Below are 144,179 nucleotides of genomic sequence, written 5' to 3'. Positions count from 1 at the left end.
CCTGCAGTGTGCTGGCACAGACCTGTGGGAGACACCCCCTTGCCCAGGTCGAATGGCGTGTTTTGCTGCTGGGAAAGAGGAGGAAGAGGTCGAGGTGCTACTGGACAATAGTCCTTGCAGCCTCAGTTTCTGCCTAACGTTCTGCGTGTGCACGCGTGTCCGCAGCTGCCTTCCCGGGGCCCGTGTCCGGGGGGATTTAGACAACTGCCAGCCCGTGTACAGAGTGCACTGTGGAAGGCCCCGAAGGTTCGGGCAGTGGCGTCTAATGAGGGGGGAAGACGGAGCAGCTGGGAGGGAGTGAGCCTGTAATTGGAGCGGAAAGGGGCGTGTGGGCTGGGCGTGCTGCAGGGGCAGGGGCAGGGGGGTCCCACCGGCCTCCCTCTGCCTCACAGGAGATCCCCCGATCCCACACGGCCCCTCCCAGCCTGTCCCAGCCTGCCCCCTCTGACCTGCCCCCTCTGACCTGCCCCCTCTGAGGTCTACCCCTGCTCCTTCCCAGCCTGCCCCCTCCCAGCCTGCTCCCCCCAGCCTGCCCCCTCCCAGCCTGCCCCCCCCAGCCTGCCCCCTCCCAGCCTGCCCCCTCCCAGCCTGCCCCCCAGCCTGCCCCCCCAGCCTGCCCCCCCAGCCTGCCCCCTCCCAGCCTGTCCCAGCCTGCCCCCTCTGACCTGCCCCCTCTGACCTGCCCCCTCTGAGGTCTACCCCTGCTCCTTCCCAGCCTGCCCACTCCCAGCCTGCCCCTCCTCTGCCTCCGACCCCCAGCACCCCTCCTCTGCCTCCACGGCTTCCCCACACAGCCTTCTCCCTCTCCCTTCTCCCTCTGGCCACTCCGCCCAGGTCTCCCCGGCGTCCCTTCTGCAGGGACCCTCCTGGACACCCCAGAGAAAGAAGGACCTGTGATGGCCGTGCCCCAGCCCACCGACCACCCTACCCTCTTCAGAGCCCCGAGCACCACCCCAGCCTCCTCGTTCCCGAACTCATGCATTTTCTGTTGGCCGGCTCCGGCAGAGAGGTTGGAACCGGCTGCCCTGTGCCCTGCGCTCTAGTGCCCAGAACCGGGGCCCGTGCCCTCAGTGAGCGCCTGCCCAACAGCGAGGTTAGGAAAACGGCCCCCTGGGGGAGGCGGGGGGGGCATATGGCGGGGGTTGGTGAGGACAATGGTCCCAGGCTGTGTTCACGTGGTGATAATTGATCGAGCTGTGAATCTGTATTTGGGCTCTCTTGGGGTCTACCATGGTTTGTGTTGGGCCAGTGTTTCTATCACCATGAACACTTTCTCTCTGTGGCTGCACATCTACGTGTCTGCACATTCTCATGCAGAAAAAGACCTTCCACATTGTGATTTCAGCGTCTCCATTGTTTTGTAGCCATGTTGGGGGTACCTGACCTATCTGGTTGCTTTCCCACATCTGTAAACATGATTGTTTGCAGTAGTGATGGGAGTAATTGGTACTGCATCTTCAGGCCATTTCAGTGTATCTATCTATACGATACTGCTAAGAATTCTGCAATGGAATATCTGCGTCCCTTCCAGTCGCATCCCTTTTGGCGAGTGTCTGTACCGTTTTGTGTGTTTAGTTAGCTGTGAATTTTTAAATCCAAGAACATAACTGGCTCCTGTCGTGTGTGTGTGTGAGTGTGTGTGTGTGAGTGTGTGTGTGTGTGTGAGTGTGTGTGTGTGTGTGAGTGTGTGTGTGTGTGTGAGTGAGTGTGGTGTGTGTGTGTGAGTGTGTGTGGTGTGTGTGTGTGGTGTGTGTGTGAGTGTGTGTGTGTGTGTGAGTGTGAGTGTGTGAGTGTGTATGGTGTGTGTGTGGTGTGTGTGTGTGAGTGTGTGTGGTGTGTGTGTGTGTGTGTGTGTGTGTGAGTGTGTGTGTGTGAGTGTGTGTGTGTCTCGGAGGCAGAGGAGGGGTGCTGGGGGTCGGAGGCAGAGGAGGGGTGCTGGGGGTCGGAGGCAGAGGAGGGGTGCTGGGGGTCGGAGGCAGAGGTGGGGTTGGGGGTCGGAGGCAGAGGTGGGGTGCTGGGGGTCGGAGGCAGAGGTGGGGTGCTGGGGGTCGGAGGCAGAGGTGGGGTTGGGGGTCGGAGGCAGAGGTGGGGTGCTGGGGGTCGGAGGCAGAGGTGGGGTTGGGGGTCGGAGGCAGAGGAGGGGTGCTGGGGGTCGGAGGCAGAGGTGGGGTGCTGGGGGTCGGAGGCAGAGGAGGGGTGCTGGGGGTCGAAGGCAGAGGTGGGGTTCTGGGGGTCGGAGGCAGAGGAGGGGTGCTGGGGGTCGGAGGCAGAGGTGGGGTTGGGGGTCGGAGGCAGAGGTGGGGTTCTGGGGGTCGGAGGCAGAGGTGGGGTGCTGGGGGTCGGAGGCAGAGGAGGGGTGCTGGGGGTCGGAGGCAGAGGTGGGGTGCTGGGGGTCGGAGGCAGAGGAGGGGTGCTGGGGGTCGGAGGCAGAGGTGGGGTGCTGGGGGTCGGAGGCAGAGGAGGGGTGCTGGGGGTCGGAGGCAGAGGAGGGGTGCTGGGGGTCGGAGGCAGAGGTGGGGTGCTGGGGGTCGGAGGCAGAGGAGGGGTGCTGGGGGTCGGAGGCAGAGGTGGGGTGCTGGGGGTCGGAGGCAGAGGTGGGGTGCTGGGGGTCGGAGGCAGAGGAGGGGTGCTGGGGGTCGGAGGCAGAGGTGGGTGCTGGGGGTTGGACGGCGGAGGCTTTTCACCAGCTCGGCGGTGGCGTGGCAGTGACAGCACACGTGAAGCCGCTGAGGGACGTGACTCAGCATCTTCGGGGGTAACAGAAGAGGGAGCTGACCCCGGGGGAGAACACAGAGGCTCTGTACAGACTGAGATGGCACCGGTCCCGTTGTCCTCCTGTCCCCGGCGGACTGAGTGTGAGGACAGAGAACGCCCAAGCCTGCTGGGTGCGTGGGGGTGGTGGCTGAGAAGGATGTGCACGCGTCCTTTCCGGGGGGTTCGGGCCTTCGGAGCCGGTGTGGGCGGCAGTGCGGGGCTGCGGCTCTCGCTGTCCTCCGCCCGCTCCCCGGCAGCAGGAGCCCAGCCCAGCGAGAAGGCACGCGCCGAGCATGCGGTTCCCTCGTCTGCAGACAGGACGCCTCCTTTCCCTCTCCCTCGAGGTCCCTCTCCACGTCCTCTAACCGCAGCCTCCGAGGCCTGGCATCGCCGGTGGCGGGAGGGGTGTCTCTGTGGAGGCCTGTCCTGCCGCTCCCGGTGTGGGCAGGATGGCTCAGCCTTCGGGCCTTCGGGGCCCGGGGGAGAGCCGTCTGTTTGAACCAGCATTCTGTGTGATTTGTGGGGAAGAGGGGGCCGCGGGGAGGGAGCTGGAATAGAGGATCCCCTCCCAGTGAGATCAGGACTCCGTGGCCGTGCCAGAGGCCCAGGCAGAGATGTGCGTGCGTTATGTGATGTCATGGTTGTTTTTCGTTTCACTGCTCTTCGGCCGAAAGTTCCAAAGCCCCTCGTTATGGTTCCTAAAACGGCGGCTATCTGTGTTTTGGGAACTCGCAGACTTTTTTGTTTTGCATAAAATCACGGCGTTTTCCTGGCAGTTTTTATTTTCTGCAAAGCAGCATCATGGTATTTTTAAAGAAGACACTAGGACCCCAGAGAGCCATGGCGATGTTTTCTTTAAGCCCTTCCTATACCTATAGGTTGACTAAGGGCGAGGTTGGCTGGGGAGGTGGCAGAATCCCCGAGCTCAGGTCCTCGCTGAGGGGAGGGCTGCCCAGGGGTCCGTGAGAAGCCTGGGGAATGCGGGGCGTGGCACAGCAGTGCCCAGATCCTGCCTGCCGGCCCAGCTCTGCTCCTGAACAATCCAGTACCTATAGGGTGTAGCAAGACCTAAAGTGAGCTGGAAACAGGTGATGGCTTAGCTGAGTTTTCTGGTTTATTAAAACCAAAGAACTTATATATTAATACTTATTATAGTCATAGTCCATGGACATGGGTAATAGGGTAGGGAAGACCTGAGTGGGGGGTGGGTAGGGGCTAGGAAGAGAGAGGAAAGTGGGGGGAAAGGGGGAGATATCCGTAATACTATCAACAATAAAAATACATTTTATTTATTTATTTGTTTATTTGTTTGTTTATTTATTTATTTATATTTTATTGATTTTTTACAGAAAGGGAGAGGGATAGTTAGAAAAATCGATGAGAGAGAATCATCGATCAGCTGCCTCTTGCACACTCCCCCACTGGGGGTGTGCCTGTAGTCAAGGTGCGTGCCTTTGACCGGAATCGAACCGGGGACCCTTCAGTCTGCAGGCTGACGCTCTATCCACTGAGCCAAACCGGTTACGGCAAAAATATATTTTAAAATGAAAAGAAGAAAAAAGCTTGAGAATCACAATTCTAAGGGCAAAAGAGTAGCATAATAATGATTACGGCTTAGGTACAAAGTAAGCCTGTGCCTCCACTTGTGTGACCTGTTTAAACCAGTTTAACCTGTAAAACACACACACACACACACACACACACACACACACACACCAAAAAAAAGTAAACCCTTTTATTTGCAGGAAGAGTACATGCTTATATTAAAAATAAACCCTTTCCCAATCTCTGCTCTTGCCCATGAAAACATGTCTTCCGTGCAGCACAGTGAGCACCTAACTCTTGCTGGGCTGATTTGGCAGTTGCCCATTTCTCCCGGTTCCTTTGACTTTGGTGACGAGGTTGTGGTCAGACGTGAGAATGCAGATCTTGTCCATCAAGAGTATCTCCTGCAACTGGGATCCAGGAAAGGAACCCTGACGGTGTGTTTATCCGCTGCCCGGGGGCACTGGCTAGTGACCTTCGAGTTCCCTAGGCCAGCAGGAGGCAGGCTGTTCTCAGAGCACATGAGGAATCTGAGGAGCGAGCTCTGTCCTGTGACTCCACAGCTTGGCCACCAGAGGCAAGAAAACGGACAGGGAGGAAAACAGAAGCCACCGCCTCGTGGTCCGCTGCGGCTGGAGTCGGGCTCCGGTGAAGCTGCGGGGAGTCTGGCCTGCTGTCAGCGGGCTGTGCGGGTGGGTGGGTGGAAACACGTGTTCTCCAGGCTTTCCCCGGCTCTCTTCTGGCCAGAGGAATCCCACCAGGAGGTCAGAGAGGCACATGCGTCACCTTTTCAGCCGGCTCAGTTATGGTTTCATCGTTGGAGGGGATGGGTGTTCATCTCTCCGTCGGCCACGTTTGGAAAGCTGACCTGGGTTCCTTCCTGGGTGAAGGCTTACTTTGTACCTAAGTAAGTTAGCGGTGTGGGACGCTGTCAGACGTCCCACACCGCTAACTTACTGGCCCAGAAGGCACCTTTCATTAACTTTGGTCTCCCTCACGGTGAAGGTGGTGAGTATCTGGAGAAAAGTCGGACGCGGCTTCCCTCGGCGGGCTGTGTGGACGGCCTGGGAGGTGAGGTGACCGTGTAAACAGACAGGACCCGTGACCGTCGGGAGCTGCCCCAGAGCCCTCCTCGGGGAGTTCATCAGCGTCAAAACCACGAACGCGCTGTGTAAACGTCACCCCGGCCCATCCGAGGCGGCCCTTCGAGGGTTTTGTGTGCTGCCTCTTGGTGATGTCTTCATTCTGGGCTCTGTTATGACAGGTCATTCACAAGGTGGTGCATGCGTGAATGTTTCCCGAAATTTGTTCAGGCATTGCTTTGGATCCGTTCAGAACTGGTATTTCCAAAGGAAAAGAGTCATTTAAAGCAGCAAATACGTGTCAGAGGCACCTATCAATGCTCGTGTCCTTCCGGACGCTTCTGTGATGTCACAGTGCTGATGTCTCTGGGCTGGAATCCCCAGACGGCCCGGTTGGACTAGAACCACAGCGTGAACCGAATGGCTTTGAGCAGCTGTTTCATCTACAGCAGGGATGGGGTTGGCTTTTTGTACTCTGCACTGTGACGTGAATTACCACTAATAATAATACTAGAGGCCCGGTGCATGAAAATTCATGCACTGGAGTGGGGGGGGGGGGTGTTTCCTCAGCCTAGCCTGCCCCCTCTCACCGTCCAGGAGCCCTCAAGGGTGGGAGGCGACCCAGAGATCGGGAAGGCGATGCCTCATCACACTTCTGCTGCTGCCACTGCCGGCAGCGCAAGCTTTGGTCAGCCCTGGTTACATGAGCCTTGGGCGGCCCTGGGCGGCTGGAGGGCTGAGGAGACTGTACGACTCCAGAGGCAGGCGCTCGGAGCAGCCGGACATGCCGAGCGCTTGCTGCCCCTGTGGGGCTGAAGGGACTGGGCGCCGCCATCTTGTGGCTGTGGGTGCTTCCATCTTTGAGGGCATGACAGTCAATTAGCATATTTCCTCCTTATTGGCTGTGGGTGCCGCCATGTTGTGAGGGAGTGACAGTCAATTAGCACATTCCCTCTTTTTAGATAGGATTGTCTCTTGGGGCAATGTATTCTACCATGGGTTGTGGTTTATACATGGTGTAAGTCAAGGAGCACCTGTGTCCACGTCCGAAAGCCGAGGATGAGAGCACACTCAGTTTAATGATCAGAAGCCCTAGCCAACACCTCCGTGGTTCCCATGGCATTCCACCATGAGAAGGTTTTGCTCGGCATCACTACATGTCTCAGTCGTTACGCTGAACAGGGCGCTGCCATGTTCACTGACGACCATGTCGAAGGGAAAGTGCTGGTTACCAGAGTCTTCTCTGCGGACAGCACTTCATCCTAAATCCCACAGTTTCCGTGAATTCCAGCTGCCCTTACCCCAGCGAGCCCACATTCCTGGGGCTGACTGAGTGGGAAGGGGTCGTTGCTGGAAATCTTACCTGATTTTGTCCTGAGAAATGTAAGAAACCTAGGAATCCTGCAGGTACTGGTTATGCGTGTCTTACTGATGTTGCCTAACGGTGTCTGTTTTCACCGATGGGGGGCCGACTTCATCCTCTTCCCGGTGGGCAGGCACCGTGCCCAGCTGCGTGACCAGGGGGCGTACTTGCATGTGGATTATGCATAATAATGATTATGGCCTGTGCCGCCACTTGTGTGACCTGTTTAAACCAGTTTAACTTGTAAAAACAAACAAACAAAAAAACCCCCTCACACACAAAAAAGGAAACCCTTTTATTTAATATAACATGCTTATATTAAAAATAAACCATTTCCCTTCTCCAGCCACCCAGGGCCGCCCAAGGCTCAGGTAACCAGGGCTGATCAAGGCTTGCGCTGCTGGCAGTGGCAGCAGCAGAGGTGTGACGAGGCATTGCCTTCCCCTCATTGCCGGCTGGCCTCCCACCCTTGAGGGCTCCTGGACTGTGAGAGGGGGCAGGCCGGGCTGAGGACCCCCCCCCCCCCCCCCCCCCCACTCCAGTGCACCGGGCCTCTAGTATTATTATAAGCGGAAAACACAGTCGTTAAACCTTGGAGTTAGGCTGCCGGGCTTGTGGTGCCCACAGTCTTGGGGGTTCGGTTTTTATCTTTCAGCCGTCTTTTCTTCCTGACGGCTGTGCGCCCTCTTCGGGGAGGGAAAAGGCCCTGCTCCCGCCATGGCCACCCTTCCCAGGTCGTGTCTGCTGTGAGTGCCTCCGATCAGCATTTCCTGTCCCGTGTTTAGATCTCACGTTAAACCCGAAGGAGCTTTTGAACCCCCAGACATGGGCACCCTGACCTGTTCCAGTGCTAACGACAGGGAGTCAAACCACACAAACCTTTCCTAACCTCCCCGCCATTTCAGTTTCGATACGAGAGCACGGCGATGCCTGGGGACACGCGTTCGCGCCAGGAAAAAAATATAAAACCACCGCCACGAGGAGCCGTCAGCAGCACATAATAATGGCAATTAATGACAATCCGGGGCCGGTGCCCCGCCTGCCGGAGCTGACGTGTCTTTAAAGGAGCAAACCCTACAACGTTTATTTTATCATTCTATCTTTTTTTCCCCCCCCCCACCGCGCGCAAGTATTTTTACATCTGCTTGTGATTATTCTGCCTTGTAACTACCACCTCAGGCACCGTTCTTTTTAGGGGTTTCGGGGCGGGGGGGGGGGGGGGGGGAGGAATGAATTCCTTATGTAATAAGTTATCGTTTGGAAAATGTCTCTGACAGACCGTGAGCTCTTCTTACGAAACATTCAATGGGGGAAAACGTGCAGCGGTAATTCACTGCTGAAATGTGGGCTTTTAGTGGGGAGATAGTGGGTCTTGTGGGTCCCAGGGAGTCACTTCGGTGAGGATGAAAATTTGTACCTCATATATTAATGTAATAGTGTGTTATGAAGTGTTGCAGGGTAAACACACACACACACACACACACACACACACACAAAAACACACCCACCATCATATGGATAAAGTCTAACTTCTACGGGACCTCATGGCATGGGGTGGGGGGAGGGTGGGCATTTGGATCTTGTTCAAGGTGACGTATTTATGAGAAATATCTTTAGCTCAGCACACGGTGAAGGAAGAGTTAGGTAAACATTACAGGCACTTTAAACGAACACAGGTGGGCGAACAATTTAAATGTAAGGGGGACATACAGAGGCTCTGTGTGAGGGAAAGAGCGTAATCCCTATCAGAGCAACAGGGGGTTCTTGCAGGCTGTGCAGCTGAAGCAGTGTGTGTTTTTTTAAATTTATATTTTATTGATTTTTTACGGAGAGAAAGGGAGAGGAATAGAGAATCAGAAACTTCGATGGGAGAGAAACACTGATCAGCTGCAACCCAGGCACATACCCCCGTCCAGAATCAAACCCGGGACCCCTCAGTCTGCAGGCCGACGCTCCATCCACTGCGCCAAACCGGCCAGGGCTGAAGCAGTGGTTTTTAAGGGGAGACTCAGAAGATAGGTGGGCCAGGTGCTGCTTCTGCCACCAGCACCGTGCACAAGCAAGGCCAGGGCCCTGGGCACGCACCGCATTCTGTTCATTCATTTGAACCCTGTGTTTTTCCCCTGCCGTGTCTGTGTGTCTGACATGTGTGCCTGCCATGTTCATGTATCTGACACGTGTGTCTGCCATGTCTGTGTGTCCGATACGGTGTGTCTGCCATGTCCATGTGTCTGACATGGGATGTCTGCCGTGACCGTGTGTCTGCCATGTCCATGTGTCTGACATGGAGTGTCTGCCCTGTCCGTGTGTCTGACACGGGGTGTCTGCTGTGTCCCTGTGTCTGACACATGTGTCTGCCGTGTCCCTGTGTCTGACACATGTGTCTGTCGTGTCCCTGTGTCTGACACATGTGTCTGCCATGTTCATGTGTCCGACATGGGATGTCTGCCGTGTCCTTGTGTCTGACACATGTGTCTGCCATGTCCCTGTGTCTGACACATGTGTCTGCCGTGTCCCTGTGTCTGACACATGTGTCTGTCGTGTCCCTGTGTCTGACACATGTGTCTGCCGTGTTGATGTGTCCGACATGAGGTTTCTGCTGTGTCTGTGTGTCTGCCGTGTCCGTGTGTCTGACACGGTGGGAGTCAGAGCTGTCAGGCGTCCCGTGCGGCCTGCCGCTGCTTCTCTGCGAAGTGCTGAAGGGCCACAGGAACCCGGCATCAACCACGAGACGTGCACGTCCCCGGAAATCACTGTCTGATACGTGGGGATGCTGCTTCTCGGGCCTTTAAGGGTCCCTGTTTCCCTAGGAGCTGTCTTTCTGTATTTGCAGGAAGGGCGGCGTGCGTCTCTACAAGCGCCGTCCTGCAGGCGCCGCCCGGCCTGCCTGGGCATGGGGGGATGCGCACCCACAGAACAGCTGGCAGCGTCGGTGTAGTCTTCTGGGGGGCTCTGCTCTGGGGTCCAGGAGGGTGTCCTGTGCCCACTCCGGAGCGGGTCCCCCTCTCAGCCCCGAGGGCTCTCGGTCTCCTGCGCGGGGCCCTGCCGCAGCCGTCTTCAGCAAGGCCTGCACGGGGCTCCCGATGACCCGGGTTGTGGACAGCGAGCTCCCATTCTGCATGTAGTTCTTCCTCTCTTTAAAAACACCATGTTCTGCTCTCGTTGGTCTCGCTCAGTAGATAGAGCATCGGCCTGCGAACTGAAAGGTCCCAGGTTCGATTCTCCCAGGTTCGATTCTCCTAAGGGCACATGCCCGGGTTGCGGGCTTGATCCCCAGTGGGGGACTTGCAGGAGGCAGCCGCTCCATGATTCTCTCTCATCGTGGATGTTTCTATCTCTCTCTGCCTCTCCCTTCTTCCCTGAAATCAATAAAAGTATATTTAAAAAGAAAAACAAAAACAACAACAAAAAACCCACACGAAGTTCTGCCTTAGTTGGTTTGGCTCAGTGGATAGAGTGTCAGCCTGCAGACTGAAGTGTCCCGGGTTCGATTCCGGTCAAGGGCACGTACCTTGGTTGCAGGCTCTCTCCCACCCTTCCTTGGGGCGCCTGTGGGAGGCAACCAATCGATGTCTCTCCCTCTCTCTCCCTCTCTCTCTCTCTCTCTCTCTCTCTCTCTCTCTCTCTCTCTCTCTCCCCTCCCTGCCACTCTCTTAAAAAATCAATGGAAAACTATCCTCCATTGGGGAGGATTAACAACAACAACAACAACAACAACAACAACTTATAATAAAATAAAACCACCACGTTCTTCCTGTCTCTCTTCCCTCCATGTCTGTAGGCTTCGCTCACAGGTGAGGTGGGGCCCAGGTCAGGGCTTCAGAAGCTGGGCAGAGGAGGAGGAGTTGTGGTTCCGCTTTCTCCTTCCAGAGAAAGCACTGCGAGGCTGGACGGCTTTTTGAGGGAGGCCCTGAGCTGTCTCCTTCCGGGGGCAGCGTTTCTCATACTGGAACGCTCACACAGACCCACCTTTTTTGAAAGAAAAAAATCGGGACTTTTTAAAAACGCCGCGGGACACATTGTTAAAAACCGGGACTATCCTGCCAAAAGCGGGACGTCTGGTCGCCTTAGCCAAGACTCTAGAGTCCACCAGAGACCCCCGGGCCGGCAGGCGGCGAATGTCACAGGCACGTTCGGCAGATGCTCACCTTGAGCTCCGAGCCCTGCCCCCCAGGCGGAGACCTCCTGTTGGCTCAGGTTCTGCCTCGTGGAGACACCAGAGGCCTGTCCCCGACACCCAGTGTCTGTGGCAGGCCCCTGTCTGTGTCTGAGCACGGAGGGCGACTCCAGGCAGCCCCTGTCATTACCCCTGACTTGGCCGGGCCCCAAGCTCTTGGCTGCCTCCCAAGCGAGCCTGCAGGGTAGCATGAGGGGCCTGCCGCCCCCCCCCCCCCCCCCCCCAGCCAACCCGCCTTCCGTGTGGGGCTGGGAGTGTGAGCTTCTTTGGCTCAGCAGCCTGCCTGGCGGCTCTGACCGGCGAGGAGGTGACCCCAGGCTTCTCGGTAGCCCTCGTTTACAGTATTACGAGCCAGAAATGGGATTCACCAGAGGGGAGGTTTTTAAAAATGAAAGTAGTCAGTCACCTTCAGCCTGGACCTGGGGGAGAGGTTGCCAACGCGGTGACTTGAGAGGTGCCACAGGCCCCGCCCGCACACAGGCCGACCCTCGGGCAGCTGCCCAGCTGTGAGTCATTGTCAGCATCCCGCAGGCCCCCGGGGCCTCTCCGCCCGCCAGCTGGGGCCCGAGCCAAGTTGCTTAATTGCTGTGCCCCCCACTTTCTTGTCTCCAGCGTGAGGGGGGCGGATCGGGGTTGCCAGGTGGGTAATGTAAACAAGTGCAGTGGCCACATGGACATTCTCGTTTATCTGAGGGCCGTGGGGACGTGGGCGTTGAGAACTAGATCTCCAGTTTGAGACACGCTCACCACAGGCCTGCACCACGATATACAGGCCGTGGCCCTGGCCTTTGTGCTGGGGAGAACCCGCAGAGTCACACTTAGCTCCCGCGTTCGCTGCTGTTCGGGAACAGAGGCCCTGGATTGTGATGGCTTCTGACTCTTTCCTTCTTTCTTTCTTTCTTTCTTTCTTTCTTTCTTTCTTTCTTTCTTTCTTTCTTTCTTTCTTTCTTTCTTTCTTCCTTCCTTCCTTCCTTCCTTCCTTCCTTCCTTCCTTCCTTCCTTCCTTCCTTCCTTCCTTCCTTCCTTTCTTTTTTTTTAATGCTGTAAATCTGCAAATAATTTCCAATTTCTAAAAACACGACGAGGATCAAAAATTAAAAACAAAACAACTATGTGTGAGCTGAATTTGACCATCTTTGTGATAAAAATCAATCTCTTCCTGGCTGGTGTGGCTCAGTGGTTGAGTGACGACCGATGAACCAAGAGGTCTCCGGTTCTGTTTCTGGTCAGGGCACAGGCCCTGGTTGCTGGCTTGATTCCCAATAGGGGCATGCAGGAGGCAGCCAGTGGAGGTTTCTATCTCTCTACCCTTCTCCCTTTCTCTCTCTCTAAAGTCAATATTAACACACACACACACACACACACATACACACAGACACTATCCCCCACAATTTCTGAGTTCTCCTTTAGCTCCAAGCTCTAAGGGTCTTTGTTTTTTGTTTTTTAAAAAATATATTTTATTGATTTTTTACAGAGAGGAAGGGAGAAAGAGAGAGAGAGAGAGAGAGAGAGAAACATCAATGATGAGAGAGAATCATTGATTGGCTGCCTCCTGCACACCCCTACTGGGAATTGAACCTGCAACCTGGGCCTGTGCCCTGACCAGGAATTGGACTGTGACCTCCTGGTTCAGAGGTTGATGCTCAACCACATAGCCATGCCAGCCTGCGGCCTGGTTGTGATTTTGTTCTGCCTTCTCTGGGTGGCTTAGTCGGCTACATGGAAACTTGGAGTTTATGGTGGAAGATAAAGGTGTTTTTTTCAAACTTAAAAAGTTCTAAGCCCCTGGTTTCACACTGTGGTTAATACTTTTACACAGCTGGCCTTACGGAATCCCGACCGCAGTGTCCTCAGGGAAGAATGATCACGTGAATGTCTGAGATGGGAAAACAGCTGCAGAAGCTTAGGAACCACGCCAGCCACGTGCTGGAGGAGAAAGCGCTGAGATGTGCACCCAGCAGAGCTGGGTCCCCAGATGCTTGTCCAGGTCCAGCTGCTTCTCTGTAACTTGGCTGCAGCCTGGCCTTGCTGGAGGCACCTTCAGGTGCAGCGACCTGCCTCCTGGAGGTGCCACCCGTAGCCACTGAGGACGGAGAAGGACCAAGGTGCGGGCCTTCCAATGCTGCTTCACATGTATTCATTTTGTTGTAATTTTGCGTTGTATGGGGGGAAGACTGTTTCTTAGATCTGCACGGGTGTGTTTGCCCAATTTAAGAAAAAAAATGAGGGCAACTCCCCAATGAGAAGTATGTGTCACTTCATAAGGACCATTTATTCTGCAGCCACAGTTGTTCCATGCGCCGGATCCGGGAAGTTGGCTCCTGATTTTGATTTGGAATTAGAATCGCAGACAATGGCAAACGGGGACCATGCATGCAGGCGGGGTGTTGGGAGAGCAGTGACTGTGTGTGAGCTTAAAGAGCATGCTCACTGCGCACCTCAGATGAGAACTCTCCCCGTGACGGCCTCTTCAGCTCACAGCCAGCGTTTCAAAGGGCTCAGAGGGACTCTGCCTCCTCCATCGTTGCCAGCGGTGTTAGCTGTTGTCATCACCAGACTTCAAAGCCTGAACGGCAGGCTGTTTCCATGCCAGTGCTTCTAATCCCAACCTTTGTGTGGGGATTAGGAACAGAAAGGGTAGCTCATCAGGGGTAAGCCGAGTTTCTCTCTTCTGCTTTGTTTTTCTTTTCTCCGAAGAATTACAAAGAACGCTCCACTCTCTGGAATTGTTCTGTACTCATTGATGGATTTCCCCCCCCCCCCCTCTAAACTAAGATGAAGCCTGCACAATGGAGTCCGTCAGGAAAATAATCGCGGGAGCCATCAGAGGGCACACACCCATCCACCATGGTGTGCAGGCCTAAGTGTAGAAGATGAGGGGCCAGAAATCCTCTTCAAACTGCCATACATGGGCATTAGTGGGAGGATGCTCAACCCGCTGAGCCACACCAGCCAGGGTGATACTTAAAAAAGAGAGTGGCCAGATCAAGGACAAAGATAATTTTGTCATCTACATTAAATATGACCAGGAAGTGTGTGTTCGGAGAACAGGAAAATGGAAAAGGCAAGTCTAAGACGTGAGGTTAGAGGGAACTTGCAGCACACGCCTGTTCAAGGCTAGCGGGGAGAGGGGGGACAAAAAGGAAGGGGGTGAGAGAGGCGACAGGAAGCCCTGACAGGATCTCTGTGCGTTAGCTTCCACTCGGTTACACATCGGAGCTGCCAGAGTGTGAGCTTTTAGCATCTTGCCTCCAACTAGCGGGGTAAACATGTTGGCTGTTTGGCAACTGTTTTCTAAGTAGGATTTAGTGACCCCCCCCCCCCCCATCTTCCCCCAATTGTGTACAGACTGTTAGGAATAATTTTTCCAAGAAAAACATGTTATCGTTGGATATTTGACATGTGGACCACGCTATGTCTGGGTTAGCTTTGCCTCATGGGCTGGTATTGACGCCTCGAGGCTCAGCGAAAGAACGAGGGCGAACACACTCTCCAAACAACGGACCACGCTGTGGAGGTGCAGGCCTCTTTCAGAGCCTCTCTGCCTTCAGTGGGACGAAAGTAAAATGTCTTGCCCTAGGTGGTTTGGCTCAATGGATAGAGTGTCTGCCTGTGGACTGAGGGGTCCCGGGTTCGATTCCGGCCAAGGGCACATGCCTGGGTTTCGGGCTTGATCCCCAGTGCAGGAGGCAGCCAATTGGTAATTCTCCCTCATCATTGATGTTTCTCTCTCTCTCTCTCTCTCTCTCTCTCTCTCTCTCTCTCTCTCTCTCTCTCTTTCTCTCTTATCCTCTCTAAAATCAATAATATACATATATATATATATATATATATATATATATATATATATATTTTTTTTTTTTTTTAAAGTAAGTAAATTGTTGCTCTTCTCTGAGCTCCGAGGACAGCTGAAGTTACCTATGGGCCCTGAGATGGTCCAGGAAAGAAGTGCAACCTCAGGCATCCAGTGGGGAGGAAATCTTAGCCCGTCGTGGAGAACAAGAACAGACTTTTCTGTGAATCGAAAGGACATCATTGCGGCACTGTTTAGGCTAAGCATTCATTGAATAACTAGATAAAATTGTTGTTGCTTGGAAAACTAGAATTCAATGTGAATTACACACCCAGGGTGTATAGAAAAACCTCATTAAAACATCGAAATCTCCGTGTAAGATGATTTTTAGGCAGAAATGCATAGAAAGAATAATTTTTTATGTTTAACTCAAGCCTACTTCATACAGCAATTTAAAATTTCCATCTGGCCCCATCTGCTTTGGCTCAGCGGATAGAGTGTTGTCCCACGGACTGAAGGGTCCCGGGTTGGATTCCAGTCAAGGGCACGTACCTCGGTTGCAGGCTTGGTCCCCAAGCCCTGCTCTGGGCGCGTACAGGAGGCAACCAATTGATGTGTCTCTCTCACATCTCTATTTCTTTCTTCTCTCCTTCTCCCTCTCACTTTCTCCAAAAAATCAATGGGAAAGTATCCTCAGGTGATAAAAATAAAATAAAATTTCCATCTGACTCCACTCTCTCTATGGCATGTGAGCCAGCAAACACATTGCTTTGTAACACTGACACATACTGATCAGACTTACAGATTGAGACAATTTTGGCATCCTTCCTTCTGGAGGTGGAACTTCATGTGAACAAACAACTTTTAAAATAACTCATTCTAACTGCGTTGAACTTGAACTGACCTAGAACTTAATTACACGTAACGAGGACTCCAGCTCACGTACCATCGGTAATACGCTTTATGACCAACAGTGCTGTATGAGACGCGTGGGCAAGTGACAGGTATTAGGACCTCAAGTCTAACGAACATAAACACCCTACTCGCCGTTCTGGGAACTTGCCGTGGGAATGACGGTTCAAAAACAAACCCCAGCCCGATCTCTCTTTACGAGGACTCCAGAATGGAATTTGGGGAACTGGATCCCAGCGATGCAATGCATTCCCGCCATCTCCTTAGACCCACCTTTGTTTTTTCTGTGCATAGTTTTCCGTTCACAGACCCTTCAGGCCGCATGCACGCTGGTCTTTATGGGTTCCTGCGTGTTGGGTTCCCACTTTTTTAAAGCGATTATAAAAGAGAAAACGGCATTTCCCAGACATGAAACTCTCATTTCCCAGAGGGTCAGTTAATCCCGGGATAGAGCGAGTTCTGTGAAACCGATGTCAATTAAATTCTACCCCTCCGCTATCCTAGTCTGGAGTCTGCCCCCGGCTGCATACAGAGGAACGAAGCCAAGACTTTGGTCGACGTCAGAAAAACATCTTTCTTCTGACGTTGAGGTTGAATGCTCGGTGTTGGTGGTTGAACAAGCGGATGGCAGAGTTTTAGCAGCTGTCGGGGGTCACTGTGAAACTGCTCGCCGGACATGTTTTGCTGTTAATTGTTAGGGAGGCTTCATATTTCATAGGATCTTACAGCCGGAAGAGGCCTTGGGAAACTGCCCATCGGACCCAGTGTTGTTAGAAAAGAAGCAGCGAGGCCCACGGAGGTCAAGGGACTTGCTTACGGTCACAAAGCCAGCCGGTGACCCAGCCGGGACCTGACCCCTGGCTTCCTACCCACTGCTCTGGTGCTTTTGGTTACTTATTTCTGAATATTATTTAGCAATATTTTTCATCCCTGTGCAGAGTCAGGAGGAACACTTCTCAAGGAATGCACGTTATTGTCGGAGACCTGAAATTCAGTCCGTTTTAGCGTTAGACTCACGGGGGGAGGTGAGGAGAGGGAGCTGCTTTGTAAGCTATGAAAATGTCTAACCATTCTACAGCACACCTGGAAGTAACAAAATATTGAATGTCAGCTGTAAGTGGAAACTTAAAAAGAACACTCAGATGATTTTACACAGCCGTTCCTTATTATTATTATGCACAATTTCTAACGTGTACAAAAGGGAGAGAATAGACTCAGAAAGCCAATAGCCAGCTTCAACAGTGATGAATTTATGGTCCATTGTTTCATCTGCCTCTCTACTTCCTCTCCAAGTCCAGATTATCTTGAAGCAAACCCAGATGTCATTATTATTTCACCCACAAATATTTCAGTGCATCCCCCCAAAAGATTAAGATGCTTTTTGAAAACATAAGCATGATACTATTCACCTAAGTAAATTAGCATGATTCCATAATCTTGCCAAATGCCCTATAGTCTTTTAAAAAATCGATTACAATACATATTATATGACCATTTTACTTTCAAATATTTCCCCTCCCAAGGGAGAAACAAACTCTGTTAAGAGCTGGGGTGTTGTGGGTCAGTGAGAAGAGAAGGCTGGGGAGGACTGGGGGTCGCTGACGAAACTTGTCCCGCTGACAGCCGCTGAGGCATGGCCTAGGTCCTCCTGTGTTGGAGTGTTTTCGTCCTCCTTTCTACCCGAACGAGTGCATTTTTGCACGATGTTTTCCGAAGACGTCGCAGCTGTTGTATTTTGGGTCCCCGAAAGTGCCAGTGTCACCACGGAGAGGGAGAGCGCCGTGGCTATTTTTGGTGGCGGGTCTGGAACTGATCTTTCCTTCGTGTCAGCAGATGTGAACACCCTGAGCTCCCAGCGCTCTAGTTCCAGGCACGGAACATGAGCTGTTTTATGGTTGGAGACACGTTCTGCTCACCATCGTCATATTCCAGGAAAAGCATTTTAGGGGAGATGGGTTGATCCTTTTTGGGGACAGGGTTGATAATGCGTATATTTCTTTAGCTTCTCATTTTTAGTTTCTTTCTTTCTTCCTTTCTTTCTTTCTTTCTTTCGGAAAAGAGAGGGAGAGAGAGATGGAAACATCAATGATGAGAGAGAATCATTGATCAGCTCTTTCCTGCCCTGAGGATGAGCCCACGGCCTGGGCATGTGCCCTGACTGGGAATTGAACTGGTGACCTCCTGGTTCATAGGTCAATGCTCAACCACTGAGCCATGCCGCTGGGCTCATTTTCAATTTCTTTAGTGATGGAAGCCAAGAGCAGGTTTTCGGTGACTTACACCTCAATATGTCAGATTGGCATGGAACTTCATGCTGTAGGACCCAGAGGACAAAACAAAAATGTCCTCCTAGCTTGTCTGCTGTAATGAGATGCTGTGCATTTTGGCAAGCTGGCTACACCCAGAACTGTTCCCTGGAGACATTTCCTTTCTAGAGCAAAGCTAGGGAGAGAAGAGCTGGGTCCTGGGAGTAAGAAGCAGGAAACAGGATTTTCCTGGAAGCAGCAGTCATTGAAGTAACCCCCCAGGGCGTAAGCCAGCGGGGAGAAAAGGAATCTGCCCCTTATGCGTGGGTACCGTGTCTCTGTCATCACATCTGGGGCCGAGCAGTGGAGAGAGTGTGGTCTGACACTGGCTTAAGGCTTGCTCTCTCTAGATCAGGTTGGCTTCCGGGACATCACAGAGCCGGTGGTCACCGGGCAACAGGCAGATCTTGGGGTTGGCTTAAGATTTTTTCTCCCGCTCCCTCATCCATGGCATTAGTCATCTCCCTGCGGCCTGTCCGAATTAGGAAAAAGTCCTTTTCCCTCACCTTTCAATTACTGCTTCTTGTTGTATGTTGGTTTTCATTGTATGCTGGTTGTACTTATTCTGTGTTGGCTATTGTTGTATGTAGTTTGATATATGCAGGTTGTTGTATGTTTGTTGTTACTATATGTTGGTGTTGGGTGTTATATGTTGGTTATAGTTGTTATAGGTAGTTGTTATACCCTGGTTGTTGTCTGTTGGTTGCTGTTGAGTGTTGGGTGTTGTAATTATGTCTTGGCTGTAGTTATCGTATGTTGGTTGCTGTGTGTTGATTATTGTGTGTGGGTTGTTGTATTAAATATGTTGGTTGCTGTTATTGTGTTTGTATTACCTTTGTATGTTGGTTGTACTTGTTCTATGTTGGCTGTTGTATGTAGTTTGATATATGCAGGTTGTTGTATGTTGGTTGTTACTGTATGTTGGTGTTGGATGTTATATGTTGGTTATAGTTGTTATACTATGTTGTTTGTTGTCTGTTGTTGCTGTTGTGTGTTGGTGTTGTAGTTGTATCTTGGTTGTTGTAGTTATTGTTGTATGTTGGTTGCTGTGTGTTGGTGGTTGTTGTGTGTGGGTTGTTGTATGTTGGTTGCTGTGTGTTGGTGGTTGTTGTGTGTGGATTGTTGTATGTTGGTTGCTGTTACTGTGTTTGTTTTACCTTTACTCTCTGCCATTGGTCTTGGCTGGTTTAAGAACCACAAGTGTTTCAAAGAGAGAGAAAGAAAAGAGGGAGGCTTTGTGACCGTAAGCTGTGCTGTGATGAGGGTTGGCCCTCGGCTCCCCAAAGGCCAGCCTCTGTACCGTGGCCTCCTGCCTGCGGCCTCCTTGCCGGGTGTGGGTTCCTCTGTGAGGAGACAGTGAGGCCTCCTGTCTGCTCTGCCAGTGCTGCTGGGGAGGCCGAGGGAACACCTCCGCTCTGGAAGCTAAACCGTGCGGACACCGCTGATGGCTGGGAGAGCCTGCGGGCCTCACTGACCGGCCGCTAGCCACAGGCTGGCTCTTAGACCTGCTGGAGGGTCACTCTGCCCTGGGATTGGCAGGAAGCCTCCTTTAAAGTTGCAGAGTTCCTGAAAGTGCATTTAGTACAATTGGCCACACCCAATGGCCCAGACCCCAGACCAATCACATTCCCAGCAAAGGGGAGCCACAGCCCCTCCATTCCAGTGTTTATCTGGAGTCGTTCTTTACGAGTTCCAGAGTCCTGTGTCTCAGCCCATCTGAGACAGCTGAGGAAGGCGTGGACTTCCTGGTCCAGATGACAGAGTGGACCTAGAGGATTCTGGAAGGGATTAGGAGGGTAACCCTATGTCCCCATTTGCCCAGGAGGGTACTGCTTAAAGCGTTAGGTGCTACCATAATCAACAGCATCTTTTTAAACTTTAAAATGTGTCCTACTTGAATAATAATACAGTAACCCTAATAAAAGCTGCTGGAATGATGCATAGGGGATAGCTAATCCCTCTGTGTTTGAAATAAAAATCCATAGCACCTTTACTATACCAAACGGATAGGAAGATTGAAGATGATTGCCTATTAGCCTGATTACTCCTAAACATTCAAAGTTAAAAAAAAAATCTTTCAGATGGACTTAGCAGAAATTATTAAATAATTACATCTGTGTGTTTTGCATTCTACTTTAAAGTTAAAAATACTGTGAGTAATTATTAAATGACGTCACACAGACGTCCTATCACTCACGGGGACTCAAAGTGGTTATTTTTAAATAGAGTCTGAAATTTAGATATTATAATGTGATGGAGTAGGGAACTAGCAAAAAGCTTGCTACTTTTTTGATACACGAGTTTAATTGGTCATCTATGCCGGTGTTTCCCAACCTTCTCTCATGATGAGAATCACCTGGTGGAGTTGTTAAACTACAGATTCCTGAATCCCAACCAAGAAGTGCTAAACTAGAATTTTTGGGAACATATAGGTAAAATTGTATACTTAACTAGTGCTCTAAGCTTAGTTAAGTATACAATTTAGAGCACTAGTTAAGTATACAATTTTACCTGTATGTTCCCAAAAATTCTAGTTTAGCACTTCTTGGTTGGGATTCAGGAATCTGTAGTTTAACAACTCCACCAGGTGATTCTCATCATGAGAGAAGGTTGGGAAACACTGATCTATGGCGTTACCTTAAGTCACGTGCTGGGAGGAAGACTCGCCGTTGCCTATCGGTCTGTGTCACAGGGCGGTTTTCTCCTCCCGGGAAGCCATCGGCGGTGACCTGCAGGCAGAACTGAGAAAGGAAACCTCCAAGGTGATGAGTGGGAGGAAGGGCTTCCCTCCAGGCTCAGGCGCCATCCCTAGAAGCCCACCGAGGGAGCCAGCCGAGCCAGGGGGAGAAATGTGTCTTCTGTTTACATGCCCCAGTTCCGGGGTGGGGAACACCGGCCCAGGGGCCGTGTGAGGCGCGTGAAATCATTGGGTCTGGCCCTGCCAAGGCCTTAGGGGTGAGTGAGTGAAATGTTTGGCCAGAAATAGCAGGCTAGTTTTTACGTTGATAATTGTGTGTGGCCCGCGAATGATGTGATAGATTCCAAATGGACCTTGGCAGGAAAAAGTCCTCCTCCCCGCCCCCATGCGTGTGAAAAACCTTTGTAAGATAACCTGGAAATTTGGAGGTCAATCTAGCAATATAAAGATTTAGATAAACTATTCATTCTACACAAAAGCACTGAGCAAATAAGCCCAAATCTGCTGACATGACAGAGGCAGAGGGGTGGGGCAGAAAAACACCCTGGTCCATGATCCTGGGCAAATCACAGCCTTTGTTTCATCTTTTATTTTATTTTAATCCTCATCCAAGGATATTTTTTCCATTGATATTTTTTAGAAAGCATGGAAGGAGGGATATATATATATATCAAGAAATATCAATGTGAAAGAGCCACAGAGACTGGTTGCCTTCCGCATGTGTCCTGACCTTGCTGGGAAATGAACCCGAAACCCAGATATGTTCCCTGGACTGGAATCGAACCCACGACCCTTCATTCCACAAGCCGATGCTCTAACCACTGAGCCATGCCGGCCAGGGCCATTTTTTTCTTCATCTTTAATTATGATAACCCCTACCTTGCTGACCTCAGACCTTATGAGACTCCATACATAATCATGTTTTAGGCCAACGTAAGGCATTACTTATTATTAGCTGCAGGCAGATCAGAGGGAACAGGAAGTAGGTCTAATATTAGTTCCTTTACGATCCCAAGTCCACTTTATAAATCCAGGGTCATTTGTTGCGTTTCCGCTGGACACACAGAGGGCGGGGGCCTCATGTGAGCATGCCCACAGGAGTGCAGAGAGCCCCGCTCTGGAAAGGCACAGGCCTCTGGTGATGGATAAGGTGAAATCTTCCCCGGACCCCCACTGACTGATGTACTGTTTTGTTTTATTTTTCAATTACAGCTGACCTTCAGTCTGCTTTTATTAGTTTCAGGTGTGCAGCGCAGTGCGTAGGCATGTATACCGTTTAAAACGTGACCCTCCTGATACCTCTAGTACCCCCCAGGCACACTGGGCCGGCCACTATGGAAACCAGCATGGAGGTTCCTCAGAACGATAAAAATAGAACTCCCTGCCAACCCATGACTCCACGTCCGGGTACACGTCTGAGGAGATCCAAAGCCCGCCTTTGAAAAGATCTGGCATTCCTGTGCCTATTGCAGCCTTATTTACAACGGCCCAGCGATGAAAGCAACCTAGGTGCCCGTCAGCAGAGGGTGGGACAAAGGGAATCTGGAACATATACACAACGGAATATTGCCCGGCCACCCCCTCCAACATCACAAATCTCCGGTCTCCGTCCTCCTCCCAGAGTTCTTTTCTTCCATCTTTCTTACCCTTACTTCCTCCTCTGTACAATCTCCTGATTTACCAGGGCTGCTGTTTTCTCCCATCCATTGGCCTGTAGATGCCTCAGTGACAGAAGGCGCTGTCCGTATTGCTGTTTCTTGGTTTTGTTTTTAAACGTTTGTGTCCCCGAACTCAGAGCCGTTACTAGCACATGGCAAGTGCTCAGGGAACGTTTGGCCTCAAGGAGCTCAGTCTGGGGAAGCAGTGGATGACTGTACAGAGTTAGAATGTTCTCCTCGGTGAGCCCTGTAGTCGGGAGGCGCCTGTTGCTGCACAGACAGAGCAAGGGCTCCCGATGCTGCAGGTGGAGGGGAGCCCAGAGGCTGAGGGAGGAGGCGGACAGCTGGTTGGGGAACTGACTGGCATTTGAACTTGAAGGGTGAGTGAGAGTTTTCTAGGAAGATGGAAGATAATAGGCATCCGGGGCCAACAGGGCAGCTTCCCAGACCTGGAGGTGGAAATGATGAGGTTGAGAAACGCACAGAGTCCCGTATGTCACGTACACTGAGTGGCCAGAGTATGATGATCTCTGAATGAACGCATAATAATCTGGCCACTCCCTGTGTGTGTGTGTGTGTGTGTGTGTGTGTGTGTGTATGTTTTAGAGGCCTGGTGCATGAAGTCATGGGTGGGGTCTAGCCAGCCTGGCCAGGGGGAGGGGACATGGGCGGTTGGCTGGCCTGCCTGCTGGTCGAACTCTGGGTCGAGGGGACCATTTGCATGTTAGCCTTTTATTATATAGGATACACACTGAGTGGCCAAATGATTATGGGTTCAGAGATCATAGTAATCTAGTCACTCAGTGTGTATTGCAACGAGAGCCCGAGGTGACTCCTTGGGCCAGATGATGCACTGGGGTGTGGCAGGGTCTCACTGGGGATATATATCGGGGAGCCCACCTGGTGGAGGCTGTTTCTGGGGGGCCCTGTGCGGTGTGTTCCTCAGGGAGTGACTCCCCATTGCAGTGACTCTGTGCTCAGTCAGTGGGTTTTCAGCTCACGTGATCTTCGTGGTTTGGTCATGTGATAAGTCACTATGCACAAACGTCCACTAGTTATCTTGTAGTGAAGTCCTTTCAGGACTGTTCCAGGTAAAGTTCAGGGATGCACTTTTCTTTATAAAGCGATAGAAGTTACAATTTTGCTGGCCTTTTCTGAATACAATGAGGCTGATGGGATGGCCTGCCATGGGAGGGACCCGCTGGGGTTTCAGCCAGGCCTCTGTGGTTAGTCAGTTCTGAGCCGAACAAAGGAGCTGCCTGGACGTTGTGTGAAGCTGTGGCCGAAGTACTGGGTGGTCCAGCAGAGAAGGAGCTAGGCAGTCCCAGCAAAGTTCCTCACTGCTGAGTCCACAGGCTGAGCCTGAGAGGGTCCCAGTCCATGGGAGGGATGACTCAATGAATTGCTAACACTGTCCGTCATGTAAATCAGGCCGTTACATCTCTGCCTTTTCTCCCTCCACTTGTGGAGGACAGTGACGCAAAGCAACTACAGTTAATCTGAACCTTAAAGGGTTTCATGTGAGAAAACCTGTTATTCATTGATTTGGGTTTCAGAGAAATATTAGGTCTTTAAGGATGCCTGTTCTCGGTGAGAGCGTGCTGGTTGCTCCTGGCTTTGCAAATGACCAGATTTACGTATATCCTGTTTTCCCGAAAATAAGACAGTGTCTTATATTAATTTTTGCTCCTAAAGATGTGCTAGATCTTATTTTCAGGGGATGTCTTATTTTTCCATGCGCTAGGTCTTATTTTCGGAGGATATCTTATTTCCAGGGAAACACGGTACTAGTATCTACATATATTGATTGATTTTAGACAGAGGAAGAGAGAGAGGGAAAGAGAAAAAGAGAGAGACATTGATTTGTTGTTCATGCACCAGGCCTCTAATATACATATACATATACATATACATATACATATACATATACATATGCACACACACACACACACACACACACACACACTGAGTGGCCAGATTATTATGCGTTCAGAGATCATAACTATCTGGCCGCTCAGTGTATACACACACACACACACACACACACACACACACACACGTATGAACATAGGGATGTAGATGTGCGACACGTAAGACCCTGCCCTGGTTCCCACCTCGCAGGCCTCTGAAAGCCCTCCTCCTCTGGGGAGCCATCTCTTCCAGATGCCATGGAGCCCACGACCTGGGCCACACAGCCACCCAATTCCAAGGTGTGTAGATAGATGTGTATTTTTTTATTTGATTCAACAACACATTTATTTATTTATTTTTAATATATTTTTATTGTTTTTTTACAGAGAGGAAGGGAGAGGGATAGAGAGCTAGAAACATTGAGAGAGAAACATCGACCAGCTGCCTCTTGCACACCCCCTACTGGGAATGTGCCCACAACCAAAGTACATGCCCTCGACGGGAATGGAACCCGGGACCTTTCGGTCCGCAGACCGACACTCTATCACTGAGCCAAACCGGTTTCGGCAAACAACACATTTAGTAGAATTAAACTATTACTGTCTTTTGCACATCCTATTTTAAGAAGAAGCAGAAAGATAACATTACTGTCAGACTTAGAATTCCGATTTTTATTTAACAAATTCTTTAATCACCAAGTTTGCGGTATATATCCACCCATCTATCCATCCATCCAGAGACACCCATATCTTTCCTGCGTTTTTAGGTCTTTGGCTGTACCAGAGTCGCACTTTGGCAGACAAAAGAAGGCTGTGGGCAACTGTGGTCGTCGTTCCGTAGAATGCTACTGAGTCTGAACAGTCTGATATACCCCTGGAATTGCCAGTATCCTATCAGTGGGTGTCCCTGTATCCCACGGTATTGTGGGCCTAGGAGGTCCTGGATTGAGATTCCTCTTCTCCAGCCTACAAGGTCAAGACTCAGGCCTGTTACCTCTTACAGTTATTTTCCACTCATACCAGTCTTCCCTCTTCTCACTTCAGGGGTTCAGTTTCTCTGAACTACTCCATACCCTTCAGTCACACTGTCGGTACGGGCTTTTCAATGTCCGAGGGGGCTTTCTGTGCACAGCGAAGACCGGTTACAGATATGCAGGCCTTTAATTAAGGTTCACTATCCTAAGGGTACAAATTAAAAAAATCAAAATTTCCTTTACTGAAGATAACAATCCAAAGTCAAATCGTCCTTAAGTCTTGAATTCAATTTGTTCTCTTTGTAAACTTGGTAATGTTTAAATAATCAACTAAACACTGTGGCTTGCAGGGGAAGCTTTCAAAAACATCTGTCACCTCCAACAGAAGACTCATTTAGAAACTCACTGAAGTGCATTTTCTTAAAAACTTACATTGCATTTATAAACTTAGTGTATGTAAAATTTAAAAAGCACTTAGTATGTGTGGTTGGGCAGGTTCCAACCACGTCTTCCAGAGCCCTCAGCCAGGTTCATTCGTTATCAAACACATGCCAGCATGGCCGGCCCCAGGAGAGGAGAACAACGAATGACCGTGCACACCTGACCTCGTGGGGTTTGCATTCTCACAGCTCTTCAGTCCATTCACCTCTTGCAAATCCAATAACCTGACGCTTTAAATGAGGAAAGTTTTCAAAGTCAGAATTCTCCTGCTTTTCAACTCAAAACTGCAAGTCGAAAATCAATTACACATTTGAACTATTGTAGAATCACAATGCAGATGCGTCTAGTTAGTGTCTCTGCTCATCTCTTCCCCCATGACCTCATCACACACTGTTTTCTCATGCCCCAGTTCCAAATGTACAAAGTATTCTTAAGCCTGAATCTTAAAAATACTAACGCTATAAAGTTTATTTGCTTTGTCATTTTCCTATTTAATTCTAAACGTTGCGATTGGGTACTGGGTCTATTCACCCCAGCTTACTTGACGGACAGCTCATAACCCAGATTGTCGCCAGTAGGCCCACAGATTTGAGACCAGGGCTCGGGACACAGGGCTTTCATGGGACCAGTGAGTGTTCCCGTGTGACAGGTGCACACGCGGCATGTGGTTTGAACAGTGGCTGTGACAACCGGAATTTCACAGCCACCTTCTTCACGTAGGATTGGCCTCACAGTGTGCTGCTTGCTAGATTCAAGCCTTACCACCTTCATGACCTCGGTCAATGTTGTCACGTGACCTGAATGGATCGATTGCTTAACGGCCCTTCCTTTCTGCTCTGATCCAGCCACCTCTGCCTGTTTGCTGCCTGCATCTTCTGTGCCAAGGGCATCTGCTGAACGTATGGGCACGCGATGACGTCACTCCTCTGCGAGGCCCGCATTCAGAGGTGCCTAAGTGGAGGGGTAGACCTCTTTCCACAATATCTATCTCGCCACGCCTCCCCATTCTTCCATAGGAATAATGGACATTTTCTGGCTTAAGTTAACTGCAGGTCACACTTACTTTCCGGAAAATTCTGGGCTGACCACCTCCCTTCACACAGATTGCCTCTGCCAGCCCTTCTTCAGAGAAATCCTAAAACATCGCTTTTTTTTTTTTCCTTCCTGCTTACCGCTCTTCAGTGGCTCACGCTGCACTTGGAAAACAAAACCCTTCACATGGCCTGCAAGTTGCAGCATGATCTGCCTCTCGCCTTCCCCCATGACCTCATCACACACCGTTTTCTCATGCCCCAGTTCCGGTCACATGGGGCCTGCCTTCTCTCCTCCCCCCAGAAGCCAAGGTTCCTCCTCACCCAGGGCCTCTGTGTGTGCCGGGCCCACTTTCTGTGACAGCGGCTTCCGCTGTAGGATGCAGGTGAACTGTCATTTTCCCAGCGAGAGAGGCGGTTCTTCTTTGTGGAATGCACTCCGCCTGTGCATTTCCTTGCTTACTCCTTAGACCAGAAGCTGCACGGGTCCGTGTGGTCTTCTGTTTGCCCAGCACCCATCCCCGCGCAGGCCCATACTAGACAGCCCATAATTACGTGCTGAATGAATAAAGATCGCCGTTGCCACAGCAATCACCATTAGCCGTCAGTCATTACTACTGTAATCATTCACGCAACCGCTTTTGGCTCCTGGGAGGTCCTGAGTAATTGTGTGTGTGTGTGTGTTTTAATTGAATTAAGATACCTAAATGCTAATATCTTCTGCATTCATCAATGCACTATTATTACTTTTCTGTTTCTTTACACATTTGGTCTCCTATAGCTTCATAAACTTGGATGAGTGTAACTATCAATTCCATATGGCACGGAATGGTTTTTGTTTGTTTTATACCCCGGGTATCCTGAGAGAGAGAGGAGTTACATTAGCCTCAGGTTACAAAGGGCAGTCTGGAGATATGGAATGGGGGCTCTAGTTCTGGATTCTGTAATGCTTGTGGCTGAAACCCAGTCAGTCCCTCTGCACGATTCTCCAAAAACCTTGCTCCCCCCACCCCCCGCCCCCTAAGAATTCAAGCCTTGGAATAGCACTGAACGATGCTGGAACAGAATCAGAACCATTTAGAACCCGCGGGCTCTTCACCCCCTCCCCCCCCCCCATCAGCTTAAGATCCTAGCCCCTGATTACAACCTGTCTCTGCACCATGGCATCTGTGGTTTTGAAACCACAGCACAAGGGAAACGATCTTGGAAGGTGCATCATCCTCACAAATGGGAAAACCGCTCAAAGATGCAGCCTAAAACACGGGCTTCCTCTTGCTGTGTATCACACCAGAGCGCTTTTGGAAACCCACACGAGAAGCGCTTTTGGGGACTCGGTAGCCGCGCAGCCTCGCGGGGACTCGCCTGTAGCTCCGGTGACCTCGGCGTCCCCGCGCACCCCGAACCCCGGGCCCCTCGGCCGCGCTCCGCCGTCCCGTGGCGATTGGCCGCTGGGCCGCGGTGCGGAGCCTCCGGAGCCGGAGCTGCGGGGCCGGAGGCAGGTCGGCGGCCGGCGGAGGCTCCCGCGGGGGCTCCGGAGAGAGGAATCGCCGAGCCACCGCGCTGCGTCTCCAGGCGGCGGAGCCCGGGCGCCGGGTGCGCGGCGGCTGCAGGAGCTCGCGGTGCCCCCCCTCCCTCCCCGGCTCCGGCTGATCCGGGGCTGGCGCAGGTGGGCCGCGCCGGGCACCGCAGATCGCTGTCCCCGGGGCGGTGCCCGCCCTGCCTGCGCGGGGCGGCCCCTCCGGAGGACATGCAGACGGTCTCCAAGCCGGGGCGCCAGGCCAGGCCCGGCGGCGCCTCCGCGGGGCGTTGCACCTGGAACCCAGAAGCCTGCCCGGACCCGCGCTCTGACTTAGGCAGCCAGCGGGTGACTGAGCGTGAGACCGCGCGTCCGCCCCGCTTCCTGCCCTTCCGGAGCCGTTTGTGTGCGCGCTCGAACCCGAGCCGCGGTGCCACCGCGCGGGGTGGTGTCTGCCGGGTCCTCGCTCCGCACCCTCGGCAGCCATGGCTCTGCCGCCGCCCCGGCCAGTGGGCAGGAGCACGCCTGTGTAGGGGGCACATGCGTGTCGGGGCCCACGCGCGCGCGCGCGCACACACACGCGCACACACACACACGGGCGCGCGCACACACTCGCACACACACACACACACACACACACACACACGGGCGCGCACACACGCGCGCACACACGCGCACAGGCGCGCGGCGCCCCGAGCCGGGCCAGGAGCGCGGCGGACCAGGCGCAGCGGCCGCGAGCACCGCCGCTCCCGCGCTCCCGGCCCCGCGGAGCCCGGCCGCCGCCGCCGCCGCCGCCCGCAGAGCCCGCCCGGACCCCGATCCCGCGCGCCGTCCGCGCCGCCCGCCTCGGTGATGACGACGGCCTCCCGCCCGAGGACCGCAGCGGAGGCGGCGCCCGCCCGCACCCGGGACTGCGGGCCGCGCGGCGGGTAGGCCCGGGGGCACCGGCCTCGGACGCTGTCATCCCCCCACGCCGCCGCCTCCCGGCGCAGGGCCGCCCCTCCGGCTGCCCCGGGGCGGGGCGGGAGCCCGATCCCCGGTCGGCCCCGGAGGCGGGGGGCTCCTCGTTTGTTTGGGTCTTTTGTGCCGGGCGGGCGCCCTCCCGGTGGGCCGAGCTCTCCTGCCGGCGCTGAATCGGGCCATTGTCTGCGCGGCTCCCATCGCTGCTTTTCACGCTGCAAGTCTGGGCGCCCCCCCCTCCCACCCCGCACCCCGCCCGCCCGCCCCCTCCCGCCCCCTGCGGCCCGGGGAGCCCCGACCGCGCCTTCCCCCCGGAATCTGGAAGCTGTAAGCCGGCGGGCGGGCGGCACGTGAAGTGGAATGCATTGTGGGGCGGGGGCGCGAGCGCAGCCGGGGCCGTGCGGGGCGCGGGGCCGCGGGGCGGGCCGGGCCGGCGGCCGGCGCTGTAGCCGCCGCGGACCGGGGGCGGCGGGGGGATGCGCGCGGCGGGCGCCCGGGCCGTGCCCGCCCTGAGGCCGAGGCAGCCGCGCGCGGCGCCCCGGCGCTGAGGCCCGGACCGGCGGCGGCGCGCCCCCCGCACCATGAAGAAGACCCGCAGCACGACCCTGCGGCGCGCCTGGCCCAGCGCCGACTTCTCGGACCGGGCGGCCTCGGAGCGCGTGCGCTCCCGCAGCGAGAAGGACTACCGGCTGCAGCACAAGCGCTTCCCCGCGGCCTTCGCGCCCCCGGCCGCGCGCGGCTACATGACATCAGGTTGGTGACCGCGGGCGCGCGCGGGCCGGGCCGGGCCGGGGCCGCGGGGGACGGGCTCCCCGCCGCGCCGCTCCTCCGGGGGGTGCGGGCCGGGGAGGCCGGGCCGCGGGTGGCTGATGGATGCCATAAGTTATGGGGGGAGGAAAAAAAAAATGAGCTCGCATCCACCATTTTGTACCTCCGCAAGATGCACAGCAGGCCCTCGCAATATGGGGTTGGAGAGTAATGAGCCCGGTGACATGGGGAGGGGGCCGCGCCGCATGTTGTGGCTACGGGGAGTGGGGTGTGTGGGGGATGCATGGGCGCCAGCTGCGGGGCTGCAGCCTCCGGGAGGTCTGCGGGGAGCTGCGCCCAGGGTCGCTCCCCGCAGTCCCGGGCTTGCTGGCGCCTGCATGGTGGCCAGCCATCCCCTGGGGCATTGAAACAGCCCCCGCCCCCCCCCCCTTTTTGGGTGGCGGGGTGGAGAAAGGGAACAGGTTCCATGCACAGGTCTGAATGGTCTGAGTCAGGTCCGGGGCGAGCCCGCATGCATCCCCGGCTCAGGCCGTGTGTGTGTGTGTGTGTGTGTGTGTGTGTGTGTGTGTGTGTACGCAGCCAGCGCTGCGGGAGCTCATTGAACGCGTTCGGCGGTGGGGTGATGCTGTGTATGCGGATGGAGCGCTCACATGATGCTGTGCGGCTTGCACATAGGCTGCTTTGGACTCGGTGGCCTGGAAAGGATGGAGGCCGTCTTGTGTATTTGCATGTCAGACGGGAAGAAAGGACAAACACAAAAAAACCGGTCCATGGAAACCCCTCCCCCGAAAAGGGTTGCATCTTAGAATGCTGGGCCGGGCCAGGCGGCTCCGGGGAGGCAGGTTCCCAGTACCAGGGGATTGGCGGTGGTGTGGGGCCTGGAGAACCACGCAGGAAAGGCTGAAGGAAGGAGAGGCTGGCACCCTTTCCTGGTTTTCTCCTGACGCGTGGGTTTGACCGTTTGTATGCAATCCTGTGCAAGGCATCATTTTTTGTGTGTGTGTTTGTTTTTCATCCCAGAAGAATTCATGTTCTTCTAAACACCGAGTCATGAAAGTACCTAGGAACCCAGGCATGGCCCAGTCCCGTCTTCCCTGGGAAGATGGCTTGGTGGTTGGTGCTTAAGAGTCTAACCCCACTGTCTTGCTCCTAAAACAGCAAAGTTAAAAGAAAAACAAAAAAACACTGGGGCAGTATCTCATGCTGTAAAAAATGTCCTGTGGCCACATTTCCATGAATAGAAAACCTAAATAAAATAACCATCTTTTAAAAAAAATTTTTTTTTAATGGGGACCTAAGGATGTTGGGGCCGGGCTTTCTTTCAGAAACAGCCAAATCCGTAAAGGTTTATACGTCGGTAATTTAAGTGGATCGCAGCTGTGGCTGCTATAGTCTCCCGACTGGTGCGAGAGAATTTTGAAACGCACCTAACTCTAACCTCAGAACGCGTGTGTCCAGACGCCCACGTCTGCCCTGCGTGTGCAGGCGGCCGGGTTTTGTGTGCGTGAGGGTTTGCACGGCTTCCGTGCACACGGAACGGGAGGGTCCGTTTCCCGTGGCCCTGGCCGGGGCTCAGACCCAGTGGGGAGCTACGGGAGGGCAGGTGGCCCTCATTTCTTGGACAAACCTGCCGGACGCGCTAATGAGTTCGGGCACATTTGCTTGGAGCCCGTTTCTGGGTACCTGGGCATGGCTTCATTAGGATCCCATTTCCGTTCTTCCCCCGAGAACTTCTCTGCCAGGGCCCATGGTGCCAGGCGTTTTTATTTGGTTCTCCTTCCTCGGGTCATTTCTTGGCCCACACGTGGTGAGCGCGTCTTGGGGTGACGGGGAAGGAGACGCTGGCTCAGGCTGGTTGGTGGTTCTCCAGGCAGCTTCGGTGTGAGGTTGCTTCTGAGAAAAGAAACCCAGAAGATGAGGGAAGAAGAGCTGTGCCATTCATTCAGCCTTTTCTGGAAATGCCCCCCCCCCCGCCCTCGCCCCCAGCCCCCCCTAAAGCCTTGCTAGGTTCTTTTGGGGCTACGGGATGGCTTATCATCTGGCTTCGTCCGGGAAGGAAGGGCCGTTATTCATTCTTTATTTTAAATGTTCGCCGATGCGAGTAAGAAAAGGTGTTCTCGCCAATGGCAGGGAATGGTCAGCGTTCAGACAGGACAGTGAGCCCTGGGAGAGGAGGTGGGACCTTTCTCATAGGCGGCGTTGTTGTTGTTGTTGTGGTGGTGGTGGTGGTGGTGGTGGTGGTGGAGGTTGGGGGAGGGGAGGATCGCACCCATTTCCTTTTCAAATATGGCTCCTTTCCCAATGAGAGTGTTGGTGGGACGAGAGGGGCATGGGAGCCGGCTGAGATCGGGCACCGGAAGGCCCCTTCCTCTTAGGAGAGGCGGCGGAAGGCCCCGTGGGTCAGGCCGGGGACTCCACATGCACACAGGAGCTTTGTCCCGTGCAAACGAAACGGAGAATGGAGCAGCTCAGGGACACACCAGGCTTTTCACGTTTCTCCTTTCCGTTTGTCCAGCCACTGGGCGCGATAGCTGCTGGTGTCGTCATACTTCGCTGTGAGCAAAAAGGACTTTTTGTTGTTGGGTTCAAAGGATAAGACAAGCCTCTTCAGAAATAGACTAAATTAAATAACTTCATCGAGACTATTTTTAGCAATCTCTCCCCCCCTCCCCCAACAAATAAAAACTATGGGGGGAAATGTGTTTTTGTTTTAAACTTTAGGGAAAGAGAGAGATCCTTGAAATTTTTATTAATAGTTGTCTGGCATCCCTATTACGGAGTAGGTACTTCACGTTTTCCTCTGTTGATTAAGGCAAAATGGCAGGCATTCCCTAATAGCTTTCCGATGGGACAGCACCCTTTTAAGCAGTCTTTTCCTCCACTAATAAGTAATCACCGGTTTGAAATGTGATTTACAGCGATACCCCTGACATGTAGCCCGGCTTTTTTGTTGTTGTTGTTATTGTTGTGGTTTTTTTTTTTTGTACACCTTCAGGATAAATTATGCTCAAGCTCTAGAGGTTAGCGCAGACACCTTTAACACTTAAAAATATACTGCAAAAGGACAGCCGGAGCATTCCGAAACCTTCACGCCTTCTGTGACTGTGAGAGCCCCCGGTGGATGATCCTAAGCATTCACAGGCCTCCTGGCAGCCAGCAAGTTCACAGGCCTCGGGACGAGTTCATTGTTCGTCTGGAAGACTAATTTCCCAACGAGAGTTTCTGGGTAGAAGGGGGTGGGGGGCGGGGGGAAGTCTTGCCTTTTGTTCAGATCAAGATGGATAATCAAAGTGCCTGCGTTATCTGAAGAAGAGAAGGGGGTAGAACAAATGGGGCCAGTTCTCCCTCGTTTGCCAAAAGGAGAGGTAAAGGCGAAACTCCCGGCGCAGAGCGAACCGTCTGGTCCCCTGCTGTGCAGATGAGGGTGCGCTCAGGTGCCTCCGTGGAATGTGTCCAGGCCCGGAGCCTTTTGCTGAGGGAGCCTCCTGTGTTAGCCCTGCGTGAACTCTGACCTCTTGGCACCAGCGAAGCTATTAGCTTCTAATTGCATTCAGGGGCCTCTTCCCTGGCCCCGAGGCCGGGCTCCTGGCTTCCCCCGGGGAACGCCACCAGCTTTGGGCATCCTGCTGGTCCAGATCGGAAAGTGGTTTTTCCCCACGAAGTTTACGGAGCCTGTTTGTCAAAGGGGCCGCTTATGAAGGAGACACCCCCCCCCCCCAACACACACACACACACACACACACACACACACACACAACCCCCCCCCCCCCAAAAAAAAACCCAAAAACTTTTCATTTGATATTTACCACTTTAAAGCGCAGTGAAGCCCCTTTCATAGTATCGTTTGAAAGGATATTTGAAAAGAAAGATGCGGCAAAAGCCCCCAAACTGACATCTTCAGACAGGGTGAACCGTGTGTGTGCTTTGTTGTTCTGGCTGATGTGCTATGAACAGAGGGAAGCCTGGGCAGCACAGCACCGTCTTCAGATTATTAGTTTTCATTTTATAGAAACAAATGCTGGGGTACCGCTGACTGTGTCCCAGTTCCTTGTGTCCCGTTGTTTTAAGAGATGGGCGAGTTTTCTGAGAGCAGAGAGCGGACAGCGAGGTTCTAATCCGGGCCTGCCACGAACCCGCTGGGAACCCACCCCCTCCCGTCTGTTCAGGCCCTCAGGTCCACGCTCCCATCACAGACCCCCCCCGTCACAGACCCCATCACAGACCCCCCGTCACAGACCCCGTCACAGACCCCCGTCACAGACCCCATCACAGACCCCATCACAGACCCCACAGACCCCATCACAGACCCCCCGTCACAGACCCCATCACAGACCCCATCACAGACCCCCCGTCACAGACCCCCATCACAGACCCCCCGTCACAGACCCCCCGTCACAGACCCCATCACAGACCCCATCACAGACCCCATCACAGACCCCATCACAGACCCCCCGTCACAGACCCCATCACATATCCCATCACAGAACCCCCGTCACAGACCCCCATCACAGACCCCATCACAGACCCCCCGTCACAGACCCCATCACAGACCCCCATCACAGACCCCATCACAGACCCCGTCACAGACCCCCATCACAGACCCCATCACAGACCCCATCACAGATCCCATCACAGACCCCCCGTCACAGACCCCATCACAGATCCCATCACAGACCCCCCGTCACAGACCCCATCACAGACCCCCCGTCACAGACCCCATCACAGACCCCCGTCACAGACCCCCATCACAGACCCCATCACAGACCCCCCGTCACAGACCCCCCGTCACAGACCCCGTCACAGACCCCCCGTCACTGACCCCATCACAGACCCCCCATCTCAGACCCCATCACAGACCCCATCATAGACCCCCCATCACAGACCCCATCACAGACCCCATCACAGACCCCCCGTCACAGACCCCATCACAGACCCCATCACAGACCCCATCACAGACCCCATCACAGACCCCCCATCACAGACCCCATCACAGACCCCATCACAGAGCCCATCACAGACCCCGTCACAGACCCCCCGTCACAGACCCCATCACAGACCCCATCACAGACCCCCCGTCACAGACCCCATCACAGACCCCCCATCATAGACCCCATCACAGACCCCCTGTCACAGACCCCATCACAGACCCCCCATCACAGACCCCATCACAGACCCCGTCACAGACCCCCATCACAGACCCCCCTCACAGACCCCATCACAGACCCCCCGTCACAGACCCCCATCACAGACCCCATCACAGACCCCATCACAGACCCCATCACAGACCCCATCACAGACCCCCCATCACAGACCCCATCACAGACCCCATCACAGACCCCCCGCCCCCGTCACAGACCCCGTCACAGACCCCCGTCACAGACCCCATCACAGACCCCGTCACAGACCCCATCACAGACCCCCCGTCACAGACCCCCCGTCACAGACCCCCTGTCACAGACCCCATCACAGACCCCCCGTCACAGACCCCCTGTCACAAACCCCCCGTCACAGACCCCATCAGAGACCCCCCATCACAGACCCCCCGTCACAGACCCCGTCACAGACCCCATCACAGACCCCCATCACAGACCCCCCTCACAGACCCCATCACAGACCCCGTCACAGACCCCCTGTCACAGACCCCATCACAGACCCCCCGTCACAGACCCCCATCAGAGACCCCCCATCACAGACCCCCCGTCACAGACCCCGTCACAGACCCCATCACAGACCCCCATCACAGACCCCCCGTCACAGACCCCATCACAGACCCCCCGTCACAGACCCCCTGTCACAGACCCCCCATCACAGACCCCCCGTCACAAACCCCCCGTCACAGACCCCATCACAGACCCCCCGTCACAGACCCCATCACAGACCCCATCACAGACCCCATCACAGACCCCCCGTCACAGACCCCATCACAGACCCCATCACAGACCCCATCACAGACCCCATCACAGACCCCCCGTCACTGACCCCGTCACAGACCCCGTCACAGACCCCATCACAGACCCCCCGTCACAGACCCCATCACAGACCCCATCACAGACCCCCCGTCACAGACCCCATCACAGACCCCATCACAGACCCCATCACAGACCCCCCATCACAGACCCCGTCACAGACCCCATCACAGACCCCCATCACAGACCCCATCACAGACCCCGTCACAGACCCCATCACAGACCCCATCACAGAACGGCCGGCCCGGGGCTCGGGGGGATTGCTCCTTCTGCAGAGCAGCCTGTTTCCTGCCATCCATCCCCACACTGTCCACGCTGTCCGCACCTGAGGGCCAGTCCAGGAGCCGGAGGGGTGGGGCGGGCGTGGTGGAGACACACCTGGCAGGTTGTAACCGTACACAGGTTTCAGTAAGCAGCATCCGCTGCCTTCGCTCCCTTCTCTGCAGAGCCCCGTTTCCAGCCGCCCGCCCCGGCCGGCCTTTCGTTTGAAACCACCCGTGTCGGCTGCGTTGGCCAGGCAGGGGACGTGAGCGATGTTGCACGCGGGGGTGAATGACTTCATTCTGTATTTCCCGGGAGAGCCCTGTGCCCACCAACGGTCACCTCCCTGGGTGCTCCCATACCTTTTACACTCTCGTCAACGTTTTTATTCGAAAAAAGGGAGTATGAGTATATGGTATAAAACCCTGAGCATTTGTACACCTCCAGAGCAATTCCGGCTTACGTCCCCTGTACCCTGGAGGGCCGGGACAGTCCAGACAGTGGCGTGTTCTCTGGTATGAAATCGCGTACGCTCAGGGCAGGTTCAACCCAGCAGCAGCCCCCGGCTGGGTCCTCGCTGCTGGGACCATTTGCTGACGCCTGAATTGGGGACAGGCCTTTGTAGATCCATCCTAGGAACCTGGGCCTACTCCATACGGTATAACACAGAGGTTCTTGTAGTGTGGATGACTGTCGGTTATAGGGAACTCTTCATTCACCTTAGTCACAGCCGTGCAAGAAGGGGGTGACACGGATAATTTCGTAAGCGGATGGTAAACTGTCCCGTAAGTAGTTCATCTCTAGACTCTTTTTATTGGACAGTGGAATGCATATCCCGTTAGTCAGAAAGTCCTGATGATTTCTGCCTCCTGGATGTTTCTACAGTCTGTCTCCTCCCGCTTCATTCATCTCTCTTGTTAAAATCGTCTCTTCGGCCACCGTATCTTCCAAACGGACCCGGCTTCCAGTCCAGTTCCTCCTCCGCCACGTGTGCCCAGAGGGGGTTTATTTTTTTAAACCTCTCCCAAAGCAGAGCTGGTCACGTTCCATCTCCTTTCACTGTCTCTCTCTCTCTCCTGCCTGGGGACCAGGGTCTGGGCCAAGGCTCCTCAGGGCGTGACCAGTCCGCCTTCCCAAGCGCTTCTTCTCTCCCTCCCCCTCTACCCTGTGCTCCGGCTCCAGAGCCCCTTCTCCCTAAGCCCCCGCTGGTCCCTTCTAGAGGAACCCCTCTCCTGGCATTGGTTAGCTACCCGCGTTATGGCGACCTGGTCACATGGCGTGGCATCGGGAGCTGATGTGTGTCTCCCGTGCTGGCTGGGAAGTTCCTCGGCGGCCATACGTGCTTTGTGCACGTCTCTGCTGTGCCAGCCGCCACGGGGCTTGGCACAGAGCAGGCACTCAGGCCGTGTGTATTGGACGAATGAATAAAACATGGCTTCTCTTAAAACGTCGGATGAAGACTGCCGAAACCGGTTTGGCTCAGTGGATAGAGCGTCGGCCTGCGGACCGAAGGGTCCCGGGTTCGATTCCGGTCAAGGGCGTGGACCTTGGTTGCGGGCACATCCCGCACTACAAGAGGCTCTCTGGTGTACTGTATAGATTAGGCACACACAGGCTCCAGTAGGGGGTGTGCAGGAGGCAGCTGATCGATGATTCTCTCTCATCGATGTTTCTAACGCTCTGTCCCTCTCTATAAAAAAATCAATAAAATATATTTTAAAAAAAAGGTGGATGAGGAGATGGTTTGGACGCCCAATGTGAGTCCCCCTTTCATAACTACGGAATAAATACATATTCCCGTACATACATGTCTGTCACGATGGAAGACCCTGCTCTCCAAGGACCTGCTGCTGTCGGGGTAGACGGCACCGGCGCTGCATGAGCCGGCCGTCGGAAAGCGGCAGATACCAGCACACAGTCAGAGCCCCGAGGGGCGGGGGGTGGTACGGCCAGCGGGTCAGAGAGGAGAAGAACGTCCGTTCGAAAGGGCCGTCTGGAGGGAGGACTCTCTTGTGCCGTGAAGGACGGGGTAGGATTCCGAGAGGCCGAGAAGGAGGAAGACGGGGGTGGGGGAGGGGGTGGAGGCAGCATGAACCCCGGCGTGAAGCTGGGTGTGAAGATGTCCGTGTGAGACGGCCACGCGGTCACTCCGGGGAGTGACTAGGAATCAGAAGGAGCTGGGCGGGTGGGATCTGAAACGTGGGTGGGGTTCGGGGATGATGGGGTAGCTCGCAGGTATGTGAGTTTGGGAGAGAAGGGGTGAGAGGAGAGTTTTTGGAAGAGGGGCCTGGCTGGGGTGTGCAGGCCACGTGAGGAGAGTCGGGAGGCCGGGAGGCGGTGGGGGGGCCGTGTGGTCAAGTAGTAGGTGACGGGGGACCCCACAGAGCAGTGTTTTCCAGGGCTGCTAGGCATCAGCACCCCTTGCCCCCCAAGATTCTCCTACCCAACCCACGTCTGTGTACCACCCGGACTGTTCTCTGCGTCGTCTTTTCCATTAACCTGACCTGCCTCTTAATTTAAATGAGTTACAAAGGGAAAGTTATATTTTATGGGAAAGGAGAAGTTTCATTTGATAATTGTGGTTTTCCAATCCCCACTGGAATGAATGCGCTGCTCTTCCAGTAAAACACACTCACCGAAGGCGACTTCCGATACCCGCGTGGCCCTCGTGCCCGTGGTGGGGACCCTGCAGTGGCCATGGAAGGAGGGGGTGGGCCGTGAGGAGGGAAGGGAGAGTCGGGAGAGCAAGGAACTGACCACTCGCCATAACGGACTCGATCTAAGAGGTGAAAGAAAATCAAAGGTGAATTGATGGAGGTGTTGGCTGGTTGGCCAGGAAGCAGGGGGCGATGGAGCCGGCGATGACTCCCATTTGGCACCTGTGGGTTGATCGTCTCTGCAGAGAGGTCCTTCAGGCACACAGGTAAACGACAGGGGTGAGGCGGGTATTCAGAGGACACCCGCCTAGCCACGTTAGTTGGGAACATGAGAATAGCTTAGCTTTTTATCTTTAAACTAGAGGCCCGGTGCATGAAATTCATGCAAGTAGGCCTTCCTTCCCCTGGCTGCCCTCTGGCACCCGGGACCGAGCTTCCCTCGCAGCCCTGGCTCCGTCTGGAAGGTCCTCTGGTCTAATTAGCATATTACACTTTTATTATTAAGATACATTTTTATTGATTTCAGAGAGGAAGGGAGAGGGAGAGAGAGCTATTGTAGAAACATCAATGATGAGAGAATCATTGATTGACTGCCTCCTGCACGCCCCCTCCTGGGGATTGAGCCCGCAACCTCGGCTCGTACCCTGACTGGAATTTAAACCATGACCTCCTGGTTCATAGGTTGATGCTCAACCACTGAGCCACACCAGCCGGGCTAGCTTAGCTTTTTGTACTTCATGTTCCGCATCTTAAAGGGGGCCGATGCCCGATTTATCTTCCAGCAGATGGAGGATGGGTTGGATTCCGGTAACTTTTGAGTCCTACTTGGGTTTCTGAAAGCCTGGGCCGTTGAGGTTAGGGTTTCTTGGGGTCCGACTGCTCCCCCCGTCTCTAAAAACAAAGTACTTTTTAATTCTAGGGCTTGTTTTATTAGTGTTCGCATTCCACTCAGAAGCCATTGAGCTGTTGATGGAAGGGACATGCTTGTGATATTTATAGCCAGGGTTTGGAAAAAGTTTAGAGCCGTACAAGTAGCAGCACAAAAGACCAGACCAGCTCTGTAAATAACGTGTATTTTAAACATCTGTCTTATACCTGTTCAAGTTGAAAAATTATGGCTTAGGTAACTCATAGTCACAGTTAAAATCTCCATTTATCTTTCTCTGCTTCCAGCCGCCATGGCCCCTACAGGCGGTCTTCTCCTTCTGGAGATGAAAGGCAGCTGTCTGGCAGCTGCCTGCTGGGCCTGGGGGAGGAGGCCCCTCTTCCCGATGGGTGTGGTTAGAGAGGGAGGCACCACCTCGCTCCCAGGTCACCCCCAGTGCAACCCGACTCCAGCTCCCGCTCGCTGGCTCCCTGCAGACAGCCCACAGACCTCCCTTTTCTTGCTGTGGGCATATCCAGCGTTTGCTTTGAAATCACTTCATTGTGAGATGACACGGAGGCCCCCAGAGCGATGGAGGTACATTGGGTACCTGTCATTTTTTTGGCTGCCCGTCCTCTGAACCCCCTTCCTGTGCAGTTTCCTCCTGTGAGGAGGTGAGTCTGTCCTCCCAAAGGAGATGAGTTCAAGTCCCAAGGTCTGGTGCCTGTGGCTGTGACCGGACTTGGAAATAGGGCCTTCGCAGGGGAAGCTAAGATGCAATCCTACCGCAGTAGGATGGGCCCTACATCCAATAGGAGGTGTCCTTATAGGAAGAGAGGAAACACAGCGGCAGGGGGAGGCCCGGTGAGGAAGGAGGCAGGGACAGTGAGTGACATGTCCACCAGCGAGGGATGGTCACCAGCAGAAGCCAGGAGAGCAGCCTGGGGCGGATTCTGGCCCAGTACCTTGGAGGGAAATGCACCACCTTCTCCTCCTCCTCCTCCTCTTCCTCCTCCTCCTCCTCCTCCTCCTTGATTATGATATCACACATTTGTCCTCATCCCCCCATTCCCATCCCAAACCCCTCCCCAAATATGCCCCCCCCCCCCCCCCCCCCCCCCCCCCCCCCCCCCCCCGCTATCCACGGCCACTGGCTAGGCCCATACGCATGCACACAAATCCTTTGGTTGATCTCTTCCCCTTACCCCCACCCTCCCCCTACTTTCCCTCTGAGGTTTGAGAGTCTGATTGCTGCTTCTCTTTCTCTGGGTCTGTTTTTGTTCATCAGTTTATGTTGTTCATTATTTCCTCTAGATGTGTGGGATCATGTGATCCAAGAAATACCCTGATCTGAGCCTCCAGACAGAAGGGGGAGGGGATGCGTTTGGCTTGTTTCCAGCCACCCAGCCGTGGTGTTTGTTTTCAGCTGAAGGGTGACCTCACGCACCACCTCTGGCCGGTGGTGGGGGAGGCCACACCCCCTTTCTCTCCGCAGATGCTGCTGACCTGGCCGTGGGATTGCTTTCTTGGACTCGCCGAGATGGAGGGCAGTGGCCGGGGCCTCACAGTGACACTCTGCCCTCCGGACTTTGAGTCTGAGGCTGGGGGCAGGGCCGTGGAGGGGAGGGGAGTGTTGCAGGAAGATGGCACTCCCTGGCAGCGGGGCGGCCGCAGGGGGCGTCCGGTGTGGTGCCGGCCACAGTGCCTGAGCTTGCTCACGGCTGCCCGGGAGCCCTCGCCGCCCCACGCCTCCCCACGGCCCTCTGCGAGACCCAACGCATTTCTGTACACAGAAGGCCAGGAGTTAGGGCAGAGATACAGGCCGATCGCGTCATGACCCCGCCTCTCCGTTACTGACTGGGGGGTCTTGGACGGGTTGCCTATTTCCTCGGGGCCTCGGTGTCCTGACCTGTGAAACGGGACTAATAATGGATCATACCATTCGGTTTTGGTGAGTTAATGTAGCTAAAGCACTTGGGAATAAGCTTGGCGCATAGCAAACATTATGTCTGTGTTACCTGTCATTGGTATTATTAAAAGAGCCAGCATCGGTTCTCTCACATGTAACTAAGACCCCAGAGGATGCTGTAACCGGTTTGGCTCAGCAGATAGAGCGTGGCCTGCGGACTGAAAGGTCCCAGGTTCGATTCCGGTCAGGGGCATGTACCTTGGTTGCGGGCACATCCCCAGTACGAGGTGTGCTGGAGGCGGCTGGTCGATGTTTCTCTCTCATCGATGTTTCTGGCTCTCTGTTCCTCTCCCTTCCAACGGACATTTCCCGACCGCTGGTTCTCACCTTCTCTTCGGAGTGGCTTCTCCTCCTCGGCCCTCGCCGGCTGCCAGTCCCGCCTCGGCAGCCCCGAGCCTGGCGGGCTGAGATGGTTGGGGTTCCCAACTCCCAGGACTCAACTTGTTTGGCACAGAGGTAGCTGACAACAACTTCGAAACTTCACATGGAAAGAAGTCCCTTCCCCCCTCCCCCCACAAAACATAGTTTCATTCACTTGTAAACCGATTTCTCCTGCTGACTCATTTTCTCGTTAACGTACTCTTCTTAACGTAGGGGAAATTGCTGAAGAAACCCTGGATTCCGTGCAGTCTGTCTTAGGCCATCTGCTTTTGTAAGGGTTTAGACGGAACATTATTCCGAGTAGAACAACAACAGGCCAGCATCCAAATAGCTGAGTGTGACAATGCCCAGCCCAGTCATTCAAAATAACGGTGCCGGGCCAAAACCGGTGTGGCTCAGTGGATAGAGCCTCGGCCTGCGGACTGAAAGGTCCCGGGTTCGATTCCGGTCAAGGGCATGTATCTTGGTTGAGGGCACATTCCCAGTTGCAGGTGTGCAAGAAGCAGCTGATCGGTGCTTATCTCTCATCGATGTTTCTTTCTTTCTTTTTTTTAAAATATATATTTTATTGATTTTTTACAGAGAGGAGAGAGGGATAGAGAGCTAGAAACGTCGATGAGAGAGAAACATCGACCAGCTGCCTCCTGCACACCCCCACTGGGGATGTGCCCGCAACCAATGTACATGCCCCTGACCGGAATTGAACCCGGGACCTTTCAGTCCCCAAGCCGATGCTCTCTATCCATTGAGCCAAACCGGCTTCGGCTCTCATCGATGTTTCTAACTCTCTGTACCTTTCTCTTCCTCTCTGTAAAAAATCAATAATAAAAAAATATATATATATGTATATATATGTATATATATATATATATAAAATAAAAAAAAAAAAATAACGGTGCCAGGCAAAGAGGGAGGAGTTTAATGGGTCCGAAGGATGTAAAACAGGATTCAGTCCAAGGTGATGAAGAAATTAATAAGCTGGGCATTTAGATGAAGATGATAAAAACGTAGGTGGTTCAAAGTGAGTCAATGGGACCGTACCGTTGCTAAGAATCAGTTCCGGTTCAGAGCACAGCAGAGGGAGATTTAAAAACCCTTCCGTTTGGCGGAGAAGGAGAAAAGTGTCCTTGCCATTCCCCATGGGAGGGCCACTGAGACAGCTCTCAGGCGTTTCTCCCAGTGTCTCCGCGGTCAAGGAGGATGAGTCCTGTAACCATGGCAATGCGGGGAGGGTGACGCACAGGAGAGCGTGGTCTCCGCGTCCTGCTCCTGCCGGTGGGAGGGGAGGCGGACGCCACTGTTTGCGGCGGCGCCTCTTTTTAAGTTTAATTTGACGGATGATTTCATGACCGCTGCACTGGAGTCTGAAATGCAGAGGCAGGAAAACCAGACACTCGAATGTTCCTGGGATTGGCAGCTGGCCAGCAGGCTCAGAGCAGCCACCCGTCTCCCCGTGTGACCTGGGCGTGGGGCCAGCGCTGGCCACCTCACCGGGGCCGTGGTCCTGTGGACGTGCCGGTGCCGGGTACGAGGGGATCCTGGGCTCGGCTTCCTCTCCTGGCCGGTTCCCGGTGATGGTCATCCGGACACCGACACGGCAGATCTCAGTGGGAAAGGAATGCAATAGGCAAAAATGTGGATCTTTTTCTCAAAGTTACCCAAAACTCACTTTTGAAGTGGTCTGGAGAGTAATTGCAGTCTGAGTGCAGTGTCTTAAGATTTCTTTCTGATGGACCACCCATGTTCTTCTCTGGCTCCAGGCAAGAAAAATTGATCAGCTAACAAGGCCGCTGTTGGGGGGACTTGCTATGCGTCTAATATTCCACTGGGCCAGTGGTCAGCAAACTCATTAGCCAACAGCCAAATATCAACAGGACGACGATGGATGTTTCTTTCTTTCTTTTTTTTTTTTTAAAGAATCTTTGTGATGAGTTTATTATTTATTTATTTATTTATATATTTTATTGATTTTTTTTTTTTTTTTTTTTTTACAGAGAGGAAGGGAGAGGGATAGAGAGTCAGAAACATTGATGGGAGGGACACATCAATCAGCTGCCTCTTGCATATCCGCTACTGGGGATGTGCCTACAACCAACGTACCATATTTTTCGGACCATAAGACGCACTTTTTTCCCCCCAGAAGTGGGGGGAAAAAGTCCCTGCGTCTTATGGTCCAAATATAGCCTACACATATACTTTAAAAAAAAAGTTTTTTTACTTGCCCGGCTCTGTGTGGTCTCTGTGTGCTTGCCCGGCTCTAAAATGGTTCTAAATGCTGCTGTTTACTTTACAGGGTTGATTACATGTGTTTATGACTGTGATGTTGGGTTTTAATGCACATAAAATATTTTAGGACACTATTTGTTTCAGAATCTTTTTTTCTTCATTTCCCTTCTCTAAAAACTGGTGCGTCTTATGGTCCGGAGCATCTTATGGTCCGAAAAATACGGTAAATGCCCTTGACTGGAATCGAACCCGGGACCCTTCAGTCCGCAAGCCAACGCTCTATCTCCATTGAGCCAACTGGTTCAGGCAATTTCCTTTGAGAGCCACATTTTTTAAACTTAAACTTCTTCTAATACCACTTCTTCAACATAGACCTGCCCAAGCCGTGGTATTTTGTGGAAGAGCCACACTCAAGGGGCCAAAGAGCCGCAGGTGGCTCGCGAGCCGCAGTTTGCCAACCACGGCACTGGACCATGTCATAACTATAACCAGGTCTGGAGTTACACTAATTTGGGATAATTAGGAGGAAGATTTCTCTAAATAAGTGAAAGATTTAAATTTTATAGAAGGTTTAATGAAATGGAGTCATTACTTTCATGTCCTCAGGCAGTCTGAGGAATGGATAAATTATTTATTATTAGTCTATCAATGGTTGCCATATCAGAGACTGCTCCTTTCGTATTTGAAAATAGATTATATTTTTCCTTTTTCAATTGTTGATGTGGTTCCGGGAAACCTTGTTTAGGCCCCTTGTGCATGCTCACTAACGACGACCTTCAGCCTCGTCCTATCCCATCATCCCCAAACTCCAAGTGGGCAGATTTCAAATTAAAATGCAATTGTGTTATATGGGAGGATGAGCTCATCCTACTTCCTTAAAGACATAGTGAGCCTTCAGCTTTCTTTTTAAAAAGAAAGAAACAATGCAATCATTATGAGAACAGATGTGTCTTTAAAACTCACAAACAATACATTAAGAAATTGTAATGCATAAATACATAATACATAAACAGATACTGAGGATAAATTATTCAAGATAAACTTAAAAGGTAAAGTGGAAAAAGATGATGTTCAAGATAAAAATAAATGACAAAAATTAAAAATAAGTGTACCATTTCAAGATGAACATTCAAAATGATACGTATCCTGGAAGAGGTAAATAATAGACACAAGGTTTTCTCCGCATTTTATAATGTGTGGTAATAATGCACCTCACTTAATTGAGGGCCTATAAGATGCCAGTTATATTCTCTCACTTCATTCAGCCGCCCGTCCTCAGGTTGGCACTGTGACTGCACCAGTTTACAGGCATCTGAGCTTGAACTTCAGATACAGTTAAGCTTCAAATCCAGACCTGAGTTTTCTTAGTAAGAACCTTCAGTGCTTCACCCTCCGCTTTAGAATTACAGTCAAGCCAACAGTGCTTTTGAGCAGACCCATAAAAGAATTAGGAGATGGAAACTGGGCAGCGAGCGAAGGATCAACAGGCCATTAACAGGAAGAAAAACGTGGTGTTAGGACAGAAATGGCACATGTGCTGAGGACCAGAGCAGCCTGTTGTGGTGAGTGGCAGTCACGGACCCTGGTCCTTTCCCAAGCCGTTATCGACTCTGCGCGCACAGACTTCTCCGCTGGCTTTCGGCTGAAGAAGAAGTCAGCGCCAGCAGGTGCCTCCGGGCCCAGGTGTGGGAGAGGCGGCCGGTGGCCTGGCCTCTCTGTGTCCCGGGCAGCATACACGGGAATAATAATCGCACTCCTCGTGGGGTGGTTCTGAGGATTAAATGCCTTCCTAGATGTAAACCCCCGAGAATAGTGCCCGGCACATAACATGTGCTCAGTAACTGTTACTACGTATTATTATTAATAAGCTCTGAGTATGGGAATACGCAGCTTTGGGTCTCCAAAAAGGGATCATGTATTTCTTATTACCCCTTCCTCCCCTTTTTTTCTTAGAGGTAGGAAAGGTTTACCTGCCAGGAATGACAACCCCCTGACCTACAGGGAGCCGTTTTTTAAAAATAATAATGTCTTTTTTAAAATTTGTTTTTGTTTTTTACAGAGAGGAAAGGGAGAGGGATAGAGAGTTAGAAACATCAATGAGAGACAAACATCGATCAGCTGCCTCCTGCACACTCCCCACTGGGGATGTGCCCGCAACCAAGGTACATGCCCCCTCCTGGAATCGATCCTGGGACCTTTCAGTCCGCAGGCCGATGCTCTATCCGCTGAGCCAAACCGGTTAGGCGGGGAGCAGTTTTAATAGCGTGCTCAGAATAGGCTGGTTTTACAGAATAGACATGGCACTATCACATGCTGCTGATCTGGAAGACGCCATTCGGACGAAGTAGCCATAACGTGGCCAGCTGGTGTTTCTGATGGGAGGGAGGGGTGTGCGTGTGTGCTGGGGCGACGCCCTAATTATGGCCGCATTCGGCCTTTTCGGGGGCTTCACCCAGCGCGCTGCATCTGGGGGCTCTGCCACCAGCCTGCCGTCTCCTCCTTCCTGTCGGCAGGTCAGTGAGCAGACTCCCAGGAGGGCACAGGCTCTGAACGCACTCGGCCATCAGCCTCCCCCTCCGTCGGCGGATTGTCTTGGAGGTGCTAGGCCAGTTGTCGGCAAACTCTTCAGTCCACAGAGCCAAATATCAACAGCACAACGATTGACATTTCTTTGGAGAACCACATTTGTTTTAAACTTCTTCTAACGCCACTTCTTCAACACAGACTCGCCCAGGCCGTGGTATTTTGTGGGAGAGCCACCCTCAAGGGGCCAAAGAGCCGCGTGTGGTTCCCAAGCCGCAGTTTGCCGACCGCGGTGGGTCATGGTCCTCCATGGAGAGGATAGGACTGCACCTGTTCCCCCCGGGGCAGAGGGCCTGGCTCCGTGTCGCATCGCCGGCTTCCCAGCGTAGTGGCAGCTCCTTCCTGACAGACAGGCCTTCAGCCCGGCCGCCTGTCTGTCCTCGGTGCACTTGCTCCTGCGCTGGCTCAGGGGGGAGCCGCTCGAACCGGGAGATGGTTTGCGATGGGGCATTGCCCTCCTGCTCATCGCCGCGTCATCCCAGCCCCCTGCATGCCCGCCGCCCCGTCGCTGCCTTTCTCTGCGAAAGGACGGCTCTTGGGGTTCACAACAACGGCAGAACGTGTGCGTGAGGCTGCGTCAGGGCCATCGGTGCCGCGAGGAGCGTGGGTTTTGCCCTCTCAAGGCTCTGAGCAAAGTATGTCCCATGGAGGGAGGGCTGTGGAGAGAGGAGAGCCCTGGCCTGCAGAGAGAGCTGCGTGAGAGGCTCGGGGACCACTGGGTGGTCGGGAAGTGGGTCCAGAACGGACTTGTTACTGTCTGGAGGCACGCCTTGTACTCGCGTGTCCTGCCACCGAGGGTGTGGGCCCTCACCCATGGCCCAAGCCTGACACCAGCGTTCGGGCTCCAGGGGGGGGGGATCGGGGGACTGTCCTCACAGCTCCTGAGACAGGAGGGGGTCACAGACATGGCGTCCCTTAGGAAATGGCCCTACATGGGGTGCTAGGGATTCAGAGGAAACGGAGATGTCTTACAGAGCCACCTTTTCTCCAGAGAAAAAGGACTCTGGAGAACGTGTGACACACAGACCCGGGTGATGGTGTGGGCCTGTGGTATCGCTCAAGCCCGGAAAAAGGTACCCGCTGGAACCGAACTGAGATTGAACCCTGAACACATGCTGATGGCTGTCTTGGGTTTCATACACATAGTCTGTGAGGAGGTAACTTCACATTTCTAGTTATTGGGAAGATGTGGGATAAATACCATCGTATTTGGAAATGCAGAGATGTGTTGAAGTCAGGGGACCTGTCCATGACTAATGACTAGTTTCTTCTGTACAGCGAGGAGGGCGGGGCCAGAAGGACACAGGGCTGTGCCCCGTGGGCCCAGTCCCCATCTGTCATTCAGTCCAGGGTTTGGAGCTCTGTTCTGATTCTGTGGTGACACTGGCCTCCCCTGGGACAGCGCTGTACATGGATGCGAATGTTGCAGGCCCTCAGGGAAAAGCATGGCGGGTTCAGAAGAAGCAGGCCCTTTCTCCTTGTACCACATCACTTGGAAATACGGTGGGACATTGCCTATCTGGGTGCAGCATTGAGACATCCTCTTTATCCATAATCCGCTGCCTGCCTGCCGGGCGCGCTTCCGGTGTTCTGAACGAGACTGAGACGGTGACGGGCTCTCTGGCCACAGGCTGCACCGGGTCCTTCCCAGCCTTTTGTGAGCATTAGAACTGAAAGCACGGAGAGGCTCCTGCCCAGGGTTCATAACTCTCACTTCTCACTCCCAAAGAGACCGCTGAGCAGCCCGAGTGGTGGGGGCTGGTGCCGAGCCGTAGTTGGATGCCTGTGTGGGGTGCAGCAGATGCTCATTGCTGCCCCATTGCCTTTGCACATCCACGTACAGCTAGGTATCCCAGCTACATGGCTGTCTTTAAAAAAATATTTTGATTGATTTTTTAATTGATTTCGGAAAGGAAGGGAGAGGGAGAGAGAGATAGAAACATCAATGATGAGAGAGGATCATTGCTCGGCTGCCTCCTGCACGCCCCACGCTGGGAATCAAGTCTGCAACCCAGGCCTGTGCCCTGACCGGGAATGGAACTGTGACCTCCTGGTTCATAGGTGGCTGCTCAACCACTGAGCCACACTAGCCGGCCATAGCTTTTGTTTTTTTAACAAGGAAATTGGATTTCATAAAGTTTTAAAACTTAATGTGATATTGGGAAGCTATATTTCTTTCCTTTTTTTTTTTTAGAAAGAGCCATCTTTCCTTTTTATGCCATCCCTCGGTGCTTTTTGAAAACCTGGTTCCAGACCAATTCAGATCTACGGTGTTCTCTCTTTTTTCTTGCATAATATCCCAGGAGATGCCTGTGGCTTCCGGAGGTGTCTCCAGTCAGAGAGACTGAGCCTGACCCACACCAGGCGATTCTATTGGGGATAATGAAAGTGTCTTGATTAGTGTCAAAATAGCCCTAAAAAACACACTCTGGAAATTAGGATTTGTTGTTAAAACGGTGATACTTAAACCCACATTCTAGCTTACGAGAGACACTTAAAAAAAAAAAATCTCAAAAGGCCTTCACTTATCTGTCACACATGTTGGCTCTGGAGCTGCCATGTTCTGGTGTTCTCTCCTGCTGGCTCCTTCGGTGACACCAGCTTCTAGATGCAGCCAGGTGTCCGTGCCCGGAGTCCGGGCCAGGCCCGGCGCCGGCTCCCGCTCTCACGGCGTGGCAGACTGCTGGGGGCAGCTCGGTCTGCCTGGAGGGCAGCGTGCGAGGGGAGGGGAAGCCCAGCCGAGTGTGCGGAGTGAGGGGACCCGGAGGGCCTTGGCGAGCAGGCGACCACGCGATTGATCACCCAGACGGGAAGCCCGTGGCCAGGGAAGGGGGCATGCTGGTCAGTGCACCGCAGAGCGGTCAAACACCCCAGCTGTCCCAGGGGGACCGAGACCCCTGGTCATCCTGCGTCCAGGGGTGAGGAGTCGGCATACCACTCAAGAGGGGATCAACAAGGAGCCGTGCAAAGTGTTTAAGGTGGACCAGACCTCCCGCTTTTGGCGGGACAGTCCCGATGTTTAACAATTTGCCCCGTGTCCCGAGGCGTTTTAAGCCCCGATTTTTGGCGCGGGATGCGGGACAAATCGTTAAAAATCAGGACTGTCCCACCAAAAGTGGGACGTCTGGTCACCTTAGTTCAAATCTACAGCGAGTGACGTGATGAAACTTGGCATTGTGGGAAGCACAGGGGAGGCAGTTGAGGGACAGTTTTCCCCTTACGTGTTACCCCGAAAACCAGCCTGCGTGATAGGTCCTGGCATCATTGCTTGTGGCTTCAACTCCCACAAAGATCCTGAGAGCAGCGATCTGCTTTGTTTCACTCAAGGATCGAGTAAGTCTCGAGTCATCCGGTTCCTGCGTTGAGCCTTGAGGAAAGTGCTGTTGTGGCTGCTCCTCTCGAAGCAACTTGAACGTGGCTGTGAGACAGGAGCCCAGCTTCCTCCCCGCCCCGCCCCTCAGCAGGGTGGACGGTGGACAGAGAGCTGAAGGCCTGCCTGGCAGGAGGGCTCCTCATCGGACCGGTGTTCCCAGCCCCGAGCAGAACACGGCTTCCGAAACAACGAATATTTGTAAAGTTCTCATTTTCAAAAGCTTGCCTGCATTGTCCCATGTATTCCTGGGAACATACATATGAGGTTGGCAAGAGGCAGAGTCACATTCTAAATGGCCATGCAATAATAATCGTCAATATGACAGTGCTTTCTGAATGCTTTACTGGTTCCCGTTTCCATTGCTTTGATATTTACACTTTTAAAAAATATATTGTATTGATTTTTCACAGAGAGGAAGGGAGAGGAATAGAGAGTTAGAAACATTGGTGAGAGAGAAACATCGATCAGCTGCCTCCTGCACACCCGCCACTGGGGATGTGCCCTCAACCAAGGTACATGCCCTTGACTGGAATCGAACTGGGACCTTTCAGTTCACAAGGCCGATGCTCTATCCACTGAGCCAAACCAGTTTCGACGATATTTACACTTTTAAGGTGCATCAATTTAGGTTTCTCCTGAAGCTCCTGGGTGATTTCGGAAGCAGAAACATTATTTGAATTTGTGGATAGATACATGTATCAGAAGTTCCCCCAATGTGTTTTAAATGATAGTAGTTAATTTTATTTTGATAGTGCAGGTTTTGCCAAAGACATAATTGGGAACGGCTTTTCTTAAGTATTTAATTATATTGAAATGAAAGTGATTACATAAAAATCTGTACAAAACACACACACACACACACACACACACACACACACAAACACGGGAGTTCTGGGTCATAAACACAGGATGCCCAATATGGGCATTATAATGATTTCCATTTTGGGGGATACTGTGCTTAAAACTGCAGTATCTTTATGTTTGGATAATCATTTGCCATTTACTTATACTTTACCACATCCTCCCTTCCCCCAAAAGGTTTTGAGTTGGATTAGGTAGATTTAATAGGGTGATAACATATTAAAGTGACTGGTAACATATTTAAATATAGTATGCTTTTAAAATTAAATAAATGGAAAAGCGGACAAAGGGAGAATAAAAGGAAGAAAGGTGGGGTGTTTAAGAATTCAGAAAAAAGAAGATATAGTGCTGGAAGCAACAAGAAATTCAAACTGCATTACAACCTATTAAGAGATAAAAATATAAATATGATATTTAATTGAATAATATCTTCTCCTCTCTCTTGAATGCCCTGTCCACCCTTTTTCTCTTAAATCAGTGCATAAAGCGTCAGCCTGCAGACTGAAGGGTCCCAGGTTCCATTCCAGTCAAGGGCATGTACTTTGGTTGCAGGCACATCCCCAGTGGGGGTTATGACCATCATCCCTCAATAAAGTTGTTTGAAATATTTAAAAATTGAAAGCTGGCACCTACCAGCTAATTGCAACTTGGCGTTTGAGCAGTGTCTAAGCAGGCTGCCAGCGCCCTGCCCCACTGGGTCCGTCCGGGCGTGGTGTGTGAGCAGAGCTGGTGGGAAGTCACCACCACACGCCCCACTATAAGAGTAATGTCTGTAGGCAACAGGCCTTTTATTTCATCGGTGGGTGCTTCGAGCTCAGTTCCCTGGGTGAGTTGTTGGCACTGACTCCTGATGAGAGATGAAAGGTGAGTCTTGAAAATTCAGGACCCCTGGCTCTATTTTGAGTAACCGTTAGAAAAAATATTGCAAGCTTGCTGAAATGGCTGTAACATCTTCTCCCATCGCCATGAACATTCCTTGTGCGAGACGGGTTTCTCAAGTATGACTTATTAAAACAAAACACCGGAGCGTTTTAGGTACACATTATCCCTGCAAATAGCATCGCCACCCAGCCAGGTTGGATCAGTAACTTAGCACGCAGGAAGCAAACTCATTTGTCACATTAAAAACTTCACGGATGTACTTAGTTTGTTCAGGGGGTGAGCATAGACATTTAATAAAGGATGACCATTTCTCTCTAAATTACAAAACGACCAAGAATTAGGAGGTTAACATTTCTTTAGATAAGTCACTGATGGACACATTTCCTAATATTTGTCATTTTTTCCTTTGTTTTATTTATTCTGGTTGTATATATTGAAATGTAATTTTATCGCTGCAATATAGTAAGTAAAAATTTGGGAAAATGAAAAAGTGTAGGTTTACATTTTTTTTATTTTTTATTTCATTTCCCCCCAGCAATTCATTTTTATTGTATTTTACGCAAGTATCCTTTGCCACCAGTAGTGTGAGAAGCACTAGTACCACGATCCATCTGCAGCTGAAGGAATAAGGGGCCATTTGGTTTATAAGCACTTAGGGTTTCTTTCAGTTTATAGTTGACATTCAATATTATATTCGTTTCGGGTGCACAGCAGAGTGGGTACACATTTATATACCGTGTGAAATGATCCCCCGATAAGAGTAGTTCCCAACTGACACCATACATAGTTATTACAATGCTAGAGGCCTGATGCATGGAAATTGTGCAGGAGTAGGCCTTCCTTCCCCGGCTGCCGGCTTCCCTCTGGCCCCCGGGACCCGGGCTTCCCTCACAGCCCTGGCTTCTGGGCATCCCGTTAAATTAGCATATTACGCTTTTATTATTATAGATTATTGGCTGTATCTCATCTTACAAACGTTCCCTTTTCCGTGAGATTTTAGTGATGGCCTGTGCCTTATCGGGTCTTCACCATCTTTTCTGTTCTTTTTCAACAATAGTTGTTTCCAAGTTATTTTTCCCCCCGTCAGTTTGTTTACAGTAAGAGTCTATTTTATTCACAGAGTTTGTTCTTTCAAATGCCACGGCTTCCGCATGCTGACTTTGATTTCCATAACTCACTGTCACCGTGGAGACAACATCCTGTCTAATTTTAGGATGTTTGTTTTGAAATGCATTTTAGATTTCCAAGCCTTCAACTTGTAATATCACTCATTACATTATATCAACCCTGATTAAAAGTGCTGGTCTAATAGACTGCTAATTATAAATATCATAACTTCCTGATTCATAGGTCGAGGCTCAACCACTGAGCCACACTGGCTGGGCACAAAGGAGTTGTTTTTAAAACGAGAGCTGTAAGGTAAAACTGGTGAATAGAGTCAGCTCCTTGGTATATACTGGGTAGAGGTCTGTCTTCAGATTTGTGACTTGTAAAATCTATCAGTAGTTCATCAGGTGGTATGGATTTTTACGTGGTTTATCACAAACTTAACTGCTTGGTGACCTGGACCTAAGGATGGGGTATTAGTAACTGGGTAATATGGATTAAAAATAATTTTATATATATATATATATATATATATATATATATATATATATATATATATATATTATAGAGGAATGGAGAGAGAGAGGGAAACATCAATGATGAGAGAATCATTGATTGGCTGCCTCTTGCACGCCTTCCACTGGGTATTGAGCCCACAACCTGGGCTCTTGACTGGAATCGAACCTGGGACCTTTCAGTCTACTGGCCTACACTCTTATCAACTGAGCCAAACCAGCTAGGGTGGTAATAAGGATTTTTAAGTGGTTTAACAAACTTAACTGCGTGGTGAAGGGCCTTAGGATGGGGTTTTAGTTTCTTAGGGCTGCTGAAAGAAAGCACCATAAACCTGGCAGCGTACAACAGAAGTCCCTTCTCTCAGCGTTCTGGAAGTCCGAAGTGGGAAATCTCGGTGTCAGCAGGCTCAGGCTCCCTCGAAGGCTGCGAGTCCTTCCTGCCGCTCCAGCTCCTGGTGGCCTGGCATGCCGCGGCTGGTGGCTGCATCCCTCCAATCTCTGCCTGTCTCCTCAGGGCTGCCGCCTCCTCTGGGGGCGTCTTCTCCTCTCGGTGTCTCCCAGGACCCTTGTCCTCGGCTGTGGCCTCACACAGCTAACCCAGGGTGACCTTCTCATCCCAAGATCCTTCGTCTACGAAGACCCTTTTCTAAATAAGGTCCCACTCCCTGGACTTAGACCTACCATGTTAGGGGCCACCCCTCAACCCCCCGCACATGGTAGCAGATCTTTTGGGGACTTCCTGAGCTTCTCGCGAGGGTTGTGTCTGATGTGGGACAGTGGCTGCTGGAGGAGAGGGTGCAGTGGAAGGGAGGGGCCGGCCGGCTTTGGCGTCCACAGTCCTGGGCTGGAGGTCGGGTTCCAGTGTTCTCCTGGGTCATGTCTCTTAATTGCTCTGCGTCTCAGCTTCCTCACAGGCAAAATGACATGGTGAAGAGCATCGTACACCTAAAAATTCCAAACATGATATAAATGCGTCAAGAGACATCATCATTACAGCATTCCCTTAATTAAAGATGGGCGTTTTTTTTTTTTTTTTTTGTTTTTTTTTATCATTTCTGAAATCAGGGTGCCCCTTGCAACCAATCGCTGGTTCCTTGACTTTGCGGGTTCAGGATTTCTTTCATGCTTCAGTGAGTTTTTCATGGCACTCCTAAGGCAGTAATAATAATAACAACAACAACAACAATAAAAACATCCCCAGCACCCCTCCCCCCAAACCTCATGTTGTTCTGTTCGCTAGGTAGTTAGGTCCAAACGGCTAAGTAAGTATTTCAATGATGTCCTAAAACCGCGGGCGCAGTTTGGAAAGTATTTCGTTCTGCAGGAACGAGATGGGAGCATAGGCTGGGCCCCGCGCAGCTTCCCAGTGCGGGGACGGAGGATGGCAAGTGCTCCCCACTCGTGCTCCACGCCGATTTTTACCCAGCGACCCCCACGGGGCCGGCAGCTTCCCCTGAGACTGAGATCACCCCGCCGGTGCCGACGTGATGCCTGACAGGTCAAGGGCTGTTTTCTAATTTGGTCACAATGTTCTTAAAGTACTCAGTGCCAGGCACCTAGGAAGTCCTCAGCAAATGGAATTAACATTAAGCTCATGCTTTATGCATTAAAAAGCTCCACCAGTCCTGGCCGGTGCGGTTCAGGTGGTTGAACGTCGTCAGGTGGTTACCCCTCATCCGCAATGGAAAAGCCTGGGTCTCTTCCCCTTTCCATGTCCCGGTCCTCGTTTCCCTTACTGATGTGATGTATCTTTTATTGTAAACATGTTTTCATTAATTTTTTTTTTTTTTTTACAGAGAGGCAGGGAGAGGGATAGAGAGTTAGAAACTCGATCAGCTGCCTCCTGCACACTCCGCACTGGGGATGTGCCCACAATCAAGGTACATGCCTTTGACCGGAATCGAACCTGGGACCTTTCAGTCTGCAGGCCGACGCTCTATCCACTGAGCCAAACCGGTGAGGGCTGATGGATGTTTTACATCTTATTCTACACTCATTGCTTCTCTTACATTTCCAACCCCATGGATTTTAACATCCTCAGGTTGTTTCGTAATTCCTGCGTCTGATACCTGTTCCGTGAATGCGTGTTGGCGGGTACCCCGTCCCAGAAACGATCTTTCGTTCGGGCCAACAGAGGAAGCACCCGGATGCATAGAGCTTGTGGCTTTCTTCATGTGCGTGGCTGCCCGCCACTCTACGCCACCAGCTCTGACCCAGCTACGTTACATACATAGGTCAGGGATGGGGGTTAATACAAAAGCCCCTCGTTGATCTTCTCATGAACCAAACTCACTCCTTTCTGAGATGACTGTTCTGAACAATGAATTCGATGTATGGACAGAGACTTCAGTAATATGCGTCTGTTCATAATATTCCTTCTCACCCAGACTTCTGATTCTCTTCAGTTCTTTTGTGGATTCAAAAAATATTTCTTGAGCACCTCGGTGTTTGTGTACAGGGCAGTGGTCGGCAAACTCATTAGTCCACAGAGCCAAATATCAACAGTACAGCGATTGACATTTCTTTGGAAAGCCAATTTTTTAAAATTTAAACTTCTTCTAATGCCACTTCTTCAAAATAGACTCACCCAGGCCGTGGTATTTTGTGGAAGAGCCACACTCAAGGGGCCAAAGAGCCACATATGGCTCACGAGCCGCGGTTTGCCGACCACTGGGTATAGGGGACCTGCGCCTACTCAGTGAGTACCAAGCATATGGTGATAGGCAAGACGGTATCACACAATGTTCTTAAAGTACTCAGTGCCAGGCACATAGGAAGTCCTCAGCAAATGGAATTAACATTAAGTTCATGCTTTATGCATTAAAAAGCTCCACCAGTCCTGGCCGGTGCGGTTCAGGTGGTTGAACGTCGTCCCATGCACCGAAAGTTTGTGGGTTCGATCCCTGGTTGGGTTGCGTACAGGAGGCAACCAATTGATGTTTCTCTCTCTTACCCTCTCTCTAAAAATCAATAAACATGTATTTTTAAAAATAGCTCCATCAGAAGGGTGCACGGTACATCCATACGTCATTAATATTTTATTGTGAGCTTTGGCTAGAGAGAGGAAGCTGGATGTCTCTATGACGAGACAATAATGTCTTGCTTGTTGACATTTGTCTGAGCGTCATGCCTGGCCACCCACTGCTCTTCAGTGATGAGGTTGCACATGTGTTGAAGGATGTGCCCTCAACCCATTGAAAAATGTGTCTAATCCTGAGGGATAGCTGATCCATCAAAAGTGGTAAAACCCCCTCAAGGATTAGGAAGTCATTAGCCTTAGTGCCTAATGTGTAAACAGCAGAGGACGCTGTTTTGGGCTCCATCAACGTAATTCTGATGTTCACAGATCAGCAGCCAGCAGCTAAATCAACTTTGTCACCGGGAGGAGGCGTGTCAACAAAGGCACAATCCGATTTACTGTTGATTGATCAGCCCTCTAATTTCCTTTTAGTGCAGGCAGCTGTCAAGCACATTTCTCACCTCTTTGTGATACACATATGTGCAAAGCTTCCTGCTTTAAAAAACAACGGAGAAGATATTTAGCGGGTGTAGACCACGCATGCCTCACACTGTAGGACTGGATTCGGGCTGTTAGATCCTACGATGAATCCCTAAGAAGTTCTGGTTCTCCTACCTGCGAGATAACCCTTCACTCTTCATTTTTCCAACCTGTATACACACCCCTCTTGGTCTCTACTCCCCTTTCCTTATAGCTCTCCTTTTCTTAAAGAAATCGATATTGCATAATTTCCATTTGTAAATGGGCATTTTCGGCATGCCACAAAAAGTTCTTGTTTGTAAAATATGGGCCAACTACTGTTTCAACTTGTGAAAGCAGCAGCCAGAACCGCAGGGCTAGTGCCACGTTGAGACGTGACATTTACATGGATTTTTCTCTATCATGTGGTTTAAAAAAAACATAAAAAACAACACTTTTAAATAGTTCACTTTTGGAAGCAGTTCTTGTGGACATGAAATGAGTCATTCTTACTGTATTCGTCGTGTGTTTTCATTTCATAAAGAAATAGGTCTCTTTCTTTGTATTTTGATAAGCAATTATCAACTCATTGCATTTCTGGGGCTTTGAGTCCCAAACCTGGCAGGCGTGAGGTGGGACTTTTAGGGAGAACTTCTAGGAAAACATCTGCGATGCCATCAGCTCGCAGAATGGCATAAGGAGAAACGGAGATTTCCCGAATTTAATTGGGCTTATTCTTCCAGATCGAAGTGTAGGCTGGAAGAGAAGAGTGGCCCTTCACTGAAAAATTATTTAACCCCTTATCTAGCACTAATCATTGGTATGGGGCGTATGGGACAAGGGCCCTGTGTTTGCAAAGTTGGTTTGGGATCCACCCATAGCCAATAATAGCCAATCAGCAATGATTTACATAAGATTGGCAGGTGGAAGTTGCTTCAGCTATCATTGTCTCAGACAGTGAGTGATTGGCTGTGGCCTTTCAGAGCTTCCAAGGTTCACCAGCCTTCCCAGTTCTTTGTCCACAACTCTCTGCTAGTGTGACGATGATCAGTTTCCGACAATATGAGTGAGAGCCTACTGTATTGTCTTTCTCTGTGACTTATTTCCCTTAGCATAATGTCCTCAAGGTCTATCCATGTTGTCATACATGGCAATATTTAATTATTTTTGATGGCCACATAACCCACGCATATTACATTTTCTTCTCCATTCATTCATTGATGGGCCACTTAGGTAGATTGTTTTCATATCTTGGCTCTTGTAAATAGTGCTGCAAGAAATATGCGGTACAGGTATCTTTAAGTTGTGTGTTTGTTTCCTTCAGATAAATGCTCGGAAGTGGAATTGCTAGATCAAATGGTGGCACTATCTGTAATTTTTTGAGGAACCTCAACACTGGCTTTCCATAGTGGCCTCAACAGTTCCCATTCCCAACAGCAGAGTACAGGGCTCCCTTTTACCACGTCCTTGCCAGCACTTGTTATCTCTCGTCCTGACAGGTGTGAAGTGATGTCTCCTCGTGGCTTTGATCTGCATTCCCCTGATGATTAGCGATGATGCGCACCTTGAGCATGCATTGAAAATGGGTGAAAAAGTCATCTCAGTCTAAATTCTCTGTTTGCGTTTGAGCACCAAGATGTCTGCTCGTGAAAAATGTCTGGAAGAATCTGTGTACTCAGCAAACAATGGAGCTGCCCTATTATAAACCCATCTCATTCATTCAACAAATATTTATCTGATATCTACCATGTCCGGACCCTCCTACTAGGGACTGGGCACTTCAACAGAGAAGACAGACACAGCTGCTGAAAGGTGCACAATATAATACAGTGCACTTTAACTTTTTATTTTGCACCTAAAATCCCCGCACACATCATTTATGCATCCATTCACTCAGGTGAACCTGTTTTCCATGTATCGGGAAGATGGATGTCAAGTCTATGAGCATGATTTCCTCTGGGTATGGAGACAGTGAATGCATCACCTTAACCTAAAAGTTTCCATTCCTTCCATAGGAAAGATTACGACACAGTTTCCAACAATTGCCAATTTGGGGTGGTGACTATGCCGATATTTGCTATTTTAAAATTTTTCTCTTGTATTTTTATTTTTTCTTATGTAAAAAACAAACAAACAACAACTTAATTTTATATTTCCCAAAGGGGAAAATGCAAGAGAATCTTATTGGCAGAATTTGGGGAATGGAGAGCAGGAGAGAGAGACAGACAGAATTCGCTTTAGCTGAGGAGAGAGCTGTGACAGCACAGCCATTTCTTGGCAACAAAGCAAAAGCAATGCGACTTACTACTTATTGGCTATAACTGTTCATTTAGAACAGTGTTTCCCAAACTTTTGACATATGTGTACCCCTTCTATAATTTTCGTAACGCTGAGTACCCCTCGTACTCATGAGAACGTGGAATTAGGCGCAGCTAAGCACGGTGCAGTGCATACCCCCACCAAACTCCGGTGCAATGCGTACCCCCACCAAACTCTTCCCGTACCCCTGGGGGTACGAGCACCACACTTTGGGAAACACTGATTTAGAACTATAAGTACTTTTATCCTTAGACTTGATAGATTGTTTTCAGGTTTCACCTGTGTTTTGAGCAAAGGTTAGCTGTGCTCAAGTTCCTTCGAATGGGCGGGAGGTTCTGTGCGTGTGCCAGGCCTGCATTCAGAATAGAACCCATTGCATTTCTCGGGAGCAGATGCTTAGTGAAAACGAAGAAGGTTCTGTTTCCTGGGGGGTTAGGAGTGTTGCAGAGGATTGAGGGGAGCCGAAACCGGTTTGGCTCAGCGGATAGAGCGCCGGCCTGTGGACTGACGGGTCCCGGGTTCGATTCTGGTCAAGGGCATGTACCTTGGTTGCGAGCACTTCCCCAGTGGGGGGTGTGCAGGACAGCAGCTGATCAATGATTCTCTCTCATTGATGTTTCTAACTGTCTATCCCTCTATCTTCCTCTCTGTAAAAAAAAAAAAAAAAAAAAAAAAAAATCAATAAAATATATTTAAAAAAAAAAAGGATTGAGGGGAACCCTGTGACATGGGACAGAGCACCCCGTGTTAGCGGGGATGAACGGACACTGTGGGTCCTGAGACTTGGGTCTGACCCTCCCCCAAGAGTATATTCTTTTGTCTTCGTTTGGTTTGCGGGACATGTCATTCCCAGCCTCACAGCCACCTCATCCTCTCATAGAACGTTTCCTCGAACTCTTTAAAAGCCCATCATATCGATAAAATGCTTCATGTTCTCAATCTGAAGAATACATTTTGAATGTAACTGCATAGCTCCTTTAGTACTATGTGTTTTTTTTCTAAAAAATGGAACAATCTAAAATATTTTCTGTGCAAATGGGCAGGCCAAATATAATAGATGGTTTTGGTATGGAAGCAGTCCTGTTTCCTAAGTGTAGCTGGTCCTTTTCCAGAGCAGATCCAAGGAAGGCCCTGGCTGGTGGCCAGCAGCCTCTAGGGACCCTACCCATGCACGAATTTTGTGCACTGGGCCTCCGGTTGTAAAATAAAATAGTCATCAGAATAGCTCCTCCAGAGATGGTCATGTGGTGGTGCGGATCAAGTAGGATTGTGTGAAAAGCGCCAAGCACAGGGCTAGACCGGCATGAATCAGTCTTCCCTGTCAGTCTCAGCACTCAGTGCTGTTGGTTACCCACTTAGTGTGCAGGCCTGTCTTTTGCCTCTCATACAATACACATCCCAAAATACATGCTCTTATCTCCGCCCTTCGGTGATACACAGAACTCCGATGTCCACTTGCTGTGTGATTTATGTAATTTCTTTGCACTTCTATTTCCCACTCTGTGAAAAGTGAATAAGTAATAGTACCACCTCTTTGGCTTGTCCTGCCGATAAAATCAATAGTACCACCTCTTTGGCTCGTCCTGCCTGTCCGTTGCCTCTCTTCGTTTCTCTTTTACAGACACTCTTCGCTTGAAATGCCTTTTTCCCTTGACCCCTTCCCAAAGTCTCCTCGGTTCGCACCTTCTCCGTGGCATGTGTTAAGGATTCTTCAGCCCAGAGTTCCGGTGTTCCCTCCTGCCTGCCCAGTCCCACGTGGTACATACTAGTACATACTAACCCTATAGCAGCTGGCCTGTTGTCGTGTCATGAGTTGGCTCTTGACTTGACTCTGTGCTGCCCTACGTTGTATAACAAGGTGCTGCTGTAACAAGCTCACATTTCAGGGTGTGTAAGGAGTGAGGTTTAACCATCGTGGGGGGCCTTCTTTCCTTTTAAAACTAGAAGGCGATACATTGACTGTTCTTGGATTGCACGTGTATTATTTGTCCGTAAGCTCATAGGGAGCATTTCACAGTGGCCAGGGTAAGTGTTTTTCCAGCTTAGGGTTAGGTTAGTTAGGTGTGGGTTCAGCACACCGGTTGGGGAGTGGTCACTGGGCAGGGGCCCAGGTGCTCTGGGCTGTTCTCATGGCTCTGGACAAGCGGTGAGCTCTCTAGTGTGTTCTTCTGAAAATGGAGATGACGAGGGTGCTGCTGAGGTGGAAGGTGAGGACGTAGGGCGTGCAGGAAGCCGTGGATCAATGACTCTCTCTCATCATTGACGTTTCTCTCTCCCTTTCCCTTCCTCTCTGGAATCAATATATATGTTCGGTGATTGGCTATTTTCCCTGGCCAGGGCTTCTTACAGAACTTTTTCTTTGACACATTAAGCAGTTTGTTTCCTGGGAGGTAAACAGCACGGGATCTCCGGCTGCTTTTTAACAGAAAACTTCAGGACCGAATGCCCTCAGAAGGCATGAGAAGCACATGAATGTGAGATAACCGAAGCCGTGCATATTTCAAAATGGGAACATTGCTGCAGAAGCCACGTGCTGCTTTCTTTTCTTAAAGGTGTTTTAACGGAGGTCTGATGATACGGAAGCTATAATAATAAAAGCGTAATATGCTAATTAGACTAGACCAGCGTTTTTCAACCGCTGTTCTGCGGCACACTAGTGTGCCGCGAGATCTTGCCTGGTGTGCCATAGGTGCAGACAAGACAAGAATTTTATAATTTTTCACTATTTTGTTTACTTAATATTTCATAATAAAGTAATTATAAAATACTTTCTTTGTGTTTATTTGATTCCTATTCAAGAGAATTACTTTATATATAGTCAATATAGGCACAGAGTTAAATTTTTTAACATTTTCTAATGGTGATTTTTTTCATGAAACAAGTGTGCCTTTGCCCAAAAAAGGTTGAAAAACACTGGACTAGACAACCTTCCGGACGAGGCTGGGGCTGCGAGGGAAGCCCAGGTCCTGGGTGCCAGAGGGAAGCTGGTGCTAGCAGCCAGGGGAAGGAAGGCCTGCTCTTGCACAAATTTCATGTATTGGGCCTCCAGTCATTACACCATGTCCCAGGTCACAAGTTACCCACGATTCATACTGTTCTCCTAAACATGAGGGTAAAGCACTGAGTACTGATGTTACCTTTATTCCAGAAACTTCTTTGGAGCTTTTCCTTGGTTCTGAATGATTTGAAATCAACTATTGAATATATGATCACTTTCAAAAGTCTATCAACATATCTCATCAACACATTAGATTCCTTTTCACAAAAGTAATTTAGTTAGGGGAGTTTCTGTTGCATAATCTCTTTTCTGCTTTAAAAATATGGAATCTTTTCAAATGGCCAAAATAACTGGGATGGATGACAAGGGAAATGGAAAGGCTGAGAAATACGCACTTTTACGATCTGTGGCCGTGGCTCCCAGAACGTGTTAGTAGAGGACCAGCTTTGAGGCACTGGAGTCTCTGGAATGACCAAAGGGCTCTGTGGTCACATTTTTTGGGCAAAGACTGGAGTAAACAAAGGTAAACCATTTTTCTGGACTGTAGTAAGCGTGGAGCTATAAATATGGCAATCCGAGTGCTCATTCTCCCAAAGGATGTATAACTAATAGTTTCCCAGGCTGATTTGACCACAAACTGTTTTTCTAAGAAATGTTTACTGGGAATCGTGTTTTTCGAAGTTTACTTTGGAAATGCTGATCTTTCCTGCCAGGATGCTGAGCGGGAGTGGGGCCTGTGCATGTGTCTCCGGGCCCCTGAGCGGAAGTGGGTCTGTGAACCTGTCGCCCAGCCCCTGAGCAGAGGTGGGGTCTGTGAACCGTGTCTCCCAGCCCCTAAGCGGAAGTGGGTCTGTGAACCTGTCGCCCAGCTCCTGAGCAGAGGTGGGTCTGTGACTGTGTCTCCCGGCCTCTGAGTGGAAGTGGGGTCTGTGCATGTGTCTCCCAGCCCCTAAGCGGAAGTGGGGTCTGTGCATGTGTCTCCCAGCCCCTAAGCGGAAGTGGGGTCTGTGCATGTGTCTCCGGGCCCCTGAGCAGAAGTGGGGTCTGTGAGTGTGTCTCCCAGCCTCTGACCGGAAGTGGGTCTGTGAACGTGTCTCCGGCCCCGAGCGGAAGTGGGGCCTGTGCCTGTGTCTCCCGGCCCCTGAGCGGAAGTGGGTCTGTGACTGTGTCTCCCAGCCCCTGACCGGAAGTGGGTCTGTGACTGTGTCTCCCGGCCCCTGACCGGAAGTGGGGTCTGTGCATGTGTCTCCCAGCCCCTAAGCGGAAGTGGGGTCTGTGAGTGTGTCTCCCAGCCCCTAAGCGGAAGTGGGTCTGTGACTGTGTCTCCCGGCCCCTGACCGGAAGTGGGGTCTGTGCATGTGTCTCCCAGCCCCTAAGCGGAAGTGGGGTCTGTGAGTGTGTCTCCCAGCCCCTAAGCGGAAGTGGGTCTGTGACTGTGTCTCCCGGCCCCTGACCGGAAGTGGGGTCTGTGCATGTGTCTCCCAGCCCCTAAGCGGAAGTGGGGTCTGTGAGTGTGTCTCCCAGCCCCTGACCGGAAGTGGGTCTGTGAACGTGTCTCCGGCCTTCGAGCAGAAGTGGATCTGTGCATGTGTCTCCCGGACCGTGGGCCTTTATGCCTCTACGGCCTTGTGTGGTGACTGCTTCCTTATCGCTGCCTCCCCCGGGGGACCTGGGGGCAGGGGCTGTCTCTTGTTCGTGTTGTTTCTCAGTGGCCAGCCCAGGACCCTCCTCGTAATAGTTTGAATACTCTGCTGGATGGAGCATTTTTTCTGTGCCACGCACCATTAATGTAGTATGTGCTATTCTTATTCCCCTTTTACAGAGGAGGAAACTAAGACTCTAGGATGGTGGTTAGCAAACTGCGGCTGGAGGTTCGCTGCTCTGTTGACTAATTAGTTTGCCGACCGCTGCACTAGGAGGTTAAAAACTTGCCCAACGTCACAAGCTAGTAAGTGGTGGCCCATAAGAGGTGCTCCATAAAGATATGGCTAATGGACTGATCTCTGCCCTACCCATGCCTGTGCTATTCATCATATTTTGTTTTTATAAGTTAACGTTTGCTTTTGCAAAAGTAATTATGCACACTGAGTGGCCAGATCACTCAGAGTGTGTGTGTGTGTGTGTGTGTGTGTGTGTGTGTGTATTAGAGGCCGGGTGCATGAATTCATGCATGGGTGGGGTCCGGCCAGTCTGGCCAGGGGGAGGGAACATGTGTTGTTGGCCGGCCAGCCTGCCTGCTGGTCGAAGTCCTGGTCAAGGGTACAGTTTGCTTATTAGCCTTTTATTATATAGGATATACAGTGAGTGGCCAGATTATTATGTGTTCAGAGATCTTAATAATCTGGCCACTCAGTGTATATACTTTAGGAGGTCAAATAATACAAATACGGTAGTAAGTACACACACAGACTCTTTCTCCTATCGAGTATAGTGAAAAATACCAGTTATCTGTCACCTCCACCTCCTACCATTTCTGATTTCCACTTCCCAGGGGCAATCCTCTTAAGACACGTTTAGGTGTTTCTTTGGTATTTATTTAGTTTCTAAATAATTTGCTTGCGATGTTGTATCTTGATTTATTAATTTTGGATTTTACCTTTTATCTTTCTGGTAAGGCAAATGAAAATTTCACTTTCCTAATATATTCACTTCCCGTTTCCATATTCTCTCAATGTAGTTATATAAGAATTTAAAAATAAATCAATCATCAGTGTTTGTATTATGATGTGGATATAACTTTTACTTTTTAAAAGACCAAGTATTGTGCTATGAAAACATTTACAGCCACTTACTTCACCTGGAGTTAATGACTGTCTTTTTTTTACTGGCATAGATTTTTCTATGTCTGTCTTTAATATTTTTCTCCAAGTGCTCCATCAGATGGCCCTATGCTGAAAGTGGTCTACTACAGTGGTCGGCAAACTCATTAGTCAACAGAACCAAATATCAACAGAACAGTGATTAACATTTCTGTTGAGAGCCAAATTTTTAAAACTGAAACTATTTACATTTTTTGGTTATCCCAATAATGTCCATATAAATATCCCAATAATGCCCCCTTTTCTCATTTTTAACTCTTGTTTTTCAATCCCAGGCTCTAACCAGCATCACGAGCTGTGTGTCCTTCATCCCCTTTAAGGCAGAACGGTTCCAGCTCCCTCCTGTCTTCTGAGTGGTTAACCTTGACCATTACAGGCCAGGTGTTTTGCAGAAGATCCCTCACCTGGAAGTGGGCTGTTGACTTCTTCAGGACTAGGCTTAGATGAAGCCTTGGCTGGGGTGCTCACGGATGATGTTGCTTTCTTTTCAGTGCAGGGCATTCAGAGGCACAGGCTGGCTCTTGGTTCACTGGTAGGCTAAGTTTGGTCATTGGGTTATGGTGGCGTACCACTGTCTTTTTCCCTTTGTAATTAAACTAGAGGCCGGTGCGTGAAATTTGTGCATGGGTAGGGTCCCCAGGCCTGACCTGCGATCTGGGCCAAAGGGGGCCTTCCAGCTGCCTGCTAGGGCCTGCCTTTCCTGGCTGCTGGCTGCTGGCTGCTGGCTGGGGCCTTCCTTCATTCCGTGCCACCCCCTAGTGGTCAGCGCATGTCATAACAAGCAATCAAGCTCCTGGTCTCCTGGTGGAACTCCTGAGGGCACACTTTGCATACTAGCCAAAGATAGATAGATAGATAGATAGATAGATAGAAAGAAAGAAAGAAAGAAAGAAAGAAAGAAAGAAAGAAAGAAAGAAATTTACTTATTGCTATTCTGAGACTATAGGAATAGCTTGTTCTCCAACAATCTTTCACCCTAAGTTTTGTCATACTTCAATAATTCCTGCTTGAACACTTTTGTCTCAGTGGTGGTTACAAATGCAAATTCTCATTCTGTAATTTCTTCTGAGGTGGTAAGTTGGCGTTCATTTGTTGAAATGAGAGCCTCATCCTTTCAGGCACCCCTGGGATTTCTGTCCTGTCACAGTGGACTTGTGGACGCATTAGTCCATTCTGCACACACGGGGAGCCCATCAGTCTGGTCCCCGAGTCTTTTGAGGCGTCCCGTCAGGTTTTGAGAGTTTTCTTGCTTTCTGGCACGTGGAGCCTGGAAGTAGTGACTTCTCTGAGGAATCCTTTGCTTTGCATGGGGACCAGTATTTAGAACCCAGACCACGAACGCCATGTGGCTCATTGCACTGTGTGGAGTGGCTGCAGCGAGTTCCTTGGTCAGGGCGGGCAGTCAGGTGGCCTGTGAGTCCAGGCCCCTCTCCTGTCCCCGCCGCGTCTCCGTGTGTCCCTTCTCCCACATGTGTTTACACACCTCCTCAGGCTCACTGTACACACAGTGTTTCAGACTCACCCACACCACCCTCATGGCTGCATCTCCTCCTGGGTGTCTGTTTACACTTCCTTCTCTCTCCTCACTCAGCCCCCTCCCTCCATCTGCTGCTCCAGCTCCCAGGACTGTGTGATGGCTCCTCTGCTCTCGTCTTTTCTCTCCTCCTCTTCCTCGCACTGTCATTGCCCTGGGAGTCGGGAGGTGCCGTCCACAACCTGTCCATCTCACCAGGAGCCTCACCGTCGGTGCTCCACCTGTGGGTGGCTTGACTTGAAGTGAGAAGACAGTGAGAGAGCAAACAGTTTCCCTGCCACACCCCAGCCCGCTCTGCCTGGGCTCTCCCCTTGACCTTCGCTGTCCGCAGTCCACAGGCCTCTCCTTAGCCTCCAGGCAAATTCCAATTCCTTCCACTTCCTTCACAGTTGTACTTCCGACCACTTCAGGGGGTGGGGTTTCCTCTCAGGGGTGTTTGGTGACAGACCTGACAGGTCGGGGATGGATGTGGGCAGCCCTGGGGACTGTGGCCCATCCGCCTCACGGGAGACTTGGCACCGAGCCGCCCCGATGACTGCAGACAGGAGAAGTAGGAGGCCTGCCTGGAGGAGGCAGAGGCTGGCCTCTATGATCGGGTTTTGACATCTTGGTTTTTCCACTTAATGGAAATGAGTACAGGCGTCTCCTAGAAACTGTTCCCCTTGGATGTCCAAAACCACATTGATGCCTGTTATCCCTGCTCACTCACAATGGATATAGTTTTAAATGTCAGTTCTCATCCTGCTCTTTGAAAGAGGGGGAGTGGGAAGCTGAAAAGAAAACGAAACACCAGAGACATTTTTACCTTAGGGTCCTGAGAATGCCTTTGGTATCCATTCAGGTTATAGGCATAATGCGGGATACAAGGGTGTGTGTGTGTTTGTATTTTTTTTTTTAGGGTGATATATGGGAGGCAGCGCCTCTGGAACAGGTGGGGAGGTCTGGTTGCTTTCTCCAAGCTTGAGCAAACAAAGGCTGGTGTTTTCTCCCCGTGGGTTCTCCCCTGCGGAACTGCCCGAGCAGGGGCCCGTTGGTGGTCAAATCTAAGACATATGGCGGGTCCACCGCGCAGCTTCTTGCTGGAACCGCGGTTAGCACTTGCCATCCGGGCGGATTTTATAGGATCCTTCCCCTCCGTGCTTTATTTATTTATTTACGCTGCTGGCACTGTGGAATTGTGGGTAAGGCTGCTTTAAATCAGAACCGTGTTAAATAAAAATACGCAAAAAGAGCATTTTGGGCCGGGAAGATTGCGAACATGTCAACATAAATCACGTCTGCTGATTGGCTTAGCTTTCTCAAACCAGGAAGGACATCTTGAGCGCCGTGCCCAGTTCGGTTTTGCTTTGCTGCAGATTAGGTTTAGCAACAAATTCCATCTGGCTGGAGCTACATGCAGTCTCTCTATTGATTGGTTATGTGGGGACTTCATGGGAGTGTCCTTCAAATCCCTTTTCCTAGCATTTTTTAAAGCTCCTTTAGGGGGTGGGGTGCGGTGGGGAGGGGGGAGGCGGCGGAAAGACAAGAGAAAAAGGACCCTGCATTGTCTCGGTTGTTTCAGTGTGCGTCCAACATGCAAAAAACACGGTCCTAAATTTTTAATTAGCTAAGTGAGTGGTGAAAAGGGAAAGTCATATAACAAGCCTGGGTGAGCAGCTGGGAGGTGTTGCCATGACGACAAGTTCAGCAGGCTGCCAGCGAGCATGTCAATGGGCGATGCTGGGAGAGGGCTTTGAAACGGTGCCTGCTAGCCACAATGTGATTGGTCACGCCTCTGTTGTCTTTGTGTGAACCGGAGGATGCTGGGTAAGACCTGGAGTGAATGCTCGGCTTGTCTCAAGGCTGCAGTGAGGTAATGCTTCTGAGTCTTCGGGGATTTCGAGCTCCTGCCGCCACAAGACCACAGCCTGGGAGTGTTTTCCTTCCTACGTGCATTCATTACCGACTGTAACGTGTGAAGAAGTTCTGCAGCTGCGCGTCTTCGTCCTTCCATACGTGCGTGTGTGTGTGGCAGAGAACCGAACACGTGTGTATGTTGCCTATAGGGTCTCGAGCGTATTCTAAAAAAAAGAAAAAGAGAGAGAGAGATAACCCTCCATATTAGTCATCCTGCTCAGCGCCAACATTCCCTCTCATTGCTGGCGTCAGTGGCAGCAGCTGCTGATGGAGAGATGCTATGTTACAATGCATTCTGGTTGGGTAAGCAAACTCGTTCGTTTTGGGGGAGGGTATGGGGCATTGATTACGCGCCGGAGCCCTTTATTTCGTGGTGTCTTCTAATAGAAGGGAAGGCGGCTGTGCAGCATGTCGGGTTTGCTCGGTCAGGAGGTTTAGTTCATTTTGGATTCCTTGAAGTCGGCCGGTTTACCCTCCAGTATTGATCGTAGGTGGTTTGTCACGATTGAGTAGAATATTCGACTGCTCCGACATGATCGACTAAATCCCGGGTGGGACAGTGGAAACGCAGAGCGCCCAAGGGGCAGGTGCTTAGGGATGCAGAGGTCTGGGGATGTTGGCGGGCTGTTTTGTGAAGCAAAGGCGTCAAAGTGCCAACGTGACGGAGACGTGAGAGCGCAGCCCCGAGCCCTCTCTGGGCCTTGGCGGTGGTGGCGGGAGGGTGGTCTCACACGCACGAGCGGCAGCTGGTGCTGGAACGGAGGCGCGGGCAGCAGCTCCCGGGGCCGCGGGGATGACCCAGGGGGCAGCGAGTGGCCGGCCTGGGCCATCGTGTCCGAAACGGGAGGCCGGGGAGCCAGGTTTTGGCTGGAGCTGGCCGAGCCGTCCTCTTGTCGCTCTGTTGTGTGTCCCTCGCAGAGAGCTCATAACATTTTATAAGCCTTTAAGCGGACAAAGAATAAAAACACCTCGGACAATAACGAGTGGTTTTGGCTGCGGCGGCGGCACGGTCGGTCCGGCGAACCTGTCGGCTCCCTTGCTTTCCGGGAGGTCAGGCCGCGGGCGTGCGGTTGAAGCCATCACAGGCCACGGGACACAGGGCTGTGCCGGGAGTCAGGACCCGGTCTGGCTGCAAACCACCTCTTTATTCTCTTACGTAAAGCCGGCTCCGCTCTGACCCAGCTGTGTGCTTCGCGTGTGTCAGTGTTGGTGAAGGGAGGCCTGGCCAGGGATAAGCAGGTGTGGTAGCATGTCTGGGTTTCAAGCGCTGCAGTCAGTTCCGAATGCCGGCGGCACCCGTAGGACGGTGGGTTGTGACCCTTCACCCCTACGCCGGTCCTGTCTCGTGGCATGAGCGACAGAGCTGGCCGCCTGGCTGCTCTCACGAGTCCCCGAGCGGGCAGGCCCCGGGAGGAAGCCAGAGCCCTTTGTCTGAAACGAAGCAGGGTGCAGTGACCCCGTGACCACGGCAGGAGAAACCCACCGTGGGTAAGATAGGCACGCTGTCTCCATGGGGAACGGGCTGTTCTGCTACCTCCATTTCTCCGGGGGAGAAGTGAGTGGTGTGGTTTCCCATCGTAGGCATGCTGTGTTAATTCACACGGCTTTCAGGTTCATTAACGATTCCGTTTTCCTGAGATCGGATGCTCTGTAGATCTGTCCGCTTGTGGCTGGCAGGACCCACTGCCTTTGTCATCTTGCAAGCCGTGAAAGACCCTGACTTTAAAATAGGGGTGTCGAACTCAATCAGAGAAGGGGCCAAAATCTAAAATCCAGCCTAAGTCGCGGGCCGAATGGTTTACTGAACAGTCATAAACTGTCATTGTGATGGAAACGCAGCGGAGTGCAGTGATGACAGCGCGGTGCGGGCCACATTGCAAGGCCTGGCGGGACGGATTTGGCCCGCGGGCCTTGTGTTTGACACATGTGCTTTAAAATGTAGGAATTCTATGTATTAATCCTTAGAGGAAGGTATCCTTATGTTGTGTAGTGATAAGCTAACTTGTTTTCCTTTAATCAAGTAAAAAAGTTCTCATCTTTTATCGAGGCGATTTACTGTGTCTCTGGGGATCAGGTTATCTCCCCAGATCTTCGGTGTTAAGTCATCTCGGTGCATTTTACACACGGCACGTGAACATGCCCAAGATTAAGTGAAATGGAAAGTACAGAGGGTTTCGGTAGCCTTGGCTGTTTCATAAGCTTGTTCCTAGTTCAAAAGCCCTCTCGGCGAGGAGGAACTGCGAGTCCCAACTAGCACGCGTCATGATGTGCCGTGACAGGCCCAGTCCGTGGCTTCCTGTTGGTGAGCGCAGACATGAACGGCAGATGCGGTGCTGGCATCGCCTTGCTTTCAGCACCGATAGGATCAAGGGAAGCTAGTAGCTTAGCGAAGGGCTTTGCTCCGTAAGAAAGTGCAATTGGTAATACTCGATGGTTTGTCGAGTTTTCAAAACTTTGGCCCTCTGGAGAAGTCTAGAGAGGGGAAAAAGTATGCTTTAGATTGAGGGATTAAAGCAACTTAAAAATACATGCTTTCTTTAAACTCTCACCCGTTACAAACAAGTCACAGGCCCACCACACTTGTAAAATGGGGTTCATGGAGCAGCAGGGGCAAAAGTTTCTGCAGGAAAAGCAAAACTTGAGCAGGAGAATGAAACGAGGGGCTGTGAGAGGTAGAATAACGCAGGCGTGAAGGCCTTGGCATCAGACAAAGCCCCGACTGTTCCACGTTCCTCCGTGTAACTTCGGTCACTCACCCTCCCTGAGTGGAGCGCCCACCCCCTCCACCAGCCACAGGAGTCCCCGCCTCGCGGGTGGGAGTGAGGGGACTGTACACAGCTCCGTCTTCACTCAAGGGACGTTCCTTTCGACATATCTGTTGCACAGACAGCCCATCAGCGTCTCCAGAGCTTTGCATCTGTAAATACCTCATCCCTTTAGGGCTTAGGTTTCAAATGTCCACCTTTTGGGACTGGGGAACTCAATGCTACATGTTGATTTTATCCATTTAAAAATGCAATGTTGCACTAGCTCCGTGGTGGGCAAACTGTGGCTCTCGAGCCACATGCGGCTCTTTGGCCCCTTGAGTGTGGCTCTTCCACAAAATACCACAGCCTGGGCGAGTCTGTTTTGAAGAAGTGACATTAGAAGTCTAAGTGTAAAAAATGTGGCTCTCAAAAGAAATGTAAATCGTTGTGCTGTTGATATTTGGCTCTGTGGACTAATGAGTTTGGACCATCGCCCTAGCTGGTTTGGCTCAGTGGTTAGAGTGTCAGCCCATGCACTGAAAGGTCTTGGGTTTGATTCCAATCAAGGGCACGTACCTCAGTTGCAGACATGATCCCTGCCCCCCTTAGGGCTCGTGTGAGAGAAAACCAATCAATGTGTCTCTCTCAAATTGATCTCCCCTCCCCTGCCCTCCCCTCTCCTCCCCTCCCCTCCCCTCTCCTCCCCTCCCCTCCCCTCCCTCCTTTCCACTTGCTAAAAATCAATGGAAAATTTTTTTTTTTTATGTTATGTTATTTATAATATGATAATAATAAAACCTTACAATCCATAGCACAGAAATCAGGATGTAATAACTGGGATGGAGACTAGTACAAAACCCCTTCGTGAAGAAAGGGTTTTCCAGTTGAGTTAACAGCAGGAGTCGTGCAAGGATGAGCACCTGCTTAGAGAAGACACTTTGCAAGTCTCTCCAGCTACTCGTGGGGTTACTAGCTCATATTCAGAGGTTATATTTAAAAGGATGTGTTTTCAAATCTTCGCAATATAGTATCTCCTTTTTTATGGTGCAGTTTACACATTTGTGTGGTTTTAATATGTCTATTCCTCTTGTATTTGGAACTATTATTGCTTAGACTGAATTTGTGGCGAGATTGTGTGTAACATATAATGCTGGCGTAGCCCATGCTGCCCTTATCAATGACTACATTTTTATCGTGGCTTCCTGAGTTGATGGTTTACTTATAGGATAGTATCGTGTCTTTTTCTTCCTCATAGTCCTTAGCCCAATACTAAGCATACAACAGGTACTGATACATATATCTTATTTAGTTGCTTAAAAAATGGTGGGTTTTTATTTGGAAATGTTATAGAAAGGTCCTATGAAATCTTAGATATGCTGCTATCTGCATTTTCTTATTGTCAAATAGTGTTTCTCATCTTTACCCAGTTCCCCTTTTATCTAACGTAAAAGTCATATATCCTTAAAATTTGAAATTAAGAAAAGGAAACGTGGTTGAATTTAAATGAAAACAATTATACTGTTTAGTTTAGATGAATCTCTTAGCCACTCATGGCTTCTGTAAGCGTCTGCGTTGTCTTTGTGAGAGACATTCTCCAAATGTGAGAATCGTGTTTGAATCCTGGGTACAGTGTATCACTTACTTAACGGGAGACAGAACACAACTTCCTGGGTCTTAGCTGTTTACGTGAGGATTACCCCTATGTCCCAGGGTGGCACTAAGGAAGGCAACCTACGTAAAGTACTCAGCGTATAGTACCTGCCAGGTAGTAGGTACTCAATAAATGTTAGTACTTTTTATCTCCTGTTTGCACTTAATTGCTACAATGATCCTCTTCTTCTGGCCTTAATGGGATATCTTTCCTGCTGGGATAGGAGAAAAATGATTTGTTTCTTCCAGTTTGGTAAGTTATTGTACAGAGCGATCTTTCTGATATGACAATGAAATTTTAATCACTTGTCTTTATGTAATACCCTTGGTTTTATCCCCTTGAAGATAGGGGTGTAATGGATAGCCACATACTTAGAGCATTTGATATTGATTGTATCCCTGTTTTCAAGCGGATGAAACTGGGGACATCACATCAGTGTAGGAGCACGGCAGGAGGCGTATGCTGTCCGTCACGCTTAGGGCGGTAGGCGGGAGAAACCAGCAGGGTTTTCAGTGGTTCTGGTGGGGACCCGAGGCAAAATCTGGCCAACAGAATGTTTAGACTTGAGTAGACTGGCTCTGTAGACTCTTTGGATTATGGGCTAGAGACGTGATCGGCAGACTGTGGCTCTCGAGCCACATGCGGCTCTTTGGCCCCTTGAGTGTGGCTCTTCCACAAAATACCACGGCCTGGGCAAGTCTACTTTGAAGAAGTGGCATTAGAAGAAAGTTAAGTTTAAAAAATTTGGCTCTGAAAAGAAATGTCAATTGTTGTACTGTTGGTATTTGGCTCTGCTGACTAACGAGTTTGCCGACCACTGAGCTAGAGGGATGGGCCGAGAAGTAAAGACAGGAATCTGGCATTCACTGGTCACGTGGCTGCATAGATGGGGGTGTGGCATGTAAGCTCAGGGATGCATGAGGCAGCAGGCTTTAGGACAAAGCTCACACATCCAGTTCTGGACATGCTGAGGCCGAGGCGCTGGGGACAGCCACACGGAGCTGTCTGTACGCAGAGAGAGGTGGGCCTGGAAGTCAGGGGAGAGTTTCAGGGCCAGAGAGGGCAGTTGGTACCCACCTGCTGGGCATGAGAGTGAGAGTGCCTGTGCTGGGGGTGGGGCTGGAGGAGAGAGGCCATCTGGGGCGGAGCCCTGGCCAGTTCTTCCGTATGGAAGCCCGCAGAGGAAACGCAGACCTCCGTGTGAATGTCGAACCCAGGCTTCCTTTGAATGGTTCCCACATGCCTGGTTTCCCCAAAGGCATTGATAAGTTTACTGTTCAGAACTGGAAAGCCAGAGCTGGAAAACAGCACAGCCATCTACAATAATTCTGCCCACCTGCATTTGGTGGACAGGCTGGTGGGTCTCAGTGCACCCTCCCAGTGACCAAAACTCGCTTTTCCCAGAGGCTGTGGCTGGGCAGCTATGCACTCAGGCCATACCACACAGTAAGTCTGCCTTTGGTGAGAGCACTGCCAGTGGCTGTGGAAAATAGAAGGTACCACACTCTCAAAGAGAAACGTAGCATGAAAAGCTGTTATCCATCTTCAGAATGACATGCTTTTAATGAGAAGGAATGGCCTAGCTGAGGCACCCGAGCCACACGTGGCTCTTTGGCCCCTGAGTGTGGCTCGGTGCTAGAACCACTTCAAAATAGACTCACCCAGGCTTCTGAGCATGGGCCATGGAGTTCCAATCGCACTGGACGTGCGTGCCCGGACGTGGTATTTTGTGGAAGAGCCACACTCAAGGGCCAAAGAGCCGCCTGTGGCTCACGAGCCGAGGTTTGCCGACCACTGGCCTAGGACTCCTGGCCATTGCTACATCGTCCTCTAACTTACCTTTGAGAGCTATTAAATCAAGTACATTGTTCTTTACGTGGATGAATGTTGCCTCAAAACTTTTCCGCCTCAATGCCTCAATATAACTCCGTGGGTAGCCGGTGCCACTGTGTGCCCAGGCATGAGAACACGCCACACTACCTTGTCGGCTCCTTCGGCCTCCCTGTGTACCTGTGTTTGTGTGTGGGGGATGTGCTTCATTTGAATTCCCTGTCCTGAATTTCAGTTAGAAATCAGATTTCCTCCATTTCATAATTTCTCATTGTTTTAAAAAAACAGTGGTGCTGCGGGGGATATTTCAGACTTCCTCTGTGGCCTTCGCCCTCCGAGTACCGAGCAGAGGTGTCCACGCCGGGATTCCACGTGCTTGGCTCCCCAGCCACAGGGTGGCCGGGAGAGCGGTGCCACCTCGGGTGGGTGGGGCGCCCCTCGGGTGGGTGGGGCGCCCCTCGGGTGGGTGGGGCGCCCCTCGGGTGGGTGGGGAGCCCCTCGGGTGGCCTATGGCACAGGTCAGACCAAGCACAGCCTGTCATTCTGTGAAGGGGAAGCCCTTTGGGGCCCCATTGCGTAGCCAGGCCACGTCCCTGTCCCCCACCAGATCCTTGCCTAAGTGTACCCTTCAAGTGTCATGGGGGTGTCATGTGCTCAAGGAACATGTTTGGGTGACTCCCCACTAACAGCAGGGGGGGCACCCCCTGAATCAGTTTGAGCTGAGCGGCGTTCCTCTCACCCGCACCCTCCCCTTCCCCCCAAAGCGCTGCTGCCAGTAGCCAGGATTTACACCCTCATTTGGACAGGATGCAAGTTGTTTTGTGTTTTCTTACTTTTTATGTATAATGTGCTTTTAAATCTTTATTGGTTGTTTGTGTTTTTTATTGTTGACTCTATTATAGATGTTCCCCATCCCCCCCCCCCCCCCCCTCCCCGCCTTGCCTCCCTCCACCCTTCTCGCGCCCCTCGGGCCGCTGCGCTGACTTCCTGTAAAAGAAATGCTTGGCAGTAGGGTAGCTCCGTGCATTCACCCGCCGCCCATTGAGCCGCCCGCTCCGGGCTGCTCCCTGGGCCCGTGCCGGCTCTCCCTCGCCCCGTCATGCTGGATGTGCGTGCGATGCAGACATCGTCTTCACAGAGCTCTCTGCGACGTCGTAACCAGGGGTTGGAAGAATTTGGGGGTCACGTTATTTCTGGGTGCCAGCATCATTGTTGAGATGTCATATTTGAGAGCTTTGCTCTTGGTGGCATTTTTGGAGTTGATGGAGTGCAGAAGCTAGTCATGCTCAGAGACCCCTCTGGGGACCGCAGGTGCCAGCCGTGAGGAGGAGGAGTGAACACGTGTCTCGGGTCACACTTGTTTTTCCTCTCGGTTTACCGGCCTCAGCCAGCCTCCGGAGGGGCCCTCACGCATGTGGAGTGTGGGTCAAAGAGAGAGAGTCGAGAAAGGCAGCCCTGAGCCCGTGATTACCCTGATTACCGTGGTGCCTGTGATCTGGTGTGAGGTGCTGTGGGCCTCCTGGCTCATCTCATGCCGGTGAGAAAACTCATTAGTGCTTGCGCCAGAGGGCAGGCTGGGGGAATGAGATAGCAGCTCTGGTGTCAATCACTTTAGCTTCTCATTAGCAAGTCCCAAGAATATATTGTGCCAACGAGGCCAGGACCACAAAAAGCGAAGTAAATTCTAGTTGCCGGTGTCTCACCACTATGGTCACAGAAGGGTATAGAGGAGGGGGTGTGGTATGTGGGAAACGGATGAACTGAAATTGTATCATTTTGAGACTAAAATTTAAAAAAATTAATCTCAATGAAATACTCGCTAAAATAAGTCTTCATAAAAGGGAAACAAAGAACAAAGCTAACATATTTACTTCTATTATCAAAGGTACTTCATTATTAAATATTATTATTGAGGTTATTTAAACAGTAAAGTTAGTTATAATAAGTAGAAGATTTCACTTCTGAGCGAGATGGAGCGATCACAGTCCGCCCCTTCACTCCCTCGGTACAGAGCTTGAATCCTGGACAGAAAGCACAGAGCAACTGTCCCAGGACTCAGGAAAGGTGATGGCAGCAGGCAGATAGGGGAAGGAGGCCAGAAATCAAAGTACCACGACTCTGGTTGTAACTTTCCTGTTTCTCCCGCCCTCTGGCATCACCTGGCATAGACCCAGAACTCAGCAGGGCATACTGGTATGGACAGAGAGATCTCTTTCTAAAAAATGTATTTGTTATTGATTTCAGAGAGGAAGGGAGAAGGAGGGAGGAATAGAGACATCAATGATGAGAGAGAACCATGGATCGGCTGCCTTCTGCACACCCCACACTGGGGATTGAGCCCGAAACCTGGGCATGTGCCCTGACCTGGAATCGAACCTGGACCTCCTGGTTCATAGGTTGATGCTCAACTACTGAGCCACGCCAGCTCGGTGTCAGAAAGATCTTTAAGATAATTTCTCACTTTCTTGACCCCAAGAAGCAGGAAAAGGGACTCTGGCATTCACAAGTACATGGGGGAAATCACTGTTCTCTTTCTTCTCTTCATTCTTTCCCATCCAGCCCGTACTCAGAGCTGCATGGGCGCAGTAGCAGTGGGGTCTGGTGGTCATCTGTCTGGGAAGGCGGGGAACGCTCCTCTCTGTGAGAGTAGCTGTGCTCCCAAGAGTATCGGGTGACTTCCCTCTCTCCTCCCACCACTTGGCACTAGCCCGAGACACAGATGCTGGGAGTGTGTGGCTGAGCAAAGGAACTAAAACCTCGGTCTTTTGGCAGAAGGACCGTGGAAGAGGGGCCCCAGGGAACTGCAAGGTGTTGAGATCACAGAGGGGAGGGAGCTCAAGAGAGAGATCACTTTTCTGAGCAGTGCACACGTGCCTCTGACCCCAAGGGCCGTTTTCACATTATGAACTAGGCCAGTGGTCGGCAAACTCATTAGTCCACAGAGCCAAACATCAACAGTACAATGATTGAAATTCCTTTGGAGAGCCACATTTTTTAAACTTAAACTTCTTCTAACGCCACTTCTGCAAAATAGACTCGCCCAGGCCGTGGTATTTTGTGGAAGAGCCACCCTCCAGGGGCCAAAGAGCCGCATGTGGCTCGCGAGCCGCAGTTTGCCGACCACAGAACTAGGCCACCACAGAGACTCAGATGGCCCATCAAACGTTACACAATCGGGGCCGCTCTCGATAGCATTGCCAAGGCTTTGAGCACCTGATGGAAGGTGATTTGGAAACTGCAGCCTGAACGTAACCAAATCGATTGCGTCCTTCAAAAGAAAAAAGACACTAATATGTTCCTTAGGATCTAAACCCTTAGATGTTCATAGCATAGTAATCAACAGTATGCAAAATGACTCAGCATAAACTAGTAAAGAACCAGGCTAATCTCAGTTTGTATAGGAAAGGACAGTCAACAGTTGACCCATGTTAGAATTACTAGACAAATCCTTTAAATCAGCTGTTATAATATGGCCCAAGAAGTGTGCTCAAACACTAGTGAAAGGAGTGGGAAAGTAGAGTGAAAAGGAATAGACGATAATATAATGTAGAACCACGTGGGGATTTTAGAACTGAAGTATTTAATGTAAAAATATATGGCTGTGGTCAATAACAGAATGGAGAGAAATGAGGTCCATGGACTTAAAGACAGATTAGTAGAAATGATCCAGTCTCAACAACAGAGAATAAAAGATTGAAAAGTAAACAGAGCCTCAGGGTATATGGGCCAATGCCAAAGATATCTAACATTTGTGTCATCAAAACTCTGGTGTGATTTGAAAAAGTATGAAGAAATAATGGCTAAAACTTCCTAAATTTAGTAAAAGATGTAAACTTCCAGATCCAAGAAGCCCAACAAATCCTAAACAAGATAATAAAGAAATCCATTTATAAGACACATCATAAACTGCTGAAAACTAAAAGGAGGGAAATCATGAAAGCAGTCAGAAAAAAAATGATATATAACATACAGTAGAAGAACAAGTTGAATGAAGATTTTTAATTAAAAACCATGAAAACCAGTATAAAGTAGAACAGTATTTTGAAAGTATCTTGTGAATATATCTTTCAGATAAGAAGGGGAAATAATGTCATTTTCAGATAAAATAAAACAAAAAGTAGTTGACTGCCAGAAGTTCTACTGTAAAAGAAATGCTGATGGATAGAAAACCAGAGGAAAACTTGGAGCATCAGGAATGAAAGAAAAGCAGGAGTGATAGATATTTAGATAAATGTAATTAGCCATTCTTCTCTTTGTAGAATGATGGAAAACAAATATAATAGAGTTTCAGTGTATATATCGATATACCGTATTTTTCGGACCATAAGACGCTCCGGACCATAAGACGCACCAGTTTTTAGAGAAGGGAAATGAAGAAAAAAAGATTCTGAAACAAATAGTGTCCTAAAATATTTTATGTGTATTAAAACCCAACATCACAGTCATAAACACATGTAATCAACCCTGTAAAGTAAACAGCAGCATTTAGAACCATTTTAGAGCCGGGCAAGCACACAGAGACCACACAGAGCCGGGCAAGTAAAAAAACTTTTTTTTAAAAGTATATGTGTAGGCTATATTTGGACCATAAGACGCAGGGACTTTCCCCCCCCACTTCTGGGGGGAAAAAGTGCGTCTTATGGTCTGAAAAATACGGTAATACATTTGACAACTATAAGATAAAGAGAGGAGGGTAAAGGAGCCAAAATTGTGTAAGGTTAATCACTTGAGGTAGTTAAATGTTAATTCTAAGTAGACTGAAAATTTATTTATGAATACCGAAATGCTTAAAAACACCACCTAAAAACACTATACAAAGAAGTACGTTAATAGCTCAATAGATCAATAAAAATTGAATACTAAAAAATATCCAGTTAATCCAAGTGAAAGTAGGAAAAGGAAAACAGGAAAAAATGATGGTAGAAACATTGAAAAATAATAATAAAATTGTAGATTTAAAGCCCAACGTTTAAAAACTACATTGAGCCGAAGCTGGTTTGGCTTAGTGGTAGAGCTTCGGTTTGCAGACTGAAAGGTCCCAGGTTCGATTCCGGTCAAGGGAATGTACATTGGTTGCAGGCACATCCCTGGTAGGGGGTGTGCAGGAGGCAGCTGGTTGATGTTTCTTTCTCATCGACGTTTCTAACTCTCTATCTCCCTTCCTCTCTGTAAAAAATCAATAAAAATATATTAAAAAAAAATAAAAACTACTTTGAATAGAAGATATCTAAACATATCAAAAACCAATTATCAGAATGGATTTTTTTTTAATGACAAAAGGATATGTTGTCTACAAATAATGCATTTTAAATATGGCAAAATGAATGGGCTGTAAGTATAAAAGGTAAAAAGACACACCACGCCAACACTAATTAAAAGAAAGCTTGAGGGGCCGTGTCAATGCCAGAAAAGGTAGCCTTCAGAGAAAGAAAAATTACCAGGGATAAAGAAGATCATTAATAAAATAAATGGATAAACACACTAAGATGACACTTAAGAAATGTATGTACCTCTTACACTGTATACAGAAATCAACTCAAAATGGAATGAAAGATGTAAACTTAAGACCCAAAACTATAAAACTCGTAGAAGAAAATGTAGACAAAAAGCTTCATGACGCTGGTCTTGACAATGATTTTAATGGTTGTCACTGGGTATGACACCAAAAGTACAGGCAACAATAGCAAAATTAGACAAGCAGACTAAAAAGCGTTTGCACAGCAAAGGGAACAATCAATAGAATAAAAATACAACATATAGAAAGGGAGAAAATTTGTGTTAACCATATACCTGGTAAAAGGTTAATTTCTCAAACATACAAGGAATTCCTATAACTCAATAGCAAAAATACAATAAAACAAAACCTCGAAAACTGATAACCTGATTTAAAAATGGGCTGGTGTGAATAGAGATTTCTCCAAAGACAGACAAATGGTCCATAGGTATATGCAAAGATGCTCAACATCACTAATCATCATAGAAATGCAAATGAAAATCACAATGAGATAACGCCTCAGACCTGTTAAGGTAGCTATTACCAATAAATAAATAAATAAATAAATAAATAAATAAATAAATAAATTGGCAAGGATTTGGAAAATTGGAGACTGTAATGCACTGTTGGTGGGAATGCAAAATGGTGCAGCTGCTATGGAAAAACAGTATAAAGCTTTCACAAAATATTAAAAATAGAGCTACTATATGGCAGAAGTCCCACTTCTGAGAATTTTCCAAAGGAATTCGAAGCAGGATCTTGAAGAGATGTCAGCACTCCCATGTTCCTTGCCGTGCTGTTCACAATAGTCCCTGATGTATGAATGGGTAAAGAAAATGTGGTGTATACATACAATGAAATATAATATATTGAGCCTTAAAAAAGAAAGAAATCTTGCAATATGCAACAGTGAATGAATTTTGGGGATGTTCTGCTAAGTAAAAAGAGCCAGTCACACAGGAGGAATACTGCAGGATTCCACCTATGAGATATGTAAGAGGTCATACTCATAGGAGCAAAGAATGGAATGGTGGTTGCCAGGACCGTGGGGAGGTCCTAATCAACAAGCATAAACTTTCAGTCATACAAGATGAGTAAGTTCTAGGGCTCTGACATACAACACTGTACCTGCAGATAACAATACTGTGTTTACTCTACACTTACAACTATGTTAAGAGGATAGACCTCATGTTAAGTGTTCTTATAAAAATAACTAGAGGCCCGATGCATGAAATTCATGCAAGAGTAGGCCTTCCTTCCTCCAGCTACCCGCACTGGCTTCCTTCTGGCACCAGGGACCCGGGCTTCCCTCGCAGTCCCGGCTTTGTCCTGAAGGATGTCTAATTAGCATATTATGCTTTTATTGTTATAGGTTATTTTCAAAAAAGAGTATATTATAAGTATATATGTTTAACAGCAAAGTTTCAAAGTATGAGGCAAAATAGAAGTGAAAGGAGAAATGGGTGATTATAGTTGGGGACTTCAACAAATATAGTTATGATTAAACAAATAGGTAGAAAACGATTAGTAAATGATAAAACAAATAGGTAAAAAACCATTAGTAAGTGATAAAACAAATATGTAGAACACCATAAAAACATAGGAAAACTAAACAACATTCTCAACGAACTAGATCCAATTGACTTTTTATTTTTAAAGTTTTAAAAAATGTATTTATTATTATTAATTAAATTTATTGGGGGGACATTGGTCACCAAGATCATATAGTATACATTGACCTTTATAAAATATTCATTCTCAAAATAGCAAAATATACATTTAAGTCCTCAGAGAACATTCACAAAGATAGATGAGCTATTAAGACATTTAACAAACCTAAGAGAGTTTAAAGAATTGAAATAATTCAAAGTATGTTATCTTACCACAATGGAATTTAACTAGAAGTCAACAACAGAAAAATAACAAATAAATCCCCAAATACTAGGAAATTAAACAGCATGCTTCTAAGTAATCCATGGATCAAATAGGAAGTCTCAGGGAAAGTGGAAAGTATTTTGAGATGAACAAATGAAAATAGAACATACCACAATTCATATGAAGCAGAAAAAGCAGCTTAAAGAGAAATATATAGATTAAATGCTTATGTTAGGGAAGAAAGAAGAGATCTGTAGTGAACAGTCTAAGCCTTCACCTAAAGAAATTTAAAAAAGGAGAGCAAAATAAATCCAAAGCAAGCAGAAGGAAAGAAATAATGAGTAGATACCAATGAATTTGAAAACAAAATTAATGGAGAAAACCAATGAAGTTAAAAGCGGATCCTTTAAAAAGAGCAAGAAAATTCATACAAGAAAATAAGAAGTAAAAATTATGAATATTAGGTGTGAAAGAGGACATATCACTACAGACTCCACAAACATTGAAAATATAATAAACATCTCTATGTGCATAAATCCAACAATGTAGATGAAATGGACCAAATCCTAGAAAGAACATCCTATCAAAACTCCTCAAGAAGCAATAGATTACCGGAAGAATCCTATATCCTTTAAATACATTTAACTTATAGTTAAAAATTTTTACCCCAAGAAACCCAAACCCCAAAACTCCAGGTTTAGATGGTTTCACTGAAGAATTCTACCAAATGTTTAGGAAGAAATACCACCAATTTGACATGAAACTAGAGGAGGCAACACTTCCCAACTCATTGTATGAAACCAGCATTATTCTTATGTCCAAACCAGACAGATAGTACAAGAACAAGTAAATACATAAATAAATACATAAATAAATAAATAAACACTTCAGACCAAAGTTCCTCATAAACATACTAGTAGATGCAAAAAGCTCCCCAAAATATTAGTAAATTGAATCCAGCAATATATATATATATAAAATAATAAACCATGATCAAGTGGGGATTAGGCCTGGAATGCAAAGCTAAGTCAGCATTTGAAAATCAATTGATGGAATCCACTATATTAACATATTGCAGAAGAAAAATCAGGATAATATCAATTGATTCAGAAAAAGCAATTGATAAAATTCAACATACATTTATAATTAAAAAAACTCTTTAGGAATAGAAGACCACCCCCTTGTGGTAAAGGACATCTACAAAACTCTGCAGCTAGCATCATACTTAATAAGACTGAATACTCTCCCCTTGATTAGGAACAAGGCAAGGACATCCACTTTTACCATGCTTATTCAACATCAAATTGGAATTCCTTAAGATTTCCAGTAGATACCAATGGAACAAATTGTTCCTATTTGTAGACAAAATGGTTAACTACATAGACAATCCCAAGAAATAAACCAGAAAAGTTCCCCGATTACATTTGTGGTTGAATTGCAAAATCGTATAGCCAATCTGGACAGGGGTTTGGTGGTCTCTTATAAAGGTAAACACATCCTGACCATAGGACCCCAAAATCCTGCTCTCAATGTGTTTCAGTAGCATTGTGCTCAGTGAAAGCAGCTAGTCTCCAAAGGTTAAATATGGCCTGATTCTATTTATAATATATGACAGTCTGGAGAAGATAAAACAATAGGGACAAGGAACGTATCAAACAGGGATTAGGGGCAAGTTAGGAGCATCATAGGGTTTTGGGGGCGATGGAACTGTCCTATCTGACTCCATCCTGATCGGATGGTGGTCACACAAATCTGCATATGTGTTGAAACTCATAGAACTTGTACATCAAGAAAGGCCTTTGCTTACCGATTAACTAGGTTGGTTCTGTCCTGTAGAATTTTCTGAGGGGATGGAAATGTTCTATACAAGATGGGGCAAAAGTAGGTTTTACAGTTGTAAATAAATAGTTTATTCTTGTATTATTACTTATTAACTGGAGACCCGATGCACATAGATTCATGCAAGGGCTTTCCTTCCCCTGGCTGCTGGCACCGCCTTCCCTCTGGCCGGAGCATCCTCTCCACCTACCCATGCTGCCCAGATGCCCGGAGCGGTTGGGGTGGTGCAGAATGCCTGCATCGTTGCCATGATGTAAGCGTCCCGCCCCGCCCCCAGCCTCTCAGCACCTGTGTAAGCAAATTAACCCTCCATCTTTGTTGGGTTAATTTGCATACATACTCCTGATTGGCTGGTGGGTGTCATGAAGGGTATAGTTAATTAGCATGTTATTCCTTTATTAGTGTAGATTATTGTATTATTTTCCACATGAGCAACGGCAAACCTATTTTTGTCCGACCTTGTAAATGCTATGCCCAATATGGTGAATATGAGCCCATGTAGCAGCTACTGTCGAATACTATATGTAGCTATGGTTGAATATCTTATCTATATATGCTGTGCCCAATATGGTAAACACCCATGTAGCCACTGAGCACTTGAAATAGAGGAACTAAGTTTTTAATTTGATTTAGTGATTCAAGTTAAGTAGCCATGCATGGCTAATAGCTACTGTATTGGACAAAGCAAACACAGGTGGTTGCATAATTACTGTGAACCTATACAGCAAAGAAAGATCTTTTCCATCCATTCATTATAGAGATACAAAAGAGAATATGACTGATTTGTATTTTTTAACATCAGGATATTATGATCCCCACCCCCTAGTTTTATAAACACTATTAATAAGATGATCTAACTTCCATCAGATGATGTATGGTGATGGCGCTGAGGATTGGCCTAACTTTAGTGGATGAGTAGAAGTTAGTGATAAGGAATGGTTGTTTTTTTTTTTGTCATCGACAATTATTTGACCATTTTAAGTGCTGAAACCCCTGTTTCTGATCACTCTTTTGGGTACTGAACATACGGCCTGAATCCTGCTCATTTGCTTGTCAGTGGAAATGGAAACAGAGTAGGCACAAGGAGTCAGCCTAGGGCAAGCACGTCAAACTCAAAGGCTAACACCGGCCAAATAAACGAGGCATGCAGCCCACAAAATACCACGTGCGGGCACACATGTACAGTGCAATTGAAACTTTGTGGCCTATGCGCAGAAGTCGGTTTTCGGCTTTCAAAAGAAATTTCAATGGTTGTACTGTTGATATTTGTCTCTGTTGACTAATGAGTTTGCCGACCACTGGTCTAGAGCCTATTGAAATGCCAGAGAAGCAGCCCACAGAAGGCCCCCCACTTCCCTGAGCGTGCTGGGTTTGGGGCTTGTCCCGCCTAACGGGCTCCACTGAAGCCTGTGGGAAACGCAGGGCAGCCCGGCTGCCCCGAGGGCAGAGCGGGGCTGGAAATGTTCGGCCAGTATTTCTTCTTCCTTTTTAAATATGTTTTTATCGAATTTCAGAGAGGAAGGGAGAGGGATGAGAAATAGAAACATCAATAGGAGAGAATCATTGATTGGCTGCCTCTGGCACGCCCCCTACTGGGGATCAAACCTGCAACCCGGGCATGTGCCCTGGCAGGAATCGAACCCAGACCTCCTCGTTCATAGGTCGACGCTCAACCACTGAGCCATGCTGGTCGGGCTGGCCAGTGTTTCTTACCCTGACACTCTGTGTGGCCTTAGTTTACAGTAAGTTTTCCCATCTTGTTCATAGTTTTTATGGGAAATATTGTGATACTGTCTTATGTGTGTTTACTTTTCATTCCTCAATTGGAAGCACCTTGAGGTCAGAGGTTAGTTCTATAGCTGAGTCTCCTTTTTAAAAATATGGCAGCCTTGGCATCTTCCATAGTTCTCTGCCCCCACCCCCACCCCCCGATTTCATCTTACAGAGTCGGAAGGCAGCCCACAGAGAGGGTACCTTGGCCGTAATTAAATAAGCCGGTGACAAAGTAGTTCAGTTTGTCCGCTCTAACCTTCTAACTAGTTCCAGCTAAAAGAGCTCTCCGGATGCAGCAATGGTACAGCTTTGAAGCACCGCAGAGCAGAGGATAGCTTTGACAACTAATTGGGAAATACCACTTTCAGGAGTGTTTTCAGCTGTCCTTCTTGCTCCTCCAATTAGGGGCAGATTTGTCTCCAGGGGCTGGGGTTCACACCACAGGTTTATGCAGCCTTGCGATCACCGTGGACGGTCTGCCTAGACGAGGGCCGGTTCAAGGGTAAAATCTGGAAAGTAATGCTGAGTGATGTTCAATGGAAACAGGTGTGTTTTTTTTGTTTTTTTAATTTTGCTATTAAGACAAAAAGCACCGTCTTATAGAGTATAATGTATAGCTGCATGGATTTCAGGGACACTTGAGAACAGGATCTTTCCCCCTGCATATCGTGGGGCCCCTTGGACATACCATGTACATAGTGGAAATACTGCGTACACATGTCTGAGGTACGCTCAGCTGTGTTTTCACCCGGGCGGTCAGAAATGAAGAGCCCACACACCCCAGTGCGTTGTGGTGAGACTGTAATGGAGAAGGATAACGCCTCCTTCTCCACGCTTTCCCAGAGTTTCCTTACAGTTTAATATCAACACTTCACATTTAAAATCTGTCTTTTTAGCTGAAAACTCACAAGTTCTCAAGTTTTACTCGCTTTACTTTCATAGTTTTCTTCCTTATTTTCTGTGAGCATTGGTTAGAAAAATGGAGGGTAGAAAAAGGGTTTACACCGTAGTGAGTGCAGTGCAGAAAGGTGGACATCTGCCTGCTTCATGGGTAATATCTGACCCGAAGTGCATCCAGAGAAGCGTTGGAGTTTAATTTTCTTCTAGTAAGTTCTGCAAGGCTTTGTGGAACAATGGAAACCATGTCTGCCCTGAGAATAAGGACCTGGCTGCTGGTTCTGGTTCTCGGACCAGCTCTTCCAACCTTGGGCTAGTCAGCAACCCTAGGCTTACCCTCAGGCAAATCATGATAGACTAGACTAGAGGCCTGGTGTAGAAATTCATGTGAGGGGCGTGGTCCTCACAGCACCTCAGGCTGCCTCATAGCCCCACCCACTGGTCTTTCCAGAAGGTCATTCCACTGTCTGGTCTAATTAACATATTAGCTTTTTATTCTGTAGGATGACTTTCAGAATCTCCTGCAGCTCTAAAATGTTATCATTCTGTGTTCCCAATCCTATGAGGATTGATCTGGTCCAGAGACTTTTGAGAATTTTAGTGAGTAACACAGAACCGCCCTGTTCTTCACTCTGTATTCATACTGATGCTCTCCGATCCTTGTAGGGAAACCAAGAGTAGTTGGTCTTTACATACTTAGTTTCCCGGCCTATACCTGTTGCATCTAATTCAACTTTAATTGTAATGATTTCTTCCTCTATAACAAAAATTCACTTAACTGAGTAAATCCTGGGCGATAAAGGAACTTGGAACTTCCTGTTTTTATTAAACTACTTTCATTGAATTTTCAATGTGCCTTTTTATCAGCTTGAATGCAACCACAGAAGTCTGACCTGTGATTTGTGTCCAGGGTTCTGTTCAGAGGATTTCTCCTCCTCCCTTTATCCCTCACTTTGAACTACTTCTCTACCCGGGCACTACTCTGAAGGCCATACTCTCCCCATGGCACCGACAGTCTTGGGGTAGAGTATGGGCAAGCATTTCTGGAAGTGAATTTCTGCTGGCATCCTAATAGCGCTTGCTGGAAATTTTGGACAGTTCCTTTGTGAAACAAAGACACACTTCCTCCCTCTGTGCTCCTCTCTGCTCCTGGCTGAAGCATTTAGGGTGTCCACATCTTGTTTAGGGTCTCACACAGTCTTTCCTTGTCCCAATCATTACCTTTTCTCTTTGGATGCATCCTGTGCCCCGTCGCCAGAGTAACCGGAACGTTCCGCCTCAGTAGCATCACTTCCCTGTAAAAACCTTGAATGCCTTTTTCCTACAACCTGCAACTCCGATGCTGTCATTAAAAGGAGCATGAGGCACCAGGGCCAGGAGGAGGGCTGCTGCTGTGTCTGTAGTTGATTCTCGAGCTTCTCTCTTTGTCGCAGACTGCCATCTAAAACATCGGGGTGTCTTTCCTGCCTTCATTTCTGTGTGGGGGCTCATCGGTGTCCATTCATTTCATCTTGCTGTTGGGAGGACCACACCATGAGCCTATGGCTATGGTTTTGCCTGATCAATTGCCCTAACTTGCCTGGAGGTCAGTCCATTGAGCGCTGTAGACCTGGGCAAACATGGCCACCAAGGGGCCAGAGCCCGACCTCACTGGCCTCCCGCGCTAACAAAGCGAATGGGCCTCCATTTACATTTAAAAATTGAACTCCAGGGTTTTTACAAATGGTTTATCATGGTTGTTTTATCAGAGTAGTCGAGAGGAAGTGTGTGTGGTTATTAAAATTACAGACTCCGGGACCTCGTGCCCCAGATTCAAATCCTGCCACCCACCAGCTGTGGGAGCTGAGAAGAGCTCCTAATCTCTCTTTAAAACGGGGATGATAAAGGTTCTTTCCTTATTGGGTCTTTGTAAAATTTAGATGACTTTCTGTATATGTCATAGTAGGCCTATAAATAGATGGAAGCATACATGTTTGGATATTAGAAAATTTGGATACATTTTTGTATTTTCCCATCCCTTTTAGTATTTGATTTTGCTTTTTTTCTTTATCTACTTGTTTAATCTCTCCTGTATCACAGAGGAAACTTGAGTTTTTAGCTATCAAGGGTACTGGCTACCAGGGGGCAGCTCCTGCATTGAGCGTCTGCCCCCTGGTGGTCAGTGTGCCTCATAGGGACCGGTCGTTCCTGGTCATTCTACTGTTAAGGCCAATGTGCGTATCACACGTTTATTATATAGGATATCGGGTGAGTTATCAGGCTTCTACATTTCCTCAGCTTCCCAAGGATGGGTGGGCCCACCGCGTAGGGTTACACCAGAGATGCACACTGGCTCGGGTGAGACCAGGCAGGTGGGGGAGGTCCCGGGAGACAGCTACGTCCCAGGGATTCAGAGAGGATGAGCTTCTGGTGGGGTTTTCGCCTGGGGAGGTTTGGGAGCGTCTCGCCGAGAATCCGTTATAGTTTTGCTCTTCCTCGCAGCTCGGATTCCGCCCTGCACTTGGTTTTCATCGTAACTTAGCTGTGAGTCCGCGAGGCTGGGGGAGAACTGGCTGTACGGGTACCATCTGCTCCCCGAATCTGTTAGTTTCTGGGGGTGGGTTCACGTGCCACTCTCTCTGGCTCCTGAGTGGAGACTGCGAGAGGCGCCTGCTTTGCTTGGGGAGGTTGGGCGGTGTTCTTGTTGATACAACAGAACGCGTTTCTGTCTGGATCCCTCTTTTCCTCTCGGACTCCATTTTTCTCCGGTTTGGATGCGATTGCTAACATCTCTGTCATTCTCTCCTCCCCGCCCCCTCCACCCCCCTTCTCCTCCCGAGAGGGTCGTGTTGCTTCTTGTACTCCGAATGGAGACAGATCGTGTGCTCTGTGGTTCTGCCAAAACAGGTTCCTCTGTGTGTCCGTGTGTGTGTGTGTGTGTGTGTGTGTGTGTGTAAATACAATATGCACACGTGCCCGTGCGGGGGTTACTCAGCGTGGGGTGAGTAGTGAGTGGGGTACAGGCAGTGGGGCCCAGGGAAGTTGTTGTTCAGATGTGTGATGGATTCCTATTTTTTATTTTTTGCCTTACTGATGATCTCAGACGTAGGCCTTTTTTTAAGGCAGACGAAGCGGCGATGCACAAAGATCCTATGAATCACACCACCATGGACTGCAGTTGTGCTGGGAGCTCAGGAGAGCCGCACGCTGAGAGCGTCCCTGACACAGTGACCTCATTCCCGGCGCTGCCTTCCGGGCGGCTGGGCCTCTGCTGCAGGCTGCCGCTGGGCCGCGGTGAGAGCCAGGCTGGCAAGGACTTGCAGGCAGCTGGATGCATGGCAAAGGGCTCGCTGCAGCCACACCGTGGTCCGGGCACGGTGGAATGGCCTGGCACACAGGAGCGAGACCTGCCCTTCATGACAATGAAAAGCCAGGAGAGAGAGAGAGAGAGGGAGGGAGGGAGGGAGAGAGAGAGGAGAGAGAGAGAGGGAGAGAGAGAGAGAGGGAGGAGAGAATGTGCCAGATTTATAATTACAGACTGGTGAGTGTATGACGCTCGATTCATTTTAATGAGTGTGTGTTTTTCTTCAAGCATCTGGAGGTATGTGTCCTTTTTCCTGTTTTAATGATTAAAAAATATATATAAAGAGCTGGTGCTAAATGCGTGCTCGGCGTCCTGGGCCCCATGGAGAGGAGACCAAGCCTGCAGCCCTGGCCTGGGTCCCTCCCAGCCGGGTCCCCGCGGAGCACAGACAAAGGAGCCACACATCCTGGCCAGCGCTTCTCCCAGGAGTGATGACTCACAGCTCACAGAGATCTGGGCAGGGCCGCGGGAGGCAGGCTGGCCGATCATCCCTGTGGCTACACTTTGCAGAGAACGAGGCGGAAGAGGAGTGACACTGCAGATTCCCCAGGCCCTGCGGGGGGCCGCTGGCTCGGTGCATGTGGCCCAGGCTCCGGGCGGCCTCCCGCCGTGCCAGGCAAATAGGATGAGGACAAAGGATTGCCCCCTAAAATTGTCACCAGCCGAGGCCATGGCGAGGCCCTTGTCGGGTGCTTTTGAGCTGAACTTGTGTCTGTGTCTCGAGCCCAGGCTTTTGAGCAGAGCGGCGAGGTATGTTGTAAGGTAGACGCACGAAGGTAAAGCACCCTAACCCGCCGCGCCCGCCCTGGGCAGCCAGTCTGCAAGGCTCACTGCAGATGCCGTGACTCGCCAGTCACTCTTCCTTCTTATTCCAGATTCTAGGACGTCCTTCTGCCACTGGCTCCTTCCTGTGCCTGGACACAAACCCCTAGCCTAGTAGGTGCCAGGCTTTAAGGCCAATGCTGCCTGGGGTATGGAGCCAGGCCAGAAAGGGCCTTGTTACCTGCGAGAGGCATAGGAAGGAAAAGTGTGTTTTCTTTAGAACAACTTTAAAAAAAATTATCATAGTAGACTGTTTCTTCCACACACAGCTCTCCTTGGTTACTCCAACTGGAGGTCTTTTTTTCAGCCTTCTAAGGGCGTTCATTTTCCTGTGTGTGTGTGTGTGTGTGTACATATATATTTATTTCCCCCCAAAATGTATATACACTGTAACAGCTGATAGTTCTATTTTGAAAATGAAATGTATTTTAATAAACACTGCCTTTATAATTACTCAAAGTGTGTGTATACATTTTGGGGACTATATATATATATATATATATATATATATATATATATATATATAGTTAAATGTTAATAAATGTATATGACAATTGATTTACGGGTCATGCATGTCTATTCTTGTTATCTATCTTCTCAGGGTGTTTTAAACAGTGTATGGAACACGTTACAATTGCTGGTATTCTCGCACATTTATATCCTGTTTCCCTACCTAATTGGTAAGCTCATTGAAGGCAGGGATCAAGATTTATGCATTTGACCACCATTCACATCTCCTGGAGTCCCCTGCACATGGAAGCCACTCAGTGAATAGCGGATGAGGCTGATTTGTCACGGAGGTGGGAGTGGTCTGTTTTGTTCACGCGAAGAGTCTCGGTGGAGCAGCGGAGCACGTGACTGTGGGAAGGCGGCTCGTTCTTCCTGAGACGGGGGTGCAGACAGTGCCTCACTGAGGACTGTTATTTTAAGAAAAAGGTAAAGGTGAGCCCTTACCTTGGACATCGATTATGGTTTCCTTAATTAGGAAGTATAATATCACTGGACAAGCCACCCTGAAGTAAGGAGAATGCATAACTCTGAAAGTTGGTGTGCGAGATTTTTCTTTAATCCTACAAGACCTTTTCCTTAGAGGGGAGAACCAGCATGACGATTAGCCTCTCAGGTTGCTTCCGAAATTACTTAATTCCTAGTGCATTGGTCTGTAGTGCTTGCTTAAATGCCGAGTTTCCTTTATCCTTTTTAGGAAAAAGATTGGCCCAGCTAAAATTTTGAAAGAGACCAACTTTCTTTGATATTTTTTTTTATATTCTTACAACTCTTTATTCATATTTTCCCCAACCCGTAGTGCCCTTCTCTCTCCAATGTCCCTATGCAATGACTGTTTCTCATTTGCTTTAAGACCACTTTCTCCCGACCTAGTAATGCATCCCAAATGCTGTATGTTTATATATTGTATATTATAAATATTGACTTTTCTGCTTCCCAGTCAAAATATTCCATTCACTCGGTGCATATGCTCATAGATAAGAATCAAGAAGTGAGCAATCTGACCAAACGAATTAATTCAGTGTAAGAAAGACCATTGCTCTCAGCCTTCCCACAGAACTGTCTGCTTTAAAAAAAACAAAAAACCCCACAAAAACACAGGGTGTTCTTTTTTAAGACCATATGGTTTCCCTATTTGTAGAAATTCAAACACCATATAAGAGTATCTATAATTATAAAAGCATAATATGCTAATTAGACCGGACAGCCAAACAGCCTTCCAGACATCCTTCTGGACGTCCTTCCGGATGAAGTCACCACTGCGGAGGCAGAGGCAGAGGCAGTTAGGGATGATCAGGCAGGCAGGCAGAGTGGTTAGGGGCAATCAGGCAGACAGGTGAGTGGTTAAGGGGATCAGACAGGCAGAGGTGATTAGGGGCAGTCAGGCAGGTAGGCAGAATGGCTAGGGGTGGTGAGGCAGGCAGGTAGGTGAGTGGTTAGGAGGCAGCGGTTCCAGATTGTGAGAGGGATGTCCAACTGGCTGTTTAGGCCCCATCCTTCAGCAGGATCAGGCCTAAACTGACAGATATCCCCCAAGGGATCCTGGATTGCGAGAGGGTACAGGCGCTGGGCTGAGGAACGCCCCTCCCTACCCCACCTCAAGTGCGCGAATTTTGTGCTCTGGGCCTCTAGTATTGAATAAATTCAGATAGGCTGTGGAAGACAGTTTTTAATACTGTCACGAAATATTTACTAGGTCTCAGGGACAGTGTAGGCATTCACCGCCCTTGTGTTATTGAATCCTCTCAATGACTCTGTGAAGTCAGCATCACTGTGTATACTTCATTATTTTTTAAGTCTCTTTTTTCACTTTTTTATTAAGGTATTATATGTGTACATATCTCACCATTGCCCCCCCCCCCCCACTCCCATACATGCCCTCATTCCCCAGAGTTTTGCATCCATTGGTTATGCTTATATGCATGCATACAAGTCCTTCGGTTGATCTCTTATTTCTACTGTGTATATTTTATAAAAGAAGAAATTGAGACTCAGAAAATTCATTTGCCATAACTCACACAACTACTGAGGAGCAGAAGTGGGCTCTGCACCTGAGGCTCCGATGACAGAGTTCATGGCCTCTGCCGCAGTCTCGTGATGCTGGATTTTGGGGAGGAAAGTTCCTTCTTGGTGCAGTGAGCTGGAGTTTTCTCTGGACTCGTTCACCCCTGTGCAACCATGTAGTTCTTTCATCACAACCTCCATGGCCTCAGGGTGGTCAGCTGTTGGGGAGTCAGCAGCAGCCATTCAGTATAATTTTGTTGTAATTTGGGGGCCATCAACATACACATATTTGAGCTATATTTAATTAGGCCTTCTTGTGCTATTCCCATTGTATTTTACAGAAATCAGTCATAGTAACATTGTGATTCCGAAACTGACGAGGCAAAGGACATGGTTTTGAGAAACGGGGATCGCGATTCTAACTTACGAAGAGGGGACAAGGGTGACCTTGGATTGGAGATGGATTTGTTCACTAGCATTGAGCAACACCCTCCGTAGGAATAGGAGCATCTAACGTGTCACTAGTGTTAGGCTGGGTGCTGATGCACAGTGGAGGGGGAAGAGAAGTGAAATGGGAACGGAGGTCCCATTCCGCATGGTGTCCTTTTAACAAAGTAAAGGAAGAACTGTATTCCACAGGGACGGGTTAGCCAGAGCTTTACAGAACGGCATGACATCAGAGATCTCGTTCAGCATTGTCCGTGAGGACTGGCGCTTCATCATAATGTCATCCTTGGTGGTAAATGGGTTTAACTTAGTCCTGGATGAAGGACTAGAGAGCGAGGTGGGAGCTGGTGATGGAAAACATCTTGGTAGTTAGCAAGGTCTTGCCTTGCCTTGTCGGTATATGTAGTACCTGTTTATTCAACAAACTTGAGTGCCTGCTCTGTGTCTAGTACTCCGCTAGGTTTTATTGCATAGTGCCAGACACATGCCACACTCAGGTTGTCATGTGGGACCTTAGCAAAGGTTTGAAGCATGTAACCTTTTTTTTTCTTCTTCCAATTCTCAGTCAAATATATGATTTCATTGAATTTAGAGAGAGAAAGGGAGGGAGGGAAGGAGGGGGAGAGAAGAAAATTGATGTGAGAGGGAAACATGTGTCCTGACCAAGGATTGAACCCTCAACCTAGGTATGTGCCCTGACCGGGAATCCAACCTGCAACCTTTTGCTGCATAGGACAATGCTCCAGCCAGCTGAGCCACCCGGCAAGGGCTGAAGCATGCAACCGTTAACTACAGATCTATTGCAATAGCGGAATGGTCCAAAGTGTGCGCCGTGTATTAGAGAAGATGTCAGTTATCATCCTAGTGATGGTGGATCGGCTAGGAGGTCTCACCCATCACTGTCCATTGACTGCCTTTCTTTCCCTGATCCTCCACTTCTGGCTTGTCTGTCTGCTTATTAAAGAAAACCTCTAGACCGGGGCAGATGAGAGTCTCTTTTGTAACCAACGAGCCGATTGATTTGTCATTTCACCTGGCTGCATTAGACACTTCTCTGCATTAGACGGAAAGCATAGCCCATGTGCGTGTGTGTGTGTGACCTCGCTGGGTCTTGGGTAACTCTACTGTCATTAGAAGTTTCTTAGTATGTCAGAGCTAACAATGGCCGCCATTGACTTATTATTAACAAGAGCTTCTAATGTACATTGTCCTTTGAATTAAAATCATTTATTCACATACTAGCTTAGGATTGGGGACCCATCAAATGTTGAAATACAACATTCACAAACTTTAGAGACGCTCTTACAGAATTCCTGAATGCTCTGAAATCCCTTTCCACGTCCACTTGCCCTCCATTGACTGCAGCAGCGAGGGCTCAGCCTTAAATTTCTGAAACCAGCGGCATTTCAACCAAACAACCAAACAAATATAAATTGATACAGAGTGCCTTCTTTCAGTGGCGGTTTTCTTTGAAATTTCGAATATGGACATTTGAAAGCCAAGCGCAGCCCTTTGGTTTCACTGGGGAGGCAGCAGCATTGGGCTCCGGGGCGCCATGTGCTCTGCCCCCCACAAGGGCCTTGCCGCCTGCGAGAGGCCTGGGAGAGGGACGTGTGTTTTCTTTAGGACAGCTTCTAAAAATTACCGCCGTAGACCAAAGGAAACCGAGCAACAGCTATACATAACATCGGTTCATAAATGGAGCTAAATTGTAGAACACAAGATCGGTCCGATGCTTTGCATCAGAGAGGTTGTTTGCCTAACGCGGTGAGCTTAGGTTTCCCAGGCCCGTGGCTATTTAAGGCAGAACGTGGCCCGTTCGTAGTTGTATGACTGTTTTGTCGAAAGGAATAGAGTTGTATTGTCGCTGTGCGCCTGTATGTTTTACAAGCAAGTTGGACCGTTTTTATGGGCCGCAGGATCTGCTCCATGTGGTAATTTTACGGCATCTATAATTGTAACTTCAGTGTTAATTTTGGCAGCTCGGAGGGCAGAAACAGGCTCTCGTGGTCCTGAGGAACCGCGTGGAACAGGACTTGGCATTGGGAAGAGTGAGTGCTGGAGCCTTTCTCAGAGGGGGGAGTGAGCAGCCCGCCCTCGCTCTCCGATGGGATGGGCACGAACACAGTGTCTCCGGCAAGAGGGAGAATGGGGTTCTGTGTGGGGCTTTGCTGCCAGGGTTCTGCTGCCTCGATTGGGAACGTGAGCACTTGAGCCCGAAGGGATGTTTGAAATCATGACATCTAGCCCTGACCAGTTTGGCTCAGTGCATAGAGCGTCGGCCTGTGGACTGAAGGGTCCCAGGTTCGATTCTGGTCAAGGGCTTGCCCTTTCGTTGCGGGCACATCCCCAGTGGGGGAGTGTGCAGGAGGCAGCTGATCGATGTTTCTCTCTCATTGATGTTTCTAACTGTCCCTCTCCCTTCCTCTCTGTAAAAAAAAAATAAATAAAAATAAATAAATAATATATATATATATATATATATATATATATATATATATATTTTAAAATCACTTCATCTAAACTGTTATCTCACGGACGAGGAGCTGGACCCAGGTGGTCGCCATGTTTGGGCACTTTCACGGTGTCCCCGAACCTCCTGTTACAAATCAGGTCAGGTTCAGAGCCCCGCTCGTAAGCATGAACTTCACTAGGATCACGGGTAACTGTCCGATCCGGAAGCATTGATGGTGGAAGATAGTCCTGAGCAATAACCAGGGGAATGGGGATGCTGGGGCCGGGAAAACCAGATTACTGGAAGGAGGCTGACCTGGAAGGTGGGCGTCGGAGTATGTGAAGGTTGCCATTTATTCTGTTGGAGTTCCGTACACGTTAGTATGCAGATGGTCCTTTCAATGGAAGAAAATAGAATTCTGTTTGCTCTCTCACTCAGCGTCTTTGGAAAGTGTGGGTGTGTCTTGGGAGGGGATGGACGAGAGTTGGAAGTCACATCTTCTTAGGAGTTGTGTCCTCCCTCGTACGCTGAGGTCCGGTCCAGAGAATTAATGACCGAAAGAGAAAATGGGGTTCCAAGGACAGGGCTTTTTTACAGGATGGTTTGTGGAGTTTCCCCGCTCCCCCAAATAGGACCAAGATGGGAACAGTTTGGGAACTTGAGTACCTTAAGGTATTGGGTCGATAATAAGCACTCAGATATATTTCTTCAGAGGATGAATTATGTGAGAGACAATTAAAAGAAAGAATTCCAGCTAAAGGAACTGGCCACAAGTTGCATGGAGGGGAGTAAGTAGTAAGAATGTATGCATGGGAGGAAGCTGTTTCTGAGACGGTAGCTGGCTGCAGACAGTCAAAGACAGCGAAGGTCAGCTTGTGCCTGATTCCTGCCAGTCGTCCGGCCCCTCCTTGTCCGTTGCCTGGGTGATGGTAATAGTCACCGGTTTGCCCTCCACCTTTGCACAAGCGTGGTGTTCTCACACAGCATGTCGTGTGCTTCCTCCGTGTGATGCATGCCCTGGTTCCTCATTAGCATCGAGAATAAGATCAAAGCCTTCTGGTCCACCAGGATCTGCCTTCTATTTCCTCTCCCCTCCCCTCCAGCCTGCCCCTGTGGTGCCAGAGTTTGCCTGGCACCCCGGGCTGTGCGTGTTGTGTGCTCTGCATGACTCACCTCCTCCGTGGTCTCTGTCCTCGATTTCGTCATCACCGCCGGGCAGACTCCTCCTGTGCGTCTCTGAGCACCTTAGCTGGAAGCAATCTCCAAGCGCCCACCGAGGTCTGTTAAACCTGATGCTCAGTGCTCTTACACGCCAAGTCGTTTCCTTTCGGTGGCAACACTTTCACGTCTCCTCACATTTTAAACTCACTTACCAGAAATTTATCGAATGCTGGCTCCGTCCGAGGCACCGCACTTGGCTTTATCGGAATCATCCCGGATTTGACAAGTGTCCCCTGCGGACGGTGCCTAAATGGATGTTTGTAAGAAAATAAAGCTGGAGTAAAAACTATGTACCCGTTCTTGTTAGAACAATGGGACAGCATTATCGCTGTTTAGAAAGAATTTGTTAGCCCACAGAGTAGCTGTGAGTTTTTAGAGGAGTTGTCTTGATGAACATGTTCGGAACTGATTGTGGCCGTGGGAAAATTTATCCTCTAGACAAGCAGCAGTTCAGAGTTTATGCACAATATGGCAGTTTCTCTAGATGGTGGTGGCCAACGATGTTTCAGCGATGTACTTGTATCCCCTTGTTTTCTTTGAGCATAAGTGCCGTGCGGTTGGAAGAATGTGCTAGTAGTATATTTTAACAATGACTAGTTGACTCATGAAGCAGGTCTTACTAAGACCCGTGGTAAACTGGAATAATGTGTTACGTTGTTTAAGAGATACCTGTGATTTCTTTAATACAGATCTAAATGTGTCACATAGTATATAATTATGTTTCTGTGTTAACTGCTCTTTTTGGGGGGAGGTTTTATTAATAGGGGGTCATAGAAATTGCATGTAAATTAGGTATATTTGACCTGTTAAATTTTGTTTTTCAATTGAGCAAAATATGATAAGAAAATCACAGTCCTTAAAATACCCTGAGAAAGTCCTTGGGTTATAATGTTATAAATGGATATTCATTCATTCCCCAAACCTTTGTGGGGTGTCTGGCGTAGGCTCTGCATTATTCTAGGCTCTGGGAATGTGGTGGGACCGTGGCTCATGTTTCCTGCTGTCCAGCAGCTTATATTCTCATGAGAGAGACAGACAGTACACCAGGACACACACACACACTCACACTCACACACTCACACTCACGCTCGGAGTGAAGACAGCAGCTGGGTAACAGCCAGGTTCCAGTTCCAGTTCCAGTGTGTGGTTTTTCCACACTGCCAAGCAATGCTCGGACCCCAGGTGGGGCGCGGTGGGGTGGTCCCAGGGGCGGGCCGGCAGGCTCGGACCCTACGGGTCTCTGTAGCCCTGGCGAGGAGCTCCAACCTTGTAGGGGCCGTTGGCAGGCACTGTAGGAGTTTCTGCAGGAGGTGGCGTGTGCTTCGTGCTTTTCTAGGAAGGCCCGGTGGTTCTGTGAAGAAGAGAGCGTCAGGGCAGGAGGGAAAGCTGGTCACCAGCGTTAGGATGGGCGAGGCCGAGGCGATGGCGGCTTGGAGCAGGGATGGAGGAGAGGGAAGGGACTCGGATTGCCGATGGGGCTGGGGGTGGGGAGGGAGAGCATATCCATTTATCTTGGTGCAGCACACAGATGAGATGACATGGAGATAGCCACTTAGAGCCCCCACATTCCATTTTGTCCAAGTTAAAAGTTGTTGCACATATTCTTTATTAAAGTGGGGCTGGGTTTTTTTTCAAAGCAAATGCAAGCCAGACACTTAGAGCCTGCTGCCTCTTATATTTACTTGGCTGCAGTGAGTGCAGAGAAATTTGCGTAGAAGATGGCATTTAAACTAAACAAATAGTGTCAGCTAAAAGCATGAGGGCAAACGTGACCTAAACTAGTTAAGTTTGCTAGAAGCTATTTTTTTTTTCTACAGAGAGACCAAGTTCCCTGTGTAACTTGTACAAAATCAGAAAATAGATCTGCATTTTAAAAACCAGATTTAGTAACTTTGTGATCTTCCTGACGTCCTGAATGATGATGGCGTTAATGGTACCCAGGTCAGAGGTCCTGGAGCGGGCTCCGATCTCCTCCTCTGCCTGCAGGCCTCCCCGCTTTCCCGTCTAATTCACAAAGTCATTCCAGGCCAGGTCAGGTCCACCTGGCCATCCTACCAACTCAGCAAGGGGCCTGGCCTGGTGTCTGGTCCTCCCCTGCGGAAGGCAGAGGGAGAGAGGGAAGCCCGGACGAGATCTCAGGTCTCCACTAAGCGGCTGTGGCTGAGCTGTAGGTCCCCCAGGGGAGGGGAGAGTTGAACAGGTGTAGCTCCCAACTCCCTCCCACCTGCCACCACTGGTCCATCTTTTACACCACATGTGTCAAACACAAGGCCCGCGGGCCAAATCCGTCCCGCCAGGCCTTGCAATGTGGCCCGCACCGCGCTGTCATCACTGCGCTCCGCTGCGTTTCCATCACAATGACAGTTTATGACTGTTCAGTAAACCATTCGGCCCGCGATTTAGGCTGGATTTTAGATTTTGGCCCCTTCTCTGATTGAGTTCGACACCCCTATTTTACACAGTGGGCTTTAGAGCGGGGGTGGGGAGCCTTTTTTTTCTGCCAAGGGCCATTGGACGTTTAACACATCACTCAGGAGCCATACCATTGTCTTCCTGCAGGTGTGGCCATGGGAGGGCCGTGTGTGTGAGGTGCGCATGTGACAGGAGGCAGGCTCTTTTAATGATATGCTCGCATGACCATTGTCTTCCTGCAGAATTCTCACATTGAAACTCAGCCCGCTGTATGGGGTCAAACACCTCATTAGCTCACCCCTCGTGCTTTTGCGGGCCTTAAACGGCCCCTGGGCCAAATGTCCCCCGCCCCTGCTGTAGAGTCCTAAGATTTTGCTTAGGTTGAATGGTAAAACAAGTTCTTAAATACTTAAGTCCGCTCCTCTAGGGAGCCGCACGCTTCCCCGCGGAGGCGGTCAAACCACAGGACCCCGTCATTTCTGAATCCCCCGTAGAGAGGAGCCCCACCAGCCAGGGGCGGACACTCACACTCACCGCACAGCCCGGAGCGCCATGGTCCAGCTCCACCCACTGCCTCTGCAGCCAAGACCCCCTCCGAGGCCTCCTCTCTGGGACACTCACATCCCAGGGGCCCCAGGGGCGCTGGGGCCCCGGCTTCTGCTGGTGTTGCCCTCTGCTGGCCTGACCCTGTTTTGGACTTGAGTTCTCCCCACTCTCTGGTTTTGGGGAAAATGTCTCTGTCTTATCCTCTCCTCTTACCTATCTGGCAGAGAATGGCAGCTCAGCAGAGCTGATTGGGGCTCCAAGGGGAGCATTGATGTGAGCTGGGTGACGGGGGAGGAGGGGGGAAGGGCGAGGAGGCATTCAGGCCTTTGGCACAGGAATCCTGCCACTGTGTCTGGTGCCCCTCACCCGGTGCTGTCATGCCCAGGCCCCGCTGCCTGCTGTCACCCATCAGCTCCTTCCCACCCCATCCAGCACAGCAGGGTGCGTGTTGTTGCCCAAAGGGGCCTCTGAAGTCCGTCACCCCCGGGCTGTGCTGGCACAGCTCTCATTGCCTGACAGCGAGGGGGCTGCCTTCCCTCGGGTAACTCACGGGCTGGGGACAGGAGAGGGCAGATGACACCCAGACCCTCCCAGGAAGATGTTGCTGAATGCCGCTGGCTGGCCCGGGCTGGGTGCTGGCTGTGTGGCTCAGTGAGAGGGAACGCGCTTGGGAAACAGAGAGGAGAGGCTGTGGGAGTACACGTGGGAGAGAACCATAGCGCACAGACGTTCTACCTGCCCCTGGCTTCCACCCGCTTCCTGTGGGGCCTTCTCAAGTGAAGCCTCACAGAATCCAAAGTCGGGCCTGGGAGGCCTGGGTGTGGGAGCAGACTTTCCGCCTCCCAGCCTCTCCCTCTGTTGGGGGCCAGGACTTCCCGGAGCGGAACTCGGAAGCGATTGCCTGTGCCGCAGAGAAGAGATGCGGGAGTGAAGGCGGGAGTGAAGGTGTGCGTTCCCCATCGCCACCAACTCCGAGCCCGGCCAGGTAGCCGCTGGCTGCAGGGGTCAGCCTCCCCACAGCCGCTCTGAGATGCAGAGGCCACAGCCCCTCCTGGGTGTCATCTGCCCTCTCCTGCCCCCAGCCCCTGCGTTACCCGCCCACAGTCATCCTTCTGAGTCACGTCTGGTGTCACTCCTTATATTCCTTCTCTGGCTCACCGTCCCGCAAAGGATGCAGGCCGTGGGCACCCCACTCTCTCCTCTGCCTGAGCCTACACCCTGTGGGCCTTCTCTGCTCCCCAGAAGCACCTGCTGGCGGGTTCTCCCACCCCCGCACCCCGCCTCCCAGCCAGACACACTCCTGCTTCAGTCCTGGATTCAGGCTGCAGGCCCCCCATAAAACCTCCCATTTCCCGCTTCTCAGCCTCTCCTCATCTCTCCTCCCTGCTCCAGAGTTGGGGTTCAGCTTCCTCTGGTGCACCTTGAACTTTGGTCTAGGTATCTGTCTCCTCCACTGGCATGGACACTCCCTGAGGGCAGAGGTGTTTGGGGGAGAGGTCCGCTTCACGTTCCCAGACCCCCAGCATGCCTTGCTGGAAAAGCACGCACCGTGTGAATGAACGAGTCCCCGTCACCACAGAGGCATCGTCCCCATGGAGATGCCAGTTAGCAAACACATCGGCTCCCAGTTAATCAAAGCTGAGATGCTTACTCAAAGCCTCGAGCCTTTCGGTGCCCGGATTTGAAGGCGGGTTTTGCGTATCGAGGCCCCTGGACAGCGCCGGGATTTGGTGTTGGCCGTCCTCATAGCACAGGGGCAGTGTGGCCGTGGGAGGGCCGTGTGTGTGTGTGTGTGTGTGTGTGTGTGTGTGTGTGTGTGGTGTGTGTGTGACAGGCGGCGGGCTCTTCTAACGATCCGCTCACGGGACCGTTGTCTTCCTGCAGGTGATGTGTCGCCCATCAGTATGTCCCCCATCAGTCAGTCTCAGTTCATTCCACTCGGGGAGATCCTCTGCCTGGCCATCTCGGCGATGAACTCGGCACGGAAGCCCGTCACGCAGGAAGCCCTGATGGAGCACCTGACCACGTGCTTCCCAGGTAACGGGAGGAGCGGGAGCGCTGGCCGCGTGGTTGAATCTCACAGGAAACACATCGTTGCCGAAAGTGACCGGAAACGTTCCTTAGCTTTCTAATTAAACGTGAAGGCACCTGTGTTCCTTTAAAAAATTATTTGCCTTCCTTCAGCTGTAATACTTCTTTAATTGGCACTGAGCAAAAGAAATTAAATTGGGATCCGGGAGGAATTCTTGCAGAAACTCCCGAGATTCCATTCAACCTTCTCAACACAACCTCCTTTAAATACAGGAACATCGTGAGTCCTGGGAGCGAGTCAGAAACAACGGAAACATTTAATCCTAAGGGATTAAACGAGAGAGAGAGGGGGGGGGGGGATCAAGATAAATGTATCTGGCATGTTTACATCATGGCCTGATGAGCTTTAAGAATATGATATTTAGTAAATTAGTGAAGATCTCATGATGAAAGAAAAAAAATGAAATGTTTTTTCTTAATGTCATCATTAGAAGACACTAGTCCAGCTGCTGTGTGGAGGGCCTTGGCTGCCCCAGTGCTGGAAGGTCTTAGGATGGGGAGGAGCTAAAGACGGGGGGCCCCATCTCCAGGAGGCAGCCCACTCCTCAGCCCCAGTGTGTTGTCCCCTCTCCTCCAAAATGTAAGGCCCTGCCAGCGTTGCCAAACCTCCACCTTCTTCAAGAGAATCTGGAAATTCAGTTTCACGTGGCATCTCTGCGTCACCCTAAGTATTGGCAATCGTGTGCGTGTGAATTTTACCCTGGTATGCCGACAGCACTCAAGCCAAGTAAAACACGTTACTGGGTCATCGGTTTGTCAGCTTGATTTGGATGCAGCCTCTGCCTCGATGGAAAGAGAGCTTCCTTACGTTGAGCACAGACGCTTCTCCTATTTTTTCGTCCAGCGGACCAGAGACCGTAGTAAATACAGGGAGTCCCCGAGAAACGAACACGCACTTGGAATGCTCATAAAGTCAGTGTTCATTAGCAAGCCGTTCATTTTCAAAGTTTAAAAGAACCCGCAGAAATGAAGAATGTTCTTGTTAGCCCCTGTTTTCAAAGTGATGACCGTCCGGTCCGGGCACTGCTGATAACTCGAAACAAGGGAGCCTCAAGCATCAAGAGTCATTTTGTTCATTTTTGTGTGCCCTCAATTCGGCGACTGTGCTGGTTTTGTACCGTAAACGTGGTCTTTTATGTGTCTCCATAAAATAAAGTCTAGAGGCACGTTAGGATAAATTTTCGTCGTTTGAAGCTCAGTCTGCCTTCACCCATTATTTCAAATCAATCACACCTGAAAAGGAGGGACAATTAAGTGAGTTGTCAGCTGTTAACATATGTATACATTGTTTTTGGTACACCTTATATAAGCAGTTGGTTGCATCAGTTAGTGTTTGCTGCAAAACAGCTGGGTAACAAACAACCACAGAACATCGGTGGCCTACAAACACACATTTGTTTAGCTCCAGGAGTCAGATGGTTCAGACGGGTCCTAGCCAGGTGGCTCCTCTTCCCCTGCACCCCATCCTCTCAAGCAGAGTCCTATTCTGTGTATCGGGGTGGCAAATGCACAAGAAAGCCCAGCCAGTTGCACAAGGGCTCTTCAGCCTTTCGGTGACGTCACGCCCAGACACGTGTCGTTGGCCAAACTCAAAGTCCAGGCGTGGGGAATCGCTGTGGGGGAGGGCAGAAAGACTGCTTCCAAACTGCTGACAGCCCTTAAAGGAGGGGCTGACCAGACTGAGTCTCCCCACTTTTCTTGGTCATGTGTTCTCCTCTTTCCGCTTCTCCGTTAACACGTGTGAAACTGATGTGTATTGTTTAAAAACCCCAACAGGAACCTGCCCTGGGGACCTATGAATTGTCTTAAGTTTTACAATGTTTCCAATCTCTGCATGTCCTTCACTGTATGATGGTCTCTCCTTGTTAACTTCCAGGCAAATTCATTTCCTTTCGGTAGGAAGGTGAGAGAGGACTTGGGTTGGGTAGAAAGCTGGTCTTAGCTGTTGAAGCTCTCAAAGCCTGAATTCCTGACGAACTTCGGGGGTAGAATCAGAAAGGGATGGGATGTTCCTGGTATCCATCCCAAACATAACTCTTTCAGTGACAGGTGACTCCCAGGGATATAGACAATTCAAAACGAATTGGGGGGCTTACACATATTTCAATAAAATCATCTTCATCAATATCAGTGGCTTTTAGGGAAGACTGTGAAAATGCACAGGCAGAAGCCTGGACAATGACTGAACAGAGGATGTTTCTAGGGTAGTGTTTTTGTTCTTTTAATTAAACATTCTTTGATAGATATACTTCCAGATACAAAACATAAACACTTGAGATGTAACATCTCTATGGAAATGCTTGGTAAGGAATGATTACAGTGTACTCATGATTCTGTATAATGTTGTAAGTGTTCTGAGATCATCCCTTAGAAGACCTACATTCAGCAAATTCTAGAATACAGTTAAATTTTCATTTTGTAGTAATAGCCATTTTTATGAATTAGGCCATTTCCTTTAATATAACCGCATAGTAAACTCAATTGTGAAGTCTTAAAAATGAACCTTACCTTTAAACAAAACAAAACAAAACTTATTTGAATTTTCTTTTAATTTTTTATTTTAATTGATTTGAGAGAGAGAGAGAGAGAGAGAGAGAGAGAGAGTTGTGGGGAGGGAGGGTTTGATGTTCCACTCACTTATGAATTCATTGGTTGATAATATATGTGTCCTGACCGGTGATTGAACCCACAGTCTTGGAGCATTGGGATGATGCTCTAACCATCTGAGCTACCCAGCCAGGGCAACTTCTTTCTATTTTACTATTACTGCATGGGTGCTACCGTGTGAGATCTCTGTTTTACATGTGTGTTTGCTGTCTGGATGACTGTGCTGCACAGCTCCTGGGGTGTCATCCATGAGACTGCGGTGTAAGTGGGGGTCTCATCTCAGGAGCTGAATTCAGCGTGAAGTTGTTCTGACTGATAACGGGCGTGGCAGCTCCTTTGAAGTTGCATTCTCGTGTACTGGCAGTTTTTGTCTTATGCCGGTGCTCAAGAATTGCATAGATAAGGTTTGGGTCCTATCACTAATTCAACTGGCATTTGTTTTTATTTTGTGCAGAAACGCGCATGAAATTTAGGGGAAACGTTGTGCTTATCCCGGCCTTGGCATCATTTGCGTGAAAACCGTGTGCGTTTCTCAGGAGTAGAGCCTAGATCGAAAGTAAGCATGGGGGCCCACAATGAAACAATTCTGTGAAATAATACCTTCTTCGTCGGCACCGCTCCCTTTCCCACCCGGTCGCTAAGGATGGCATCATGCCTTCTGAAGGTGGCAACGAAACATCACGTTCATGGCCTTGCTCCCCTTGAGAACTCCAGGCTGTCACCTGATGCTTTCCTATCCCACCTTCACAGGGTGGAAGGATGGGGGGAGCCTACCCTTCTACGCTTACCCAGCTGCTCTAGATTGCTATACAGTGTTCTTTGAAAGTGATCTAGGTTTCCATGGACTTGACCCAAAGTTGAGACTTCTCATAGCTAATATGTATGGAGAACTCACTGTATGTCTGGCACTGCTGTACATACATGAGACTCAAGTGAACTCACAACTCTGTGAGCAGAGGTGCTATGAGGGTCCACATTTGGATGGTAATAAGTAGAGACTTGGAGAGGGTAGGCTGCCTATGAAGATACCAATTGTATTCGTTTTGTAGAGCAGCTACAACATGGTACAGGTGGCTTACACCGCAGAAACGGATTGTCTTACAGCTCTGGAGGCTAGAAGTCCGACACCCAGGTCTTGGTAGAGCTGGCTGGCTCCCTCCGAAGGCTGAGGGACAGATCTGCTCCACGACTGTGTCCTTGGCTCGTAGACAGCTGTCTTCTCCTGGGGTCTCCTGCCGTTGTCTTCTCTATGCATGTCTCTACGTCCCGACTTCGCCTCTAAAGATGATACCTGTTATGTTGGCTGAGGGCCCACCTGGTGACCTCACTCTAACTTGATTATCTCTAGAAAGACCCGCACCTGCAAGTGAGGCTGCATTCTGAGGCCCTGGGAGTTAGGACTGCAGCATATGAATGGCAGAGGGTGGGGGTGGGGCCATAATTCAACCAGTCGCATCAGTGAAAGGCGATGGATTTCTATCCAGAAGCCTGGCCCTGGAGCCCAAGCAGTGGTTTCAGACGTGGTTGAATATCGGCAGTATGATTCAACCAGACTTGCTTCCAGATTGCCGTCATGCACCTCATAGGATGTTTGGTCAACAACAGACGGTATAGAGTACATGTGTCAAACACAAGGCCCGCGGGCCAAATCCGTCCTGCCAGGCCTTGCAATGTGGCCCGCACCGCGCTGTCATCACTGCACTCCGCTGCGTTTCCATCACAATGACAGTTTAAGACTGTTCAGTAAACCATTCGGCCCGCGATTTAGGCTGGATTTTAGATTTTGGCCCCTTCTCTGATTGAGTTCGACACCCCTAGTATAGAGGATGGAGGTCCCGTGAGATTACAATGGAGCTGAATTTCCTATAGGAGATGGAAGGACAGGTAGTTCAGCAGTTTTTCTCTCTGATGGGATCAGTGTCTGTGGGGCTTGGCAACCACACTTTACTGTGCCTTCTCTGTGTTTAGATAGACAAACGCTATCATTACATTACAACTGTCTGCGGTATTCAGTGCGGTAACATGCTCCACAGGATTGTAGCCTGGGAGCAGTAGGCTACATACTCCATGCAGCCTAGGTGTGTAGTAGGCTGCACCCCTTAGGTTTGTGTACGTGCACTCAGAGATGTTCATCTGACGGCGAAACACGCCTGAGAATACATTTCTCAGAATGTATCCCCGTAGCCAAGTGACGCATGACAGCTCAGCGTTAAGGTCCGTCTTGGAAATGCCATCGCCCTCAGTGTGCCTGGCTGTGTGTAGTGGAGAACAGCCAGGAAGTAAAACAAATGCACTCCGGCCTGGAGAACGTGCACTTTCTAAGTACACATCCTCCTCATCCTGCCTCTTACCGTAGCCGGACACAAAAACGCACACAAAACCCTTTGAAATCTCTTTCTTTTCCTTCTGAGATCTCTGTTCTAACAAATGTGGCAGCATGGGTCCAGGGACCAGACAGACGTAGAAGGTCTAAGCTTTCACGAGTGTACTTCTTAGGGCTCTCTGGTTACTAAGTAGGAAACCCACCTCCGTCCTGCTGACGTATGCCGAGAAGAAGGCTCTGACCTGAATTCCCCCCGGGGTCTCATCCCGTCCCAGATCGAAGGTGATGATTGGGAAATCGGAGAGTACTACAGAATTAACAATGGTCAGGTCCATTTGCCCTTTTGTATAATTTACAAAATTCAGTTTATTAAGTAAACATAATCTTAGAAAAATATATAGAATACCTTCAAATATATAGGGGAACCTCTATCTAGTTTAGAATAGTTTTTCAATACCAAGATGGCTATTTCAACCCTGTCCCCTAGTTGCTTTTATTGAAAAAAATCTTTTGTTCATTTATATTCTATCATGTAAAACATTTTTTATGTCTCCCCTCATTTAGAAATATTCTGCCTTTAAAAACTCGGTTGAGTAAAGCTTTGTAACCACAGTAGCAACCTAACCTCATCTAACAGCCCCCCCCCCCCCCCCCAGCTCATTTGTATTTTCCCATTCTGTTGGTGGTAATACTCATGAGAGTCATCAGAGAAAATCAGGATTCCCACTAAACTTAGTGAGCACCTTTGAAAGCTGTTTACCTGCTATATGATAATCCTTGGAAGCGTGGCCAAATCAATAGGATTTTGTCTTAGTCCATTTGGGCTGCAGTAACAAAAGACCATTGACTCGGAGGCTTTGACAACAGACACTTGTTTCTCACGGTTCTGGAGGCTGGGAAGTAAGTCCAAGGTCAGGGCACCCACACATCTGCTGTCTAGTGAGGAGCCTCTTCAGACTAAAAAAAAAAAAAATCAGGAATCACATTTGCGACAGCATGGATGGGCCTGGAGAGCATTTGCTAAGCGCAATAAGCCAGTCAGAGAAGGAGAAGTATCACGTGGTCTCGCTCATAGTGGAATCTAATGAACAGAATAGATCCAGAGACACAGAAGCATGGAATGGATTGGACTCTGAGAGGGAAGGTGGGGAGGGTGGGTGGGTGGGTGGGAAAGAGGTCAACCAAAGAACTTGTATGCATGTGTAGTAGGCTGTACCTACAGATACAGGCAATAGGGTGGTAAAGGCCTGGGGTATGGGGTGGGGTCGGGCTAGACAAGGTCAATGGGGGAAGAAAGGGAACATATGTAATACTTTCAACAATAATGATTTTTAAATCCTCTATAATAAAAGGCCAATATGCAAATTGACCAAATGGTGGAACAACCAATCGCTGTGATGCACACTGATCACCGGGGGAAGATGCTTAATGCAGGAACTGCCCCCTGGTGGTCAGTGCACTTCCATGAGGGGAGTGCTACTCAGCAGAAGTCCTGAGCTGGGCTCATGGCTGGCAAGCACAGCAGCAGTGGCAGGAGCCTCACCTGCCTCCATAGTAGAGCTAAGGATGTCTGACTGCTGGCTTAGGCCTGCTCCCCCGAGGACATCCCCCGAGGACTTCCATACTGTGAGAGGGCACAGGCCAGGCTGAGGGACCCCAGTCATATGCACATTGGGGACGACCAGCTGGCAAGGGAGCAGTCAGGGGCATTAGGCAGGCAGGCAGGTGAGTGGTTAGGAGCCAGTGGTCCTGGATTGCAACAGAGGGATATCCGACTGCCAGTGTGAAATTGGGCCTAAACCGGCAGTCGGACATCCCCCGAGGGGTGTCCCAGATCGGAAAGGGTGCAGGTTGGGCTTTAATTTTAAATTCTGTGCACCGGGCCTCTAGTAAATAAATAATTAAAAAAAATCAGGAATCAACAACGTGTTTCCTCTCCCTTCTCACGAGCGTGTTCTCTCGCTCTCAGGTGTTCCCACCCCCAGCCAGGAGATCCTGCGGCACACCCTGAACACGCTGGTGCGGGAGAGGAAGATCTACCCGACCCCCGATGGCTACTTCATCGTGACCCCACAGACGTACTTCATCACCCCTTCCCTTATAAGAACTAACAGCAAGTGGTACCACTTGGACGAGAGGATCCCCGACCGGTCCCAGTGCACCTCCCCGCAGCCCGGAACCATCACGCCCTCCGCCGCGGGCTGCGTCCGGGAGAGGACCCTGCCCAGAAACCACTGCGACTCTTGCCACTGCTGCCGGGAGGACATGCACAGCATGCACGCATCTACCCTGCAGCGGAAGCCCGCCAAGGACTGCAAGGACCCCTACTGCCCGGCGCCCCCCGCCGAGAAGAGCAAGAGCACCGTCAACTTCTCCTACAAGGCGGAGACGCTCTCCAAGCCCAAGGACGGCGAGAAGCCGTCCAAGAAGTTCGGGCTCAAGCTCTTCCGGCTGAGCTTCAAGAAGGACAAGACCAAGCAGCTGGCCAACTTCTCCGCCCAGTTCCCCCCCGAGGAGTGGCCCCTTCGGGACGAGGACACGCCCACGGCCATCCCGCGGGAGGTGGAGATGGAGATCATCCGGCGCATCAACCCCGACCTCACGGTGGAGAACGTCATGCGGCACACGGCGCTGATGAAGAAGCTGGAGGAGGAGAAGGCGCACCGCAGCAAGGCGGGCTCCTCGGCCCACCACAGCGGCAGGAGCAAGAAGAGCAGGACCCACCGCAAGTCGCACGGCAAGTCGCGCTCCCACAGCAAGACGCGCGCGTCCAAGGGGGACCCGTCCGAGGGCTCCCACCTGGACGCGCCCGGGGAGCGGGAGTACGAGTTCTGCGACCCCCTGAGCCGGGTGCCCCGGGAGGGCTGCTTCATCATCGAGCACAAGGGCGAGAACTTCATCATGCACAGCACCCCCAGCCTGCTGGAGCCCCACTTCCCCATGACGCCCGAGTGGGACGTGTCCGGGGAGCTGGCCAAACGGAGGACGGAGATGCCCTTCCCCGAGCCCTCCCGGGGCAGCTCCCACTCCAAAGTGCACCGAAGCCACAGCCATACCCAGGACCGGCGGTCCCGCAACGAGAGGCCCAGCAAAGCCAAGGAGAGGTCCAGGTCCATGGACAATTCCAAGGGCCCCCTGGGCACGTCCTCGCTGGGGACGCCCGATGACCTGGCCGAGGGCTGCAGCCAGGGCGACCAAACCCCCGTCCAGGCGTCCTTCGCGGACGACGGCACTCTGAGGGCTGCCCAGGCGGCCGGCCACCAAAGGGCTCACATTTTGTCCCCGAGCTACAAAGAGGCGTGCATCCCCGAAATAGTCAGCGGCGGCAAGGAGCCGTCCAGCAGCCTCCTGGAGCCAGGCAAGGCCCCCGAGAGTTTGCCGTCCTTCGGGGACCTCAATTCCTGTCCCACAAAAGCGGCAACGGACGACTATTTCCAGTGCAACACCTCCAGCGAGACGGTGCTCACGGCGCCCTCGCCTCTGGGAAAGAATAAGGAGGACCATGACCCTCTGACCATGGCCGAAGGGGTGAAAAAGCTGCCGCTGTCCGACAGGCAGACCCCGGTCTCCTCCAGGGAGCCCGGAGGACACAAGGAGGAGTCGCCCGCGGGGCTGGGCGGGGGCCCGGCCGCTCCGGGCTCGGCGGGGGCGGCGGACGGGCTGGCCAACGGACGCCTCGTGCAGCATCACGGCGCCGAGCCCAGCAGCCTGGACAAGAGGAAAGAGATCTTCAGCAAAGACACCCTGTTCAAACCTCTGCACAGCACCCTGTCCGTCAACAGCTACCACAAATCCAGCCTGTCCCTCCTCAAAGCGCACTCCAAGTCCCCCGTGGACACGCTGCAGGGCCGCTGCGAGAAGCTGGAGCCGGCCCTGGGCTCGGCGGCCGCCCAGGTCCTGCCGGCCCTGCAGCGCCAGCAGGAGCCCGGGGGCACCCAGGAAGCCTCCTTTGACTATTACAACGTCTCCGACGACGACGACTCAGAGGAGGGGGCGAACAAAGCCGCCGAGGAGGAGAAGAACCGAGACGACGTGGGCACCATGCAGTGGCTCCTGGAGAGGGAGAAGGAACGGGACTTGCAGAGGAAATTCGAGAAGAACCTCACCCTCCTCGCCCCCAAAGACACGGACAGCAGCGGCCACCAGAGGGCCACCCACTCGGCACGCCTGGACAGCATGGACAGCAGCAGCATCACTGTGGACAGTGGATTCAACTCGCCACGGTAGGAAGAGGCGCTCTGCACACACACACACACACCCCACCCCACCCCACCCCACCCCCCGGGGCCGGGGGCCGGGGGCCGGGGGCAGACACCTGGAAGAAAGCGTCAGGTTCCGCGGGCTCAGCTCGTGGACGAGGGTGCGGGCTGGGTGCGCTGTGTTGGTAACCGCCTGTCTCTGGCTTCTTTTGCAGGACTTGAAACAAGTGTTTCTGCAGCTGTAGAGAGCGCCAATCTGGACTGGTGGGTTGGCTGGCCCCTCACACTTGCCTCAGTCCAATCTAAGACCATCATTTCCCAGTATTTTTTTTCTTCCATGTTTACATTGCCCTCATGCTGGTAAAGAAAGGGTGTTTTGTTTCGTTTTGTTTTCTTTAAGTGCTTCAAAAATTGAGCAGAATGAGGAGTTGGTGGGGGTTGGAAATGAATTGATGGACTCAAGGATGAGAGTTCCTCTAGTGAGAACATACAGTTGATTCTTGAACAATCTGGGTGTGGACTGCCCAGGTCAATTAGGGACAGCTTTTTTTTTCTTTTATAAAATATATTTTTATTGATTTCAGAGAGAAAGGGAGAGAGCAAGAAAGACAGAAACATCAATGATGAAAGAGAATCATGGATCAGCTGCCTCCTGCACATATCCCTACTGGGGATCAAGCCCGCAACCCAGGCCTGTGCCCTGACCGGGAATCAAACTGTGACCTCCTGGTTCATAGGTTGATGCTCAACCACCAAGCAACACTGGCTGGAAAAGGGTAGATTTATTTTTTTTCAATAAATACCATAAATGTACTTTCTCTTCCTTATGACTTCCTTGATGACATTTTCTTTTCTGTAGTTAATTTTTTAAAATATATTTTATTGATTTTTTTACAGAGAGGAAGGGAGAGGGATAGAGAGTTAGAAACATCGATGAGAGAGAGAAAATCGATCAGCTGCCTCCTGCACACCTCCTACTGGGGATGTGCCCGCAACCAAGATACATGCCCTTGACCGGAATCAAACCCGGGACCTTTCAGTCTGCAGGCCGACGCTCTATCCACTGAGCCAAACTGATCAGGGCTGAAGCTCACTTTATTGTAAGAATACAGTACATAATACATATAACATACCAATAAGAGTTAGCTGACTGTTATCAGTAATGCTTACAGTTAGCAGTAAGCTATTAGTAGTTAAATTTTGGGTGAGTCCCAAGTTACACACACATTTTTGACACTGCAGGTGGGGGTGGGTCAACACCCCTAACCACTGTGTTGTTCAAGGGTCAACTGTAAAAGTAGATCTCAACACCTTGCCAGTGGATGTAGAAGCTTGTTGCCATGTTAACGAGCTTCCAGGTGGCTCTCTCCATCTTCCTCATGCAGCTTCCTCTCCCCACTCATGTGCCCACCGAGAAATGGACCTTATTTCTCCCGCAGAAAGAATGGGGGACTGTGCTCTCTTAGATCAAAGCACGTGCCAGCACTGCTGTTCCTCCTCCTGTAGCACTGACACACCTGTAAGGGTCCTCTAGTCGCAGTGCTTGTTTTTAGTGGGTGCTGGTGGCTCGGCGAAGGCTGGGCAGTTGAGAGTATGTAACGCTCAGTGGTCACATCCAGTGCACTGAAGTGGTTCAGGGGTTCAGGAAGCAAGAGAGAGTCTGTGCACCTCCCCTTTATTTCTGCTTAACTCTTCCTTCTCCTCAAAGAGCAGCGCGGGGCCTCATTCTCTTACTAAATTTTACTCCAGATTGGTGACTCTGAGGTGCAGAAATGCGATGAGAGGTGGACATTTCCCAAGATTTTATCATATTTATAAATTTAGCAAGTATCCAGATACGGTTCTTTTCATTATTAAGAATTATAATTAGTCCTAGTGTGATCATTTCACTGTATCTCTGGGTAATTTGGGGACGGAGCATCCCAAAATTAGAATTTGGGAATTGTCAGTCTGTTTGTCACAGATTAAGCCTTTATTTTTCTTAAAGGAGTAGTTCTTGATTATTATCATCATCACCATCATTATCATCATCATTATTGTAACCTTTCATCATCATCATCATCATCATCAGTGTCATGTAACCTTCTTTCATCATAATCATCATCATCATCATTGTCATGTAACCTTTCTTTTTCTTCTTCATCATCATCATCATCATCATTGTCAGGTAACCTTCTTTCATCATCATCATCATCATCATCATCATTATTGTCATGTAACCTTCTTTCTTCTTCATCATCATTGTCATGTAACCTTCTTTCCAAGTTAACGCATGTGGAAGTCTAGTATCTAAACAGACCACAGCACTGGCACTCTGGTTGGAGTGGTGAGAGAGCAGGAGTCCCAGGTCTCTGCTGCCGTCCCTGGAAGAGCCCTCAGGGACCTCAGGGAGCTTGTGACTCAGTCTGAAAACTACAGGTCTATTAAGTGACTTTTCTAAGTCATAACCTTTGCTCTCTATTTTCCAAATCAAATCTTATTTATCAGTTATGTGGTACATCCTTTCCTTTCTATTTCTTCCTTCTACTCCTTCTCCTCTTGAGTTTCTAGCAGTGGACACCATACAGACATAATTGAAGGTCTGTAATGGATGGTAGACGTTCAAGACCGTCACTTACAGAAGGTGTGCTTTACCTGCCTGTACCTTAGGCTCCACTCTTTCTTATTTCTACCCACCTGATGCTTCTCACACAGCAGTTTCCTACCCTTCATTTTGCCTCTTGACCCCTGGACCGCCACTGAGGGAAAGCATTAGACCTCCAGAGATACTAAAAGGACATTGAGGGTAGCTTAATGGTTCTAACTCAAGAATTTATAAAGAAGTTTATTTGCATTTCTCCAAGTGCTTTGTCATGGTAGAAGGTAAAGGTTGTTCACAGGAGGCAACCTTCACACATTAGCTCTGTGTCTGCCCACTGTTACTAGGTAGAATTTTCTCTGTAAGACTGTCGCTCACCCATAAGGTTCATGCAGTTAGCACATAGCGGTTTCTTCTTGTATCCCTTTCATATTTAATACGCATTGATTACAGGCTAGATGACAAACTGGCTTTCTATACCCATTTTTAAACTGTATTTCCTGTACGCCTCAGTCAATTCCCTTAGCTGCCTTTCTAATGGATGGGTGAGGAGAGTCTACAAATGAGAATGTTTGAGTTATAGGGAGTTTTACTCACGAGCGTGAGGAGTATTTTAGCCAAATAGCATTATCATACTGACACCTCCCCCGAGTTGTGAGATACAGAAATCTTAAGTGGGCCATTTATTTGGGTCTTTCAGTAAATAATTCACCGAGCAACTAAGATTCAACTGAAAACACACACAAATAACGCCTCCCCTCTCCAGAAATGGTGATTGCCACATTCAACTTTCAATCAAGTTCAACCACATTCCCAGAATTCCTCAGTCCCTTTTCTTAGAAAGGGGGTTGAGAAGGAAAAAAAAAAACACATAGTAACTTAAGCTATGTCATAGATCTAACATTGAAAAGGAAATTTTTTGACATGAAAAGTCTGCTGTTCCAAATCTGAGCCCCAAACTGGTGGATAAACATAGAATGAAAATCAGAGGCTGCGGCGGGGATGTCTGTCTAATGTGCCGTGTGCCATGTGCTGGGGGCTGCACGGAACGCATGTTCCAGGCGGGCGGGCGACAGCTCCTGGGACAGGTCATCTGCCTGTGAGACATGGAGACCTCCAGGCGGCACTCCATTCATTCTCTTATTAAAAAACAAACAAACAAAAAAAACACGTTTAAATTTGAGGGATATTTTTACTGATACTGCTCCATCTTCATGAACTTCTTCATCATCATATCCTGAGCCCTCGATAGGAATGCCACACACGGGAGGTCTGTATGCATTTGTCACAATGAATAGGTTGGCCATGGCAGAGAGGCAGCTTGGAGCACAGACAGCTACCAAAACGTAGGCGGTCCATCGCAGGGAGGTGTGTTTGCAGGGCCTGGCACAGGGCCTGGCCTATAGCAGGTACGTGTTAGGCCCATGCCTTAAAAGCCTATTAAAAAGTGGGGTTTTTGGAACTTTAAATGTATTTTCCCATAAAGAAGGGCCCCCATGGATTCCTACACCAACCCACACAGTAGCTACTCTGTGCATGACATGCTAGATACAGAACGGAAGTAACTTCCACATGTCTAGCTTCTCAGTGTACACATTCTGCATCAACGCCCGTTTCTTCATGGCCACTCTGTGAGTAGGTAAATCACGTACTTTTCCCGATGTTAAAAATGAAGTGAAATACCTGAGGAGAAATATTATCATGGTTAAGGATGAAACTGAAGGAACCTGTCATGAAATCTCTGGGGTTGACATGTTTTTCCCCTCCCTCCCTCCCCCTGACTGTGCCTCGGCTGGGGCTGGCAAGCCTCCGATGGGCTTTCCTAGGAAGTGGTGAGCGGGAAGCCGGGCACGTTCCATCCCTGTAGCCCGGATGTGTTGCGTATTCTCTCGGCAGGCCCAGAGTAGCCATAGGCACAATGGAAGAACTTCTGTAAATGTCTTAACCTTTAGCGGGACCCTCGGAGTCCAGGAATGTCCAGCAGTCTCTTTGGTAGTCGACAAACACAGTTTCCTTTGAACAGTGAGCTCTTGGCTCCTTGGTGAGACGCAAACTCAAGGCCACGAGGGCTTAGGATAAAATAACCTGTTAGTAAGGGCTGCCAAGGTCTAGGGTTTAGGCAAAATTGCCATCAGCTTTGGAGGAGGCTGAGAGAGTGGATGTCCACCATCGCCCTTTGACCTGCAGGCTAGCTTCCGCAGGCTTTGCTCAGTCCTGGGACCAGCGCTCATCAAGTGTTTTGTAAACCTCGACTCTGTCCAGTAGGATGGGTGCTTTGGTCTCTCTGTAAGCTGGTAAGTTTCTTATTACCATTTGAGGACCTTGAACATCCGTTCAGTTCCCATCAGTCAGGCCAATAATCCTTATTCCCGCTATTGCTCCACACGTTTGAAATCTTCAAATGTTTCTAAATCTCTTGGAGCAATAAACTAGCTTCTGGTAATCTAACTCAGAACAATGAAGAGAAACCAAAATACTAACGTCTTTAGGTCCCCTCTATTCTCTAAGAATCTCTTAAAATATAAAATATTTCTACCCAAAGTGCATGTGTGTGTGTAGGGGGGGGTGCGAGGATAAATGCAAACTTCACCAACAAGTGAGTAACATCTGAGATGCCTCATCAGAAAATACTAATGTATTTTCTCCGAAGTGTGAACATCTGACCCAGAGGTATGACGGTGTCTGCAAAGGGTTTTATTTCCACCAGTGCCGCAGGGTAGCATGCTTGAGGTCCAGCAACGTCAGAATCTGCCCCTGGAGAGTGAAAACAGAACCTTGAGGGTACAATTACTGAGCTGGTAGAGGGGCAGTTGTATCAGTGAATTCCCCGCCTGAAATGAGATCATTACAGGTGTATATTTACAAGTATTTCATTTTTTTAATTTTTATTTTTTTAAAAATTTAAATATATTTTTTATTGATTTTTTACAGAGAGGAAGGGAGAGAAATAGAGAGCTAGAAACATCAATGAGAGAGAAACATCGACCAGCTGCCTCTTGCACACCCTCCACTGGGGATGTGCCCACAACCAAGGTACATGCCCGTGACCGGAATCGAACCTGGGACCCTTCAGTCCGCAGGCCGACGTTCTATCCACGGAGCCAAACAGGTTTCGGCATATTTACGAGTATTTTAAAAAAACCCCGATGCGGTCGCTGTAGATCACATTGAACTTGGAAGGAGTTTCCTCGAATGGGACAGGAGGGGCAGGCGTTTAAAGGGCACGTAGCTGTAGAAGACCCTCCGTGCCTTGGGTTGCTGGTTGCACACGTGTGTGCCGCTGCCGGAGCTGTGCAGGCGCGTGTGTACATGCTCAGGGGTAGGCTGACTGTCTCTGGCATTCTAAGCCCACAGGGGAAACGCATTACCTCCGTCGTGTGCTCTTCCTCTGGAACTCGCTGCGTAACCGTTTATGTTCCAAACAAAACAAACCCTTTTTGCTCTTCTAGCACCAGGGAGAGCCTGGCCTCCAACACGTCGAGCATCGTGGAAAGTAACCGCCGCCAGAACCCTACCCTGAGCCCGGCCCACAGCGGGGCCGGCCCGGCCTTCAGCTTCCGAGCGAGCACGGACACCCCCACCAGCGAAGCTGAGAAGCTGCAGAAAGCTTCCAACTGCCTGCAAGCCTCGGTGACGAGCGTGTGACGGCCGTCCGGCCCCGATCTCCGCCCCGCCCGGCACAGCCACGTTTACGACACTGGGACTGATGTTTACATCTTCGGAAAGACGAGCATCTCCCCCGCAGTTTGGGTGTTTACTTAAACTGTGCTGCTAAGTAGGCTAGAGCGAAACACACCAGCCTTTCTTTCCGAGTATTGCTTTCTCCCATGTATGGCTCTGTAGCGACAGAATAGCGGTAGGGGTGATACGTACACTTTCTGCTTCACTAATTGTAACTGAGCACACCTAGGAGAGTCTAGACACTGTACGTGTAAGAGCATTTCCAATGTCATGCCAACGCCGTTTCTACATGCCACGGGTGCGTGCTGCTCCCTGTCTGTGGGCAGATGGTGCCCCCAGAACTGATGCTCCACACTTCCAAACAAACAAACCAACAAACCAACCAACAAACACGGCGCAGCCACCGCACAGTGTCCCACGCCACGGCCCGCGGGGAGGGGAGGCCATGCCAAACAGCCGAGAAGGGACCCCGGCCCCCGGCCCCCGGTGTGTGGATCGCGTGGCACCGTCACTCCCTCGCTGTGAGTTTCCGTGGCGCGGTCTCGCAGGGGCCCGTGGAAGCGCGTCCGCGGGGGCTGGGGTGGAGAGCCTGGGGGGGTGTGTTGTCAGGATTTTGTTTTTAAGTCCAAGATGCTTGTCTTGAGTTCTAGCCGTCACCGTCACTAACAGGAATATAGGCCTTTGGATCTGAAGTGGGTAGAAAGGAAGGGCCCCCAGCCTGGCGGGGCTCCGCGCTCGTGCTGGAAGCGGGGGCGCGGGCTCTTAGGAAAGGTGCGAGTGGGAATCGGTGAGGGGATCACTTCCTGTCCGGGAGAGGGACCGTGATTCCTGTCTCGCCATCATAGATGCGATCATGAGTTTGTCTAGAAAGCAAAATGTTCTTTGTGATACAAATGAAGCGTATGGCCTGGGGATGTTATTCTTTCTAATGGAAGGACGTAAATCTATTTTATGTAGTTTTAAATAGAATGCCTAAATTAGGCTGTGGGAGATAATTTTTAGTGGTTCTAGGAAAGAGCAGGTTGAGGGAGAGTTGGACTTCAGGCCTTTTATTCCTGGGAAGATATCTATAGAGAAGACATGAAGTGTAGTTTTTGACCAGAAATATATAGGTGTGCCCCTGTAACGAACAACAGAATGTGCTCATTCTGCAAACGTGGTGTGATTCTAACCTGTACTCCCCTTACGATCGACCGGAACGACCATTATGCATACATGGACTATGCCAGAGTGATGTTTACAGAGACCGGGGCCCGGTTCAGGAGGCATGTGTAGTCGGGTGTGTGTGGCGATCGGCCGGCGTACTTCAGGACGGTTGGTTCGCATTTGGCTTTGGTTTACGATGTCACGTGGAATGCAGAGGAAGCCGGGCGGCGGCAGAGGGATGACAAATAGCCAAGCTTCAGCTTTCCAGAAAAGGCTCTTTATTTATTTTATGGGAGCAGTGGAATCGACGTAGATCATGGGAAAAGCATTCGCAAAAGGGTTACATAGGACACAAGTAAACGGTCTGACAAGATAAAACAAAAGTTTACTTAGCTCAGTGGCATGTGATGTTTGGAGCCAGAAAACACATATCCAAAAGTCAGTCTCGGAGCCAGCCACGGCTCCGCGTGTGTGAAGCCCCAGAGTCGGGCTCCCTCGCTGGCGGTCCCTTCAGAGACCGCAGTCGCCTGCGCGGCCAGACTGATTCCTGCATCAGTGGGGTGCTCCCTGGTGCTCCCTCAGATATTTGGAAGTTGCGTGGTGAGCCAGACGCCTCGGGGCTGTATCGGCTCCTTGTCTGTGCTTAGGGCGAAACCTAAGCACAGGTCGCAGTCGGCTCCCACACCCCTGACAGGCTCCCGTCGGTTGGCGTGCCGTGCCATGCCCCTCTTCCTCCGAGGCATGCCCGATGGCTCCGCCAGCCCCCGTCTCACGGCCTAACCGTGTCCAGAGGAGGGATAGCGTCTCAGAGACTCCATTGCGAGTCTGTTTCCCTGGGGAGTTGTATACCATTCAGTTACTAAATTCTCCTGTCGAAATTCATCCTCCCCCCTCCTCCACTCCCCCCCAAAAGAATCCTGCTCTGCAGTGTTCACCGTACACTCAGCTCATAAATAACATAACCATTGAAACAGCCCGCCAGCCTCAGGTTGATCCCCTGGAAGTCCCCATCCTCTGAATCCAATGCTGGATGACCCGGAAAAAGAAATCACTACCTTTAGGAGCTTTAAAATAGGGATTTATCACTATTTTGCAAGAAAACGGTTTATAGAAGGCATTGTTCCAATAAAATGTGTACACTTTCTGCCTGGGACATGATTTAAAAAACAAACACACACACAAAACAACTCCCTTAGCAGCAGCCATGAGCATAGGAACGGTGGACTTGGAAGGTGATGCGATGTAAGGCCCAGGTAGAAGCAGCCCATCTGATCTCTCTAGGCTTCCAGAAGGGGGGGTGGTGGTGTTGGCAGGAACCATTTAACAGATGTGACCCAGGATGGCCCCCAGGCGAGGGTCTCGGGGACCACACTGCGAGGACCCCGTGTCCTCCGGGGAAATGACAGCTTTGTGCCCACGGCTGCTTATCGAGTCCTCCCTTCACAGTGAGCTTGCCATCCGAAAGGCTTACAGAACCGAATCCGGTTGAATCTCTGTGTAGCGTTCAACGTCCGAGGGTCAACCCATCTGTTGGCATTTTGCACACTTATGTATTATTATGATGCAGCATATTACTTTATGGTAATTTTTATTTTTGCATATAACTACCTCCATAAATTTGATGAAGCGGCAGCCGTGCGTTGATGTGTATTGGTCAGAAAAATTGGAGTTTCAGAACTCGCGTGCCATGAGGCCGTGGCGCGTGCGTGTGCGTGTGCGTGTGCGTGTGTGTGTGTGTGTGTGTGTGTGTCGGCGATCACCTCCGTGGACTCATGACTTTCTCATCGCCATGGTTTTCTTTCGCGGCATTATTTCACTTTCAGACGGAAGCCTGTCTATCCCCTCCTCCCCCGCCAAGCGCACTTGGCTTTGTGATGAATGGTAGGAAGTTTGAATTTCTTGTCTCCTTTCCCTGCCCGCTCCCCCCGCCCCCAATTCTTGCTAAAAAGTTCCCCCTGGTGAAGAGCCCATTGGTGAACATAACAGAGCAAGCGGTTTACTCCCATAAACATCTGAGGTGAATTCTCGGTTTTCAGTCACTGAAGACACACGGGACTGGGGAGCACTGGTCCTCTGCCCTCCCCACGCTGGCATACTGAGCCCGGCGTCGCTCCTGGGAAAGAGCTGTGCCTGTGCCCACGCCCCCGGTCACACAGGCTGTGTTCCGTTTTATATATCTGTCCATCTCAGGGGACCGCATATGAAGGGGTGCACCAAACACAGGGAGTGGATGGGAGAGCTGAAAGGCGATGGGATAGCTGGGTAAAGATGACAAAAAAAAAATTAATAAAAATAAATGACCGCTTCTCTGACTTCAAGAAGCAGACATTTTTTTTAAACAGTGAAACTGGGGTAACGGAGCCGAACACCAGCTGTCCCCAGGTCTCCCTTCCCCCCAGCCCAGCCAGCATTTCTAAAATGCAAATTTCAGTTCCGTTAGGTCACCCGGGGGAGAGAAAAGCCCCCTGTGATGACGACAGAAGCATCGCCCCCTTGTTGGGCTGGCCCGGCTTCTGCCGATGCCACCCAGGAAAGCCACTCCTCACCACGAAGTGTCCTTGGACACAGGTTTCTGGTTCAAAGCCCAGGCCTGTCGCTCACAATCCCGTTGTGGCGACATTCTGCAGAGGCTCGGTGCGCGCCCCGGGCAGTGCTTGGAGCTCGATCAGAAACCCGCCCCGCCCCGTACTGACTTTGCACATCGCCCTGGGGCCTCGGAGTGCTCCGGGAGCACCGGGCCCACAGGCCTCCCTGCACCGGCCCTCCGTCGCGCCCGTGCCTGAACACGGGGGGAGGGACACGGCGGCCCGGCACCCAGCGGCAGCTGTCGGTGGTCTCTGTTCTACCGGTCTGATAGACATCCTGAGCAATCAGCCAACACAATGCTGCTTTTTTTTCTGACGTGTGCTAATAAAGTCAAAGAAAGCGAACACAGCGTCCCACCATTGTCCATCTTCATTCAGAAAGCTCAGGGCGCCTGCCATGTGACTCCCCCCTGTGCCCCTTCCCCGGAGCGACGGGCGGAGGGGACCGTCCATCCGCTCCCGGCAGAGCCACCGCAGGCGGCGGTAGATCTAGGCACAGACCCGTGTTCCCGGTTGCCTGTCGGCTCTGTGATTCCTGTGTCTTTCAAGGAGCACGACTGCTCCGGGCGGTGGAAGGTGCCGAGACGGGAATCTCAGTGAAGAGCCGTATCAAGGTCTCGGCGCTTCAGCAAGCCGGCCCTTGGCGAGCCCTGCTCGGGAGAAGCTGGGTTTCCCAGGGAGCTGGTCCCGCTGGGAGTGTCCTCACATTGGGAGATGGGACGTCCTGGATGGGGGCCTTCCCTGAGGCCACAGGCGGGTCACAGGACTCGCGGGCCGCGTTCTGCCGGAACGGTGGACCCCAGAAGTGGCCCTCCCCTTCCCTCTCCCAGCCCCTGTGCCCCCGGCCCGTTCTCATGGGTTCCCGAGTGGCTCTCCCGCACATGTTTAGGGCTCGGGGAAGCTAGGACACAGGAAACAGGAATGCAACGGCCATGGAGAACGTTGTTTTGCTTTGGGTCAGTCAAACAGGGGCAGGAAAGAGATTGCCATCGGTCTGATCGTGGCCACGTCAGATAACCGAATCGGCTGTCACTCCGTCACTCTCCCAGAAGGGTTGACGGTATGGAGGCTACATCCAATATTTCCCCATTTCATAAATTACACACACAATTCATGATTAAACTTCCTGGTGTGTCTGAAACAGACCTCAGCATCTCCCTGACCGAGTTCATCTCGGGTGTCTTGCAGCAGCATCCCAGCGATGGCTCCCCTAGCACACCCTCCCGGGTGTTCACAGTTGTGTTTCCTACGACTTACAGTTGCTGGTTTGCAAGGTTCAGCATTCTACCCAGCTCAAGGGGAATTCAACCTCCTCCTTATGATTGTACCTTATCTGGTATTGGGCTTTACGTCGCTCCTGTTGGCTTCAAATGCGAACACACACATGCGTACACGCACGCGCACACCTGCGCACATGCAAACGCACACATGCGCACACACCCTGCCAACGAGGGAAGGGGCTGTTTCCCACAGGAGGCAGTGACCCCCGGGAGCCCACGGAAGGCTAGAAGCTTGGCTGGTCCACGTATCGCCGCCTACCTCCCTGTCCGAAGGTTGACCTTGGCACCCCATCCCCTCGCTCCCACCAAAAAGAGGTGCCCAATCTGAGATCGGGGGGAGGTCTCTAACCTCAGTCCTCGGCAGTTCTAGGACACGTATCATGAACGACACACGCAGCAGCTCCTCGCCTTCCTGTCCTCCGCTGTCCTCCCTGCCTCCCCCCCACCCCTCCCCACCTCCCCCCTCCCCACTAGAGACCCATACACCGCCTCGGTCTCCACATTGGAAGGGCAAAGTCGTGTGTGTGGCATTGGCACACATGGACGGTTAGCCCCAGAGCTAACGCCAGGTCACCTTCCTGTGAGTATCGACAGCTACAGATCAAGGTCCTTAGAGTAGTTGACATAGATACGACTTCCTAGCAGAGAATTAAATTTCGGCGTACAGTTTAAAAAGGGATCGTAATTCTGCAGGTACCCTCCTCGGAGTGACTGAATGTGACTATTGCATTAGGGGTAAATGAATTAAGAAGTGCAAGTGGGATTTACTGTATGTTAGGAAGGAGTTTTGCAGCCAAGACTGCCTTGAATAAAAATGTGTTTGCACTGAAAAAAAAAAAAATTTTAAATTACTTGGTCTCTGGTTGCTGTAAAGGTCATCCAAGATGGATGTTCTGTTTATATTGTATAGTATTTCATATGAAATAATTACAGTTCATGAAATGTCTTCCCTAATGTTACTGATTTATAACAGCACATTTGTAACATGGTTTTTATCGTGTCAGTGTGCCATATTGTAAATGATGATTACTTGTCATGCTTAGTATAATAACTTAAAAGAAAAAAAAAGCACAGGGATTTTTGTAAGTCTATATTTGAAAGTCCCTCCACATGGTAATATTGTGTTCATGTTGTTTCTGTAGTGTTGTGTGGAATATCCATTTTGGATTGTGTTACTTTTTAAAATATTAAATAACATTTGGTTATATGTCTAAGTGGATTTTTTTTGGCACCCAAGAAAGAATAGATGAGATCAACTTATGTCTCTGCTCTGTTTAATATGATTTCGTTACAAAGTTTTATTACATGATCGTGATTAGAGCTTTTGAAGTAAAACAGCTGAAAATAGGAATTTCTGGTCAAAATCTTTTTCCAGGAATGTTGAAAAACATCACATTTTTTACTAGCTATTCAAATGTAAAAGACGGAGACTTAGAGATGCATATAATTAAGTGTTCTATAGGAAATTATAAAGAGATGTGGATGTTGTTTTGTTAGCACTCAACTCCTATCCTCAAATAAATGTGATTTTCACACACGCGCACACACACACACACACACACACACACACACACACACACACACACACCAGTGAGCATCCACAGATACGGGCATCCTCCGATGAGGTGCTTGCACAAGGTCAGAATGCCTCCAGACTTGATTGCCCTCAGATCTGCCCAGTGCTCCTTTGTCTCCGCTCAGTGGTGGCCAGTCTTTGTCCTGGGAGAATGGACTTCGTCTTTCCAACCTAAAAGTGATCTGTTCAAACAATTAAGCTAGGACTATGGTTGGCAAACTGCGGCTCGTGAGCCACATACGGCTCTTTGGCCCCCTGAGTGTAGCTCTTCCACAAAATACCATGGCCTGGGAGAGTCTATTTGGAAGAAGTGGCATTAGAAGAAGTTTAAGTTAAAAAAATGTGGCTCTCCAAAGAAATGTCGGTTGTTATACTGTTGATATTTGGCTCTGTGGACTAAAGAGTTTGCCAACCACTGAGCTAGGACACAGCATTCTTTTCTTTAATGTTGATTTTTAGGGGGGAGATAGGCAGGGAGATGGATGATAGAAACATCCATAGGAGAGACAGTTCATCGTCAGCTGCCTCCTGCACGCTCCCTATTGGGGATCGAGCCCACAACCTGGGCATGGGCCTTGAACAGGAATCAAACCAGTGACTTCCTGGGTCCTGTTTATGTTGTATAGTGTGGTTAGCCCCAGAGCTAACGCCGGGTCACCTTTCTGTGAGTATCGACAGCTACAGATTAAGGTCCTTAGAGTGTTAATAGTTGACTCAGCCTCTGAGCCACACCAGCCGGAAGAACCAGCATTCCTTTTCTTTTTTTCTTTTTTAAAAATATATTTCATTGATTTTTTACAGAGAAGAAGAGAGAGAGATAGAAACATCGATGAGAAAGAAACATCAATCAGCTGTCTCCTGCACACCCCCCACCGGGATGTGCCCGCAACTAAGATACATGCCCTTGACCGGAATCGAACCTGAGACCCCTCAGTCCACAGGCTGATGCTCTATCCATTGAACCAAACCGATCTTGGCAGGAGTGGGGCCTGACTTTCTTGTCAAAGCGACGCCCAAGCGGGCTTCCTGCTTCGGACAATGGCAGGCGTGGGGGTCTGTGGGGAGACCTCCAGGCTACAACTTGGAAGGACAAGCCTTATTTTAGAGGAAAGAGTTTGTCTCTGTCTCAAATGGCCCCAGGACAGACGCTCCCATTTTTTAGGAGTGAAGTTCGGAAGAGCAAGAATACTGAGAGTGCATTGTGAGCTTCACGCCGGGCCAGGGGCTGCGGTGCTGAGGGGAGGGCGGGGTGCCTCCCAGCTCGGCACATCAGCTGGACACGGAGGCGATGCGGTGCTCACTGAGGAGAAGGAAGGCTGGACTCGGACCCCTGTGCGAGAATGGTCACCGGGCAGAAGAACCTTTTCTTTCCAAAGGAAACAGGATGGTTTTAACCTATTTTTATGTATGTCGAGTGGTGGGATTTTTCTTTCCTCCCATAAAGACAACCCAAGCAGAGTACTCCGTATTTGCCCCAACCCTGTTCCAGCTATGAAATCTAGAGCCACTGAATAATAATAAGTTATTCACCCAACTTTAATAGTTCATTTAATGGTGAAAGCTTATCCCTGCTGTGGGAATAGATGGATTCAATGACAATCCGCCTCTTTGAGCTCAGTGGCTCCAGACTTTTCCTGTAAAGTGAGTAGTTCATCATGGGACACGTGTGTGTGTGTGTGTGTGTGTGTGTGTGTATGTGTGTGTGTGTGAGTGATGAATATTCACAGAGTGCCTTGCACACATCACACAGGAGTTTCAAGAAAAATCAAGACACCTGCTCTTGAGATAGACTGGAGAAGGTTTCTGGCGAGTCTTAAAAGAGTTGCATTAGCCGAAACCAGTTTGGCTTGGTTTAGTGGATAGAGTGTCAGCCTGTAGACTGAAGGGTCCCAGGTTCGATTCCAATCAAGAGCATGTACCTTGGTTGCGAGCACATCCCCAGCAAGGGATGTGCAGGAGGCAGCTGATCGATGTTTCTTACTCTCTATCCCTCTCCCTTCCTCTCTATAAAAAAATCAATTATATATATATATATATATATATTTTTTTTTTTATTTTTTTTTTTTATTTTTTTTTAAGAGTTGCAATACAAGTGGGACGTTAGGCGTGAAAGGGAGGGTCGGCACCTTAGATGAGACGAGGGAGGCCAGCGGTGTGGGACTGGGATGTGAGGGGTGACATGGAGCAGATGCTCATGAAGGGGCCAGTCTCCCTCCTCCATCAGCGAGGACTTGGGGACTGGTGTCTGCAGCTCAAATGGAGGGAACCTCCTGCACCTTGGCCAGCATGGGCGTGTCTGGGTGACCACTTACACAGGTGACCCCACATTCCATCAAACACGCTCCTCCCAGGCCACCTGCCTTCATGCCCTCCTTTCTTCTCTTTGTTGTGAAGTTCCATGCATTACTTTTCTTTGCTGTTACCTAGGGTGCATTTTACTTCACTCTTTTCTCTACGTAAAACCAATTATTTGTGTTTGTTGTTATGCTATCTTGTCCCTTAATATTTTGACTCATTCCTGACCTCCATTATATAAATGTAAATATCTAGAATGTTTATTAATATAGTAATATATTAATAACACAGGAATGTATAACATATAATTTATATATATATATACACACACACACACACCACTGCTTGCTAGTGTTTTATTTATTTATTAAATATATTTTATTGATTTTTTTTTTTTTACAGAGAGGAAGGGAGAGGGATAGAGAGTTAGAAACATCGATGAGAGAGAATCATCAATCAGCTACCTCTTGCACACCCCCTACTGGGGATGTGCCCGCAACCAAGGTACGTGCCCTTGACCGGAATCGAACCTGGGACCTTTCAGTCCGCAGGCCTACACTCTATCCACTGAGCCAAAGTGGTTTCAGCTGATTGCTAGTGTTTTACATTTCACATTTATATTGCCTTTCCCTCTTTGCATCCACAGTCCACTATTTTCCTCCAATCTCATTTTCTCTCATCTTTGTGCTAAGAGACTTTTGTTCTTCAACATTTATACAGAAATCTGCCAAAATTTCAGAGATAGATAGATGGATAGATAGCTTTTGCATTAGACCAGAGACCCCTGGACTGATGTAGTCTGTAAGTGGCAATGAAACAAAAAGCCATGCAAGAACGTTCAGTGTGGCTCCTAACCAACCACAGTGAGGAAGGTATGTGTTCACTGTGATTTTTTTTTTTTTTTTTTTTTTTTTTTTTTTTAGCCCTTCCGAACTTTCTGGGACTTTATTTTAATTTTTTAAATTTTTGTTTTAGAGAGAGGAAGGGAGAGATGGGGAGAGAAACATCAGTGTAGGAGAGAAACAGTGATTGGCTGCCTCTTGCACACACCTCCGACTGGGGACGGAACCCGAAACCTGGGTATGTGCCCAGTCAGAGGATTGGACGGACCACCTGCTGGCACACAGCATGATGCTCCCACCAATGGAGCCAGGGCTCTGGTACTTTAAGATGCTCTGGTTCACGTGTACATTTTCTGATAGGATCCGCCGCTTTTCTGAGGAGCCCGGGCTTCGTTCCTTGGAGGATGGAGTTAGAAACCCAGGCTGAGGTGCTAGGAAAGCCCACCGCTGCTGGAGAGCCCACATTCCTAGGCCCTTCGGCCGAGGCAGCAAGGAGATAGAGCAGGGCGATACTCGTACATGTGAGTATACTCATCTGTTTATATGTACGTGTCCATAAATATCGCCACAGGCAACATCTGTCTCTCCAGTGAGCTCCATGCGAGTTCATTCTGATGGAGCCAATGCTGATCCGTTACTACAGAGATCACGCCAGTCTTGCCCCCTGCTTATCTATGACCCCCTGCTCCAGCCTGAGAGGCATGGCCATGCTTAGCTGTTCACTTGCAGTAGATAGGTTTGGTACTTCACCCATGGCACTTTATAAAACTGGCTAGAGGCCCGTTGCAGGAAGATTCCTGCAATAGTGCTTCTTGTGGCGGTCCCTGCAGCCCCACCTGCTTTCCTCCCTTCTCCGCGCCCCCTCCCTTCCCTCCTTTCTCCCGCCCCCCCCCCCGCCCCGCTTCCCTCCCTTCTCCACCCCTCCTGCTTCCCTCCCTTCTCTGCCCTGCTTGCTTGCTTCTCCACAGTTTTGCTCCCTTCTGCAGCGCTTGGCTTCTGCCTGTCTTCGCTCTGTGCCTGGATATGCAAATTAACCACCATCTTGTTTTGGCTAATTTGCACACCAAATCCTAATTGGCTTGTGGGCATGGCTTGTGGGCGTAGCAAAGGTACGGTCAATTTGCATACTTCTCTTTTATTAGATAGGATGAGATAAATATGGTTAAACACGGAAATGAAAATATAGAACATTTTCTAAAAAAATAGACTATCTAGCGTGACAGAATGGTGAAGACCGTAAACTTACTAATGGACGTATTGTGTCCTACTAAGATTGACCTAAAGAACTGTAAGGTTCAGAGTAAAGGGGGTCATGTTAATATTATTTCATGTGTGTCTTCCTGTATGTCGCCCTGCCAGGGCTTGGAAAGTGGTGTGTGGACATCACAGTAATTACATGTTTGGTAAGCCCCATGTCCTTCCTCCATGCCCGATCTCTCATGTCTAAATGTTAATCACGTTTCAGGGTCTACACCACAAACCCATCTTTCCCCGAGGGCTTTTCTGAACACTCCTTTCCACTCTCCTGCCCTGACCAAGTAGGATCTCTTCCCCTCCCTCACATGTATCATTTCCAACCCTGGGCTCTCCACTTTGTCTTAAAGTCAGGAGTTCAGACCCCTGTCCAAGACCATGACCTCAGCTCAACCATCTGTGCCATGTTTATGCTGTTAACTGGATTTCCTGGGGGCACTTCCTCTTGCCTCTGCTTCTCGGTGACCTTGTGAGTCTGGAGCTCCAGCACACCTTCCGTAGGCCTGCTGCGCAGGGAAGGGCCCGGTGTGTCCACCTTAGGAGGGATCTCAAAAGGGCGGCGTGCTGTGCCTGTGCCTGCTTCTCACCTAAGTCGCTGAGGAATGCGCTCACTGCGCTGTTGGAAGTGTGTCTTCCCTGTCCCAAGAGGAAGCCGGGGACCAGGGTATGGCTTTGAAAGTCAAAACTGTTCAAAGAGGGAGAGCGGATGGGAAGCCTCAGTGCCTGCCTTTGGCCCTTGGGCTGGGCTCCGGAGGGCCAGTCTCCAGGGGAGAAGGGTGCAGGGAGGCGGCCAGAAGCCAGAGAATTCGGCAGGAGAAGCTGTGGGTGTGGGGACAGCTGGAGGGCGGAGTGCAGAGTTCACTTGCGGGGAAGTGAGTGCTGAGCAGGGCGCCTGCAGGGCTGCGGGCGGCTCCTCCCAAGCACCCGGTGAGCCGCTGGAGTACTAGTGCTCAGGACCATGCCCACAATCTGTTTCCTGTAACCGTATCTGAAAGCTAAAGACAGCTGACCGTTATTTATGCAAGCTTTCCATAAAAGTGCAACAAAACTTTCTCTCTCTCTCTCTCTCTCTCTCTCTCTCTCTCTCTCTCTCTCTCTCTCTCTCTCTCTCTCTCCCGATTTCAGTTTCCCTGCATCCTAGCCACATGTTTTCCTTTCTGTTTCTTGTCATTTCTTCCCCACCCTCCTGCTCCTGCTCCTTTTGCATCTGTGAGATTTACGCCACAGCTAATTTTTCATTTTAATGTTCTCATTCCCCTCCACAGCTCCCACCCCCAACCCCCAACCCCCCTGCCCCATCCCAAGCTTTTAAGGCAAGTCCTTGGTTTTGATTTCTTGGTAATCTTTCTGTATATCTTCCCACAACCATGTCCCCAGCGGTGGCTAACTCATTTTGCCGCTGTAATGTGACCAGAGAGTTCTAACCAACTACTTGCAATGATTCCCAAAGACCCAGGTTAGCTAAAAAGAATAAAGCAAAATAAACAAAACAATAAAATGGAAAGCCCCACTCTGGGTTGCCATGGACATCAGACCCCACGCTGCCCTCACAATTCCGGTTCACTGGTGCCGCTGGCATTGGGATTTCCGCCATGGCACCAGAATGAAGCTGTCCTCTGAGGCACAGGGTGCAGAAACCGTGACTGGGCTCCTGCCCTGGCTGTGATGGGGGTCAGGGTGCACTGAGTGACCACAAGGTCAAGTTCCCAAAGGGAGCCGTGGCATTGCAGGTGCGCTGGCCAGAGGCTCCTGGTTCCCACCTCTTCAAAGCCTCACCTCTATGAAAAGACTCCTCTTCATCTTTGCTTCCTGCAGGCGCCCATCTTTTATCACAGTATGCAGATGTTATTTTTTTATTAAGGTATTCTATGTGTGCATATCTTACCATCCCCCCCTCCCCCCGGACTCCCATACGTATCCTCACCCCCCAGAGTTTTGCGTCCATTGGTTGCACTTACATGCATGCACACAAGTCCTTCAGTTGATCTCTTATCTCCCCCACCTCTCCCTCATCTTCTGCTGTTTGTTGCTTTACTGTCTCTGTATCTATCCTTTTTTCATCAGTTTATAATGTTCTTTATATCTACAAATGAGTGAGATCATGTGGTGTTTTTCTTTCACTGTCTGGCTTATTTCACTCAGCATGATGTTCTCCAGTTCCATCCAGGCTGCTGCAAATGTAAGAATTCTTTCTTTTTTATGGCAGTGTCGTATTCCGTTGTGTAGATGGACCATGGTTTTCTGATCCAGTCAAGCAGATGTTACCTTAAACTCAGATCACCATTCATAAAGGAAGTTTATGAATAACAACAAGCAGAGGAAAGGCCACCGTGTGTCCTCTGTTCTAATCCTCTCTGTTAGCTCCGCCCTTCCTTTCTCTGGGCACCTTCTGGCCGCCTCACCTCTGAGGGGGGCTGAACCCCAAAGCTCGTCGATTTCTCTTGCGCACGAAAAGCCTTATTAATTTTATAAAGTTGCAGATTGCTGTGCTCCCTGCTTTCCCGAGCAAAGATGTGCTCCTGGGCTCGGTGACGTGCACTCGGATTTGTCACAGGAGGTGGGACTCACGGGGGAAAGGTAAGGAGGCCTCTTCCTTCAGGCACCGGGAAAATGCCATCCTGCAGGAAGACCAGTGCACCACGTGTGGCCAGGGTAAGCGGGCGCTTGATTTGTTCTTATTCTTCACGTTAGCGCTTAACCCTTCTCCCCAGACCATTCATCACAACCAGCCCCGCTCCCCCGGAATCTAGTGGAGAGTCTCCACATGCTTCCTGCTGGGCCCTGAACCCAGCTTGTCAGTCCATGTTGTGGTTAATGAGTCCTTATCGTCATTTGTAATCAATGCATCTAAATCGTAGACTTGAAAAAAACATCACCCCCCCCAAAAGATAGTCCATTAAAGGGGATTTTTATTATTTTCTTTTAAATTTAAGACCTTGTTATTGTAGATTGGGGCTTTGCAAAGCTAGGTAGATAAACGAAGCTTAAATTTGATAGTACCCTGAATACTGCTTGTCTAAATTCAGAAATAAATAGAACACCGTTTGAGTAAGGAACCAAAGGCAATAGGAAGATTATACACAAATATACCCGCATGTGTTGTCATATCATTTGAATATTCATTTGATACAAAGGGTGTTTTGAGCAGCAGATGCTCAGTGCTTTCCTTCCGGCTGGGGACACAGCGTGAAAGCCATCATCACTGTCTTCTAGGGGCTTCCGAAAGAATGTCACCCCATGCCTGGACCAGGAGCGAAGCCACCAGGGCTCGAAATGCTGAGGAGAGCGTGGGACAGCCCTGTGCCCCGTGCGGCCCCAGTTCCGAGCGCTCCCCCCTGCTCCCCACGGAGGGAGCTCGCAGCCAGCCCACTCATCCAACCTCTGAGGCTCAGCATCGAACCTGCTACAAATATGGGGATGGTCCTGCCACCCCTCCTTCACAGGGACGTCTGTGAGGGTTGCATGAGCTCCATCGGGTAAGGGACAGAGCCAGCACATGCCATTGTGGTGACCGAGGGCGGCATTGTTGTGGCAGAGGCATTCTTATAGGCGACGAGGATGGAGGCTGGACCCTCAAAACAGGTGGAAACCGAGGGCCTCAAGAGTGCTCTGGGCAGTGATGACAAAAATTTTTATTTTTATTTTAAATATATTTTTATTCATTTTTTATAGAGAGGAAGAGAGAAGGATAGAGAGTTAGAAACATCGATCAGCTGCCCCCTGCACACTCCCCACTGGGGATGTGCCTGCAACTCAGGTACATGTCCTTGACTCGAATCGAACCTGGGACCTTCCAGTCTGCAGGCTGATGCTCTATCCACTGAGCCAAACCGGTTTCAGCAAGATTTTTTTTTTTTAATTTCTTTATTGATTAAGGTATTACATATGTGTCCTTATTCCTCCCTTACCCCCCAGCTCATTCATGCCCCCACCCCCCTGTTGTCTGTGTCCATTGATTAGGCTTATATGCATGCATACAAGTCCTTTGGTTGATCTCTCCCCTGATGACAACGATTTAAAAGCAGGAGGAAGGCACATTGAAAGACAGAGACCATGCATAATTCACCCTTTACATGTAACGTTTACTTCCATGGACGCTGTGAGTGCCTGTGGGGGACAAGGGGAGCTAACATTACATACAAATTCTCTAACACAGTTTTGGTACAGAACATCAAAACTGGTCATCAGAAAGTGTGACACACTGGAAGACTGTCATTCCCTATGCCCGTGTCTGGGGATAGAACTGTCAAATCCCCTGCCCTTCCTCTTCCCCCCCCCCCCCCCCCCCCCCCCCCCCCCCCTACACACACACACACACACACACACACACACACACACACACTTGCTTTACTGTCTCCAGCCTGACTTTCAGCAGGAAGTCCTTGGTTGTGGCCCATCCCCCTCAGGTCATTTCAGCGCCGGGGTGTTGTCTGCTGTTCTCCCTTTTCCAGGCACGTCCTGTGTCCTGTGGATTTTGAAGCCCTTGAAGCTGGGAAGGCTTCTCCATCCTCACCTCCCAGGGCCCGGCAGGTGCTGGTGAGCGGTTCTCCCCTCTTCGTGTTAGCACGCCCCGAATTCTGACCATCACACCCAGTTGGGGTCCCTTGCAGGTGTCAGGGCATCGTTTACAAAGCAATAGGCTTGCACCGGCTACAGAAAAAGCCTTCAGGACTCCAGAAACACCTATGGTTTTGTGCTGAGTCACCACACCACCTGCGGTCATTGATGTGAGTTTGCCATGATCTTGTTCTATTTTCCTTTTGATTTGAAATGCTTCAATACCAAATCTGATTCTGAACTCAAAATACAAGTCCACATGTGACTCTTCTGCTTCACTCCTTTTGAGGGCCCAAATATGTAAATCCTATCCAACTCTTTAAAAAAAAAAAAAATATATATATATATATATATATTTTAATATTTGCAGATTTGGAAAATAGCTTGAATAAATTTAGAATAACCTTATAATACAAACCGGTCCTGAACAATCTCTAGCCTCGCCTGTGAATTACTGAGCCGTGTACCACCGTATGCTCACAGCCTGAGAGAGTCCAACACACGTATATGTGTTCACACGTGCAACCAAGACAGGTGTCATGTTGACATATGTATTTTCCTTTGAATGTTTCTGTGAGTTTTTAAACAAAACTGGGACCACACAGTCCCAACACTTTTGCCACCTGCCTGTTCCCCATAGTCTCACGGACATCCGTCACATCTTTAAACCTTCTGTACCGTGCCTCTGATGGCTGCACAGCCAGTCTCTCCTTAAATCCTCTGCCTTCTGGTCCTCATCTGTGGCCATTTCTTTAAATGTTTTCCTCACATTGACATCCTGGGCTGCAACGAACGCCCCTAAAGAACCTGAGTGTCTCCTGGAATTAGAATTCTTAGCTCTTTGAGTGTTCAAGGCTTTTCAAACAGCTGGTCAAATGACCCTTCCCAATGCTTGTGTCCCCAGACCCTCCGCCAGCGGGTATTAGGAAGTGTATTTCTTAACACATGTAGAGGTCACGTTCACGTCAGTGCTTCTGCAACTCTGGCCGGTCCCCGGCTCTGCGTCCACGGGGCGGATTCTGGCGTGTAACTCAGGACATTCTTTAGCAGCTGAGGTTCCACCCATGTCCTCACCCGGTTTTAGCAAAGCATATCTATGACCAAGGGTCCCTGGACTTTGGCCCCTCTCGAAGTATACCATGGGGAAATCGAATCGGCCATTTCTAGCCACCAATATTTCGAGAGAAAGTAACCATTTCAACTTGTATGTCTTTTTCCTCTGCCTGGCCAGGAGCAGCGTAGGCAGAGTTCACACAGACGCTGCTTTATGGCGTGGTGCCCTGGACACCCCCGTCCCCGTAGATCCAGTAAAACACTTACTCCCACGTGGTTCTCGTTCTCAAGGCCCCCAGCACGGCGTAAGGAGGCAGCGGTCTCCCGCGCGGCAGGGACACGTGCACAGAACAGACCGATGGTTCCCTCCAGGGTGTCTGGGCCGAAGAAAAGCATCTTTCACTCGCTGGAGGATACAGCCTCTCGCCTACGATGCTTTTTAGCGCAGCCCCCAGTCACAGCCGCCCAGAAACTGCTTGACAGTGTTCCTCTCTGTTGGTGACACGAGGCTCCCAAGATGCAACAGGTTTTCTGATCTCTTATGCTCAAGGATAAGAAGCTCAAGGATCCTTCGCGCTGGAGGAGCTTTGTGTTCGACATCTCTCTCTCTCTCTCTCTCTCTCTCTCTCTCTCTCTCTCTCTCTCTCTCTCTCGGCAGCGGCTCTGCCATCCTTTGCCCAGCGGGCACCCCTCAGTAGTGGGAGCTTTCTGTGCAAATGGGCCGATCAAGAAAGAAGGACCAAGCCAAAACCGGTTTGGCTCAGTGGATAGAGTGTCGGCCTGCGGAGTGAAGGGTCCCAGGTTCGATTCCGGTCAAGGGCATGTACCTTGGTTGCGGGCACATCCCCAGTGGAGGGTGTGCAAGAGGCAGCTGGTCGATGATTCTCTCTCATCAATGTTTCTAACTCTCTATCCCTCTCTCTTCCTCTCAGTAAAAAATCAATAAAATATATTTTGTTTTAAAAAGAAGAGGAAGAGGATCTACAGGGAGGAGCAGCTGCTCCAAGTCACAGACTATTCACAAATGGACCCCCTCCCTCCGAGGGAGGCCCCCTATTCTCAAGTTACAACAGTCAGCAGAAGATCAAAACCCCATCGGGTGATAAAGAGTTTAAAACCTCCTCCTCTCGGGCGTTTGGAAGGCCTTGTAATGAGGTATGCTCTCATGGAACCAGAAATTGCCTGTGATAAAAGAATATGGGGGGAAATGTTTAGATTCTCACTGAACTCCAGAACTTAGGAGGAATGGTCTGGTTTCACTGTGAAAGGTTAATAGCTGAGCCTATGTCATAAGCTTCCATAAAATGAAGGTTTTTGGTCCCATGCCCCCAATAAACAGTTACAATTTTTAACATATAAAAGCTGGAGACCTTTTTGTCCTAATTTAAAAGAGCTTCACTAATAAAAAAAAAAAGCTAAAGGAGTTCATCACCTCCAAACCAAAATTATATGAATTACTGAAGGGGGTTCTTTCGGAAGAGAAAGTAAATAAAGATAAAAACTATGAACAACAAATATGTAACTATCAACAAGTGAATCTAAAAAGCAAGGTAATTAAAAAAAATCTGATGAACAATATTATTATAACTGGTGAATATAATAGAATCAGAGGTATGGAAGGGGAGTGAACTGATGATTCTCAGGGAAAAGGGGAGAGGGGGGCGTGGGAAGAGACTGAACATAAACTGTGCACCTATGGATGAAGACAATGGGGGGTGGGGAAAGGACAGAGGGTGGGGTGGGAACCTGGTGGAGGGGAGCAATGGAAGGGGGGAAAATGAGGAACATTTGTAATAATATGACCAATAAAGATAAAATAAAATAAAAATAAAGGATGCAAGCAATTTGCTAATAAAAAATAAAATAAAATAAAATAGCAGGCACATAAATTTCTTGGCAACAAGCAAATGGTTGCTTTTTTCATAAAAAGCCCTGTAAATATTTCATGTGTTTAGGTCATCAAACAAGAAGTAACTGCTACTTTCAGTTACTCCTTGTGGACTTACACCTGTGGACTTACATGCACACAGGGAACAGACACCCTTCTTCCTGCTAATCATGCTGAGGCCCTCCTGGTTCTTAGCCATCTGCTCATGCAGAACTATGCCTCCACAGTCCTGGAGGCAGCCTGAGCTGGCCACTTCCTTCAGCACAAAAGGAAATCAAGGCCTCAGAGGAATCATTTCAGAGTTCCCCCAAGACCTGTTGCGACTGAAGTGGACTCTGAATGAGCAACCTCGATAGCAGTCAGGGCCCTGTGGGTTCTGGCCTGTGGTGCTCTCGCTGAACCCCGTGTCCCCACAGAGGTGACCCGGACACCAGCTTAATAGTTTGAAAAGAGAAGCCCCTAGGGAAGGCTGGTTAGCAATCCTCAAGGTCTACGGAGGAGAACCCCAGCGGCAAAGAGACTGTGTCCTCAGGCTTGCTGACCAGTGTCTCAGACGTCCTTGACCTTGAGGCTGTTGGAGTGCACGCACAGAGAGAGGAAGGAGTGTGCGCTTGGTTTCCGTCCGAGCCTCCCTGGAACAGCTGAGGCTCCTGCTTGTCTGGAGGGGGAGCGTCCAAGGACTCCCGCCTGACACTGCAGTGAACACGTCCCCTCAGACCCCTGAGTTCTCTCGTCTGGCACAGCGGAGGAGGAAAGCCTGCTGCTCCCTTTGGTGGGCTTACCACGTGCCCCCCGAGTTAGGTTCATAGCCAGGCTCAGCGCTTCCCTGGTGTGGCAGAGGCAGGGGATGCGTCCCAGATATTACTGCAAGGCTGTCGTCCCAGACATGATTGATTACCTAGCAAGTCCAAAATAAAGAGCTGTGTGCTTTCTTTCCTCCTTCTCCCGTCCTTCCCATCCTCTTCTCTTCTCTCCCTCCCTTTCTTCCCTTTCCTCTTCTCCCGTTTCTTCCCCCTGCTCCTCTCGCCCCCTCTTCCTCCTCCCATATCTTCTCCTTCTCCCTATCCTCCCCTCCTCCTCCTCCTCCTCCTTCTCCTCCTCCTCCTCCTCCTCCTCCTCCTCCACCTTCTCTCTCTCTTTCTCTCTCTCTCTCTCTCTCTCTCTCTCTCTCTCTCTCTCTCTCTCTCTCTCTCACACACACACACACACACACACACACCTTTTTCTTTCTTTCCTGATACATTCAAAAGGTTTGAAGGTTGACTAACAACCTTATGTTATGGGATAACTTGCACACACTTCAGTCACTGCCACCGGTGCATTTGGCTGGTTGGAGATGTTTTTGGTGTAACGAACTTCGGCATCACGCCCAAAGGTGGAGGGGACTGTGGGATGAACAGCAGCTCGGGGCACTGGCCCACTGGCCATTACTATCCTTCCTCGTGGCTGAGCCCCTTGCGATTCTATTTTGGAGATAAGAGCCATGGTTGATTCCTTCCTATATACTTTATCCCTTGTTGCCTTAAAGTCAGAGGGAAAGCTAGCAGAGCTCCCTAGGAAATTCCAGAAAGTCTTCAGCTGCTTTTGGGAATGTGAACTTAATCCTATATAATGAAAGCGGGGAGTGGCAGGTGGGGCAGCGGGAACACTATATAATCCTATATAATGCTAAGTGTCCAGTCATCCAGTTGTCCGTTCAACCCAAGTGTAATATGCTAATGATATGTTACAGCTGCTCAACTGCTCATTACGACATGCATTGACCACCAGGGGACAGTCCACCAGTCAACCAGTTGCTATGACATGCCCTGACCACCAGGGGGCAGACGCTCTGACGGATAGGTTAGCTTGCTGCTGGGGTCAGGTGGATCAGTACTGAACGAGATGAGCCAGACACGCTCTGGAGCCCTCTCTTTCCTTCCCTGGCTGGCCAACCTCCCGCATTCCTCCCTGACCTGATCCTGTACTGGTGCAGTTCCTCAGCCTGGCCTGTGCCCTTTCGCAATCCAGGATCCCTCGGAGTATGTCGGAGATCCACTTTCAGCCCAATCCTGCAGGCCAGGCTGAAGGACCCTACTGCTGCAAGAATTCGTACACTGGGTCTCTAGTAATAATAATTGAGCCTCCCTCATTTCCCCACTACTATGTTAGGCACTTGAATAGGCTAGAGATGGTGATTTTAAGATTAATTCATCACCCTGGTTTCAGAGACCAAGGGTCTAAGAGTCTTGAGAGCACATGGTCCTTACTCATGGTACAAAGCTAGTAAGACTGGGAACCCAGGCTGCAAATCCAAACCTGTCTGACTCCAAAGCACATGTGCGGCGGCTGTCGGTAGGAGCTCCCATCCCGGCGGATTACAGGAATCGGCACATTCACAGAACCCGAGGAGCTGGGAAGAGATGTTCCCGATTGCTCTTGGGGGCTCAGTCATGGGCTGTCGTGCCTGTGTCTCTGAGGCACCGGGTCCCACAGCCTCGTAATGATGTTGGGGAAGGACAGGGACAGAGTCAGAGATGAGTGCAGGCCTTTCTCATGGCTACAGAGCTCAGAACATGCTTTCCTAATGGCAGGGCTCTTTCTTTTCTTGCTCTCAAATTCATCCAACTGGGATGTGCTAGAATTTATTTTCCTCAAGTAAAGGCATTTCCCAAACTAACGTGGAGAACAGAGAGGAAGGCCAGAGCTGGGCTGGAGGGCTTGTCTGCTGCCTTCACCAGAGTAGACTTGCTCTGTGATCTTACAAACCTGTAAACACTGTTTCCCATTCTGTGGTTTCCGGTCTGACTGCAGATGGGATGAGGTGGTTGGCATCCTCTATTTCTCAAGAAGAGGAAACATGGATTCAGAAGGCAATTGTGTGGTCCAAAGTCTGGTAAACAGCAGAGTCAGTAATCAAACACCAGCCAATCCCACCCCAAAGCCCAGACCGCCCAGTGGTGCCACGCTGCCATGGAGGGTTTGGGAGGGACAGAAAGCCTCTCATTTCTTATTCTATTTATACACCGAGTCCATGATAACGACCGTGAGCCCACTGTCTCCTGAACAGGCTCACACAAGGTCATGGTGGGCCGTGTCCACAGGCTCACCAGCCACGAGGTTGCTTACAGAAGTCAAACTTCAGAGGAAAATGAACTCCACGGAGCATGCTGAGCCATAAGGAGGTTCCTTTCCGAAACAATAGTTAACTCTTTTCCTGTTTATAAAAGTAATACACAGTGGGAAAAATCTAAGAAAATAGAAAGAAAATAAAACCACTTATAATGTTACCATTATCGCATACAAAGTTTTTATTTTACAATTACATACATATATAATATGTCTATATATTTATATATGTATATAACTATATATGTGTGTGAATATACATGTATATAACTACATTTGTGTGTGTGTGTGTGTGTGTGTGTGTGTATACACATACATCTAGAGTTGTGGGTTTTTAACCAGGACATTGTCTCTGACCATATGGCCACGTGTTAGTCACGCCATGGATCAATGCAGGACCCTACCCCAGGCCACCTCCTCTTTAGGCTAAGTGCTTCCCATTGGGAATATTTCCTTCCCCCGGTGTTCAGGGCTCCCCCTAAGTTGGCCTGTAAGGACTGACCGCAGTCGTCCACTTTGGGCTGGCACTGGCATGCGGCACAGAGCCATCTACACCCCCTGGAATGGTTTTCCTTACAGTCAGTGGGTTATTGAGAATTTGCCAAGAGGCCATGGGTATAGACAAGGCTGCCGTGTGGCCACGGGCAGCTTGGGCACGTGTGCTCTACATGCTTGTGGGCCTTACGTGACCTTCAGGATGTGTCAGGCATTGACCCGTATGGGTCATCTTTCTGTAATGATTGAGCACTCTTGGGATTTCCAGTTTTATGGCCATGCGGGTCAGATGACATCCAGTTCATGAATGGCAAGTGTCCAGCGTCTGTCCCCTGGTGGCCGTGGGCAGTGGTCTCCTCCAGGATCCGGTGGTAAGCCAGGAGCTGTTACCCACAGATGGAGAAGATTCATTTGTAGGAGGCCTCACTCAGACCTTCAGATCCTTCACTTTTGATGCTCCCTTCAAGCTTCTAGGGCAGTGGTTCTCAACCTTCCTAATGCCGCAACCCTTTAATATAGTTCCTCATGTTGTGGTGACCCCCAACCATAAAACTATCTTCCTTGCTACTTCATAACTGTCATTTTGCTACTGTTATGAATTGTAATGTAAATATCTGTGCTTTCCGGTGGTCTTAGGTGACCCTGCTAACGGTTCTCAACCTGTGGACTGCTGTAGAGCTTAAAGATATTTACATTATGATTCATAAATCCTCCTATATCTGCCCTGACCTGAGATTGAACCCACAACCTTTGAGGATGACAGTCCAACCAACAGAGGTGCCCAACCAGGGCTAAATGCCACTTTTTGATACACCTTGAAAGTGTTGAAAAGAATTCTGTACTTTCATTTACTCGCTCATTTAACACCATCTATTGAGGGCTGCTGTGTGGCGGGCTGCAGTTCAGGGGAAGGGAGCAGCTTTGTGAAGGAGACCATGAGCTCACCTGGAGCGGGAGCGGCAGGTGGGGCAGCGAGAACCCTAAACAGCCTGCAGGGAAGGGAGGCCTGGCGGACAGGGCAGGGGTCGGGAGGTTTGGCATACCCTGGGATGGTGGAGGAGAGATGGGGCAGCAGGCGGAGGCGGGGAGAGAAACAGTGTCCAATCTGGAGGTTGGATAAGCCTTTTAGAGAAGGATCGTTGTGAGCTGAGATTGCAGGAGCTTAGGGAGTTAGACCTGTCCCATCTGGAGGAAGTCTGTTCTGTGCAGAGGGAATCCCTACGACAAGAGCAGGGTGCCCCTGGCGCTGGGCAGGGAGAGCGGGCGGGCAGGAGCTCTGAGAGGGAGCAGGGAGCCGCCGGGACAGGTTTTGAAGGTCAGTTTGGGGCTTTTACTTCCACTCGGAGCGAAATGGAAAATCACAGGGTCGGACATGGTCTGGCATATTGACAAGGAGGGCTCTGGCGGCAGGGTTGAGAGTAGGCTGTGGAGGGACAGCGTGGGAGCAGAGGCTGGGGGGCCACCAGGTGAGATAAGGGGACAGAGGTGGTGAGAAGTGCTCAGATATGAAGGTCTTTGAAGTTGGAGCAGCAGGACTTGTTTCCATGTCAGATTTGGGCTGAGAGGAAACTCAGGATACGGAATGGGACTCATGGCTTTTTGACGGCAGTACTGATGGCACTGCCACCAGGACGAGGTGGGAACTGCAGGTGAAGCAGGTCTGAGGTTCCTTGGATCTCTTCCATACCCAGTGACACACAGGCAGTTAGATTCCAAGGACAGAGGAGTGGCGCCAGAAATAGAGACTGGTTCCGTGAATACCTGTCTACAAGCAATTTATCTCATTTACGACTGGGAATAACTTTTGAAATAATCATTGGGAACAGCCAGGAATTCTTATAAAGTGAGAACTTGGAACCTACAAACTATTTCAAGTAAACATTTGTCAATCCTAAATCAAATCCCATGGACATAATATATTTTACAGGTATCATGAGCTCACTTGTGTCTCCCCAACACTCACTGTTGAAGTGCTAACTCCCAGTATCTTGAATGTGACTCTTTGGAGACAGAACCTGTAAGGAGGTAATTAAGGTGGAATGGGGGTGTCAGGGAGGCCTTAATTCAGTATAACCGCTGTCCTTCTAAGAAGAGATTAGGACACAGACACACACACAGGAAGGAAATAGGGAGAAGATGGCCTTCCACAAGGATAGAGGTCTCAGGAGAAACCATCCCTGCCGACACCTTGATCTTGGACTTCCAGCCCCCAGAACTGTAAGAAAACGCATTTCTATTATTTAAGTTCCATCTTCCCCCTCAGCAGTGTTAGCAACTAGTGCAATCTATAGTAATAAAAGGGTAATATGCTACTTAGACCAGACGTCCTTCTGAACCAGGCTGTGACTGTGAAGGAAGCCTGGGTCCCGGGTGCCAGGGGGAAGCCAATGCCAGCAGCAGGGGAAGGAAGGCCCACTCTCTTCTTTTTTCTTTTTCTTTTCTTTTCTTTCCTTTTTTTTTTTTTTTAAATATATTTTATTGATTTTTTACAGAGAGGAAGGGAGAGAGATATAGAGAGCTAGAAATGTCGATGAGAGGAAAACATCAACCAGCTGCCTCCTGCACACCCCCCACCAGGGATGTGCCTGCAACCAATGTACATGCCCCCGACGGGAATCGAACCTGGGACCCTTCAGTCCACAGACCAACGCTCTACCACTGAGCCAAACTGGTTTCGGCGGAGGGCCCACTCTTGCATGAATTTTGTTCATCAGGCCACTAGCCTACACTAATAAAAGAAATATGCAAGTTGACCATACCTCTACAACACCCCATCAGCCTATCAGGAGTGAGTATGCAAATTAACCCAACAAAGATGGCAGGTTAATTTGCATATGCATGTGTGGAGTGGCCGGGTGGGGGTGAGATGCCTGCTATGAGAAGGAATGTGAGGGGAGGGGATGGAGGGAGCTACAGGAGTGGTGCTCCAGCAAGGAGCAAAGACTTGCAGGCTCCTGGGTGGCTGGGAGTGAATCCATGAGAAGGAAGGCCTATTCTTGCATGCATCTTCATGCCACGGGCCTCTAGTAAATATATAATTGAACCTGAATGTATTTCAATTGTGTATTATTATTTTTGTGTTTCTAAGGCAGTTCGTTTATTTTTCTTTAAAGTTTTCAGCGTTTTAGAAGTACTGAAATACTAGCATAGATAGTGCCTGGGTGCTGAGCCTCAGGCTGAAGTGGAGGTGTGATACAGGGAGAGATCTCAACAGAAGGCATGGAAGTCTGGACTTTCCTCACCAGAGGATGGGGCATCCTGGTCTCGGAAGTGTACCCCAGTGATGATTCCTTTGTGCATTCTTTCTTTTCAACGTCTGCCTCTTTGCTCTCTTCCTGTCTGGGCGTTGCCTTTCCCAGGGAGTGCTGGGAACAATTCCCTTTGAACTTCACTCCTTTCAGGAAAAGGCTTGATTAGCACATTCCTCTTACCAAAGGCTCGGGAAGTCCTGGTCACTGAACACAGTTCATTACCTCGCGTCTGTGGTTGGGGTACTCTGCGTCCGTGTACAATCTGTTAGCGGACGAGCTATTGTTCAAGCAGTTGTTAGGAAACTTGACCTGGTGCAGTTACAAATCTGGCGGCTGGGGCACAGCAAGTTCCTGCCTGTTCATCACACAGGCAAACAGATCAGTCACTCGGCGAGGCGCGAACCACCATGAATAATGAGTGAGAACACGGTCAGCTGGGATCGGTGCCCACACTCGGCCTGGCAAGGATAGGAGGGCCCAGAACACTGGCCCCAACTGCTGGTGACATCGGATAGTCCCGTTCCCACTCCCGGCCAGAGACGGGCTGGGCGGGAGGGCAGGAGGTGCTGAGCTGGGGGAGGCCGGACAGGGGCACAGCCCGTGTGCAGCCTCCGGACCTCTTCCTGGAGCTCAGCGTGCAGGGAGCCTTGGGCACATTTGCTGGTTAAGTGGGTCTGACTTCTTGTCGTGGGCAGCAAAGAGCCTGGCCTGAAACATCCAGATGGAACGAAATCCAGAACCAACCATCAGAACCCAGGCTCCACGCGTAGGCCCAGAAGGAGGACCTCCATGCCCACTGGGCTCCCTCCACCGGGGCCACCTTCCGTGGGGGGAGCTCTTAGCCCTGGGAGCTCTGTGTCTGTCCCCAGCCCCCGAGGGGGTGGAACATACTTGGAAGTGCTTGCCTGAGCCTAGAGGCCCTTGCCTTC

General features: G+C 49.8%; 1 protein-coding gene across 1 annotated transcript; it reads left to right on the top strand.

The window, feature by feature from the left end:
* Positions 1-29,594: 29,594 nt before the first annotated feature.
* STOX2 (storkhead box 2) lies at positions 29,595-124,138 on the top strand. The gene is made up of 4 exons (XM_036457314.2): positions 29,595-29,873; positions 102,326-102,478; positions 109,432-111,685; positions 117,689-124,138. Exons 1-4 carry the CDS (start codon positions 29,702-29,704, stop codon positions 117,882-117,884), a joined length of 2,775 nt encoding a protein of 924 aa, XP_036313207.1. The 5' UTR covers positions 29,595-29,701; the 3' UTR covers positions 117,885-124,138.
* The last annotated feature ends 20,041 nt before the right edge of the window (positions 124,139-144,179 follow it).

Source organism: Pipistrellus kuhlii, unplaced genomic scaffold (genome assembly GCF_014108245.1).
Source record: "Pipistrellus kuhlii isolate mPipKuh1 unplaced genomic scaffold, mPipKuh1.p scaffold_m20_p_3, whole genome shotgun sequence".
NCBI classification, from domain to species: Eukaryota; Metazoa; Chordata; class Mammalia; order Chiroptera; family Vespertilionidae; genus Pipistrellus; species Pipistrellus kuhlii.
The sequence above is the reverse complement of the archived record's forward strand: the minus strand, read 5'-3'. Positions and strand labels throughout refer to the sequence as shown.

Coding starts and splice junctions, on each gene's coding strand:
- STOX2 (XM_036457314.2), top strand. CDS start 29,702: ATGAAGAAGACCCGCAGCACGACCCTGCGGCGCGCCTGGCCCAGCGCC. Junction 29,874..102,325: donor GCGCGGCTACATGACATCAG/GTTGGTGACCGC, acceptor GTCTTCCTGCAG/GTGATGTGTCGCCCATCAGT. Junction 102,479..109,431: donor CCTGACCACGTGCTTCCCAG/GTAACGGGAGGA, acceptor TCTCGCTCTCAG/GTGTTCCCACCCCCAGCCAG.